Source organism: Tenrec ecaudatus, chromosome 9 (genome assembly GCF_050624435.1).
Source record: "Tenrec ecaudatus isolate mTenEca1 chromosome 9, mTenEca1.hap1, whole genome shotgun sequence".
NCBI lineage: Eukaryota > Metazoa > Chordata > Mammalia > Afrosoricida > Tenrecidae > Tenrec > Tenrec ecaudatus.
In genome coordinates, this window is record NC_134538.1 from 118,833,500 (window position 1) to 118,977,678 (window position 144,179).

The following is a 144,179-nucleotide window of genomic DNA, read 5'->3' on the forward strand; positions in this document are numbered from 1 at the left end:
CATATTTGGCTCTCGTGAACTTTTAAAATTTCCTTCAGCTTCCACTGAACTTACATACAAGTATAAATGTTGAATGGTCTGTTCCACAGTCAGCCCTTAGCCTCAGCTTGGCTGATGACCTTGAGCTTCTTCATCATCTTTTCCCACAGACATAGTCCTCTTGATTTCAGTGTATTCCCTCTGAAGAAGTCTACTTGTATAGTTGCCTATTGTGTTGTTGAAACAAGTATTTGTGCTGACAAAGTCATATCTTGCAAAATTCTATCATGCAGTCTCCATCTGTGTTCCTGTAACCAAGGATGTACATTCAAACCACTGTTCCTTTCCCTTTATTTCCAACTTTTGCATTCCACTCATCAATAATTACCAATGCACCTTGATAGCATGTTTGATCAATTTCACACTGAATAATTTTATAGAATTCTCCAATTTCACATAAATCTGAATAATATTTGAATTAACTGCATATCTTTGGAACGGTTTGGATATTACCCCCTTAAAGTAGCTCTTATACTCCAAGAACAGTTGATCTGGAAATGCCGTCTTTGATGTTGAATGCAATGCCATTTCTCTTGAATTTGTCATTTCCAGCATTGTGTGCCATATGATTTCTGATTCAAAATGGCCAGTACTAGATTATTTCAGCTTACTAATGCCTGCAACACCAATCCCAATCCTGATGCAGTCCAGACTGTTTCAATTTTGATGACTTCCACTTTTCCTAGATTCATATTTCATATATTCCAAGTTCCAATTATTGATAAGTGTTTATAGCTGTTTCTTCTAATTTGGGTCATACCCTAACAGCAAAAGATGGTACCAAATCATTACTCATTTCATGTCATCATGGGAGACTCTTCTTTGAGATGGTAGCTCTTCCTTAGTCATATGTTGTGTGCCTTCAACCTGAAGGACTCATCTCCAGACAGCATATTGGGCAATGTTCCATTGTCTTTGATGAAGTCATCAGTGTCTGACCATGTTCTCCTACTTTAAAAGGCTTTCAGTAGATAATTTTTCAGAATTGGACAGCCTATTTATTTTTTATAGTCTGTTCTTAGTCTGGAAGTTTTGCTGAAATTTCTTTACCTTGAGTAAATCACTGGTATCTGATCACACAGCTTCCAGAATCACAGCAATGCACAATCCACTATATGTGACAAACTGACAGACAAATGGTGGAAGTAGGGAAGAGGATAGTTTTGTGGAATTCACACTAATCTTACAACAGTTTTGCTGCTCACAGAAGATCTCATGGTTGATTACATTATGTTAGGTTACATCATGAGGAATTTCTAGGTCTCAACATAAACCAAGTAAAAATTCCTTACAACTAGACCTATAAACAGCATAATTATAAATGAAAAAATATTACAATTATTACGGATTTTATTTTAATTAAACCCACAGTCATACCACATGTCAAAAAATCAAATACCATATTACATTGGATAAGACTTTAAAGCATATGTAGGAATACCAGACCCACAGTCTATAGAAGGCCTCTGAAATCAATACTAGCTAACATCACAAGTCTCACCAAATGGAAGCTGCTCCAGGCATCATATTATGGGGTAAGTAATTAGATGACCAATATGACCTGTGAAAGAGGTTTAAATATCCAAATGGCTGTTAGCAGTGTGGATCTTCCTTCCTCTGTTTATAGTATGCAAGAGAAAATATGTCACTTTGAGCCTGAAGTGTATCTGACCTAAGTCATGTTATTTTCAACTGCCTCATATGTATGTGAAAGCTGGACATTGAATATGCAAGGACAAGGAAAAATCAGTGACTTTGAACTATTGTATTGGTCCAGAGTATTAAATATATAATGATTCTAGAAGAATGAACAAATCCGTTTTGATCTTCAGAATAGAGCAAACAACAGCAGTTGGAATATATGGCCTTGGCGATAGAAAACAAAGCTGGAGATTGCATGATAGAATTTTGCAAGATCGATGACTTCTTCGTCACCAGTGCTTTTTTTCCAACAACACAATAGGCAACTATACAAGTCAACTCCTTCAGAGGGACCACGCAGAAAACAAATTGACGACATCTGTGGGAGATGCTGATGGAGATGCTCATTATCATTTGGTCTTCTTCCGTAGAAAGGAGGATGGGAAGTTTTTCTCACAAATGCCTTGGCTGTGGTATTAGGAGAGACAAATCCCTGGAGCACACAGCATTCTCGGTAAAGTACAGAGCCAATGAAGAAGAAGGAAGCCCTCAATACGATTGATGGACACAGCAGCTCCGATAATGGTTTCCAATGCAAGAGATTGGGAGGACGGTGCAGCACGGGGTTGAGATTCATTCTACTGTATGTAAGGTTGCTACGAATTGAAAGCAACTTGAAGATATAAAATAGTAACAACAATCAAGGATGATTTGCTACATAATCTTTATGGGGGGGGGTTGTTGAAATTGCAGAAACCTGGGCCCCACTAAGGATCATTTCTCTGGGGTGTGTTAGAATCTGTCTAACAAACACAGCGTGCCTAACAAACACACCGACATACCAAACATTTGTTTGTTTTTCTTGTTTTATGTTATGCCATACTAGAATGTGTCCCCAAATGTGACGTCAACTGTGGGTGAAGGGAGGGAATTTGATAAAAGGAAAATTATAAATAATGCTGGTATAAAACATTATCTTCCAATAAAATTTGGTTATGGGGCCAGATTATCTCATTTCTCTTCCTGTTTAAACTGCAATGGTCAAACTGTTTATTTATTAACCTACAGACACAGCCCTTCCTAGAGCTGTGAATAATGCTAATTGTTTTCATTGGGAGTTCTGTTTCACTATGTCCTTTACTGCATTGGCTAGCGGCAAATATTTCAAGGTTACCACTCTTGTTTGGCCTAAAGCAAAAGGAGACAGAAAGTACTGCAAATATTTTGCTCATACTGTGCTCCATATCTCACAAATGCATCACTTATTTTATTCAAAATGTTAACAATATCTATCAATCTTATAGGATGACAGAATTCATTTATATTTACAATGTAAATATAGAATATTTAAATAACACAATTATGTATCAGTAATATCTCACTTTATCTCAATATCTACTATTTTCACAAATATTCCTTATTGTAAAAGTGTTCTATATTCATATCTTATATTCTAGTAATGGCTAAATTAGCTAAATATTTCACTACTCAGGCAATTTTTATTTAATTTATTGTTATTTCATTCTTAGATTGCTAAAAATAATAAAAGTATATAAAGGATATAACAGACATGTGGGTGAAGGGAGGCAATTGACAGTGTAAGATATCAAATAATAATAACAATATGTAATTGATCAAGGATCACGAGGATGGGAGGGAGGGCAGGGAGGGAGAAAGAAGAGCTTTGTACCAAGGGCTCCAGCAGACAATGTTTTGGAAATGATGATGGCAACATTTGTACAAATAGGCTTGATACAATTGGTGTATGGAATGTTATAAGAGCTGTAAGATCCCCCAATAAAATGATTTTTAAAAAATCAGTGAAACTGAGGAAGCTCTGGCAGCATAGAGAATAGCTTAAATGTTGGGCTGCTAACCACAGGTCAGCGGTTGGGAACTCTTACGAAAGATGAGGCTTTCTCTTTCATCCACAAGCAAGGGATTCACAATCAAGGACAATTCTACTCTATCTTTGGGGTTGCTGTAACTTCATCACAGTAAGAGGTTAAAGTGAAACTGACCCATGTTAAGAACTATCGAATATAATATATTGATTTAGTACCTCATGAATTTTTCTTGAATTGGGACTCAGTGCCTTTTCCATAGTTTGTATTATTAACAGTCCATTTTAGTTGAGACAGAAAATGGATGCTTCAATTATTTGTTATCTGTGAAATCCTTCATAGGAGTATAATGTATTTTAAAATAATTTCCCATCACACTGAAATGTTATAATTGCTTTGGATAAATTAAAATTCTATAGGGCATAAGAATGACAATTCTGAGATTATGGAAACGTTATCCTTTTTCAAAAGGGAATTTTGGTGAGTGCAGGGAACTTTTTATAGAAGAATAAAATATAAAGAAGGTGGGTAAAGGTGAAATATAGCAATTATTCAAAATTGATTAAAAAAAAAACTTCTTCTGGTTTGGTGACTTACTGTATATACTCATGTATAAGCTGAGGTTTTCCAGCATTTTTAATGCTGTTTTTGTGGTAAAATTGGGTGCCTTGGCTGATATTTGGGTCATCTTCTACTCAAGTATATATGGTAATCTGGAATGAGAAGTGAAAAGTGTCACTTTGTTGGCCTTTTTCTGTTAGTCATTAGATGCTCCCCATAGTTAATTTAATAGTCACCTCATTTCTGGGCTATTCTGGCCTGGGAACTGTTTATGAGCTAATGACAAAGAAAGGGCAAAGTCATGGCTGATGGTCATGGTCTACCAAAGCTGAGTCTGTTGGCCTTCAGGGCTCAGTACAGGATCCATCTGTTTGAGCAGATTTTTTTCTTAATTGAGGAGAAATCAGTTGGGTCCTTAATTTCAAGATTGCATTATTTTATTTTACTTGAAGAGTCTTACTTGTATATTCTGAATTTTTGTGTTGTTTGGTATTGGTATATTTTCCGAAAGAAAATTCTGCAACAATTGGTCCTTAGTATTTAAATATAAACTTGCTTTATTATTGCTGAAGATAACACTGGTGCAGGAAGATGTATGATTTGTACAAGGATGTCAAACAGAATAAAATGTATTGAAAAGTATTTAGTATGAAAATGACTCAATACCTAAAAGACTTCATTAAAAACTAGGCAGAAGAAATGTTAATGTGGTGAGCTTAAAGAATAGAAAAGACAATTTCTATTGTGAGATTTACCTTTCTCAGTCTAAACTTATTTCATGGGAAACATTTAATTCTTAACGTTAGGTTAAGTTGAATGTTGTTAAACCATGCATACGTTTATTATTTTTAAAAGGATTTAAATTTTTAAAAGAACCTTAAAATAATTTGTGTGCATTTGGGAAACATGTCAGTATTACCTATAAAATCCACAATGGTTAAAAAAATTTTGGTAATATTTTGTGGGAAGAAAAATATATCTTGGGTAAACTAATCAAAGTACCTAGGTGGTCAGAAGAAGAGGAAATCCACATGAGGAATATGACCAGACTAAAATGCACTTGATCATGTGTTTGAGTTTGAAGGCTAATCTAGCCACAGTACTGGGTTTGGCTATGCACTGCAGCTTCATGTTAGAAAGAAATGTAGGTCCGACAGTCCACCTTAATGGTTATGCTGGGTGAGCGAGCATCTTTTAGATCACCAATTGTGAAAAAAAATATCAGATTATCTTTATTATGTATGCAATGTTCAAAAAATGAAAGAACAAAAGGTTTCCTTGTTTAAATCAAAATTTACTTGAAAAAAGAAGTAGTGTAGAGATATTGTGAGAAAAAAATCAAATTTCTGTATTAATTTCTCTATTTTTTAATAGAATAAATACCCATCACTCTTTTAAGGTCTTTGTTTCTTTGTGATGTTTTGTAATGCACAGGTGTGACAATACAAAGAGAAGAAAAAATGAAAAGTTTAATTTCTCTAGCAAAAGACAAATGATTTTCTTCTTTTAAATTCTCATTTACCAAATGAGAGAAACAAACAAACCTAGACTATACTTTCAAAGTTTGGCACCTGAATCAGCAGCAGTGTCTGAGGACTTGTTGTGAATGCAAAGCCCACGGCCCCATGGAAACCTACTGAGTCAGAAGTCTGGCTTTTGACAAATCCTCCATGTCATTCTATGCTCACTTACGACAAGTTTGTAAACCACTACACTAGACAATGGAACATAAACTAGCAAAATGAAAATGCAAAGTATATGCATTTAGATAGACACTATCTCAGCCTCCCCTTCTGGTCTCCTTAGGGAAGGTTTCCAAGACCCCATCCCTGGCCAATTGCATCAAAATCTGTGCACTAGCCTTTTTGAAAGCTGGTGACTCTGGTAGCTCTCAATATTTTTCCTAAAGTTCAACCACGTACTTAGTCTTATGCCATTCTTGTTCACCGTTCTGTTGACCCTGCTTCACTGCTGTTCTCATTAGCTTCAGAGAGTCACAGTTCAAAGGCAAACCCAGCTTTCACGAGTTACTCAACTTGGGTGAATTTTATAATCACACTTAAAAATAAGCTCACCATGCTGTGGACTCCCCACTCGTGCATCAGGTTGTTGTCTGTGGATGCTTTCTTGTTGCCGTGATACTAGAAGCCATGTCACAGGTGTTTCAAATACCACCAGCATCACCCCAATGGACAGGTTTCCAGGGAGATTCCAGATGAGGAACAGACTCAAAAGGAGCAGGTGACCCGCTTCTGAGGGACAAACACGAGAGAGCTTATGAATTGCTTGAGAATATGGGGGCACCGTTTAGGTTGGAGGCACACCAAAGACAACCCAGGAACCAAAGTCGCATTGACTGTCATGGTGTGCATGAACCAAAGGTGTCAGAACCGTCATTTGCTGAAAATAAGAAGAAACAGCTGAAAACATCTATTAATACTTGTACAGGTAATTAAGAATGTAAGTATAGGAAAATTGGAAGTCATCACAAAATAAATGGAAAGCATAATGATCTATCCTAGGCATTAAGGAGCTGAATAATTGGCCGTTTTGAGTCACAATCATACCAGAATGACAAATCAAAAAAGAGGGGCATAGAATCCATCTTCCAAAAGAAGACATCCGGAAGTACAATGTGTGTGTGATGGAATAATTATGTGCCAGCAAAGAATACCAGTTAATACAACTATTATTCAAATGTAGGTGCCAACCAACCACTAAAGCTAAAGATTTTTAAAAATTGCTGACTTATCCCAAGGTCTTAGGTCTGAACTTGGTCAGGAATGCCATCAAGATGCAGGGACAAGCACTGGTGATCAGGTTGCCAAGACTTTTATCCTGTGGAGCCACAGTGGAGTTTTGACCACGGACTTTTTGTTTAGCAAGAGAGCTCTGCTGAACCTTTATTCCACCAGAGCTTCGTTAAAACAATATAAAGGTAATATAGATGATAGATGAGAGAAAAATAAGCAAGAAATTAATCATAGGAGACAACAGAGTAAGATAGAGTTGAGAATGAAAATTGCATATTAAATATGGTCTATATGTGCATATATGAACAATATGCTGTATGAACCAAGTTATATGAACAATATATTCAGTGAGGCTTAAGGTTTAATTGCCATCGGACATTTCAAGTCTGCTGAACAACCACACAACATGCCCTAAGTTGTACTACCCCGAATCATCTTTCCTTTTTCCACCTGCAGGAAGTAGTTAGATTCTGATAAAGCATTTCAGAGATGTCATGGTCTTATAAAAGAGAAGTTATCATCTCTTTATTTGTCAGCATTTCCAATGCTGTGCTCTTCAATCACTAATTCCACGAAATGCTAATAGATGCTACCCACACAAACGTCCGCCAGTCAAAGAAATTTGGGAAGTACTGGGTGAAATTAAATCAAGCAGCTTGCCTTAGTGCGGAAACATTCAGAAGCTAAGTATGACAGTGCACTTTGTGAATCTCAAAGAGGAAGAAATAGGAAGTCTTTCTTTGGAATATTTTCTTGAGAGACATCTTGCAGAACTGTGTGAAAAAGTTTGAAAATCACTAGCCAAAGTGCACCATCAAATTGCCTACTCCAAGAAAATTGAGGGGGAAAAGGACGTGGGTGTTACAGAGAAATTTCCTCTATCTCTCAGCTACTTGATTTATCAGAGCTCTTTTCTGAACTATGTGAACTTTATACGTTTAAAGAAAAGAAGATATATACGGAAAAAACTATGATTAATTTACATATTATAGCTGGCCCTCCATACCAGGAGGCTCTGCACCTTCAGATTAAATCATCTGTAGATAAGAAATACAGCTTCTATAAAGCATATTAAGTGGTCCATTCGATTCCTCAAAGGCTATGAAGGAATATAAAGTGACATTACATGGCATTTACACTACATTAGGAATTACAAGTAATCCAAGGATGATTTAAAGTATATACACAGAAAGATTTATGTAGGTTATAGGCAAATCTATTTTACATAGGGATTTGAGCATCCATGAATGTTGTTATCCATGGCAGTCCTGGGACCAATTCTCCATGATCCCAAGAGACAACTGCCTATTTGTTCATTTTGAACACATGATTCACTCTGCCATTTCCATTGATGAAATGCCAGTCCATGTAGTTCCAAGAAGGTCTTTCATATTCTGCCTGTTCATCTCCTTGCCAAAGAGCTGTCGCAAGACCAGACTGAGCTCATCATGATAGTCTAGCTCCCTAATCAACATAGTAGTCTAAGAAGTGGGGAGACATGGCCCAAGTATGACTTGTTTGAGCTCTTCACGAAGTTACATAGAAGCTCTCTTTGTTTTGGTTCACATGCTATAGAGATATCAGCTTGAAGCCACCAACAGCCAACTATCCTACGACATGAAAGGCTGTACATAAGCCTGATGTCATTAGATATGGGAAAAAGAGCACAGAGACAGGGAGAAAGTGAGTCAATGGTGTCCAAAGCACTCCAGGTTTAGCCTTTGCTTAAATCTCTGAGGTATGTGAGTCAATATTTAAGTTATTTATTTGATTATTTCAGCAAATGTATATTTATTTTTGGTTTCTTTTATTAAAGTAGAGCTTACTGATGGATAAAGTAGTCTTTTCTTTATAATACAAGTGCAATAAGTAGATGGGGCCATTGGCCTAAGGTCTTTTTAAATCAGAAACATGGGTAGCATGCCGTATGAAAGTGGCATCAGGGAGTCAGGGAGAAGTCATTGGTATTGAAGAGAGTCCCAGACTCGCAGAGTAACCAAGACTTCCATCAAAGAGAGCTGTGACAAGTTAACAAGGTCCAGTTTCACCACTGGGGAAAATTGATGGAGCATAGTTGGGGGTATTTAATATAAATTAAATATATTTAGAATGGAGTTTGACTTTCAGGAACAGTGAACCATTTTATCCCTAATGATCATAAAGGGCAATGTCAGTGAGAAACACTTCAGACTGCAAATCATAAGTTGGAAATTTCCAAAAAAGTAAATCCTTTCTTAAAACACTAGAATTCCCATTAGCAATAACATCTATAAATATTGACAAGGCTCTGAGGAAATCATACTGATAAGACAGAGCGGAATTTTGAAGGGAGCTGTGAGGCTACAGTGGAATGGGCTTGCTAGGGAAAAACTTGGCCAAGACCTTCAAATTAGATTTACTGCGAAAATAGGAGGGCAGGCGCGCGCTTTCACTTCCTCGTGATATTGAGCTGGTGTGCCTTGCTTACAATTAGCTTATTATATGTGTGTGTGTATGTACATGTACATATATAGTCACATTTCTTATTTTCCACTTAATTCATTGTACTTCCAAGTGTCTTTATGAACTATGAGGTCCTCTTTGATCCTTTTATTAGCTTCTCTCACTCATCCCGCTCAGGCCCACACTGAATTACCCAAAGCCCAGCTACTTAATAAAATATCTGCTTCCAAACAGCAGGCAGGAAGACAGGAATGTAAGGTCAGAGGAGGCCACGCCCACCGTGGGTTCCGTAGCGAGTTAACTATGTGCATGTGGGGAATGTGCGTCTCCTGCAGAGGCACTCACTGGTCCAGAAACATGCCAAAGGCAGACCGCAGACTGTCCTTCAGCTTCGGGAATATAGATCTTAGTTAAATATTTATATTCTGAGATACTGTTTCCTAAAATAGCACACCACAATGGAGTTTCTGGGCATGAACTTAGAATGACTCACAAGGAAGCAGAAATACAGACATGTGCTCAGAGGATACACTAAACAATCATTGATCATTGAACAAGTGGGTTGCCCTTTGGAAAATTAGTTTTAAGTTTAGTAATACTAAGTTTAGCTGGGGATGTAGATAAACTATAAGTTTTCTAAAATACTGGTAAGAGGATGAATTACTACATACACTTGGAAAATAACTTTACATTTAGCAAAATTAAAAAATTGTAAATATGCTTGAGCCCATTAATTTCACTCTTTAATAGATGTCAAAATAAAAAAACATATTCATAGCACTATTGATAAAATAAAAAGAAATAACCCAAATGTCCAGCAATGGAGAATGGTTGAATAAATTATGATTGGATTATATATAATTGGATTAAAACTAGCTCTGTTAATAATAAATTAATTTTAAAGTACCATCACTACATGTCAACACAAATAAATCTCGTAAACAATGTTGAATATCATCAGAGTCATTGAACAGCACAGTTTAATATCATATATCCAAATGGCAAATATGTGCAAAATAAATTATAAGTGCTCACTCACTGCTAGCAAGTTGTTCTGACTCATAGTCCCCCTATGGGCAGGGTAGGACTGCCCTTATGGGTTTCTGGGACTGTAATTCCTTTTGGGAGTAGAAAGCCCCATCTCCTACGGGACAGCTGGTGGTTTCAAACTACTGATCTTATGGTATCCAGCCCTACATGTAACTCACCACCAGGGCTCATATATATATATATATATATATATATATATATATATATATATATATATATATATATATATATATATATATATATAAAAATTAATGGTAACTAAAACCATACAAACATGAAATGGAAAACACAAATTCAAGCTTCTGGTTACCTATGGAGGGAGCAGAGAGAGCTGAGACACAGGCATACTGGGAGTTCCAAAGACATTGCAACTGTTTATAGCAAGTGGTTGTTTTCCACCTTTAAACCACTCATACAGATTTTACATATTTTGCAACCCATTCACGAGCAAGTATATATAATAATGGGAAAATGGTATCCTGATTGGGAAAGTGGAGGGTTATTAAAAAGAGGACGACTGTCAAGGCCATGGATTGACACAGATCAACTCACTACCTTCAAGTCAATGCCAACCCACAGTGACCTTACAGGACAGGGTAGAACTTTCCCTATGAGTTTCCAAGATTATTTCTGTCTGTGGAAGTGAAAATCGCCATCTTTGTTCCAAGGAGTGACTGGTGATTTTGAACTAATGACCATGAAGATCATAGTCTAACAGGTAACTACTACACTGTCGGGGCTCCTTGGACAGTGGCTGCAACAGTGGACTCAGTCCTAACACAGATTCGGAGGATGGAGCAGGACCGGGCAGGGTGTCCTTCAGCTGTGTATAGGCTTGTTATGGTTTGGAATGGATGCGAGGGCGTAACAACATCATCATTAACCACAGAATCAGCCTCCTCTAGTGTTTCTGTGGAGGGTGGCCACAAGCATCTTCGGCAGTTTACCTCCAAGTCTCGTGTGTCTAGGTGATTATGGCTCCACGGCCTTTTGTTTAGTCGCATCCTCAACATTTGTTGAACATTTCTTCTCTTCAACATTTTTCCTCCTTCCTTTTATCCTTTCTTCATCTCATTTCTGCTCCCCTTTTAGAGTTTCTTCTTTACTTGACACATTTTTAAAGCTCTAAGTAATAGAATAGAGTTGTGGTAGGGAGAAGGGAAAATGAGAAAAAAAATTTATTTCTTTTTTTCCCCTAAAATTGTCTAAGTACACTCATATTTCTATACGTATTTAAGGAGCATAGGGACCTCATTATCTAGTAAGCATAGGAAATTTAAAGAAATGTTTGTTTTGTTTTATAACAAATATATTAGAGCATTTAACCCTCCAAAAAAGGATATAATGAGTTATCTCTACATTTGTTTGACAAAAAATAAAATCTCCTGTTTTCCAAATATCTCTCTTGAAGAAAACTTCATTTACTGGGGAAATATGGGAAATGTTGAGTTAGGATTAGTATCAAGAATGTTCTAATAATATAAGAAGAAACTACCCATACTTGTTTATAATCTACATTAAATACTGAAAATAAAACACTTTAGTTATGTGATCCCACTTCTTATGATGAATTATTTGTAGATATAATTATAGAAAACTATCTAGAGTTAATAATTGCAATTTACTGAATATCCTTTCAGCACAAACACATATTTGAAAGTTTTACATTTAACTCTCCCCCCTCCCCAGGGGGATGAACAACAGTGACGTGGGTGAAAGAAGACAGTGGGTGGTGTAAGATATGAAAGTAATAATAATTTATAATTTATCAAGGGTACATGAGGGTGGGGAGGGAGGGAAAAAAGAGGAGCTGATACCAAGGGCTCAAACAGAAAGAAAATATTTTGAAAATAATGATAGCAACATATGTATAAATGTGCTGGATACAATTGATGTATGGGTTGTTATTAGAGTTATAAGAGCCCCCAATAAAATAATTTACTAATATATTTTTAAGGAAAGTCACAGTCTTGAAAACCCTACAGAGCATAAGGGCACAATGCTCCAGGCTTTGCCATGAGTTCATTTAGATTGCTGTTGAGTTTTCAGCTGATCTCAGGGGATGCTTTGGGTTTAAGGATGTAAACATTATCGTGGGAGTTCATTGAAGACTTGATTTCATTGGTTACTGTTCCCGGAAGTGCAGAGTGGAGACCCAAAGCCCATTTGTTGGCCACTGGAGATCCCCTCACAGAGGGGTCCAAGGGAGGAGATGAGTCAGGCAGGGTGTGATGTAACACAGATGAAGAATACAGCTTTCCTCCAGTTCCTAAATGCTTCCTCCCCGCCAACTACCATGATCCAAATTCTACCTTGCAAGTCTGGATAGAGCAGAGGATGTACACTGGTGCAGATAGGAGCTGGAGGCACAGGGAATCCAGGGTGGATGATACCTTCAGGACCAGGGGTGTGAGGGGCGATGCTGGGAGGGTAGAGGGTGAGTGGGTTGGGAAGAGGGAACCGATTACAAGGATCCACATGTGACCTCCTCCCTGGGGGACAGACAACAGAAAAGTGGGGGAAGGGAGACGTTGGACAGGTCAAGATATGACAAAATAATAATTTATAAATTATCAAGGGCTCGTGAGGGAGGGGGTAGCGGGGAGGGAGGGGAAAAAAGAAGAATTAATACAAAGGGCTTAAGTGGAGAGCAAATACTTTGAAAATGATGAGGGCAAAGAATGTACAGATGTGCTTTACACAATTGATGTATGTATGGATTGTGATAAGAGTTGTATGAGTTGCTAATAAAAAGTTTTAAAAAAAAGAGTGTCGATGACAGCAAGATTTTAGCCCATCCAGCATTAAATTATTGTATTTGTGTTTTCTGACTTGATGTTTTGTGAAAGTATTACTTAACTTAGAAATAAAAATACAAATATTATTAATAATATATGACGCATGTCACTAATGGAGGCAATATTGGGAAATATTATAATCCATCTTCTTCAACTTATGAGTATGAGGCCAAATGAGAATTGTTCTAAATTAAAACCCGTGTACAAATGATGACAAAGTCTCCACAGGTACATAATTTAAGAGAGGTACTTGATGAAGTTGGTAAACTCTCAAAAACAACTTTTATGATCAGGTCATGAAAATATATATGAAGGCAATCATATGCTGTCATATTTTTTGGAACACATTATCCTCAAATTGTGGACTTTTCAACATAGTGCTGTTGAAATTAAACAAAAATTGTGCTGACTGTAAGATAATATATTTATTTTTAGAGATTTTAGTTTCTTTTGTTGAGAAAATGCCTAGTAAACCTTTTTGATCCTTATTTACTACAATTTAATTTCCCGTCTTTAAAGAAGGTTTGCTTTCGGAGTCTCTTTTCTTTTTTTTTAATATTTTAAACATTTTATTAGGGGCTCATACAACTCTTATCACAATCCATACATATACATACATCAATTGTATAAAGAACATCTGTACATTCTTTGCTCTAATCATGGGGAAAGAGCGCGGCTCCCGGGAGAAAGGAAACAGACTGCCCGGCAAGCTGGTGTCACGTGATCCCCCATGTGATGGGAAGCACCAGAAACTGTTTATCCCAGCTGAGTGAGTAGGCACCGGTAAGCCCGTGCTTACTTCGCTTGTGGGTTTTCCACCTCTGCCTCTCGCCTCCAGCCTTCCGGACCACTTTTAGGCTCATGACCTCGGAATGTGATCCATTATTTTGGGGCTGTTTCAAGGCGCTCAGTGTGTGATCGTTTGAGTCAGTCGTAAATGAATGCAGACTCATTTCTCATTCTCAACGGAACATTCGAGGGAAACCCAGCCTTCACTGCAAAGTGTCATTTCAGGAAACATTTGGAAATGGCTTTCTCTCCCAGCTGTGTTCTGTTTAAAGGTTGCTTCAAATGCCATTTCTTCCATGAGGCCTACATCCACACTCCGGCTCCATAAAGCAGGTTGATCTTAGGGATCTGCAGCACTCACAGCCTCAATTATGAGGGTGGAATAGGACGCCGCTGCAATTGTGCTGGGACAACAGGGCCACACCAGGACTGTGATGGGGCCGATGGCGACCTGCTATGGCTCCATTAAAGTGCTCATTCCATTAGGCCTCGAATTATAATTAATTACTCACATGCTGATCTCCTCCATCATCTGCCTCTCGTTTCTCTGAAGGGCTGCCTCTTTATCTCTATTCTCTGTAATGTAGCCGTCTTCATCCCTGCCTTCAGCACCATTACACTAACTCAAATGTCTGTCACACGATGTGCTGGCCACGTGGCATTGAGCATTTTCCATTTCAAACTCACTTAGCGCTTTCCATAACTACAGAAGGATGCTGCTAATGTGGTCCTCACTAAACAGGGAAATTAGTGAGGCCTGGAGAGGTCACATCATTTGTTCAAGGTCACCCAATAGGAAGCGACAGAGCCAGGATCCATTTTCAGACCATCTGGCTCTTTCATTGCTGTCTTACTTTGCCTCCTCCAATAGGCCTTTTCACAGAGAAGCTGCTAAGTGGCCATTCAAAGGTACAGAGTAACAAGTGCATGCCTTTATAACCAATACCTAAATGTTATTGGAGAAAAGATGCATAGACAAAAACATCAATATAATTATATTCTAGACAAAACTACATGGCAAAAAATGTAAACCATATAAAATCTCCCCGGTCTTTTGAGATCTAAATTAAAGTTATTAGATTTGGCATGGGGAAATTAGTTACCGCAAACACACATGTATTTTTCAGTTGATTTTCATTGGCAGTTCACCTCAGTCTGCATATGTGGAGCTGGCAGCTGCACTGTCCTTCATGTGTCAATGCTTCCCAGCAGTTCTTGCCACCAACTAAGCAAAAAAGGATATTTCTGTCAAAAGGTTTAACATGGTTCATAGAAAGAGGGATCACATTTAATTGGAAAAGATTGAGCATTTATATGGCTTCTTAGATGAAGTACTTTGCCAAATTTTACGCAAGTGATGTCGAGAAATAACTTTGGGCGGGAACCATCAGCCAATGAAGTCTCCCACTTAATAAACAGCATAGTCATGGTACTATTATCCACACACTTAGACAACGAAAATTATAGGGCTTGAAAGTCAAGGTGAAGGATAAGAAATCAGATAGTGAGATTGATGTTGCATCTTCTCCATGGAAAGTTTTCCTTCCAAGTGAACCACAATGGATTTCAGTGAAAGTAAATACATTCCACTAATTTAGTGATAGGAGGGGAAGGACTGGATAGAATGCCTGAATGGACATAGGGCTTAGTTAAATATGAGCAGTATTTGATAATTTTTAAAATATTAGATTTATTGATATAAAATACTATGGCTATAAATTTAACTGAATCACAATGCCTCTATTAGATACAGAATTATTATAGATTGCATTGTGTCTGAAAAAAACTAAATCCTCACTCCCATGCCTGTGAATGTCATATTGTTAGGAAATAGAGTCTTTGAAGATGTTTTCAGTTAATAAGAAGACAGTAAAATATGATAGTGAGTTTTTATCCAATGTGAGTAATACCTTCATAAAAATGAAGAAACACATAGAGGGATGGTGGCCAATTAAAGTAGCACCTAAAAATAAAGGAAAACAGGGAATGCCTAAGGCTCCCAGAACATGGAAGCAACAAGGTCGGGTCCTCCCTACAGTAGCCCGAGAAACCATGGCATTGCCAAACATTTGCATCTGGAATGATAGCCTCCCAAACTATGAGGCAATCCAGTTCACCCGGAGTGTGTGATAGCTTGGAAATTATTACACTAATTCAATAAATGAGAAGTTGATATAAAATCTATCATTTGTCTTTCTTCATATGCTAGAGCAAGTCAAATCACCTTTAATCATTTAGGCTACTCCAATATTAAAAAATAAATGACTTATTTTTTCTACAATATGTGTTTTGATAATTGAGTTTTATTTGATACATATAATGCAAAATAGAAAACTGGTCATAGATATGATGTGATCTATACATAAACTCTAAAGAGTATGGCTCACACACACACACACACACACACACACACAACCTTTTCTCATGTTTATCCCATTAAGCTAATAAACTCCAATCCTAGGGGATATTTTAGAATTTAATAAACTTCAATTTTGCAGTTGAGCAGATGTGATTTTATTGAACATTATAGGACAAACCCATTTGTTATGTTCTGACATCAGCATAAAACAGATATGCATTTAAGGACTTGAAATATTTGATAACCTATTCTCAGTGAAGTCCTGCAAGCATCACATTCTTGTCCTCCTCCACAGCTCTCGGGAACTGAACTACCCTGAGAAGCATTTCTAATGCTTGCCTGTGCTCAGCCCGGTCCTGTGGGAGGTGTGGAGGAAGGACGGAATTTTGCTGAGGGAATTAACATACTAAAATACACAACAATAATACAGTTTTTTTTAAAAGGAAGCCAATCTTGTGATTTGGCTAGAGAGCTTCAGGGAAAAAATGGGTTTGTAAACCAGGACTTAGTAATTTTGGGGTACTCTGAAAAGTCCACTCCTATGCCACGTCTGAACTAAAATTAAAGACACTGCTAATGCCAAAGTGCAGTTTCAGAGTATACATTTCAAAATGTGTCTTCTCTTACAGTCGACACATCTTAAGGGACAACAATTTAGATTCCTCTTCATTCCATCCGAAGAGGCCTTATATCAAGTCAAAGCCAATCAATGCAGCGCTGCAATAGTCTGATATTCACAATGTTCTTTCCCTTTCCAATAGAGTTCCTATGGCAGTGACTTATCCAAGGCAACAAGACTCAGGTCTTTCACATTCTGATTTTATTTTTTTTATCAACTACTGCTTTCACAAAACTTGGGAGCATACATCCATAGCATGTAAATAAAGCTGCTTCAGGATGAAAAAGGAAAATATAGTCCACATCACAGTACCTACCTCCTCACATTGAGTTGGTTCCCACTCCTAGCAAGTCTAAGGAACAAAACAGAACGCCTCTGCAGGTTTCTGAAGCTGCAGATCTTTGTGGGACCAGAAAGCCTCATCTTTCTCCCACAGATTGGTTGGTGGATTTGAACTGCTGACCTTGTTGTTATCAACCCAACCCATACCCCACCATGCTCCTTCATTGTAATGCTTCCTGTAATACTCACTCACGCCCTGTCATTGAGTGAATGAAGACTCATAGTGACCTTTAGGATAGGGTAAAACTGACCCTGTGAGTTTCCTAGATAGTAGCTCTTTGTGAGAGTCTAAGTCCCCTTTTTCTGACATGGAGGAGGCTGGTGGTTTCAAACCGCTGACCTTGCAGATCAATTATCTCTTGCAGATAATACTCTCAATTCTCGCTGCCATCGACTTCAGTGCAACCCCTGTGGGTTTCCACGACTGTAATTGTTTACAGAAATAGCCCAGTCTTTCTCCTGCAGAGGTGCTGGTGGTTCTGAACTGCTGACCATGAGGATCACAGCCCACCACAGCTCCATATTTTAGAGTGCAATTTGAATAGAAAAATATTGCTACCCACTTGGGTAGTTTTAAAATTTGTAATAGTTTCTTTAAAAATGTAAAAAAGAAACAGATAGGATTTTAAACATTTAATTTAACACAATACATTCGAAATTCTATCAGTTCAGTGGATTAATTCTCATTTTCTTTTGTAAGACATTGAATTCCCTTGTGCATTTTTCACCAATAGCACATGTCAATTAACTAGCTGCGGTTTCAGTGTGCTACGGCCACACGTACTTATGATTAGTGTTGAATGTGTTAGATAATACAGCTTAGGGTTGGTGAAAACCCCTGCATCAAACACATGTAAGTCTTGAATCTTAAGTGGCCCAGGGTCTTACTCTATGGTTTTTCCTCTAAGCGAGACCCCCCAGACCCTCAGGAAGAAAGATTGCTTCATGAGGAATGACACCGGTGGCCATCCCAGATGGATCGCTGGCTCTTCCTTGTTTGTTTTCCTCCCTCAGTCAAGTTTCTAACTGATTACATTTTTTCTAAGGACACTGTATGGGGTTTCATCCATTTTCTTGGATTGAAGAACCAGGAAGATGGATAGTAAATCAAAGCAACTGCTATTACTTGACCTTATGCTTGGCACTCAAGATTGACTGCATGGTGGGCTGTCCCAGTCAGGCCTCCTCAGTCTGGCTTGGACGATTGCATCGGATTCTTGCCTGTGCATATTTGGGTTTGTTTCTGACTTGATGAAATGTGTTTCATAACTTTATAAAGTAACTTGAAAATCCAAGTAAATAACAGAAATCACAACAGGGACCAAAGCAAGCAGTTATTGGTTATGGAAAAAATGCCCGGGAAACAGGCCAGTGGAGTTGTGAAATCTGAAACTTGACATAAAATGCATTTTAAATGTTAGATAGGGTTTTGAAAACAGCTATAAGAGAAAACTTTCCAAACTCCAGACCAAGTTGAAAATAACACAAATCTCCAGTTGTTTGTTTGAGGAAGACTAAAATAATAATCCAGATGTGTTCTGAGGCTCATTAAAGAGATGCATTGTCTCATTTGCATTTCCAAAGTCAACAGCAAAATGATATGTTTCTAACTAAAAGATTAATTTTCATCATTCTTGTTTTGAAGTATTTCAAAATTTATACCAACTCTTTGATTAAGATTTTGAAGACATCTTAGAACAAAATGTTCTTACACTCAAATAATAACAGTGTGGGGTGATTAGCATATGTCAGATTCGCTCATACACATAGTACACGTTTGAATTTATTTAATACTGACAGACATTAAGATTCGTGGTCTGATTATTTGGCCTTCATTTGTTAAAATGGTGAAAAGAAGGCAAGGAAAGGTGAATTAACTTGCCTAGATTCCCAGCTGTTTCAACCCGGCCTCCTTGCTGGAGCTCTTCACCCGGTTAACTGTGTCTTAAAATAACACACCAGGAAACCACAACGATGTCATCTATAAGGATCATGGGCATTTACATAAGGCACTGGGAGTGGTTCTGGCTACAATAAAAGTTGTAAAGATGCACAAAGCTATTGGTCCACATTAAGTAGCCTCTAATCTAATCAGTGTTCAGCTGATACCATTATGTTGATACAAAATGTAATGTCAAATATTTTAACTTTAAGTATTATGATTTAGCAAAACTTGGAAGAGCACCGTATGTATTGCTACAGATTTTTTTTAGACATTCCAACTGGATTTTAAAAAACAAGGTTGCCTTTTTGGGAATAAACAATGTACATAGATTTGCAAAACGTAGGTTTAAATTCTAGTTCTGAACCTCATACTAATTAGCCTTTGAGTTTTATCTTGATCTAGCTCAGATATTTTGGGTATTCGTTAAGAACATTCAAGGAGATGGAGGAAAGAACTAGGAGGCAAAGGATATTTACAGAGGTCTAAATACGGGCATGTACACATGTAAATATATTTATATATAATGATCGGGAAATAGATGTACGTGCATACACTTATATATTAACTATTAAAGCAGCAGGTGGGCATTGGCCCTCTACTCAAGGACTCCCTCAACGCAAGAACACTTTGTTCTAATAGCCCAGCATTCTGTGATGCTCACATTCCTGACAAGATTGCTGAAGACAAAATGGGTGCATAAGCAAATGTGGTGAAGAAAGCTGATGGTGCCTGGCTATCAAAAAATATAGCATCTGGCTTGAAGATAAACAAGAGGCCATCTATCTGAGAAGCAATGAAGCCCACATAAAGAAACACACCAACCTGTGTGATCATGAGGTGTCAATGCGATCAGGAATCAGGCATCGAAGACCCAGAACAAAAAAAATCCTATCAATGTGAATGAGGGATAAGGCAGACTGGAGACCCAAAGTCCATCTGTAGACAATTGGACATCCCTTTATAGAAGGGTCACAAGGAAGAGATGAGCCAGTCAGGGTGCAGTAGTATATCACCGATGAAGCATACAACTTTCCTCTACTTCTTTAATCTGTCCTCTCCCCACCACTATGGTGACCAGAGCATAAATACTGGTAAAGATAAGAGCTCAAAACACAGGGAATCCAGGACAGATCAACCTGTCAGGACCAATAATGAGAGTAGTGATACCAGGAGGGTAAAAACATTCAAGGATTCAAAACATATCAAAATCTTGAATGACAAGATAATGAAATGTTCCCATGAACTTTTGAATCCCCTTCATATATGTTTTACTTTAGTTTTTTTTTTTACTTATAGTAAAAGATAATTTTATTGGGAACTTTTACAACTCTTTTTTTTAAACAATTTATTAGGGGCTCATACAACACTTATCACAGTCCATACATATACATACATCAATTGTATAAAGGACATCTGTACATTCTTTGCCCTAATCATTTTCTTTTTTTCCTCTTTTCTTTTTTGACATTTTATTAGGGACTCATACAACTCTTATCACAATCCATACATATATATACATCAATTATATAAACCACATCCATACATTCCCTGCCCTAATCATTCTCAAAGCATTTGCTCTCCACCTAAGCCCTTTGAATCAGGTCCTCTTTTTCCCCCCTCCCTCCCCGCTGCCCCCTCCCTCATGTGCCCTTGGTAATTTATACATCGTTATTTTGTCATATCTTGCCCTATCCGGAGTCTCCCTCCCCCCCCCCTTCTCTGCCGTCCCTCTCCCAGGGAGGAGGTCACATGTGGATCCTTGTAATCAGTTCCCCCTTTCCAACCCACTCACCCTCCACTCTCCCAGCATCGCCTCTCATACCCTTGGTCCTGAAGGTATCATCCACCCTGGATTCCCTGTGCCTCCAGCCCTCATATGTACCTTGTACAACCTCTGCCCTATCCAGCCCTTCAAGGTAGAATTCGGATCATGGTAGTTGGGGGGAGGAAGCATCCAGGATCTGGGGGAAAGCTGTGTTCTTCATCGGTACTACCTTGCACTCTGATTGACCCATCTCCTCTCCTAAACCCCTTTATGAGGGCATCTCCATTGGCCGACACTTGGGCCTTGGGTCTCCACTCTGCTCTTCCCCCTTCATTCAATATGGTATATATGGTATATACACACACATACATATATATATATACATATATACATATACACACATATATCTTTTTTGTGCATGATGCCTGCTTTGTTTCAGTAAGAAATTTAACCTGCCTAAATAGATCAAGCATAAAATGTATTTTCAGATGCGTACCGGAATGAATACATTTTGGAGACTAGAAGAGATTTTGGGACTTCAGCAATGGAAACTGGGAATATTATTGATTAGTTTCAGCCACTTGTTCAGTCCACCATGTACATGAGGAGGCTTCAAAATGTTCATGGAAAATCTGTATCATGAAAAAACTATACAAGGATTTCAGATCTTTTTCTGAGCAAAATAAAGTTGTACTAGTTTGTTATAACATGGCTGAAGTGGTAAGAAGGATGCCATCATTTTGAAAAGTGCCTGTGGTAGATATATAATCGTTCATCAGTTTGAGGATTAAGAGTGTAGGGGTGGAGTCTGGCTTGTCAATCAGACCATAGCCAATGAGGCCTCTGTGTGGGCATGGCCTTCTCCTGAGAACTCTGGGAAACCTGGTACTTGCTCCGTGGAGGTAGGAGACACTTCTTTCTGCTGACACCCTGGAAGAAAATAGCAGCTGACAAGACACATGAGCCCACCCTGATGCAGAGACCCCTGCCAGCACTGGGATACTTCCAATGACACTGGATCCAAAGACTGTCTACCCACTGGCCTGCGAGCTTCTACATTCGGTGTCATTGCATGTGCTTCGTGAGTCTGAGAAGGACTTTATGGATTGGTGTTGGACATATGGTCTAATATCGGACTTATGGACTTGATATGCACTGGACTGGGATATTTTCTCAATGTTCAATTGCTCTTGCATATAAATCCCTTTCTTATACACATGTGTCCATGGGTTTGTTTCTCTAGTCTACCCAGACTAACACAGCAACAGGAATTCTCCTAAAATTGAAGTAAGAAAAAAATCTAAATTACTAACCATAATTAACCTATGGAACGTTGACGCCATGTCTACAGACTTTTTATAACTGGAGAAAAATATTGAAAAAAAACATGGGCTGATAAAAGTACAAACCCATCTGTATTGGGAGAAGTAAGACCAGAGTGCTCCTTGGAGGCAAGGATGGCAAGACTTCATCTTACATGCTTTGGACATATTGTCTAGAGAGACCAGTCCCTGGAGAAGGATGTCATGCTTGGTAAAGTTGAAAGGTGGTGAAAAAAGGAAGGCCCTTAATAGGATGGATTGACACAGTGGCTGCAACAGTGGGTCCAGGCATAGGAACAATAGTGAGAATGACACAGGATAGGACAGTGTTTTGTTCTGTTGTGCACAGGGTCATTACGGATCAGCGCCAACTCAATGGCTCCTTACAAGTGTCCTGAATTTGATGAAGAACTAAATTTTGGCTGAGAACTAAAATTAAATTTCTTATTTTTATCTTTTAATTCATTTTCCCTTTGACATCTCCTCATGTAACTGGTCAGAAGGCGAAGAATGTGGCTGGTATTCTTTCCAAATCATGCAGGTGCCTTAAGGGCAGACTAAAAAATAAGAAATCGAGTTAAATCTAAGGAAGCTATTGTCAGCAAAATTGCGAACTAATAAAACTAACATAAGCCAACAAAAACGAGCATTTCAAAGTTCCAGTCATCATTTTAAGTTCATTGCATAAGGAAAATTTCAAAGAAAATCGTATAGCTTCCCATGCCCTTCCGTCTCGCAGCAGCATCCCAGACCCACGCTGGGGCAGGTGGTCACCAGGGCTGCTTTCAACTCTGGCAAAGTGAGCATTGTTGCCTGACCCTCTCATTGACTTGAACTACATGGCTCACGTGTTCCAGTATGATTCTACCCATGGCAAGTTCAATGGCTGACAACGGGAAGCTTCTCTTCAATGGGAGTCCATCTTTCAGGAGCGAGATCCTACCAACATCAGTGGGACGAAGCTTGCACAGAGAATGTCACCGAGGTCATGGTGTCTTCACAACCACGGAGAAGCCCGGGGCTCACTTGAAAGGTGGTAGTATTAAAGGGTGATAACTTCTGCCCTGTTAGCCAATGTCCCCATGTTTGTAATGGGCATGACTCCCTCAGGATTATCAATATTGCTCCTGCAACACCAACTACTTGGTCCCCCTGGCCAAGGTCATCCATGACAGCTCTGGCATCATGGAAGGTCTCATGACCACAGTCCATGACATCACTGCCACCCAGAAGATGGTGGGTGGTCCCTCTGGGAAACTGTCCTGTGGGGCTGCCAAGAACATCATCCTTGCTTCTATTAGCACTGCAAGGCCGTGGGCAAAGTTTTCCCAGAGCTGAAGGGGAAACCCATTTTTTTTTTACCATTTTGTGTCCCCATGCCCAACGTGGTCGTGGATCTTACCTGCTGTCTGGAGAAAGCTGCTCAGCATGATGTCACCAATAAGGTGGTGGAGCAGGCACCCAATGATCCCCTAAAGGGAACCCCGGGTTACACGGAGGACCAGGTTGTCTCCTGTGACTTCAATAGTGGTACTCACTCTTTCACCTTTGTTGCTCGGACTAGCATTAGACCTCAGGGTTCACATGGCCTCCAAGGAATAAGAGGCCACTTGGACCACCAACTGGAGCAAAAGCACTAGGGCAGTAGTTCTCAACCTTCCTCATGCTGCGACCCTTTCAGACGGTTCCTCATGTTGTGGTGACCCCAACCATAACATTATTTTCATTGCCACTTCATCACTGTAATTTTGCTACTGTGATGAGTCAAGCGACCCCTGTGAAAGAGTCGTGCGACCATCAAAGGGGTCACGACCCAGGTTGAGAACCACTGCACTAGAAAAAGAGAGAAGCCCTCAGTTGCTTGGGAGTCTTGTCCCCAAATCGATTCTCCAACACACTGAGAGTGGCCCATCATCTTTAAAATGCACATATTCATATATATATTGATAACTATGAAAGTAAAGATTAAAAACTTTTTTCCTGAAGTTAAAAATTCAGGCATTATAGGATTAAAAGGGGCATGATCTGAATCCCTCAAGGATGTCAAAGCTCTCCTATGTAGTCCGTGTCAAATGTCAGAATCCTAGAGATGGAAAGGGTACAGCCATGAATTGAGGGCAGGATGAGACAAATAGCTTCACATCTCAATATTTTTATTAAGTTTCTGATTTTGCTGCAATATTTTTTAAATTTAACCTTGTATGTAGTACAGGACTTGAAGGAAATCCCAGTGTACATACAGCATTAGTGGGGAACAATTGGGGTGTGGCCAGGGGGCAGAGACATGAATGTAAGGCTGGGGTAAATTTATGTCACAGCCAATGAAAACCAGTGTATAAAAGGCAACATACCAGCAGTTCTACACTAAGTACTTGATCTGGATGATAGGAGGGAGAAATGAGTTAGAGAATTTAATAAGCCGTTTCAAGTAGAAGTTAAGCAACGATATAAGTTTAGGAGGCTGTAGTTGGAACAGAAAGGAAAGCAAAAATAAGAAAACCCTGTATATGGATTAAAAAAGTAGGACTTTCAGCACATCGTAGTCTAGTAGAGATGGAGATGGGAGATAAGAGCTGATAATGGGTAAGAAGTTCCCTACTTGAGAGATTAAATGAATGATGTATCATTATTACTTGCTCTCAAGTAGACTCCAACTCACTGTGGTCATGTGTTAGAAAGGAAGAGGCCGGTGTGGCTTTTGTGGCTACAATTTGCAGGAAGATGGTTTATAATGGCACAGTGATTCCAGGTTTGGCTACTAAGGGAAAGGTGTGGCAGTCTGCTTCCATACAGATCACTCACAGCTTGGAACCCTCTAGGGCAGAATGCATTGTCCAAAGGGATCACTGTAAAGTAGAAAGCAACTCAAGGGCAACGAAATCTTGGAAGCAGACCACCAGGCCTTTCTTCTGGAATTAGCAGTGGACCACAGATCCCTTGCACCACCTAGGGACTTTAGTCTGCAGTGAACCTGTATTGAAGGGAGAGGAATGATGAATTTGGCTTTGGTCATACAAAGCTGACGTAGGAAATGAACTCTCCAAAGTGAATGCTAAGCAGACAGTTCCAAATGTAACACCGGATATCAAAGAATACTTGGGTTAGGAAAACTCAAGCTTCTGGTTAGACGAAATGATCTTTAGATGTATAGAGAAAGAAAAGTAATATAGGATAAACGGACAATTCTTAACATAACACATCATTTGTAAAATTTTAAAAATTTAAATTTATTAGGATTTATTAGTAACACAGTTACACAGAATAAAGTTCAATAATTCATCCATGATGATCACCAATATGTGCTTCTTTGTGGCTTTTAAACCATATGTCTTATGATTCAAATTTATTTATAATGCATTTGAATTTTTCATACATAGCATCACAACAGGACATTACAGATCTTCCATTGGTAAAACTAATAAAAAAAACACCATTCATGAAAGGCACATAAAGAATTTAAACACGTTTAAGAAATTTGATAACTCTGAATTTGTTTACATTACAGAAAAAAATCCCTCAAATAAAACATTTAAATGCAGTTTCTGATTATCCCCTCCACCCCAGCGCACACGCACACACATACTTTAAAACACACAAAAGGACAGCACACAACTAAACTTATAAACTACTTACAGGCAAGCTGACGAGGCTGTTAAAAATGAGTTGCTTTGTTTTTAAGGGTGGGGTAGGGTCCGAAACTGCTAATTTTGCCGAAGAAAGGTCACAGAGACACCATGAATACTCAAGAGAAAAATGATTCTATTAAAGTTCAATATCTAGCTAATGTGTAACATTTATTGGAGCATACATATAATCACTGACTGCATTAAATACTATTACTCACTTTCTAAATGTAATTGCCCATTCCATTCCTCAGAAATAATAGCACATGATCAAAAGAAATAACACAGACTCAAGCATGTGGGGGAACTCGAATAATCTATACAAGGGAAGAAAGTAATTTTAACATAGTGTGATAATTACATTTGAAAATAGTTACATATACGAATTTAAAGCTTCAATTTTATGAGCAGTAGGGTTCTTCAAAGATCTTCCTTGCTATTTTCCAAACAAGGAACTATCACATATGCTACGTACAAGAGATTTCCCAAAGGATATACACAAACGAATGTCTTGAACTTCATTATGCTGACATTTTATTTTTCTGCCCACAATAAACTCTCAACAGCCAACTGAACATAGTTTAAAATAAAAATGTAGTCGTTGAAAGAGTATAAAAATTAATCTTGGCATTACCTTTAAGGCAATGCAAATATATCACCCAAATATTAAACTTCAAAGTAAAAACAAACTGAATAAACACTGAGTACACCGTAAGTTTAATTTAGCATCTCCTCCAGTATCTGAACTTTTAATTTTATGAACCCAATCTGAAGAGAACTAAAGCAGCATGCTCTCTGAAAATAAAAGAAAAAGGAAAACGTACACAATGTTTAAATAATGGATCTAAAGGCAGAAATATTCATCCTCTTAGGAACATCACAATGAGATACATCAATTGGAACCAACAAATGTTATTAAAATAATTTGTGTGCAATGCTTTCACATATAACACTTTCATGATTACAAGTATACATCTAATCCAGATAAGGTATGTAATACTTCCTAATATTCATTACTGTACTTAAAAATGTGTAGGACAGGAACATAAATAAAGTTGTCTAAAATTGGCAAACATAACTGTCTGTCATTCAGTACAGGCATACTCAGTATTTCTGTTATTTCCCAAACCACTCACACTAGAATCTGAAGTTGTCATTCTTAAAACCTAAAAGTAATGTGAAAAACTAAACTTACAAATACATGTATACATACATTTGCATATTTACACGTACACAGAGATCATCCGTACACTGGAGCCCAGCATTAACACTGCCCGTCAGTTTCAAACTGCAGGACCACCGGTCACTTTGCAAGAGGACCCTTCTCTTAGTTTCAGTTAAACACAAAACAGAACAGCTTTGGTCAGGTCCCAGGGGCGTTGGCTGAATACTACACTCGGTGTTGCTGCAAGACTCTAGTCTAGAGAGATCCACATATAAGTACTCATTTGGTTTGAAAATGGAATTTATCGTTGGCTCGAAAACTCAGAAGAGGCCACAGTCCTTGAGATTATTTTTTATGATGACGTCTGTCACAGCGTCAAAGACAAACTGCACGTTCTTCGTATCTGTGGCACACGTGAAGTGGGTGTATATTTCCTTTGTGTCCTTTCGCTTATTGAGGTCTTCAAACTGGCACTGGATATACGCAGCTGCCTCTTCGTATGTGTTTGAGCCTGGGGTGGAAAAAGGAAAAGCAACAACGAGACGTTAACTAAATCATAAACGAGAGTGGACCTCGAATACCGGAGCCAGCTGCACAGATGTAAAATATGTGGACTCGGTGTCTGCGATCTTCCTTCTGCAGATCACTTCTTTTAAATAAAAAATAACGAATGCTGCCCGTTGATGACTGCAAGTTACCCTAATATTAATGCCCCCTCCTTTTACATAGCACCCCATGCTCTCCATCATTTTTTGTTCTTACTTAAATCTTCATATTCCACATGCCTTGTTCCCCAGGCCCTGCTACTCACCGCCTCCTAGCACTGAACTATCCATGATTCCTGCAGCGGCATGACATGTCAGTCCTAGCCGAGGGCTTTTTCAGGAAACACTGGCCGACTACCCAGTCATGGCCCTTATTGAGCAATTGGACAATGGCCCACAATGCAGGTTCGCCCTACCAGGTTAAACATGTGAGGGACACACCCGAGCAATCAGGTTTCGTCTCAAAGACTCTCTCTAGGACAAACGCTCCAGCAATGGTCTGGCATTACCAAAAACTCAGCATACACACACTCTGTGACTGAACAATTCCGCTTCTAGGTGTACGCAGAGAGATGCATTCACCAGAAGACACACGCAAGAACGTGAAGAGCAGCTGTGCTTGGGGGCCATTGAGTGGGTTCTGACCCATCGTGACGTATGCACAGGAGCAGGAAGCACCCTCCTCATGACAGATGCTGTGACTGAGCCCAGATTCGCAACACTATGCCAATAATCCAGCTGGCTGCGGGCCTTCTTTTCGCCGCCACTCTGAGAGAAGAACTACGTCTGTTTTAGGAAGCAATCTCGGGGCTCATCGAATTCAGACTGGCTAACGAAGTGTAATACATTCATAAATGAGCTGAGATGTGGTAATGAGAAATAAAAATGCATATGTGACTATTACACAAACTGGCATGTATGAATCTTATAAGCACACAAGAGAAGCTAGGTACAAAACATACATTTATATAAAGTTTAAAAATACTCCAAATTAATTGATGAGGGCAAAGGTCAAAATCCTGTTTATCCTTGGGCTCAGGGAGTTCATCAGCAGACTCAGAGGGGGATTGAAGGGACAGCTGATGTCCTGGATTGCCCTGTTTCTTTTACCATTGGCTTTAGGAGCAATAGCTCAACATTATTTGCCTTCCTGATAAGGTTCACCACTCTTGCAATGGAGTTCCTGGGTGGGGCAAATTTCTAAAGCACTGGGCTGCTAACTGAAAGGGCGGTTGTGTGATTCCACAGGGAAGCACTTCAGAATGAAGCTCTGCAAATCCTGGGGATCATGCGTTCTACTCTGACAGCATGGGAGTGCCATGAGTCAACATCAGTGGGCCCTGTCACTGGTTCAACTGGTTACTCTTGTATTGCCCTGCTTAGGATTCTCTATTGCACATTTGAGGCTAGCTTTCTGTCATGAGAACCATCCTATAAACTGAACTTACGTGGCTGTAGTACTTTCCCTCCAGCTGGCTTATCTGACTGCGTTCAAGTTTGTTCACCCAGAAGCTTCCCTCATTAACCAAATTTGGATGTGTTCTTTCTTCTTAAAATATTTTCTTCTGCCTAATCTTTGTTAAATAGCTTGACAGAATCTCAACTAACTTTTGGTATTAAGTCTTCTGAAGAAGAATGTGAAGCTTAAAAAAACACTTCATACACTCCAGCTCCTCAATTAATTTTTATGTCAAATATAATTCCATGTGCAATTCAATGTGACCCACGGGGATATGTTTTTGAACTGCTATGGCAACCTAAGTTATGGAACTATGACAGGAAAAATTAAAACAAAGTGATCTTCAAATAACACAGGTTGCTAGAGATAATCATTTATCCTTAGAAACTAAATTCTGTTTTATTAAATCACAGTAAGGCTGGTGCTTTGAAAATTAGAAGCAAAAATCAGTGCATTGTTGGACTTCAACAGCTAATGTAATCTATCAGTTAAAAATGCATATAAGTAAATAACTGATCATGAAAACAAAACCAATCTATATGTGCTTACAATAAGAAAATAGCTAGATTACTGTATCCCCAGAGCAACAGGATCTGTGAATGAACTAATGAACACATTCCTCAGTCTGACTTGAAATCCTAGGAAAAGAGAGGCACATGTGGGAGGAACATGGAATTGTGTCATTTCCTAACATGTGATAGACCTGTCGTGAATAATAAGTGCGGATGTTAACTAGGTTTTGCAAATAGTTGATGAGCTATTTAAAAGGTGAGATGATGATATTTTAGAAAAAAATTAATATGAATTCAGTTTGAATTTCAGGTGTCAGAAAAACATGCACATGAGAGAACATGCACAATCCAACAATCCGTGGGAAGAGCAAGCCTTGAGTTGTAGAGGAAAATCACAGCTGAGGACAGAATTTCACATCTGAGTTTTAAATAGGGCTGTGAAAGGAGAGAGTATGAGAGCGTATAGGACTAAAGGCAGGACTGGGGAAAACTAACAGATGAAAAGAGCAGGAGGAGAAAATAGGACTAGACAGAGCGGTAGAAGATAAAGTGCAAGCGTAGTCTGGACTCTTCTATAGGAAGCAGTAGACATTGAAACCGAGAGTACAAGTTGAAGCAAAAAGCAGCTGGTTAATAATTAGGGCATCCATGAAGATTTTACGTTATAATCAATAAAGTGAAATGTGAAAGAATTATGCGCCCTATGATGTGTTCAAGGATTGTGAGATCAGGGATTCTGATCTCTAAGTACATTTCTTGATCACGTTGTACTGTTCCGAGGCGGGAAAGAACGAACAAGTACATTGCAGTAGGTTGTGCTCAAATTCCTGTAGCTGTGCAGCATTTGCACCTTCCGGGGACTCTGGTGGTGGGAGTAACTGTAAAACTGTTATTTCCTAACAGAAAAGGGAAAAATAACCTGAAAGATGTCTCAAAAAAGGGCAAAACTGAGCCCCCTTATCTTTGGATAACTTTAATCTTGAAAACAGAACTAACTCTAATAGAATTAAAAATAACTTAGTAGTTGTATTCCGAATAAGCAATGGAATTTTTTTCTGCGTGAGGTTTATTTCTGAGATAATGACTTTCCAAAAGCAAACAAAAATCAACTGTGCAAAATTGCTGTGGAGTCAAGTAAACCTTTGAAACACTAAAATAATGCTACAATAACTGTGATTATATTTATCATACAAAACTTCTGTCTTTGATTCCAAAGAGAACTTCATCAAAGGCAATCTAGTTGCTGATGGCCTGAGCATCAGAGTCCTGAAGGCCTGGGTCTAGAATTCGACCCTGTCCTTCTGTTTTCATGTGTCAGTGGAACTCCAAGACGGCTGATATCAGAGGATGGGGTATAATTGACTCAACAGAAAAAAATGATTAAAAATTTTATTTAAAATGGAACCAATTCTTGAGACTCTCTTTGCCCCCCAAACCAGAAATAATGAGGTAAGGCTAGGTAACTTGGATCCATTAGCTACATTAGCTAAACCCTTCACCGATTCCGATTTAGAGAGCATATATATAAACCCGTCACACTTATGCCAGGCACAGAGCCCCCTTTGTTAAAATGAACTCATCTTCAGAGCCCACGATGTACAACAGCTGAGACCGAGCGACTCTGCTTTAATGACAACACAGGGTAACGAGGAGCAAGGTGCACACCAGAAGCCATCCGTCTCCCTTACCGACCCTCTTCTATAGCCACCTGCAGGGCCAGACTGTATTCCGTTTTTCAGATGGGGGAGAGTTGAGATAAATCAACTGCCTTGTTCACGATCAAAGGGTTTATAATGGAAAAGCCAGGACAGTAGCTCAGGCCTCTTTTTCCCTAGTAGTCAATAAAACGATAATAACAGCACTACAAATCTCATTAATAAAGAAAAACTTCCATGGAAAACCTTGCTTCACTCTCCTTTGAAGTAAGCTGCTTCGTTATTTCCTTCATCATTTTGCCTCTCTCCCTCAGAGTAGGGTTCATGGTCCTTTTAAGAAATACGTAGCTTTGCTATTGCTTGTTTACTTTCTAGTAAGTCTGTCTCTTTGACTACACAGTGAATAGAAGCCACGTGTCATTCTGCATTACACGATCCCTGGCATGGCCTCTGTTAATTGATGGAAAAATAATATTTTAAATATATAAACGTTGGAGTCATCAATGAACATTTTCTGCTTCTTCCATAAAACGAGTATATTTTTTTCAGTCATTTCATTCATAATTCAATAAACTGGTTATAAAAAACTTCTTCTAATGCACTTGAATGCAGTTTGATAAATAATTCTCCTGAAAGGTAAGAATTACTAAGGCAAGAGATGGAAATTAATAAGTAAAATCTAGCCTAAAGGGACCATTCACTTAGAAATGTGTGATTTCATAACTTTCTACAGAATGTAAAATACCTGCATATTCTGGATAGCATATGGTAAGAGGGCTCTTTTTAATTTTTTCTTCAAAGAGATCCTTCTTGTTTAGGAAAAGTATGATAGAGGTGTCTGTAAACCACTTGTTGTTACATATGCTGTCGAACAACTTCATGCTTTCATGCATTCGATTCTGTAAAAGAAAAAAGTACAACCAGCTTGTCATTAATAGCAATGGTTATGATAAATACCATGTCTAAGAAGTAATAAGTATCCTAATAAAACTGAGTTTACTGATTTTAAAAATCAATGATATACCACATAAATACATATCTGCAATTTCAAAATAAGTTTACTTTGCTTTTTGGGAAGACAGGTATCTAATCATGACTCATCCCTTTCTGCATTCAACTAGTACTGGCTGGATGCCCACCATGTGCCATGCCACGCTTTCAAAATCTCCTTTCAGCAGTTAACAATCTTGGGGTGACCACTGTGAATACATATAAAATTGCACGGTTGTTATAGAGTTTATCTAAGTTTGAATGAAAAAGTAAGTATAGTATATTAAAGATTAATACTACGTGTTTGGACCCAATTAGCCCCATCACCCTGCATGTAAGCCCATCACCCTCCATATTGAGAAGCTCCTATTTCCTGCCCTCCGTGTGCCCGTAGTTTCCGAGTGAGCACTGCTGTCTTTGACCCTGCCCACGTGAGCAGATGAACAGCGGTGCTCACCGAACCTACCACAGTGCAACTGTCTAGCAGTAACCTTATAAATTCAGCTAACGGCCTTCTTCTTGTCTTCCAAATTGCATTCCAATTAATTTAAAATGACAAAGTCTTAAATCAGTCCTGAAAAAGATTTCCCTCTGATTTAAGGTATGTTTACACAAATATGAAAATTAAAGGGCAGAACCAATGCATGGCATCTATCAGAGCTGACAGAAGTAACAAAGAAATGTAGCCCAGCTCTCAGTCCTTTCCTGCTTCTCAGGAGCCATCTGTGCGTCTTTGGTCTATGTCCCTCTTAGCATGCACACAGAAAACTTCTGGGAAAGAGCCTGAAGTGTCAAAACCTTGGCAGGGGCTCCCGGTCCTTTGACTTAAAACAGGGTTCTACTTGCCATTTCTTCATCTTCAGCTAGCACCAGGTCATAGTCACTGAGTGCTACACAAAAGATAATCGCAGTCACTCCTTCAAAGCAATGAATCCACTTCTTCCGCTCCGATCTCTGTCCTCCCACATCAAACATTCTGAAAGAGGAAAAACACTGAGTTGACATCACATGAACTGTGTTCAAACACTCAGAGGCCTCCTGTAATGCCAACAAAGGAGCTCGCAAGAGCTGGGCGAGTGTGGGATGAGAAGAAAAGCGGAAAAGGAGAGACAGACACACACACAAATTGGTCTGGCGTCACAAGAAGGGTATGAAAAGCCTGCTGTTGGGATTTTGCTTTGTTTTATTTTTTTATGGGAGGAAACAGAATACAAATGACTGGCCTGCAAACTATGTGTAAACACTGAGAAATAATCATGCAGAGCAACTAGGGAATGCAGAGAGAATCGCATGTATGCAATTTGCCGAAGTCTCGGAACATTAGAGCAGAGGACGTGCCCCTCTTCCCACCACAGAATGCTGTTTTCTCTCAGAAGCAATGGGTGGGATTTTGATGTAAAGGAGAAGTCGCTGCAAGTAAGAAACCATGGGGCAAACAAGTGAAATACACATGGAGCCAAAGCGGTTTGCCTAAATAAAGTAAAGCTTTAGTCGGGAGAAAAAGAAAGATGAAATATGAAAGCTCTCTACTGAAAGATCCTGAATAGAGAGATGCACTCAGATATTAGACAGTGTGCGACATGTGGCCACTGGAGCTGGATGCGCAGGGATTAAAGCAGCTCTTCGGGATCCTTAACAGTGGTCTCTCTTTTTTCTTACAAGAGCACACAATGAAGTAAAAGTTGAAATGTGCATAGACTACATTCTGTAATCAAGAAATATCCACTTAAATAACTGAAACAACACTATACAAACTGGTGCATTTTTAAGGCACTATTTATCAAGAAAGTGCACTAATTAAAATAGTCCCTATTTAACTCTTGGGGAACAATGTCTATTACTATTGTCCTACAAACCAAACCTGAGCACATTAACTAGTATTGTTAATTTTATCGTCATTTAAGTGGCCTTTATTTTATTGCCTTAGCTAGTAATCTTTATTAAGGTTTAAGTATGCTATCAAAATAGGTAAAATATTAAAAGGTAAGCTGGTCAAATAATGATCAATCAAAGTCACACACAAAGAAGTAAATTAAAATGGGTACTCATTTGTTCCATAGCTTATGACAAATCGACAAATAACTTTAAAAATAAAAAATTTTGATAACTTCTCTTCTCAAATATCAAACATTAACCAGCCATGTTTTCCCTATTTGCCTTTTTCTCCATAACATAGTATTACTAGCTGATGTATTCAATATATGTTTATTTCATTACCTCCCTCCTAAGCCAAGGGTATATAAAGGAAAGTACTTGATCTCTTTATGAGTCCCTGGGTGGCACAAATACTTACTGACCGAGTACTAACTGAATCTACCCAGATATGCCTTGAAATAAAGCATATGTATATATCTGTGATCTGTTTCTCAAAGGTCACAGCGTGGGTAATGCCCCTCTTCTCTGTGCACAGGGACCCACTCTGAGTTGAAATCAACCCAATCACAACTGACTTTGTTTTGTTTTTGTTCACTTTTTATTTACAACACTAGACATACTGTAACAATTTCATATTTATTGCATGAATGTGCCTAGAAAATATTTTAACATACTTTCAAGCAAAATAGATTGCCTTTGATATTGCTGCAAGTCATGATCTACTAGTTTAAATATACAATAATTTTACCTCGGTAATCAAGTAGTTGAACTATGGAGGAAATGTCTTAAATTTAAATTTTTATCAACTAAAATTATTGAGGCTTATTTATTTAATGGCCTTAAACAAAGACCCTGTAGTCTAATCTGGTTCATCAGAATCCATTTAGTAGGTGAAGCTGATGTTCTAATCCACTGTTAAGGGACAAAAATTATTAGAATGGGTCTACAGTAAAAGACATGACAAAATAATAATTTATAGATTATCAGGGTTTCATGAGGAAAGGGCAGGGGAGGGAGGGAAAAAATGAGGAACTGATACCAAGGGCTAAAGTAGATAACAAATGTTTTGAGAATGATGAGGGCAACAAATGTATGAATGTGCTTGACGCAATGGATGTATGTATAGATTGTGATAAGAGTTGTACGAGACCCAAATAAAATGATTTAAAAAGAATTATACTGAGTTTAACAGTTCATTAGATTTTAGAGAAAGATAAAGAAAATAACCAGAACACTAATTATACTATTGATTCTATCTTCCCTGAAATACTAGATTCAAAGTAGAGAACATTGGTCTTTGGTTCACACACACATACATTAGAAGTAGCATGCCTAGTGTAACTACTGTTGCTAAAACCTGCCTATATTATTCATATTAAAAAAAGAAAGACAAATATACTATGCTTGCCTTCTTAGAAATAGATGAAGCTCTTGGCTAGCAGGAAGTATGGAATGCATTTGAGTTTCCTTGGGATTCATTTGATTTACATTGGAAAGAAGATGTTAAAAAAACTGCAATATGCTGATGAATCCTTAGACTGTCATCTAATATTATTTATGACAAAGACTGCTGAGTACAGAGCGAATTGATCAAATATGGATATCAACAAACAGCTGCCATCAAGTTCATTACTACTCACTGCACTTCCACGTAGGGTGGCCAAGGCTCTGTCGCTGTGCGAGCAACAAGCCTCACCTTTCTTCCCCCAAAGTGACTGGTTTTCTTGAACCTCCAACCCTGTGGTTAGCAGCCTGCCTGACCTACAGTGCCATCAAGCTTCTTTTCATACTTTTACAGAAAACACAAGTCTCTCATATTATGATAATGATTGTGCAAGTATACATGCAAAGAATTGCATTAACTATACATAAATATTTAAAAATCATGGTACAATTAGTGTTTATTCTTTTAAAAAATCATTTTATTGGGGGCTAGTACAATTCTTATCACAATCCATACATCCATCCATTGGGTCAAGCACATATGTACATTTGTTGACATCATCATTCTCAAAACATTTGCCTTCTACTTGAGCCCTTAATATCGGCTGCTCATTATCCCCCTCCCTCCCTACTCTCCCCTACCTCATGAACCCTTCACAATTCATGAATTATTATTATTTAGTCATATGTTACACTGTCTGATAACTCCCCCCGCCCTCTTCTCTGCTGTGCATCCCGTAGGGAGGAGGCTATATGTAGATTTTTGTGATCAGTTTCCTCTTTTTACCCCACATTCCCTCCATCCTCAAGGCATTGCCACTCTCACCACTGGTTCTGAAGGAGTCATCTGTCCGGGATTCCCTGTGTTTCCAGTTGCTATCTATACCAGTGTACATCCTCTGATCTAGCCAGATTTGTAAGGTAGAACTGGGATCATGATAGTGGGGGGGAGGAAGCATTTAAGAACTATAGGAAAATTATGTTTCATTGTTGTTACCCTGCACCATGACTGGCTCATCTTCTCTGCACAACCCTAAGTAAGGGGGTATCCGGTAGGCTACCGATGGGCTTTGAGTCTCCATTCTGCACTCGCCCACATTTACAATGATATGATTTTTCATTCCTTCATGTCTGATACCTGATCCCTTTGACAGCTCATGGTCACACAGGCTGGTGTGTTTCTTTCATGTGGGCTTTGTTGCTTTTGAACTAGATGACCACTTGTTTATCTTCAAGCCTTTAAGACTCCAGATGCTATATCTTTTGATAGCCAGGCACTGTCAGCTTTCTTCACCACATTTGCTTATGCACATGTTTGTCTTCAGTGATCATCTCAGGAAGGTGGTCACCCACTGTTAGGATTTTTAGTTCTTTGATGTCTGATAACTGGTCCCTTCCACACCTCGTGGTCAGACAGGCTGGCGTGCTTCTTCCATGTGGGTTTTGATGCTTCTCAGCTAGAGGGCCGCTTGTTTATCTTCACGCCTTTAAGATCCCAGATGCTATATCTTTTAATAGCTGGACACCATCAGCTTTCTTCCCCACATTTTCTTATGCACACATTTTTCTTCAGTAATCGTGTAGGGAAGGTGTGCGTCCTGGAATGCCAATTTAATAGAACAGTGTGTTCTTGCATTGAGTAAGTGCTTGAGTGGAGGCCCAATGTCCATCTGCTGCCTTACTACTAAACCTATAAATATATGCACATAGATCTGTTTCCCTATACTCTTATATAAATATATTTATATATGTACATACCTGTATTTAGATAACCCACATTGATATTGTCTACAAATGCCTCGTCAAGAGGTGAAATGTATGTTCTTAAATTATTAGCACCTAATTGCCTCAGTTTGAGCTGTTTGTACTAAACACACACACACATACACCCACAAGTTAAACTGGTAGTTTTATGTCAGCAGTTAAAAATCATACAAAGAATAAAATCACACAGAACTACAAGATATGAAACATAGCTTCATGTATAATTATTCTAAATACATCTGTGCCCTAATGCACATCAAGATCATTTAACAAATAAAAAGAACAAAGGTGTCAGTTTTGCAATATAAGTTTGCAAGGACAGGAATTTAACCGAATTCAGACCACAAAGAAGGCAAAGTTTATCTGAAGTTCCTGACAAGCCTCTGTTTATCTTTATGCGAGCAGGAAAAAAAAGAAAGCGGTAACAAGATATATCACATGAAATTCTACCCCACTCCAGAAGACCAAATGGAACAATCTAAATCAAGGTTCTGGAAGGGTTATGGTGAGAGACCTTTTCATGACACACTGGAATACTTGGCTTGATGTTGAAATGACCATTTTAAGAAACTGAGCCTGGAAGTAAAAAGCCTGGTCTAGCAGACAATGTTTCAGAGTGAATCTCGCAAAGATTAAAAGAGGATTTCACAGAGTTAGACTGCCTTCACATTTACCATCGCCATTTCCCACTATTTATAGAGCTCTGCTCTTTAGGAAGCCCCCTCTGTGGTCAGTATCTCATTAGAAGTTGAAAACCCTGGCAAAGGGCAAGGCTGCAGTCATGTGCATTAGAGTCTTAAAGCAGGTCTGTCCATTAACTTCACAGTGGAGACTATATAGTGCGTCTTACCTCCTCACCCCAACTCCAGCCATAGCTAGAATAAGATAGTACTAGAATACGGCAATAACTTAAATTTACTTTAGGGCATGGTCTTTAAAAGAGGCAAACAAACAAGTGAAAATTCATATTTTAACAGATATTGGCTTAAAAAAACCCACCTTGCATTTCATGCATTGAATGATCTTAATTATACAAATTACAAATGAACGTACACAGGTAAAACAAGATTGATGAGGTAAACCATAATAGTTAAGGGAGGAAATATTAGAGAACTAGAAAATAACTATATGTTTCATCAGTGCCATACTGCACCCTGGATACATTACCCCTTCCTTGTGGCCCTTCTGTGTGGGACTCTCCAACTGTCTCACAGGTGGGTTTGGGGTCTCCACTTTGCCGACATTGCTTCACATCAATTTGATTGCTTGTTTTTGAACTTCTAATACCCATTCCCATAAACACCTCATAGTTGCTCAGGCTGGTGTGCTTCTTCCATGTGGGTCTGTTGCTTTCCTGCTAGATGGCCCTTGTTTAACTTCAAGCCTTTAAGACCCCAGACAATATATATATATTTTTATAAGATCATTCAACACATGAGTTCCAGGGCAGGTACACCCTTCAGAAACAGTAGTGGGAGTAAAGATTCCCCGAGGGTTTGGCTGGGAAGAGGGGGAGGAAGAAGGGGAAGGGGGTACTGATAGCAATGATGACTGTATGACCTCACTTCCGGGAATGAATAACGGAACTGTAGGTGAATGAATAACTGGATGTAGTCAGATAATGGCGAATAAAATAAGAATAATCTGCTGATTCCTGGGGGTCAGGGTGGCAGTGGGAGGGGTAAAGGTGAGCTGATATCAAAGAGTTCAAAAGAAAGAAAATGTTTTGCAACTGATGAGGTCAGCAATTGTACAATTATGCTTGCTCTAATTGAATTATGGATTGCTATAATATCTGTAAGGCTCCCCATAAAATGATTAGAAAAACTAAATCAAAAGCAAGAGCAAAAAGATCCATTTGTACACTAAACTTTTAAATAATAATCATTTTATAGTTTTAAGGTACTATGGCAATAATCTCCATCTAAGCTATACCACTTCAAAAGACATATTTTAAATTTGGTCACTTGCTATTTCAGAAGCAGTGATCAGACTAAAAGATGATAAAGATGATGAATGATTTCAATAATGGAAAATGGTAGCAGTGGGGGAAAAGCTGTATGGAAAACAAAACACAAGAAGAAGAAAAATGTAGCCAATGCAAAGCTGTATCATGTAAGAAAGCAGAACGTTACATGGTCAGATAAACAAATTACAATCCATATCTCCATTTAGAAAAGTGAGAAATGCCTTTTTCTTTTTAATTTAGTTTGAAGGGTTTTGGAAAGGAAAATATCCATGAAAATAACTGAAAGTAAATGTTAGTTTTCTGAAAATTTTAATTACATAAACCACCCAGGTGGGAAAATTTAGTGAGCCATGATAGTAACAAATGTATTTTACTTAAAATATTTATAAGAACGAAATCAGCGATATAGCTGCATTTATTTAACTATACTGCTCACAACTTGCAACAGGTAGCTTCTTTTTAAGGTTACTCGGGATTATTAATTTTTATCTTTGACTAGGATTTTTTAAAAATTCTATTATAACTGTGGTATTTTTTAATTTCACAATTTCAAAGCATTAGCATTCACTGAGGAAGAGTGAGTATTTTTCAAAGTGGGCAATACTGCTGAAATAATCCAGGGGGGGGCTGCAAAAGCAGATGTCTACTCCTCATCCTGGCTATGGCTATACTACAAATTGGTATACTTACCAGGAATCACTGAGCACATTTCTTCTTCGGCAAAGTGAGGAGCAGATCAAATACATTTAGGGTCCTAAGGTCTCATCTATCTTGTTAGTAGATGTGTGTCGGATTGATTCTGACTGACAGGCAGCTCGGGCTGTGCTGTGCTCCCAGTGTGGTTACGTTTGAGCCCCTGAATCACTCGGAATCACTGTGTCAATCCATGTCTCTGAGTACCTTCCTCTTTTCCACTGGCCATTTGACTTTCCCAAGCATGATGTCCTTTCCCAGGAACAAGTTCCTCCTGATAATATGTCCAAAGAGCAGGAGATAAACTCTCGCCATCCTCCCTTTAAGGAGCATTCCATTGGCTCTTTTTCTGACATGTTGGTTTGTTCTTCTTGCCACTTGCTGTATGTTCGATATTGTTCCCTAACGTAACTGAGATGCATCGATCCCTCTCTAACTCACCTTCACTGCCATCAAGGTGGTTCCAACTCACTGTGACCTTACAGGAGATGGTAGAACTGCCCCGGTGGGTTTCTGAGGCTAATTCTTTACAGAAGTAGAAAGCCTCATGTTTCTCCTATGTAGCATCTGGTGGATTTGAACTGATGATCTTGTAAACAGCTGTGGAACCACTATGCCTCCTGCATTCTTGTCTCTAGATTTCCTTGCTCACTGTTCAGCTTTCACATGTACATGAAGTGACAAAACAGTCTAACCCATATTGTATGTTAAAGCCAAATGTCAATTTTTAAAAAATTATTAAGTAAAGCAAGAAAGGGAAAATAATTTTGATAGAGAGATGGTATATACCATTTGCAGACCAAATAAAAATAACTTTTAAATAAACTTTGTATGGCTTAACAGTTTGCTGTTTTACTAGTTTTTCAAAAATATTGCATACATGTGCACGTATGTGTGCGTGCAAACACACATAAAACAAAAAACCAAACCTATTGCCATGGAGTTGATTTTGGCTCACAGTGACCCTGTGAGGTTTCGGAGATGACGGTAAACCTTTATAAGAACAGGTGGACTCAACTTTCTCCCTCAGAGTAGCTGGCGGGTGGTTTGAACCAGCACGAAAGTAGGCAGCCCAATGCCTAACCCACAGTGCCACCAGAGTTCCTTATATGTACCATTCTCTATTTTCCTTCTGCCGAGATGGGGTTGTAGATAAAGATACATAGTCCTGTAAAATTCTATAGGGAACCTGAAAACTTCAACCAGAATGTGGCAAAATAGAGTGAACAAATGATTCATCTAAGTCCGCACGATATTTGGAACATTAAAACAAATAAACACGGAGTATACAAATTATGAAATCTCTTATAAAATATACATAGTATCTTTGTTAATCCAAATTCAATTTTCTGCAGCGACAACGGGAGTTTTATTCACTTGAGTCAACAGTATACAGCTCCCCGAGTACAGGAGAGCCTCTAAATGACTTACATGCTTGCAGCTGTAACGCTCTAAAGTGAACCTCAACCTAGTTGTAGTCCAATATATAGAGACACACATAAGATATATATCCAAGGATATTCTTGAATGAGTGTTTGGAGTAGTGAATAAGCAAATTTTAACTGGCCTGAATGACATGATCTCTGATGATTCTATAAAGTAGGCACTGCCCTCAGTAGACATTTTTTTCCGTGTCCCTTCTGCTTAGAAGACAACAGGCACCAAGAAAATGGTATTTTTAAGTAAATGCCAATGAAGGGAAGCTAGCAGTTTTCAAAGGCTACATCTGTACATCCTTTCACTTAGCATCAATATTCTAAAACATCATAATAATGAAGGAAAAGGGGAAATAATTATTTTTAATCAGTATTTTACATGATCTAGTTACCCTATAGGATTATAAAATTTCCAAGAACACGAAGACATCTGTCTCAGTAGACTACTGCATGACGTTAAATTACTCTAGTCATGTATGTATCCTTACATGGGTTGTATACCCCGCTCTTCCAGGACTTGATTGTCATGGCTTTTGCTAGAATAAAATGAAGATGGTGAACAATAGATGTACAGTGGGATTACTAAGTGAAATATTTCGTAGAGAATGTCAAGCTGCCTGGTTCACTGTAAAATGTAGGGATCACACAAGATGAACGCTAAGGTGCCTCTCATTTCTGAAAGATACAATCCACTATTTGTTGAGACTCTAGTCAGTAAATATCACACACCTTTTACATTAAATGACTATTTGTCATTATGAGAGAATGAAAACATCCATTTGTGATGAATAAGCATTTTATATGACATTTTAAAAAGGTGTTATTTTTAATATGTCCATAAGTACTCACATATTCTATCAGTCAAACTTTATCTCTTTACCTAAAAATGAATGACAATATTGCCTAAAATAAATTAAGATTTTCCCTTTAAATATAAACTCCCCCATATTTTTGTTATTCTTTACATTTATATGAAAAATATAGGCAACAAGAACTTGTCTGCCTATGTTTTCTTAAAAATTTATGAATTCTTCCTATGAGTATTTCATTTTCTTCTTCACACAAAACATTATTCTGTCCAGTCTTCTCAGACAATTTTAAAATTAATTTTCCAACTACAACTTTTTTTTAAAACTTTCATTACCATAGTTGTTTTTAAAGCAATACTTATATTTTAAACCTAAATTTTTAAGCCATCAATTTTGAAGTTACTCACTTGAAATGGAGATCTTTGAAGGTAAAATGAGTTTCCACAATCCCTGTGGTCTTCACTCTGGTTCGGAGAACATCCTGCTGGGTTGGGATATAATTAGGTTGTGCTATTCTGTCCAAGTCATTCAAATAGCTGAGGAAATAAAGAAAAATCAAAAGCATGCTAATAGTTAATATAGTCAAAAAAGATTATCTGAAGCAAATAAAACACATTTTGAAATATGCAATATTCTAATTTACCATATATCCTCAAGTATACACCAAGTTTCTCAGCACAATTTTTATGCCTTTTTTTTCTGACCCACTCCCCTTTGTATGCCGTTTTTGTGGTAAAATTAGGGCTATTCGGGTTGGCTTATACTTGAGTATATATGGTAATAGTTTAAAAATTTCTGTAATGATACAATACATTCCATTTAAACCTATACAAGTATTTTACAATTCTCCCAGCCTTTCCCCCACCTTATATTATCTGTTTTGTTTCTTAGAGACGACGATTGGTAACTTTTCTTTAGAAATAATAATTTAATAAATACTTGTTGCAAAGCATTTTCTGTATTTAGAAGTGTCTTCAAGAGTTTGGTTCTTAAAATTTTTATTAAACTTGTTTGATGTAGGTTTGTATTGATGCTTCAAAACTCCTCTTTTGTGTGAGGATTAAAACAGCTTTTAATTTTTTGAGCATATACCAATGAGCTTCCTGCCAACTAGCTTTTTTTCAGTTAGCTTTATGTTAGACAGCACAAAGGAAAACACTCCACGTGGTAAATTAATCTGCACTTGATAGCTCACTGATTTTAGTCATTTATTCAACTCTGCCAATAATCATTGTGATTTTGTAGCATGAAAAATCTGTGGTATGGTACATATCAGGCAATGTTGGAGACTAAAGTTTACAACTAAATGTAAAGTAGACTCAATAGTCTCAAAGAAAGTTTAAGACGGGAGCTATTATTCTAGTCCTGAGTAGTTAAAGAAGGATCCGTGGACATTCCCTGGCTCACTCACTCGCTCCCCGCTTCCCTCCCTCTCTCCCTCCCTCCCTCCCTCCCTGCCATCAAGTTGATGCCAGTCTCTAAGGCCTGTCTTTCTCTCTCAAGGAAAAAAAAAATGGGATGGGGGTGTTAGAACTTCCAACCCTGCAGATCAGTCAAATTGTGCAACCACAGCACCAGTAGGTCTCCTGTGTGTATAGTCAGGGATGTAAACAACAAATTGAAAGATGGGATAAAGAGAGAAAAGAGGCTATTGTGCCAGCCAAGGGCAGCAATAAAACAAGACAGAGGCTGGAAGAGTCAAGCCTCGTTTCCACAGCCAACAAATTATTTTTTTCAAAGCTTTGTATTAAATGCTTTTTACAAAAACGACTTTATCTCCTTCAAAGAACTCAAAGTACACTTAATACATTTGTCAAATCTGTGATTGTATTCTTGGGAACATTTTTCAAACTCATCTGTTAGGATGGCAGATAGCACCTCCATTATTTTTTTTCTTCACCCCTTCTATGTCAGAAAAATAACTGTTCTTTCATGCCCCTCTGCATTAGCAGAAACAAAAAGAAGTTGCACAGAGCGAGGTCAGGTGAGTCAGATGTGTGACACAGAGGCAGGCTGTGTTTTGTCCCAAACTGGCGCACTGAGATGGCTACGTGAACAGGTGCATTGTCATGGTAAAACCAGTCCCCCATCTGCCACAAACAGGCCTTTTTTGTCACACAGTTATGCTACCTTTTCAGAACCTCTAAATAGAAAGCTTGATCAACAGTCTGACCTGGTGCAATGAAGTCCAAATGCACTATAAGCCAATACTTTCATCTGTTTTGGAAGGTGACAGATGTCCAGAACAAGGTTTCTCATTAATTGGTATTTCACTTTTTTTGAAACAAGAAACACACTCATACACTTGAGTTTTTCCCATACTACTGTCCTTGTAATCCGTGTTCAACATCACAACAGTTTCTGAGGCATTTTTCCAAAGCAGCAAATGAAATTTCACAGCCACATGCTCTTTTCTTAAATCAGCCAATACAAAAAACGAGGTTCGAGCAAAACTACTTTCATGAAAAAAATTCACTGTGACCAGAGAGAACCTTCTCAGGTGATGTCACTGTGTGCACTAACGCAGGACAAATTGCTGATGGTCCATGCTCACCTAGCAGGAAAAGATGTGTACTACCAAAGCTCTGCCCAGGGGAGCTTTTTGCCATTTTGAGCGGGGGTTGGGTAACCCCCTTGTATGCGATCTGAATTGAGAAGATGCAATTAATCCTAAAGTCAGTTGGACATGAAGAACATCAGTGCAGTGCTTTGTTATACTAGAGCACTGTGGTCAAAGATTATCTAGGAAATAAATCTTGGCTCAGATAGGCACAACACATTGTCATTGTAAACATGTTGTATATTCTCTTTTTTATCTTCCTTGGGAACATTATCTTCTAATTTTATTCTTTTTTTAAAAAAATAATCATTTTCAAAATAACAGTGTATAAATTACCAAGGGCACATGAGGGAGGGGGGAGCGGGGAGAGAGGGGGAAAAAAAGGACCTGATCTGATGCAAAGGGCTTAAGTGGAGAGCAAATGCTTTGAGAATGATTGGGGCAGGGAATGTACAGATGCGCTTTATACAATTGATGTATGTATATGTATGGATTGTGATGAGAGTTGTATGAGCCCCTAATAAAATGTTTTTTAAAAATCGTCATTTTATTAAGAGAGCTTAGAGATGTTATAACATTCCACAATTCAAATAGATCAAGCATACTTGCACAATTGCTACTATAATCAGTTTCAAAATATTTTCTTTCTTGTTGAACTCTTTCATATCAGATCCTCTTTATCCCTTCCCTCCCCCGCCTTTCCCCCCAGGAACCCTTGTTATTATTGTTGTATATTATTATTCTATTATGATATATATGTATTTTAGCCTTATTTACTCCATTTACTATATCCATTCGCCTACACTTCTGTTTTTTGTTCCCCTCAATTGGGGTTATACAGTCATCTTTGCTATCACCCCTGCCCCCCTTATCCTCCCTTGTCTTCCAGTATCCTCAAGGAATCATTACTCTCATTGCTTTTTCTGAAGGGTGATCCATCTGGCATTCCTGTATCGAACGACTGTAATTGTACAGATGAACTTATGTAGGTCAAACAGTACTACTGACATGAAACCTAAGCCTTAAGGGGAGGAAATATTAAATAACCAGAGGACAGTTATGTGTTTAATCAGCACTATACTGCATCCTGATTGCTTCATCTCCTCAGCACAAGTTCTCTGTGAGGAACTGTCGGACTGTCTTGCAGGTGGATTTTGGGTCTCCACTTTGTCCACACTCCTTCACATAAATTCAATTACCTTTTTTGAACTTCTGATGCCTAATTCCATTTATACCTCACGATCACACTAACTGGTGTGCTTCTTCCATGTGGACTTAGTTGCTTACCTGCTTGATGGTCACTTATTTGACCACATGCCTTTAAGACAACAGACTATATTTTTTAATAGCTGGGCACCATCTGCTTTTTTCACCACTTTTGTTTAAGCACCTATTTTGTCTTCAGAGATTGTGTTGTGTAGGTGAGTATTATACAGTGCTACACTATACAAATCATTTTTGTACTTAGGTGAGGTTTCAGTAGAGGCCCAAAGTCTGTTTCCTGTTGTATTTAAGATATATGCACATGCATAGACAAATAAATGTATATTTATATATTTACATATCTATATTTAAACCTATTCATATAAATTTTGATATCATCTTCTTTCCTCTTTTTTTTCTCCTCCTGCCTCACTATCATGGTTACCCATTGCTCACCTCTCAGTGATTCCTCTCAGGCACTTTTCAATTCATCAAATACACCCAGGAATGCTACACCCTTATCACTGTCCATTTTAAAACCCTTGCTCTTTTCTTGTCCCTGTCATTGTTGGCTTACCATTTCCCTGCCCCTACTTCCTCCCCTCTTATGTCCATCCACCCCACCCCCGGAACCATTGGTCCTGTTGCTGTCTCCATCAGGTTGCTTATCCTGCATATATATATATATATATATATATATATATATATATATATATATATATCCTCTTAAACTGCTTTTAGCTACATCAGCCATTAGAACAGAGCCTGGCAAACAAAAGGAGCCTAATAAATATCCTATTTGTTGGAAACTAGAAAAACTATCTAAACACTGAATTTCTTAATAACAAGTGTAAATGATGGATTAGCAACTAGAAATATTTGAAACTATTAGGTTACATAGTGCTTAAATATATAGGTGAAAGCTTGTTCCATTTTTCAGTGTATTTATTGCATAAAAATAATTTTACTACTGTTGAAATTTTTGCATCGGTAATAACCAATATGCACTCTATCCATGTTTTATTCACATACATAACCTTATTCCTCACTGTAAGAAAATATGAGTTAAATAGACAAATAGGAAAAAAAATAGACCATTGCAAGTTTTCATTACTTCTCTTTAAGATTTATTAATTGTTGACACAGGTTTTTAATTCTTGGCTTAACGCTCCTATAGTTTAAATCATTTTCATTGAGTCAATTTCAACGAATCCCTAGCCAATAGGAAAGAGTGGAACTGCTCTGTACTGCTTCCGAGGCTGACATCTTAAAGGGAGCAGACCACCAAGTCTTCTCTCCCATGGAGTCACTGGTGAATAGAAAACCTCAATCAGCCGCTTAACCGAGAGCTAAAAAACTAGGGTTTCTTAACACGCTAATAGGCTCTTAAAAACTCTGTACAATTCTATTGCCAAAGGACAAAAATAAAAAATTGTCATTTGAAATTCCAAATGTTTTAAATGATTATAAACTTGAAGTGAGAATAGGCAGTTAGTCAATATACCCCTAAAACTGGTGAAGAACTAAAACATCAAGCTCTCCTCTAAACGCTGTGAGGAAGAAGTTTCTTATCATTTCTTTAATTCTTAAAAAAAAAACAAAAGCAAAAGGCTGGTTAGAACAAGCAGAAATGAGATAACAGGGAGTCCAGGGAATTGTTTTCCTCAATGGGTATACCAGTAAAGAATAAATGGAGAGAAGAACCTGACCCATAGACTGACGTCCTCCCGCCTACCGCCCTCCATAAAAAGAACTGTTGTTAGGTCCCTTCATACAGATTCTGATTCCTAGGGACCGTATGAGTAGAGCTGTCCCATAGGGGTTTCTAGGCTGTTATCTTTGTGGAGGCAGCACACAAGGTCTGTTTCCCACAGAGCCATTAGACTTTCTGTTAGGGGCCAAATGCTTAGCTGGTGCACCATCGGGGCTCCTTAGAAGGCACAAATTCACCTCATGGCCATCAAATCTAGTCCAACTCATAAAAACCCTGTGATAGGACCAAGTGAACTGCCTCTTGGAGTTTCCAAGAATTTAAACCTTGAACATACAGCCTCACTCTCTCCGTTTCAGCAGCTGGTGGGTTCAAACCACTCACCTTGTGGTTAGCAGCTCAATGCATAAAGACCCACTACACCACCAGAGATTCTGTAAAGAGCAATCTGTATAAGGCAGGCTCTCATTTTGATTTTTCATTCATGCTGGAAATAAATGGTCTAATTTATCTTGTAGCCTCTGTGAAGCTTGGGTTGTTTATTCATTCATAAACTTATTGCATGGCTGCGGTTTTAAGCACTGGAGATGTGACATTAGCAACAAAAAACTCAAAGCCAAAACTACTGCCACGGAGTCAATTCTGACTCATCGTGACTCTCCGCAGGATTTCCACATCTGTAAATATTTAGGGAAGAAGAGACTCTCATATATTTATGATGGAGTGCCAGTGGGTTTGAACGATTGACTTTGGAATTAGCAGCCCAATACCTAAATTTACAGTATAGTGAGAGTCAGAAAAGAGTCAACTGAACTAAAACAACACCAAAATAAATGTGAATCTGTGACTGTTTATAAACGAAAATTACATTGGGCTCTGAGTACACAAAACAAGGAGACAGGAAGCAACCCAGTGGGACAAGAGGAAGTTCCTTGTCGAAGTGCTAAGACTAGTTGAGAGCACTCCAGGCTAATAAAAAGATTTCAGGAGCTCATAAAAAGATGCGCGTGATTCACTGTAGTAAATCATTCACATCTTGGCCATGTAACAGCAGAGCTGCCAAAAGACGGTCTGTCCACAGGAGCCATTTGTTGACTTTTTCCATGTGGCCCAGAACGTGCACTTCTCTAGACTTTCTAGTATCTGTCACCTTTTCCCTAATAGACACTTGGGCCCCAAGAGGCCAGAGCCCAAGAGGCTAGAACGCTCTTGGAGAGTAAAACAAGCCCACAGTACATGTTTCAAAGGATCGACTGATGTTACCCACTCCGTATTTCCCATTTGACTTGAGTATGGGTGCTAAAGGATTGATGCAAATACTTAATTTGAAAACTTTAATGGGAAACATTAGGTAGAGGAAGTTTATCACAATTTGCTTTGCAAATTTCATAGGGCTACTAGAAGACCCAGCCCGATTTTTCTTCGGACAATTGCATTAGTATCTATCTGTCTATAGTGTCTGATGCAATAGGGAAACTGACATAGACCCTTTCAAGTGTGCGACTATTTTACTCAGTGGATGAAAATTCGTGAGGCTGATGTACACTCTTCCAAAAACAAAACTCTCGATTCAACATAGCGTTCAGAGAGACTTGTCTCCTGTATCATCACTAGCAAAATAAGAGGTTCCCTATTTGCCTGCCCCCAGGCAAAACACCTATCTACCGAAATCCCCAGTGAACGTTGGAAAGTGCCAAGTATTTTTTCCAAACACATTGGAAAGAGTCCCATTCTGCACATTTCAATTAGAACTACATAACCCTGCGTCCCTGAAGACACTTCTAAAGACAAAGGAAATAAAGCACCCCTATGTAGAAGCACATGCACACCCAGAGGACCGAGGCTCTGAAGTCCCGTCACCCTAAATATCTTGAGTTGTACAAGAGTGTGTACGCCAAGTCAGCAACAAAACCGACTTGGAGGTAGATTGGAATTGCAAGTCACTGTCCCAGAGAGTTGGGCTCTGTCGTGACGATTACTCACTAGGCTGCGGAATCGTTCAGCTGGTACTCTCGGGACCTGTGGAAGCAGGTTTGCACGCCGCTGTCTTGCCACAATCGCTTTATAACACCGGCCAGTTCCGCCGTCATGAAGCCCTCTTCCGCCGCGCCAGCCAGCACGAAGAGCTGGCGGGCGTCATCCTACAGCCAGACACAAGGAGTGAGAGTTTGAAAGCGGACACGGCAAGAATTACAATATGAATTTCCTACCCCCCTCCCCCACCAAAAGAGCGTAGGTGACGGCCTAGTTGCGTTAGCAAACATTTCGTGATAGCACTGTCCGGCAAGCTGCGGGAGCGCGATGGCACTTCTCCTTCACGGAACGGATGTAGCAAACAACTCTCTTTCTACTGGACGCTGGGAACTGAAGAGGATCGGTTTTGAGAAAACAAAACAGCCAATGTCTTTCCCCCATCTGAAAAAGATCCTACCACTCTTAGAATGTATATGAAAATACCGTGAAGTTAAGGGCACACGTGCTTTAGAATGGCAGGCTATGTTCACAGAACAATCAGTGCAGAGTAAGAAAGGACAGGGTCACAAAAGGGTCTGGGAGTTTCTGGAGACTGAAGTATGCCCAAGTCAACACCAGTCAGCCGGATGTCTGTGGTGCTGCTGGGTGCTGACAAGTCCATTTTAACTCACGGTGATACCACACGACAGAACCGGGCAGCACTGGAGCTTTGTCTAGACTGTCATCTTTATACAACTGTGGTTCTCAACCCGTGGGTCGCGAGCCCTTTGGAATTGAACAAACCTTTCACAGGGGTCACCCGATTCATAACAGTAGCAAAATGACAGCTCTGAAGTAGCAATGAAAATATTGTTATGGTTGGGGGGTCGTCAACATCATGAGGAACTGCATATAAGGGTCGCAGCATGAGGAAGGTGGAGAACCACTGTTCTAGAAGGGATACCACCAGTCTTTCTCCCAGGAAGCTCCACCTGCCAGTCTTTCGATTAGAAGTCAAGCACGCAGGGACTGCACCACCAGGGCTCCTTGGCGGGTTTGGAATGGGTATTTGCGAGCCCAGGCACAAGAAACAAAAGTAAGTTCCACTTTCTAGTAAAAATACCCATAGTTTACAAGATGATATCATGGAAACATTTTTAACTGAAAGAATGCTGTACACAAGCTTAATAAACTTTAAGTTTTGAGGATGCAAATATTTGTAATTATGCTCATCCATAAGTAATCAACAGCTCGAGATCATTATAATCTAACAGAAATATAATGTGAGCCACATATGAGAACCTTATGTGAAATTCTAAATTTAATAATAGCTTCATTTTTTTTAAAAAAAGGTAAAACAGGCAACAAAGTTTTAGCAAAATGTTAACCATTATATCAAATGCATTATCACTCCAACAAGCATTCAACATGCAAACTAATGCAATATTTCAAACATGTATAATCTAGAAAATTGGTGTGCATCACATAATCACATGTTGGTAGTGCAGCTACTTGCAGTGAGGTGAAATGATTTGGTATGGTTCCTTCATCCATAGTCTGTAATTTCCACCAAATGGCTCGGTGGGCGCAGGGAAATAAGGCGTACAGGGCTCTAAAGAGAGAATTGGTCCGTTTTGCTAGTGCTCTGGTTTGGAGTAAGCTCTCTCCTACACAGGAAGGGAGATAATCCTGCGGCACTAAGAGTAAAAAGCTACGGGTGAAGAATGTCCACCATTCCCGTGTAGAGAGGCGGCAGAGGAGCAACGCTGAGACCATGAAACAGAGCAGAAGAGCAGTGTGGAAACTGTGAGACAGAGCAGCTGGCTTCCCGGCCCACAACACAAGTGAAGCCGAGGTCTTTGGAGAGGAGGCCTAGGGGCTGCAGTGGCTGAGAGACTGAGGATTAGACTTACAAAGAGAAGCGCCTGTTGGCATGTCCCAAGAGTTGCACTGGACAATGCTGTCTGATCTTGCCTTGTAACCTAATCAATCCACATAATCATGAGTGTTATCTGGGAGCCCTGTGTGGCAGAGAAGCAGGCTGGCGCTGGAGGGATGACTGGTGTTGGAATATGATGGGGGAAGACGGAACGGGGAGGCATGACTGAATTCTGCCTCAGAGGAATCATCCTTGGGCAGACGAGGAACTGGACTCTCCTTGCCTCTAATGAGGCTAGAGATTATGCATGATCCCCGTGCACTTTCCTCGATACTGTACTGAAGAGTATGGTGCTATCGGCCCAGTTGTGAGAATTCCGGTGTTCATAATGTGAGGTGTAATAATGTGCTAGTCAGTTTACTGGGAGCCCTGGTGGTGGACAGGCTATACGTTAGGCTGCTCTCTGCTTGGCTGGCAGTGTGAAACTCGCACAGCTCCACCTGAAAAGATGGGCCTTTCTACTCCTGGGAACAGTGACAGTCTCGGGAAGCCAGAGGGGGTCCCTATGAGTCAGTATTGACTCAATGGCACTGAGTTGAGTCTGAGTAGTGTCGTCTTTGATCTCCATAATTAAGGGCTTCAAGTAAGCCAGGTTGTATCTTCAATATACTGAAGATTGCTCCTGCATCTCCCTCCAATGTTAATGCCATGTTCTTCTTCATACAGTCCAGTTTCTCAGATTATTTGTTCAGCACACAAAGAGCAAAAGAATGGTAACAGAATACAATCCTGACATGCTCTTCTACTGATTGTAATTTAATTACACAATATCCCTTGCTCTGTTCAAGTGACTGTCTCTTGACTCATTATACGTCCGAGGGAGAGCACAACTTAGTGTTCAGTAATTCCCATTCTTTGAAATGTTATACATGATTTTTCATGCACCATACAAATGAATTCCTTTGTATGATCAATAAAATGCAACCAAATACTTTTCTGGTGTTCTCTTTCGGCCACAATTCATCCAATATTAACAATACCCTGCATTCCACATCTTCTAAATCCCACTTGAGTTTCTGCTCGGATAGCCAGGCCATTCCCATTCCTCAACTATGGGAATTCACTGGGGGCTTAATCCATTGGGGACTCTACAAATGGATTTGGATCTCCCACTGTTGATCACAGCCCTTTGCAAACCGAGTGTTCGGATTTTAAGTTCTGATTTAGCTTTAACATTTACAATCCTTGGATCACACAGGCTGGAGTACTTCTTCCATGCAGACTTAGTTCACCCCCTCACTTAGATGGTTGTTTGTTTTAAGACAAGCCTTTAAGACTCCAGAAGCAAGTCTTTCTGATATATGGGCACATTCTTTTTCTTTGCTTTTTTTCATCACAATTTGCAAAGTACCCAGATCTTCAGTAAGCTAGCTATTCATGAGAGCAAGTTCTGAGGAGGTTCATGTCATAAAATTAATTGTTCTTTGATGAGGTCTAGAATTAAGTGTGAGCCCCATATTCCTTCATATGTATATGGTCTATATATGGCTCTGGTTCACTTTAGAAACATCATTATCATTTTTTGACAGGGAACATTATAAATCACATCCCTCAGGCATAATTTAGCAAATATTATAGAATTTAAAACACTGTTGAGAAAAGGAAATTCTACATATATAGGCCAGTTTTTTAGATCAAAATTAATGAACTGTAGCCTTACGGTATATAGATTAAATGTTTACTGGTTACTATTTACACAATCATGCTTTCTGTTAAAGCCAAACTTCCAATAACAGTCATTAATAGAGGAAGAACCATGCCTACAAGACTAATACATGCCAAGAGAGCATTAAAATAATGAATAACATGGTAATGCCAGGACATAATTCTTTGGATACCCACAAGCAGAGATCTGGACCAAAGCCCAATAACCACCAATTCCACAACCTTGGAATGGCAGGCTTCTGCCTCTTCTCATACTAGGACATTTGGGTCTTAAGTCCAAAGAAGCATGTCAGTAGTTCCATATATCTGCAACAGGCGAGTTTGAGGCAAAAGCCAATGTGCTTATTGGGCTTTCCATCTGGAATCCTTTGGGTGTGGCCCATGAAGGATGTAGTGCGTCTTTAAAGCACGGAGTCTAAAGTTCCAGCGGTCTAGGGCACAAGGCCTGGATCACCAGGAGCTGGGTAGAAACTAGGTCGAAATGTCTAATTAGGAACACACACAGCCCTGGGTGGATTCTCCTCTTGAGTTTTATATAAGAATTGTAAAGTAGTTCTTCCCATAGGAGGGTGCTTGACCAACCAACAGAAGAAGTATAATCACCGTATCCAAGACATACTTGCCCACCCCCCTGCATCTTGATTTGAATTTCCTGTGAGGCTCACTTATCACTGTCATAGGAGGCTGCTTTGGGGTGGTGTTAGCACAATATTATACGGCAGCAACAAAATGGTTTCTCCCACTTCCCCCACCATGAGAAACTGATCCCAGCTAAGGCTAAGTCTCCTCTGTCAACATGGTTTTTAAGACATACAGATAAAGGGGGTGATAGAGACACCTGGCAGGTATCTACCTCTTTGACTGGAAGACTGGTTCAGAAGAGTGTGTGATTTGAGGGCAGAAGCCTGCCTGTGTCTTGGTGTTTATTCTTGTGTTTCCAACTTATTTCCAAGCCAATATTACTACAGAAATAAAATTACAATCTTGTACAAAGCATAAATCTGCTATTTATTAACTGGCAGAGTTAAAATAAAAATGTCAGTTGCTATAAATCTATTGCCATCAAGTTGATTATAGGAGAGAGTAAAACTGCCGATAGGTTTCCAAACGTGTAATCTTTCATTTCTACCAGTAACTCGTGCAAATAAGTAGCAGTTTGTTGGCAGAACACTGATACACGTAGGACACCTGGAGTAGCACAGCTCTAGGTGAAGCACGGCACAACACATCCCCAAAAGCCACACACACTGCTTCCCGAAATCCACAGCAGAAAGATAGCAATATCAATTATAGGCACAGTATCCACGGTTGAGTCTCCACGTTCTAAGAAAGTTCTGACAGAATATCTAGGACAAATTGTATCGCTCTCTGTCAGCATGTAAAGGGATTCTGTTTCCTCTCATTTTAAATAGCTGATGTTCAATCTCTGTGCAAAGCTGGAAAGTGACAAATATTAGGCAAAGCAGAGAAAATTATTCACCATCTTTAACATGTTTCTATCTTCTTAGCAAATTCTCACCAATTAATCTGTGTAGTTAGTGAACAGAAACCAGGTCAAAATAGTAAAGGGTCTTTATTGTTGTTTATTTTGCATTTTAACAAAGATGAGAAAAAAGTAAGGCAATTCTCAAGATCATCTGGAAGACAACTGCATAATTGCCTTCGTATTCTGTAAAGCTGAACACGAACAAGGAGGTGAGGGATTTCACTCTAATGCTAACAATTAATGTTATTAAGCAACAGGAACTAAACACCATTTTGACAATAATACATGGTTGTCAAAATAAAAATGTTCCCGCCACTTGCTGTCCAGGCTAAAGAAATTTCCATGAGAAAAATGATCATGTTTAATTCATCTTCATATTCGTTAGCACAATTCCAAGAAGTGATTAGCATTTTAATAATTGTGTATAGGTAAGGCAACACAAAGCATGGCTTAGACCAATCTAAAATAATGTGCAATTATGAGACCTTTGGAAAAGGAGTTACTGAATATGGCTAAGACAAAACAACGAAGCATCGGCTGAAGGCAACAAGAACACTGTCCATGAAACAGCTTCTGAATCTAAATGTTACTGGCCAAACTTACACTGGCAAAATGAAACAAAACAAAAGCAGACTTAGGGGTTGATTTCAAAACATCAGACAAACATTTTCATTGTTCTGTATTGAATTTCCACAATGCATGTCTTCTTTCTGGTGAGAATCCAGAGGTGTGTGTGTCATTTCTAGCGCGGTGCACATACTTGTCATCCCTCTCCAGACTGCCCCCCAACCGACATCACCTCATTGCCTGTATGCTGCCCTTCTGCTATTTCCAGTTGCTTTGTCAACTGGATTTCACTGAAGTCATTCTTTGAAAGAAAAAATGCTCGTGGAAAACTTGTCTGACTTAAGATAAACTGTTTCTGATGTTCAAGTAAGGCTTCAGGAGATAGTTTCAGTTTAAGATTATCTCAGGGCAGTCATTTGGGGGCTTTGTCCAGTCTCAATGGCTCCAGAAAGTCTATCAGATAACCAATGAAAAACAAAAACCAAGCCTTGTGCTGAAATGGCTGTGATTTCTAGTTGGTCCTGGGATGAAGTCCAAGTTATGTAGAGAAAAAAAACCCATAAAAATAGGAAATGACAGTCCTTGGGAAAAAAAGAAAAACAACAAAGAGAAATACGCTTAACAGTTGCTCGGGCTGCTCCTCCTTTGCCTCCTTAATGGGCTATTTAAGGAGCAGGAGCAAAGACCCTTCATTGCCTCCTTAAGATCGTTTTCCTCTAAACAGTGCAGGCAACATGCCAATGCTGAATATTATGTACGGGAATTTGGTAAAAGGTTTAAATGATCGCAGCTAAAATCAGTAGACAGTAAAATTATATAAATACTTCCTACTCTAAGGGTGATTCTCTTCTGTGTAAAACTAGAACTCAAGAAGAATCTATTGAATTAATAAATGATAAAAACATTCCACTAACTGAAGTCCCTTTGTGTATATGTGCACATACATACATATACACACATATATTTATGTCTGTATATGCAGGTCCATATATATCTGTATCTACATAGATAGATAGATAGATGGATAGATAGATAGATAGATAGATAGATAGATAGATAGATAGATAGATAGATAGATAGATAGAAAGGAGTTATAGTAGCACTATGGGTTAAGCACTGGACTGCTAACCACAAAGTCATTGTGGAAACCCAACAGCCACTCTGGTGAAGAAAGACGAGGCTGTCTGCTTCTATAAAGATTTACAATCTCAGAAACTCTAAGAAGTAAATTCTACTTTCCTATAGGATTGCTATGAATTGGAAATGACTCAATAACAGTTGGGCTTTGGGGTCAGGTAACAGACACACACATACACAGACACAGACAAAGGCACACACAAGCACTTCTAAAATAAATTTGTGGGGAAAATTCCATCAGCTTTGAATTCTACTTTTCCACGAACTTTTTGAAGCCCCTTTGCATATGTCAATGTGAATGATCCTAATGATACAGGAAGAAAAGGCAATAGAGTCTCTACACACAAAATATTCATAGCACTCTTAACATTGAATATAAAATTCAATATATAATACGCCTATTGAATACAAAATATAACGAGAAGGAGGAAATGCACTTGTAGGAGTAAGGATATAATAATTTTGGTTTTAAAAATTAAGCTAGAGATTCTATTACTGAAAACTGGACTAGTGAAGGCCTGTAATGCAAACAAGCAAATATGAAATAAGAAGATGAGGCCAGCATCGAAGCGGCCATGGAGAGACGTCAGTGGACTAGAGGGGGAAGGAGCGCTTTCAGCCGAGCTCTAAGCAAGGGACTAGGCCAGATCAAATAACCAAAGTGTGAGTACTGGGTTCTGAACTTCAAATCATAATATATAAGTGGGAAAAGAAAACAAAAGTGCTTAATTCCTTTGATGGGAGAATACATTTTAATATAAAATTAAATCTGATGTTTTACATTTCCTGGTAACCTCAAATTTAATGGTAACCTTCCAGGATTCGTTTTTCTTACTAGTAAGATAAAACTGCAACAATACTTTTGTCTCCAAGCGTGCCCTTTAAAGGTCATAGATTCCTATTCCAAATGAAACAAACATAAACAGCATTGTTCATTCTATAAGATTACTTTTTAATCTGGGTGTGAATACAATGATTAGAGCATTTCAGCATTCCAAATTCTAAAAACAGATTTTAAGAAGTGCCCCTGTAAGCAGCTTACTTACTATTATGTTATTATGGTTATGCAGGGGTGCCCAATATAACTGTTATACAGAAAATACTGCAAGAATTATTGAGCTGCCCAAAACTCTTCTGATGAATAAGGAAAGTAGAATAATGATGAAGGAAAAGTATATAATCCTGCATATTCACTCATGTCTAAAAGCCTCTGACTCATTCTGTTCACTTCTATTTTTTTAAAATTCCATTTCTAAATAAATCACAGATTATGTGGTATGAAATTATCATTCAAGTTCTCCCTCCCTGCCACATCAGGTCTGGTTCCACAAATTTAATAACTTACCGCCCGAGTTGAGTCACCAAAGTCTATCTTCAACCTCCCCATGGCTCGAACAATGGCAATAATTGACTGGATTGTGTTGCTGTAGACCACTGCTTTGTACTGTTTGCATTCCTCTTCTGAATAACCAGCTTCATGGATAATTCTAAGGAGGAGAAGGGGAAAATAAAAAAATTAATATGTTTACTTTCTTTGATGGGAGGATACATTTCAATATAAAAATCAATTTTAGTGTTTTAAATTTACTTACTTCATTTGCTTTACAATTGTACTTTTCCCAGATTCACCGGCACCTAAAAATATAGAATAAGGCATTCTTAGTAACTTCACATAGGTATATCTACTCCCCTCCCAACAAAAAGCACACTTTATTTCTTACATAGTTGAATTTTATTTTCTACCATAATATAGTTTACTAGTTTCAGATACATAGGTTATCCTCAAAATGAAACATATTTGTCTGTGAAAAACTACTTCATGATGTGTAAATTAATAAGCTTAATTGAAAACAAATGTTTTCATTATTTGTATAGATTACCTAAAGCTTAAAAAATTATATCTTTTGTAATTAAATTTTAAAATTATAAATTAATTTTATTTACATTTTAATTCCCAATTGGAATAAGTTTAATTGGTCAGCCAATAATTATAATATTAAACTTTGGGTCTTATGAAGTAGAAAACAGTGCTTCCAAGCAACCCTATGAAAAGTAATCTAAAAATATTTCATCGGCTATCAAAAGATATAATGTCTGCGGTCTTAAACGCATGAAGATAAACAAGCGGCCATCTAGCTGAGAAGCATCAAAACCCACATGGACGAAGTACACCAGCCTGTCTGACCACGAGGTGTAGAAGGAACCAGTTATCAGACATCAAAGAACTAAAAATCTTATCAGTGGGTGCCTAACTTCCTGATACGATCAATGAACACAAACGTGTGCATAAGCAAATATAGTGAAGAAAGCTGACGGTTCCCAGCTATCAAAAGATATAGCATCTGGGGTCTTAAAGGCTTGAAGATAAACAAGCAGACATCCAGCTTAGAAGCAACAAAGCCCACATGGAAGAAGCACACCAGCCTGTGTGACCCCGAGCTGTCAAAGGGATCAGGTATTAAGCATCAAAGAGCAAAAAACCATATCATTGTAAATGTGGGTGAGTGCAGACTGGAGACACAAAGCCCATCAGTAGGCAACTGGACACCCCTTACTGAAGGGTTGTGGGGAGGAGATGAGCCAGTCAGGGTGCAGGGTAGCAACAATGCAGCATACAACTTTCCTCTAGTTCTTAAATGCTTCCTACCCCCACTATCATGATCCCAATTCTACCTTACAAATCTGGCTAGACCAGAAGATGTACATTGGTACAGATAGCAACTGGAAACACAGGGAATCCAGGACAGAGTCTTCTGACTGCTTCAGGACCAGTGTTTTGAGTGGCGATGCCTGGAGGGTGGAGGGAATGAGGGGTAGAAAGGGGGAACTGACTACAAGAATCTAGGTATAGCCTCCTCCTTGGGGGATGGACAGCAGAGAAGAGGGAGGGGGAGTCATCAGACAGTGCAACATATGAAAAATAATAATTTATGAATTATGAAGGGTTCAAGAGGGAGGGGGGAGAAGGGAGGGAGAGAGATAATGAGCAGCCGATATTAAGGGCTCAAGTAGAAGGCAAATGTTTTGAGAATGATGATGTCAACAAATGTACATATGTGCTTGACACAATGGATAGATGTATGGATTGTGATAAGAATTGTATGAGCCCCCAGTAAAATAATTTTAAAAATATTTCATGTTATAATAGCTTCATCTCATATAATATTTATTCAACAACCATTGATTTCATACCTGACACAATAAACAACACCATTTATTACTGAGGGGAATACAGTGGTATGCTCCACAGAACTGTCTCCTCTTGAGTTTCTTTACCTTCGGCCACCCAAGTCATAAATCTGGGACCCATTCTCAAATTTCCTTCTTCACTCTCATGTATTTAGGAACCCTTCATGATTTGAGTTGCCAGAGTTAAGCCATCCTAACATAGAAATGAAGAATCTTGATAGCTTAATAGTTATGCACATGACTGCTAACCAAAAGGTTGGCAGTTCAAACCTGTCCCATTGTTCCATGAAAGAACAATCTGATATGCTTCAGTAACTATTACAGCCAAGACAACCCTCTGCTGTCATACCAAATCTCTATCGGTCAAAATTAACTGAATGTTACCCTAGAGCAATATGAGAATATTTCTAAACTGCTACTCATGAATGCAGGTCCTACTTTAATATCCATCCCACCTAAAAGTGGCCTCTACATGAAGCCTTTTCCAGACTCCTCCTCCTGATTGTCGGTTATTGTGGACATCTCGGAATATAAAAACAAGGATGTTATGACCGGTCTATTGTCCAGTTTCCTGCTCCCATTCACCAAGACGTCATAGCCTGTTTGAGAGGCAGGGTCCAGGATTGGTGACACTCAGCACTGGGATTCCTAGTTCCCCAAGGCCATGCAGCGGGCTTTATGCTACAGCTGACTGAACCAGCTGCAGTTGCAGGAACCCCTACTGCTGACCACCCCACATACTCTCAAACATACCATTTTCCTGGCATTCCCTGCTCCGTTGCCAATGCTGTACCTTCCTCTTGATCTACCAGTCTGGTGATACTCTATCCAGCATCAAACTGTATCTCCTTCACCACATTTTCCTGTTGCAAAGCAGAGGTAATCCATCCATGGACCATTTCTGCTTGGCTTCTCAACAGCCACCTTGTGCTACACACAGTCAGCCATCTAGAATCACTTGAACTTCTGCATATTATCTGTGACTGATACCATTAGACAGTAAACTTCTGTGCGTCACCTCTCCATTCTTCCCTATCTGCCTACAGATAGAGACATAAGTCATGAAAGAGCTCTGAGAACAGGTCATCTGAGTAAATCACCTATTTAAATTGGGTAGTGAAGTGGACAGTAGAATGCCTAAACTTAATTTGTGATTTAATATTTAAGAGTTTTCACAAGATACCCTCACAGTGAGTAGAAAAGCAGGAACTGAATACACACTGAGGACTTTCTGCATTTACAAACAGTTGTTGAATCTCTAAAGGCATCAGCCAATAAAAACAGTTCCAAGATAAGTACCACATTCTTATTACTCAACAACAATGTACTGGGCTCTGTTAGAAGCACAATTGCAGGCTCTATGGCTATCACATTGGTCCAATTAATGAGTGGTTAACCCACGTAACAACTCCTGGGTGGCTTCTATCTGGCTGGCCCCGGTACACTCCACCTCGGCTCTCTAGAGTACTGCAAGTAGACGCAGCAGCGGCCACACACGGAGTTACTGAATCCACAGAGAGGGCCCGTTCTTCTGATGAAGCAAGGCAGTGGTCCAAGACAGACTAAATGACATAATATTTGAGAGGCATGTAAAGGACGAGTCGGAAAGAGTAATGATTAAGGTTGCGAGCAACTGTACTATGTGCATGAGATTCGAATTTTTAGAAAAACTAATAAGGAAGATTCAAGTTGTCCTGATGCTAGACACGACCTTTAAATTCTAATATACTTTATATCTCATGATCACCCTGGTAACGTGGAACACTGAGTTTGGTTTGCAATGAGCATGTAGTGGATGACTTGTGTTTCAACAAAATCCAGAAATCTGGTGACACGAAAGAGTGAGTCATATGTGCTGCTGACGGAATAAAGTTAGAAAACACAGGGGACACAGGGGATTAGGCAAGGGAAGAAGGTAAATGTTTTAGCATGGTAGCACAGTGGTTCAGGTCTTGACTGCTAACTGAAAGTTCACTGGTCTGAATCCACTGGCCACGCTGTGGGAGAAATATGTGCCAGTTTGCTTCTACAAAGATGCAGAGCCTTGGCGACACTATAGGGCAGTTCTGCTCTGTATCCCTGGTCATTATGACTCCAAATCAACTTGACAGTCATTGGGAGCTCTACTAGTCAGCTATTGCACTGCATTTAGGTCAAGAGGCAGGTAGGATGTTTTTTTAAAGTATACCCATCCTACTAACAGCCGCTGCAATACAAAACAAATATACAACACAGATCAAGCAGGAAAGATGGGCAAATGTGATGAGTTGTATGAGCCCCCCAATAAATATGATTTTAAAAAAAGATCTCTGTAAGGTATTCCAAAGCAAAGGTGTCACTTTGAGGACTAAGGTGCACCTCCTTAAAGTCCTGGTGTTCTCATTCCTCTCCTTATATTGATTTAAAACTGGAAAAAGAATAAGAAAGACTAAAGAACAGTGTGTACTTTGAATTATACGATGAATAAAAAAGACAAAAGAATGAGTATTTTGAGTTATGATATCGGGGGAAAAGAAATGAAGTGCCAGAAGAATGCACAAGTCTGTTTTGAAAGAAATGCAGCCAGAATGGTCTTTGAAGGTGATGATGCTGAAATCAGAAGAGAGTCGTTTAAAAGAGAACTATCCTCAACCAAATGGACTGATGGTAACTCCAGTGGGTTTACGCACAGCAAGTAGGGAGCAGGACTGGGTACTGCTGCCATCTGCTGTGCATTGGAACCAGCTGGCTGGCGCACAACAAAAAATGATCAAAACTAAGTAATTCTGAGTCAGTTGAATGACTCCATCCACCACAACAGGTCTATGTAATGGCAGGGTCTACGTCTAAGTTTATAGGTGCCCAAGACCTTTAAGGGGCACTGGTGACACTGTCAGTGACCCATGGTAGGAAGATGAGTTTATCCACTCCTGTGAAGACGTACGGCCTTGGAAACCCAACATAGAGTCACAATAAGGCAGAATTGACTTGATGGTCATAGGTTTGCATTTTAAGATCTTTAAGGAGGAACCTTGGTGGTGCAGTGGTTAAAGCTCTCTGTTGCTAACCAAAAGGTAAGCAGTTAAAATCCACCTGATTCTCCTAGAGAGTCACATTTGGAGGTCAGCTTACATAAAGATGACAGTCATGGAGCAGTTCTGCTCTGTCCTATAGCATCTCCATAATGGAATCAACTCAGTGGCAATGTGTTTAATTTGGGGAGGAAGACACTAAAGGAAGTGCCAAATGTTACCTTTCTTGGGGGACTCCATTCATCCATCACCCTGGTTTGGCTCCTTGTCACCCAAATACCTCCCACCAAAGGAGCAGTCATCTACTTACAGTTGGTTAATCCAACCCTTTGAATACAAGCTATCATACCTCCCACCCCCAACCCCAAGAAAGAATGATCTAGACTAAAACAATCAAGTTCTTTCCTCGATCATCTATGTAAAATCCATCAGGAAATGTCACATCACTAAAATATTAATTTCCGGTTCACTGGAATCATCTTTATGATTACATCGTGGAAGACACTAAAAGGATGAGACCACAACAGAGGGAAGTTACAGTCTATAGAACTGGGTCTCTCACTACTGGACACTTTTTGCCTTAGTTATGATGGAGATTTGAGCATTCAGTCAGAAGGGAGAGATCATCTAGTAAAGTGCCATATTTGTCTGGGTAATATTTGGGAAACATGTCTTCTGTATATAATTTATGAAGAAAGACCTTTTGTACATATTGAAAAAATATTTTCATAGAGATAGCTATATGATCAAGTTGTAACTCTGCCAGTGGTAACTCATTTGTCCAGTTCAAGATGAACTCTGTAGCTTTGTTTCCTAAAACTTGTTGTTAAAATGCCAAGACATTTTTGAACTGTACATTTGATCAGATTGTTAGTTTTTTTTTCTTTTATTTTCTTTTGAGAACCTTTGAATAAAAAACATTTGAAATTTGAAAGAAAGGAAAAAATTTCAAAGCTAGCTATGGTAAGAGTGGTCCAGATGTATTTCTTGAATATTTTACTAAATTAAGTCCTAATTAGAAAAACTATACATTTTACTAAATGTGTGATTTTTGAGAATAAAAGGCATCACAGAATGACCCACTAATAACTAGGACAGAGCGTGCACTATATATCACCATGGTTATAACTGATGACAATTCTACCTCCATCTCCATCCTTGAGAACCATTGAAGAGTCTGCTTTCTACCACATGAACCCAAAAGAGTTCGACTCATCTATGTGCTAAATAACACTACATTTATTAACTTTGAGTTAATGAGGGAAAAAGAAAGGTTATTAATGGATTTGCATCAAATGAAGGTCATATTAAACACCGTCTGCTTCAGAAAAGAAAGTTATAGAAGTTTAAAGAGAACAAAAAAGGTGCGAAGTATTTAGTCATTGTGCAGGCCACTGCAGGAGTATCTTAAATTTAAAAGAACCATGATGCACTATAAGAAATATTTTAAAAGAAATTATTATTGTTAATTATGTGGGTATAATGATGGGATTATTGTTATTTTTAAGGAAGTTGACTTTTGGGGATACATACTGAAATATTTACATATGAGATGATGTGGAGCCTAGAGTTGCTTCATAAGAATCCACCAGAAGGCAGAAGAGAAGGCGGAAGTGTAAATGATCTGAACTAGCTAGTGAGTTTACTGATGAAGGTGGTCATGAAATGCATAGGCTTCAGATTCATTTCTGTAACTCTCTGGATGTTTGTGATTATAGGACAGGGGGTCATCATACAAAGCATTCTTTCCTTTTATTTCTCCGTCCTTCGTCGTATATTTTACCTTCCAGCTACTCGGTTACATATTTCCTTGCAGTGGCCACACAGAACTCACCCATAATATTCATGTTTAAAGAGTTTATTTTAAGGAAACTAAGTGGCAATGTAGGTGAGAAGTGCTTAGGATACAGCTGTTCAGTCAGAGCATGTGACAAAATTACTTCAGGGCTGTGAGTCCTGCTCAAATGGCTGCACTCCACTCCGTCCAACGCCATGCCACTCGAGCTCCAAGCTTCCGAGAGGCCGGCTCCCTGATGAAAGGCCCAGCGTGCCCCAGGGTCCAAGCCAGCCTCCTGCCCAAAGCTCTCGGTGTGAAGTACTCTGTGGACTGGGAAGCCCAACACTCTGTCTCACGCTCTGACTCCTGGTTCTGCTACCATGGCTGTAACGTCACAGTTGGCTTCTGGTCCAAAAATGTTCACTGCACAGGGATCTCAGGGTTCAGAGAACCTATTCTGCTCTCACCTCCTGCTTGCTGGTCGTGAGATTCCTCTAGTCTTGCTTCTCAGAGGACTCATTTTATACCCAGCAAGATAGCACTAGTAATGTGGCCTGTGAACAATTACAGCAGAATCCTTTCCGTGTCTCCCCCCAACTTTTTACCCAAATCCAGGTAGGAAAAGGTCCTTTGATGGAAGTTACAGTGACGTTCCTAGAAGAACCATACGAAATGATTCACTGCCCTTGCAGTATGAAAGTACTGCAATCCAACCACAGACATTTTTATCAAACAAGAAATGTCCGTTGAGTTTCAAGAGCAAAGAGAAGTCTGAGGGGTAAGATCAGGGTGATGGGATGGGGAGGCAAGGTTTCTCAGTGAAATGTCAAAAATGAGCAGGTTCTTTGTCAGGAACGACGAGTTTCCATGGTGCAATCCTGTTGCATTTTTTTCTCTCACAAATGCAGTTTTCTGAAAACTAATTTATGATAAGGCCCTGTAATCATCTTGTGTCCTTCAGGAAAACTATAAAGACTATGTCTTGGGACTCCCCCAACTCCAAAACAATCACCATACCTTCTGAGGTTATCTCTCTACCTTTAATTCGCCTTTGAAGTCTTTTGACTTCCTGTGGAATGTTTGATCCATCTAAAATATCTTGTTTTATGTGCAAAATGCTCATAACTTCTTGCGAAACTTCATGATAGGGGAACATATTCTCTTGTCCTTTCTGAAAATTTTATATTAGCCCTGACCTCAAAATTGTCTATTTCCAAAACACAAAATGAAGGCATTTAGATGAGACACAGGCTGGTCTAATGCTGAAAAATCTTGCCTGTAGTCAGCCAGACTGCAGGCACATTTGAACATGATTTGTTCAGAATAAACCCATCCATAAGTTTCAATTCTGAGAGCAACGCTTTTGTGCTTAACAAGTTTTATCAAAGGAAATTTTTTATTTTTATTTATTTATTTTTTTAACTGGTGTGGGGGGTTTTCCGGGAAGACCAGAAAACCTGCTAGACAAATTCTAAAAGAGCTGTAGCACTTGGAAATTTTTTAAAAAATCATGTCGCTCCATTTTTTTTTCTAGCTCTTATAACATTATTGGATATATTAAATTAATGCTAATTTTACTTTGAATTGTTTCATGTAAAGTGTTGGTTTTTCGCTTGGGTCTTTACATAGCATTTAACATAACAGAGCTAAAAGCATAAAAGATTTAGACCAATGCTAGTTATATACATTTACAAAAATAATTAAAAGCCAAACAAGGAGTATATTTTTCTTTATTATGGAACCATATATTCCTTGGTCTAAAGTTTAAGTGTAATGATGCTCAGGCTTTTGCTATGATATTTCTCTTCAAAGAGGGCGCATGATTGATCTTTATAAACCTGAATTTTTTCCCCCTTAAGTTAAGGAAGTAATGAGTCTTTTGCATTCCTGAAAACTTAGCCTTAGAGGCACTGGTATATATTTTTCTGAATTATTTTTCAAGGGTATTTGTACAGAGAGCAGCTTTGGTAGGCAGAAATAATGCCTCCAGCCAGAGGCGAGAGCAGGATTGTGTAGTGTCCAGGGTCACAGAGATGATGCAGCCCTGTGGCAATGGTGAAATAGGCTGATTGCCCAATCTAAAAATGTGAGTTACTTAAGTTCAGGGTTTCTCTTCTGCAACAGAATCCACAGCGTGTGCTAGCCTCGTGGGCTTCTCTTCCTCATTGGCCCTGAGAACAATGCAGCAAAGTTGTGGATTCGCTGGCAAAATTACTGGTTCTTTGACTACTTGAGTTTCTGCTATTATTACATTCATTTTTATCTTTGACCCAGGAATTTCATATCTTCTGTCAGCATCCATGAAACTGCAGGCAAGTAACTTATATAGGTTGACATTTCAGAGCCTGAATAATCCTTGAAAGTGGTTTTGCTTAAATATTTAGATAATTCCCAAATGGCATTTACAGTCATTGTCTTCATTCAAATTCTATAATATCATCCTTACATATACTTTCTTTATCTCAATCTTATTTTAATACAGTGATTTGGAGAATTCCCATATATAGGGGAATACACACACACAGTGAGACACACACAAGAAGTTTCAGTAAATGAATTTTTTTTAATCACACCGGTCCATGTATTTAGGTCATCTGGGAATTCATGAAGATTTAGATTTCATAGGCCTCACTCAAAGCATACTGCAGGAAGTCTGGTGGTGCAGTCTAGAAAAACTGTTGCCCTCACACAATCGTAAGCACACTCAAGATTGAGAACCACTAACGGAGAAGAAAAATCACTTCTCTTTAAAAAAAAAAAAGCCATGACGTAAATAATGAGCAATTAAATTGTTGAGTAGCTATTAAAAGCCAACACACACTGTTGAGTTATTCAGAATATATTTTCCAGTTTCAAAGAAAAGAATGTAAGTTTTTAAAGAATGACCTGATTGTATTAATTAGGTTTCAGAATAATAAATACTACTACATGAGATTAAACACAATTCCATATCACAATAAAAAAGTTAAACTTCAAACACATTTCATTTTAGAAGGATAATTTTCAGTGCCAAGATAACTTGATTTTTATGGCCCTACTGTCCAAAGTACAGCAGCTGAAATGCTTTATTTAATGACAGCAGCCTTCGGCAATTAGACCATTTTAAATGTCCATAAATTTATGCAAAATAAAGAATTCTTCTCTAGTTTCCATTACAAGAAATATTTCTTATAGGGATTGAAAAAATATTCCATGAAAAAATAGGAAATAATTAGTGAGTTCAGTAGATACTACATATTGCAAAAATCCCTATTATTCATATATAAGTACAAAGTAAAAAGAAATCTCAACTTTTAGCAGACTCTAGTAATAAAAATTTATTACAAATTGTGTGCATCCTACATGATGGAAGCATCAACAACTGACAGAATAATACTTGCTCACTAAAGAAACGTAATATTTGGAAAATTGGGGGGCGCTGAAGGGGAAAAATGAGGAAAAGTTCATATTAAAGCACATCTCATTAAGCTAATGAACTAGTTTCTCATACAGTCAATCAAGCACTCAAACTGCTTTCTAAAACTCCATTCACCAATTCTAAATTTATCAATATGGATAAACATATGAGAGCAGTAAGAAAACACTGTGAAAACAGTAATGATTAATAATCCTCTTCAAACAATATATTGTTCCATTTTAAAACAAATTACTCAGCAGTGAACCTTAAAATATATTTTTCCATTTTAGAGAACTCTGACAAATAAATGGCATCACTAATTAATACCAAAAAGGAAAAATTAATAACCCAAATGGTACTAGTATGACTTCGGTTGTCAGTCTTACTCTGGACATGTCATCAGGAAAGACCAATTGCTGGAAAATTACATCATGGTTGGGAATAAACTGGAACCAGCATCAACTTGATGGCAGGGGGTTTGATTTGAGTCTCAGCAAATCGGACTGATGAAGCAGCCTAGGCCACAGATTCACACACAGATTCTTGGAGAGTGACGGAGGCAAACTTCCATGCTGTTATCTCTAGGTTCACTGGGGGTCACAGTGGAATCGACAGCACCTAATCACCACCACCACCAATGGACGGTGAACGTTGGGGGAAATGCAGCTAGATTCTTGCCTAGATTCAATCTCTTGCCTAGATTCAGTCTCTTGAAGTTGGCTCTTTGCAGATACTATGTATCTGTTTCATTTGTTCTATCCTTCAGCATTCTACATTTTTTTAGGGTACTACTCACATTTCCAATCTTCCCTTTCTGCTAGTTGTGAGTCACATCACCAAATCTCTCACTGATGTCATATGATATGTCATATGAAGAGGAAAATGCAGCCTTGGATTCACTTTCTCCTCCCCATTTATAAGGAGCTGGAAAATGATGTTTCCATGACCTTGCCCCATGACAATGGCAAGGGGATGGTGGTGCAATGAGAAAGCAGGGACTTGGGTCCCGGAAAGACCATGTGAAACTGACCACCTCAGTTATTCTGAGGGTTATTGCTGGAGGAGGGGGTGAAATAAGTATCTATCTTCTTCAGACTTCTGACAGAGCCAGGCTTTCAAACTGACTGATTTTATTCAAACATGGCTTGGTTTAAATATATATAGCAAAATAAACAAGGTAACTTCAAAACCCATGTTTCCAAAAAATTAGCAAAAATGAAAAGGCAAAAATACACAGGAGAACTTACTAGTAATTAATGATTATCAGTGCAGAAATTTTGTGGTAGTTATGTAATCTGTTGTCAATTTGAGACTTAAGAGTGAGGAATGGAGTTTAGCCTCTTGATCAGGCTGCAGCTTGATGACCTCACTTGGAGGTGCTAAGGAGATAATTAGCTCTCTGGAGGCAGGACACATGCTCCCTCCCTGGGAAACATGCTTATTGACAAGACACAGGGAGCTACAAGACACATGGAGCTGTGCCAGAGCCCTGGAGTAGAATGAACCATGCAGACACCTGCCAGCACTGAGATGCTCTACCACGGGATCCACAAGACTTCCCGCCCAATGGCCTGTGATCTTCCTGCATTCAGCGTCATTGCATGTGTTGCCTAAGTCTGAAGAGGAATTTATAGATGTTACCAGACATATGCGTTAATTTTGGAATTAAGGACTTGAGTTGCATTAGGCTGGGATGTTTTCTTAATATTCAATTGGTCTTGTATAAAAAGCTCTTTCTTACACACATATGAGTGTTTATGAATTTGTTTCTCTAGTCAACCCAGACTAACACCGATTTCTTTAATACAAAGAACAGTGATTGAGAAGAAAAATACTGATTGTCTAGAAAACAACAAAACAACCCTCCCACTTAAAAAAAACACAAGCTAGATTAAGCATTCTCATACTATATATAAACAAATATTCATGCAGAAAAGGTACATAGAAAAAATGCACTGAAACCTTAACTGATTCTATCTGAGTGATATGGTTTTATTCTTCAAGCTACAATTTTTTACCCTGTACAAAAGACTGAATTAAAATTATGCAATTTATTTAGAAAAATGTGCTCATATTTCTCCCATGATTCAAGCTGAATAAAAATCATCTTTAATCTCATTTGCTCCCACCCACTTTTCCGTCTCATCACTCATGCACATAACTCTCACATTCTAATCACAGCAAATTGCTTTTATTCCCTACAGCTTCATGCTCACCATGCCATTCGCTCCCCTTTCCTCATGTGGGCAGCCTACTATCAACAAGGGCATTAAAAAGGGCCCCACCCTCCTTTAGCAAAGAAGCAATTGGAGTGAGCTTTCCCAAACAGGACACCTCCAGTTGTCAAGGAGTGTGGAAGGTGGGTCCGCAGACATTGGGCCTGGTTACACAGCCCAATGCGGCACCAAGAAGGATGACCACGGAGACTGTTGTCCCTTGGACACGGAGGCAACGGATTTCAAGATTTGCATGCATTCCTAAAAGTTCAGGTGGGAAATACGTAAGATACAGCATCAAAGACTTCAACACGATTGCTAGCAGTCAGGGACTTAACATAGGACATGTTCCCTTGCATATCAGCATATACAAGACATTAGCCTTAGACTGCCAACAGAAAGATTAGCAGTTCAAACCCATCAGCCACCCTTTTGGAAAAAGATCTGGTTAGTGGTACACTCCTGTAAAGATGTGCAACCAAGGAACCCCTATGGGGCATTATAATACATCATATAGGGTTGTAATAGGTTAGAATTGACTCAATGGCACACATCAATTCTTACACATTCCGCTCAGAATTTTTTTCTAAAATGATTAATTCTATTATCAATGTTTTGTTATAAATTTCATAGGAAAGCATCCCAAATTTTCTATGATCTGTTTGTTCTCTAATGCCTTTCTCAAGGTCAGTACTTTGAAACCACCAGCCACTCCACATGAGAAGGATGAGGTTTTCTCCTCCCATAGAGTTACTGTCTTGATAACCCCAAGAGCAGTGCTACTCTGTCACACAGGATCACAATGAGTTGGAAGTGTCTCAATGGCAGTGGGTTTGACTTAGGGATATTTTGTCGTTGTTGTTTTGGGTTTGTTGGGGTTTTTTGCCTTTCGGGTTTGCTGTGTTTTATTTTCCTTTGATGCCTGAATCATATAATTTCAGCCATCCTCTACTGTCAAAGGTTTTAAAATAATCTACTTCCACCGAGTCAGAAATTGAGCAATGTGTCAACGGCTTCATTCAGCAATACAGTAGATCAGCAGTTCTCAACCTAGGGGCCGCGACCCCTTTTGGGGTGGAATGAACCTTTCACAGAGGTGGCCTGATTCATAACAGTAGCAAAATTAGTTATGAAGTACCAACAAAAATAATTTTATGGTGGGGGTCACCACACATGAGGAACCATAATAAAGGGCCACAGCATTAGAAAGGTTGAGAACCACTGGACTAGAAGATAAGATGCTTTTGATAAAACAACTTTAGAACTCTCACGTGGAAAGAGCTATATAATACAGTATGTCCTCCCAAATTCTCTATTGTAGGAAGCTTGTGTATGTCTACTCACAATAGTGCTTAATATTTACTTGGGAAAAAATAGTTAATTCCATTATCCAGGAAGTTTTTAAGATCTTCTCTCCGTGAACCTGTAAACGCCCTGGTGTGTGTGTGTGTGTGTGTGTGTGTGTGTACATGCGCACGCGCACACCGTTTTTTGTGCCCTGTGGTACAGTGTGCCATGCATTGAGCTGCTGACAAGGTCTGTAGCTTGAATCCACCATTCGCTCTGCAGGAGAAGGGGCTTGTGGAGAAGATCTACTCTGTCCTGTGCAGACAGTCATTGTGAGTGAGCATCCTCTTGATGGAGTGTGTTTGTTGGGCTTCTTTTGGGACTATTTGAACTTGTTGCTCTAGAACTACAAAACTAGATGCACCAAATCTTAACTTCCTTAAAAAGATGCCAGTGTCCGCAGATTCCATTATATGACATAATATATAACTTCAAATTAAACAAATAAGGTATGCTCCCTCAACTAATTCTGATGGTTCTAACAACTAAGTTCAGGCTTCTATTAGAGGTTAAGCATTCTATACTTTGAGAATCCATAAAAATTTCAGCAGTATCCGAGGGGGCACCCCCACAAAGAACGTAAATTTTTTTCAAAGCTTTGTATTTAAATTTTTTCCACAAAATAATCTTACCACCTTCAAAATACTCTCCATTACACTTAATACATTTGTCAAATCTGTGATTCCAGTCTTGGAAACATTTTTCAAGCTCATCTATTTAGATGGCTGACAGCACTTCCCTTGTTTTCGCTCTTCACCTCTTCTTCATTGTCAAATCGCTGTCCTTTCATGTCCCTCCCCATTGCCACGAACAAAAAGAAGTCACACAGAGTGAGGTCAGGTGAGTAAGGTGCATGGGGCAAGAGACACATGCTGTTTTTTGCCCAAAACTGGAGCACTGAGCTAGCTGCTTGAGCAGGAGTTCTGTCGTGGTGGCAAAATCAGTCCCCCATCTGCAACAAATCAGGCCTTTTTGTCACACACTTTAGCAATCTTTTCAGAACCTCTAAACAGAAAGCTTGATTAACAGTGTGACCTGGTGGAACAAATTTCAAATGAACTATTTCCCTCATATAAAAAGTAACAGCAGCAACAACAACTGAGCATCGTCTTGATATTTGATTTCACTTGGTGAGTTTTTGGGGGGTGAAATGATGAGGGCATCTTCCACTGGCTTGATTAATGTTTGCTTTTGGAGTCATAAGAATAACACCATGTCTCTTTACCAGTAAACGTCTCGGGAAAAAGTCTAGGTCGCTTTGGAGTTGTTCTCTCAAAGTAAGGCATGTTTCCACTTGAAACTCTTTTTTCTGGTTCTTCAGAACCCGAGTCATCAATTTCACAGTGATCCTTCTCATTCCCAAATCTTCCATTAAAATTCACTGAACCGAGCTCCAAGACAGTCCAGAAAACTTCCCCATCTCTTCAACAGTCCATCATCATCGGTCTTTGAGCAAAAGTGCATGACTTTTGTCAATACTTTCATCTGTTTGGGAAGTTGATGGACGTCCAGGATGCAGTTTGTCATGACTTGAAATTCACCTTTTTTGAAAGGAGAAAAATCATTTGTGCACTTGAGTTTTCCCCATAGCATTGTCCTTGTAAGCTGTGTTCAACATCACAAGTTTTTTTGTGGCATTTTTCCTGAGCAGGAAACAAAATTTCACAGCCACAAGCTGTTCTCTTTAATTGGAAATCACACACAAAAAATGAGGCTTGAGCAAAAGTGCTTTTACAAAAAAAATTCACTGTGACCACAAAGAGCCTTCCCAGGTGACGCCACTGGGTACCCTAACTCAGAGCAAGTTGCTCAATGGTCCCCTAGCGGAGCTTTTTTCCATTTGGGGAAGGAGGAGATACCCCCTCATATAACAATTTAGAAATATTATTTAAAAATCTGATTACAGATATTTCAGGAGTCTCCTTTCGGTGGTGCAATCCTAAAATTTTTAACTAAAATTAATGTTAACTTGTTCAGGTATGACCAAATCTTCCTTAAATAATCTTCATTCTACCTCCTCATCTATGGTGTAGCGTTTCAGAGTGCCTACCTGGCTGGAAAGCACAAGTCCAAACATTCCATATGTAGTCAAGGTCAATCAGAAGGAGACGTAGTGGCAGCATCGTAGTGGCTGCTATCTACAAGGTCGGCAGTTTGAACACACCAACCAATCCAAGGGAGAAAGATTTGCCTTTCTCCTCCAGCAAAGAGAAAGTACTGAAAAGGTGTATCACTCATAGAGAGATATAGGTGGAGTATAATGAGGAAACGAGGCTATTTCTACTACAACCTACTCCCAACAAGTGGTTGGTGGGTTCCAACTACTGACGTTTCAGTTAGCACCCAAACCTGTAACCACTGTGCCACAAGGACACTTTATAAAGACAAGAATGAGGATAAAATGTGCAACAGTAAATAACAAGAACTGGTAACAGAGAAAATACAAACATCCTGAAAATATACACACAGAGTCAGTGTCACTAATCACCTGCCTCAAAATTCAAAACGATAGTAAAATATTTTTAGTCAAAACAGATAGTAAATGATAAGAGGATGTGACTAAACTCAACTGCTTTTATTAGAAGAACTGTTACAAACTTTAATAGGGCAACTGACAATATATTTCAACACCTCTAAATAAAAGCTTTAAAATGTGTTGTACACAGCCATACAATATGGTCATTTAGGGAGAATAGACACCATTTATTAACAGAAACATTTTTATAAATCCTTATGAAATATATATATTTCTATTTATTTTCATAGAAATAAACATTTATTTCTTTGTGCAATATTAAAATAAAGTGTAATCAATATGAATATCCAGGAATAAGTATTTTATTAAGGGCATTATGGCAGTGTATGGAAGAGCAAATATGTCACTCTGAATATTGATGTGCCCTGATTCAAGACATGGCCTTTTCAATTACTTCATATGCAATTGAAAGTTGGACACTGAATGAGAACGACCAAAGAAGAATCCATGCAATTGAAATATGGCGCTGGTGAAGAATATTGGAAGTACCATGGTCAGCCCAAAGAAAAAACAAATCTGTCTTGGAAGCAGTACAGCCAGAATGCTATTTAGAGCAACGGTGGGATTGTTTCTAATTAACTTTAGACATGTCACCAGCAGAGACCAGTCCCTGGAGAAGGATATTGTACACCCTTGAGTACATCCCACCTGGATTTGCAGACAATCTCCATAATAGATTTGATGTATTTGACACTGCTTATGGAAGACCTGCGTGGGATGACATAAAGGTCATCATACACAATGACAGTAACCGGTTATTTAAAAGATCACAGAGATTAAAATTATTCAGAAGATACCATGAAACTTCCTCTTGAATAGAAAAGCGAAAGGAAGACAAAGAGTCGAAGTAAATTAAATTCCTTTATTCTGAGCAGCAGATTAGGAAGGTGGCCAATGAAGATGAAGAATTATAATGAAATGTGCAAAGACTTGGAGTTAGCAAACCCAAAGGGAAGAACAAATGACAGCTTAAGGCGGAAGGAATTGAAGAAAAACCTTGAAGTCCTGTGCTGCGATCATGAAAGATGGAATTGACTGAATGGCAGTGAACTCAGATGAGTTTCTCTGCGATGGGACAAATACTGAACACAGGACTCATCTTGAGGAGCTGGAAGCTGTGTATGGTCACAGGATAATTGGTTGCTGTTTAATCATTTTGAGGCAGCACAGGATCAAGAATCGATGGTATTGGCGGAAGAAGTTTAAAATGCATGGAAACCATTAGTGAAATAGAATGCCAGGAATTGGCAGAATACCAATTGAGATGTTTCAATAAACAGAAACGACACAGGAAATGCTCATTTACCTATGAAAAAAATTTAGGACCGTTACCTGGGCAACCAACTAAGAGATGTATATCTGTGTCCATTCCAAAGAAAGAACCTAAGAAAATGTGAGAAGCTTCCAGCAATATAATTAATACCACATGTAAAGAAAACTTTTCTGAAGCTATTTCAAAAATGGTTGCAGCAGTACATCGGCAAGAAAGTGCCTAAATCTTCATGCTAGATTTAAGAGGGAAAATAGAACAAGAGATATGATTGCTGATGTCACTAGCATCTTGGCCAAAAGCAGAGAGAACCAGAAAAGCTTTTACCAGTGGCTTTATTGGCTATGTAAAGGTATTAAGCTATGTAGATTATAACAAATTATGGATAGAATTGAGAAGGATAAACATTCCGGGATACTTAATTATGCTCAAGGAGAAGCATGTGCATGAAACAGCAAAGAACGCAAAGGACACACTGGGCACGCCTGCTTCAAAAGACCTCTATACAATGTTACAGAGCCACCTAATTCATGCTTTCCAATTGGTTCATAGGTCTGGGAAACCTGAACAGATGAATAGGGAAAACAGAAGAACAGTTGATACATTTGAATGATGGTGTTGAGTGAACATGCAGCTAGGAGAATGAGCAAATCTGACTTGGATGGAAGAAGCACAGCCGGAAAGCTCCTTAGAGGAAGGATAGCGAGACTTTGTCTCATGTTCTTTGTATATGTTTTCACGAGGACTTAGAGTCGAACACCCTGAGTGGTAAAGTGGAAGGCCACACAAAAGAGGAAGTCCCCCAATGAGACGGACTGACACGTGGCTGTAACAACGGGCTAGATCATAACAACAATTGTAAAGACAGAGCAGGGCTGTTGAGTGTTTCTTCTGCTGTACGGAAGGCTGTGATGACTTGGCACCAACTTGATAGCATTGAACAAGATGTGACAAGCAATACAGTAAGCATTTTACATATGTGTTCATCGACACGCACGTTATCAATACCATGTGATGTCAGAAATGGCAGTACTGAGGCTAATGATGAAAAAAATGTTCTAGGGCACATAATTTCTAAGCATAGACCCTAAAGTATAAGGTTTCATATATTAATGTACCTTGTGAGTCCTTAATTCTCAATGAAGTATGAATGAAAGAAAACAAAAGAGAAATGACACTACCCCACATATGTAGTAACTGTTAAGGAAATACATATTTGCTTTTATATACTATGGTTGTACTTATGATACATTTCATTGGCATTATCAGGAAATTGGGGGATATTTTCAAGTATCATTTGTTCCTTTAGAATAGGCACTATGACCCATTCCATAGTAGTCTAATGTTAAAAATACATATCACAATAAAAATTTAAGAACACCTATACTTATAGAATAATTTGACTAAAAGAAATAGCAGGTAATAGAAATTTTGAAGGAAAACATAAAAAAAGATACATTGAATATTTAAATTTACAAGACAGAAACACCGCTCTGCCAAAAGTCTGAAGGTAAATTGGAAAATACACTGTCATTAAAAATGATTTATCAAGTTTCTCCTGCTATTTAATTTACTGAAATGTTTACATTTTATACAGACACAAATTAGAGTCTTGTTTTTGATTATGCAGAGAATAGCACACCAGAGCTGCACGATCACTTTTCCTTGAGCAGACTTAGGATGGAATGTTAATAACTTGAAGGACAGAGGGGAAGGAGTAGGGAAGCTAAGGCAACAGATCCCTAGGGGAAGGTTGGTTGAGGTTTGGCAAGAGAGCGAAAGACTGAGCAAGAGAGGACTTGCACAGGTCAGCTAGCCCCTCTGCTGGCTCTCGGGAGCACTGTGGGATTGCTCCAGGAGTGACGAAAATCTTGGCTATTTTTAAAGATTTTCAGGGGAAGAGAAGCCACAACTCTCCTTAGTCACTCCAGACTTGAACAATGTTTAGTTTTTAAAAAAAACCGAATCCTATTTACATCAAGTATAAAACCTGAGCATTTACAGCTTAAATCCATTTCCTTTTGTTTAGTTTTGTGGGAATGTACAAAAACAGCTGGCCAGCCTAATACTCTTTGCTCATAAAGGAAACCTTCAGCTTTCGAATTCTAGGAGAGAGATGTGCCACTTCTAGCTTATTCCCAAGGCTTATTTTCTAATCTTGTATAAATTATTTTCTTGGCTGACTCTCTCTTACCTTTAAAAGGTCAACTGAAGTAGGTGTTCCTCTGTGCTCTGAAAAGACAGCCAGTTACTACTAACTCATCGTACTCCTGCAATTACTGGAATCTTTGCAAAATCATCAAGTGAATCTCAGAAATTGTGGAGAATGTTGGGGAAGAGATGGAGGACACATACCCCCAAATGAAAAGGGGCGACGGGAGAATAATGTAAAGCACGCATTTATTTTCTGACAAATTTGAAGGCAGTTCCTTAATAGATACACTGTGAGCGTTCAGAAGAGCAAGCATGAGAATATATATGAAAGGAGCATAAACCATTTTCCTCCAACTCAATGCCAACTCTTGGGGACACCATGTGTACTAGAGTAGAAGAATGCTCCACAGGCTCTTCAATGATTGAGTTTTAAAAAGAGCTATAGGTTTCTGTGTTATTATGGTCTGTTTTTGTTAAGAATACAGGTGGCAGACAGAGGTAAAGGGAAGGCTAAACTTGAGACCCAGAGTCACTTTATTTCAGTGAAGTTTTAATAAGATGCCCTTTTTTCACATGCAACACAGTAACACAATGCTCCTTCATTTAGGTGGGTTTGTGTCTGATAGGAAAGTCTGTTTACAGAATCCTGATTAATGAATTCGTATAATCCAATGGATAATACTTTGTGAAATTGTATAGTAAACATTTTATCAGAAACTTATGAAGAAGTACGACAATTCATGACTAGAGCTGAGGGGAGCAAAATGAAAGGGAAATCAATATCACAAGCTATCTGAACATTTAATAGGCTTGGACAAATTATATTGACGTGTCAAAATTCCAGTAAAACACAGAACTGAGACTCAAAGTATCTAGTTTCTCAAATATATCTTTGGGGATTACATACGTAAATTCATTAGCTACGTAAGTAAAATCTAGTTGAATAAAAGTATGAACAGAGGTCCTGAGGACAACCCAATGATGGAGAAGGTGTAAGTGGAATGAAGTGGACACTACATGACTGGGTGGCATAGCGAGATCTACACAGTTTCAGGTACGCGGGATTATTCACCACGCATTTGAATGCTGCGAACAGATTTAGATGATAGCGATCAAAGAAGGACTACTATGCTGCTGAGGCGGCTGGAGTTAACATGATAGGGATAATTGTAAAATTAGAGTTATTTGTAATTATTTGTTACTGAGTCAACTGCAATCACGGCAAACTCATATACAACTGAGCAAATCATTGTGTAGGTCCTGCGCAATTTTTAATTTCAAGGAAACTGTTTCATGCCTTTCAGCACAGAGGGGTCACGCTCCAGCACAATGTGGGGCAATATTCTGTTGTGATCACAGGCTTTCACTCGTTACTTTTTGGAACAAGTGCCAGCAGGTCTTTATTCCTAGTGTCCGCAGCCACTGTGGGTGACCTGGCTGACATGTGAAGTACTGGGGGTGTTACTTCTAGCATCACAGCAACACAAAATGGAATGGGCGGGGGCGGGGGCTGTTTAGGAAGTGTTTAGCATGTATGATGAAGTATTTAGCATGTGTGACCAAGGGCTTGAGGGTGGGGACCATTGGTATCACAAACACTTAAATATCTTTCCGATGCTATCAAAATAGAGAATGGACACACATATTACTAGAGGAAAATGGACATATGGTCCAGAGAGAAAAATACCAAATAGATATGTCCTTCAAGCGATTCTCTACAATCTCTTCCTACATGCCACTACAACCACCACCCACCCTGCTGAGACTCCCGAAACCCTACTGTGTGGCTAAATAAGCACCACGTAATATTCCTCGGGTATCTTAGCATCTCTCCCCCAACCTCAAGGAATTGTTCAAAGTACTTACTTTAAAAATGTTTCTCTTGTTGGTAGGTGCTATGGAGTCTGCCTGACTCTCAGTGAAGCCATGGACAACACAGCAAACCCCACCCAGTTCTATGCCTTCCTTACCCTTGTACTTTTGCCTCAGCGCATTGAGGCAGCAGCTACTGTGCCACTTCATCTTGTCAAGGGGCTTCCCTTCCTTCGCTGCCCCTCTCCTTCACCAGCATTATGCAGGCATCTCGTTCTAGGTGGAGGGATTTTTCACTGCTTTTCAAGAGCTAGTTCCAATAGAAAGACCTCTTCGAAAATACAACTGAGAAGATCATTTAATTTATTTGGCTTACGTATGCATAAAGCCGATGCTTGAAGATATATGATCATTTCTTTTATCTGTTGCTTGTATTACTCCTGGCATACAGCTGGGTAACCTTAGTTTAAGAAATATGGGATTAAAAGAGAGTTGTTTCCTCATCTATAAAATGAATATGTTTAACCCCTCTTTCCTTAAGGACTAAACTAAATTCCACAGACCAGGTTGTTATGTGAAACTGAAATTGGCGACATGCACGCTCTTTGGTGTCACTTATCAGTACTTGCCTCCTTCATTTCACCCCCCCACCACCACCATCCTGTAGGTCACTGCCCATTAAACACCTTCATGTGTTTTAGGATACATGAGACGCATGGGTCCTCGATACCCACAATGCCCTTCCCACCACCACTGTGCCCAAGGGGCTTGGGGTGATGGTAGTGGTGATCAGGAGTTGCCTACTGCCCACCACTACTTGTTTCAGCTGGGATCTCACTTTACCACCTTCGGTTAGGGTCCCACAGCCTCATATAGGCCTTTTTTCTCTTGGCCCCTCTCTCTGACTGATCTTTGTGGCCTCACCATGGCTCGCTTACCTACTTAAAGCCTCACGCCATCCTGTGACCACCTGACCCCTCTGTAAACAGACCAGAAGTGGTCCTGTGGCTGGCCAGCTGTTATCCTTCATGCAGCTTGGTTAATAATAAGGCCTCTAGTAAATCATTTGAGATGGCCAGCTAAGCATGCTTGGAGCCTGGCCACGGTCCATACAGAGACCAACCTGAATTTTTTTAAGTTTAAGTAAATATATAATTCCAGATGATGGGACAGTTGGGAAGTGAGGAATAGGTATACAATAAGACACACTTCCTAAATGAATTGGTGTATGATTTAATAAAATTTCCTAAAGGACCAGGCAAATCATCTGACACATAAACAGAGCCTCATTATTTATTTATGAATTAAAAAATAAGCTTGTATTTATAAATCCCTTAGGACACTGACATACAAATGGGAAGCTCTGTACTCCAAACACTCACTGCCACAGAGTTGATCTCAAATCATAGCAAGCCTATCGATAGCAGATGGTCTCCTCTCTCTCCCAGAGTGACTGGTGGGTTTGAACCACCAACCTTGTGGTTAGCAGATCTAATGCTTCTGGATAGCACCACTAGGGCTATATAAGCGTTGGTTAATAAAACAATCACACCCACTCCAGTGACCTTTAATCACGCTATACAATTCCACCACCCAGTAAGGGTGTTGAAGTGACCAGTTCAGCTTGTCAAATAAGAAACTGGACTAAGAGAATGGAACAAGCTCCTTACACTCAACGGTATGTCTGTCTCTGCGGCAGAGCAATTTGAATTATGAAACCCTATGCTAGAAACAAGAGCAGCCTGTTTATACAAATAATAACATTATAGATTAATCTATATATTTAACTTTAAAGGAACCCAGAGAGTTTACATTACAGAGCTTTATTGTACTTCTTTAAAAAATAGGACATCTATGGAAATTCTTGCTTAGTGCTAACAGAAGTAACTAAGGAATGGAGGATTTCACGCATGTGCTCAGTGGTAGCAAACTGACATTCTTGAACTCTCCTTCTCTAAAATTTAGATTAGACATTGATTTAGACTCTAAATCAATGTCTTCTAACAGATTGCTCTTTAGTCACCAAAGCTGTATTCAATTAACTTCTCAAATACTTTCAAAACAACATGCCGCTGAGGATTTAAGATGAAAATTTCTTTTGCAAGACAGTCTAATCTCTCTCTAGCTCTGTCAATATGTGCTGTGTGATGTGGGCATACTGTCTCATGATATCTGTGGACCTGGGTCAGTGAAACACTTCACAGGGTGGTGAGAATCAAATGAGGCGAGAATGAAGCAGTGCTTTAACTACAGACTACTTCTTAAAACTGCAGCCTTGGAGCATGAGGTGCCCAGGTGTGTTCTGTCTACCAGGAGACTTTCCCATAAGGCGTGCACCACCACGTTCTGTTTCACAGTTCCCGATGCACATTAGCATATTCTGGGTTCCATTGCACCCAACAGTTTAAAAGTGTGTTAGCTTTCTTTAGCACATTCTCAGATGTAAGTAATGGGAAACCTTTTTATTTTTTAATCTGATTTGTGGGAATTGTTTTGAAGAAGGCTGCTTGGAAGAAAACATTCCACACAGATGTCAAGTATAGCTCATTATCAGAATAGTCTCTCTCTCTCTCTCTCTGAATAAGAAGTACAGAGTGAAATCTCGAAGACCTACAACTTGAGAGGCCATCTGGTTTTTCCGGGTTTCACAAAGTAACTTGCCTTTCATGGATTGCAGTTTACTACATTGCCGTTACTGGCTCCGTGTCAGGGGTTTGCCAACTTTTGAGATGGAAGAGCCTGTCCCTCATAACATTTGAAAATTATCAAGAGCCATACATCTATTTTTACAAACAAATGGCATCACCATTATCTGAATTATATCCTTTAAATTTATTCAACTTCACTTCAGAGGCACATGTATGTACCGAAAGAACCTCAGATGGCTCTGGAGCCGTGGTCTGCGAACCCTGCTCTGCTCTGGTGGAAAACATTGGCGTTTTTATTTGCTGGCAGGCCTCCCACTTGCACGGGTGCTGACTTTGCTATATTAATAAATGGAAAGCATTTGAAAGAATACGTTTCCTCCCTTTCTTAGGAGATTGTTTTACCACAAAGTCCTTAATAGGACAAAATTCCACACTGCTCTGAAGAATATAATATCGTATAACTACTATCAGAGGCAGCATTCTTCTGAATAGTCATAGCTGGTAAAATTCGATAACATCATGGAAAATAACTGTAAGTCAGGTCATTCATTTGCAAATGAATACCAGAATTATTCCATTAAAAAAGTAACGGAAATAATCTTTGCAGGCCCAAACCAATAGAACCTGCAAGCTGTCTGGTCAATTTCCCAATCAGACGAGCACTAAATTCCTCCTTGGCAGACACTGCACTCCATGATGAGAATGCCCGGATAGGTCCGAGTTATTTGAAAACCACTTGTCTCACACACAGTTGGACACAGTGCAGATCCTGTCTTACAGAATAAATGTTTTTCTTTAAAACATGAAAAAAGTCATCAGAGATCATCTTAGTTTTTGTGATAACCCATCCTGGCTCCAGAGAGCTTACAGAGAAGCTGGCCTCCCGGGGCTGCTGCTTTGCACTCCCCTCCCTGCTGACCGTCACATGCCGCGTCATGTGCCAGCAGCCGACTGCCCCTCCTCACATCCAATCACATTGTAAAGGGACCAAGTTCAGACGCGTGGCTACCTAGAGTGGGAAGTAGGAGGAAGTCATTGTCTAGAGAAGCTACAGAAAACCAATTTGCAAAGCAACTACTTGCCAGGGCAAACTTCGGAAGCAGAAGATAGACAGCCCCTAGGTTGTGCATAAATGCCAGGCCTAACTTGGTCTTTCAATGAAATTGGAACGTCGCTGGAACAGGCCAAACAGTCAGCACAGTGTTCTAACATCAGTTAGTCAAATTCTGGTCTCAGTATGACTATGGACGCTACTCTTCTCTGATTAAGGCACGTTAAAGAACTGCTTCTAGAGACTCAAAGCATCTTTAGCAATACATGGATCATAGTAATTAAGCAGAGTGGAGCTGTTAGTACAAGCCATTGGGTGTATTCTATATGCTTCATATAACGGGCCTTACAGCAGGTTAGCTGTCTGGGGTCAGACGCCAGAAGCTTGGACTGCCTGCAACAGAGCAGGCTCATTTGTTTGACTAATGGTTAATGATTTATCTAACCAACTCAGGAGGCCAGCATGAGCTACTGCAAAATGCGAGTCTCCCAGGAGTCCACACCTCACATACATTTCTAATCCTCACAACAATCCGTCTGGCACAACAATTCTCTGTCCGTTTTGTAAGAATTTGAATTTCCCAGGAATTTAGGGATATGCCATGACTGCCCTCCAGGTCACATTCTGCTTGATTGAAGGCTCATTCGCTCCTTTAGCTGAGAAGCAGAAATGAAGAAAATCTACCTGGACAATACCACAAGCAAAGCTTCTTAGCCATCCAAAGAGGCCACAAAGTACATTTCAAAATGTCCACATTTGGTTGAAAAAGACAACAGTAAAGATAATTGTCCCAATGCCTTCTAGGAGCCCCCACTTGTACTGGTGGTAACTTCTCTACGCGCATCTCAAGAGAAAGGCTGTGTGTGGAGAGGGCTCAATCCACAGAAATCTGGCTCCAAAGCACAACAGCGGCCTCAGAGCTGTGGGTTCTGAGCAGGGAGTCTGTCACACAACCCAGCTCACAGGGACTGAAACAGGCCACAAGGACACTGCAATCAACAGCAAGGAAACCCTGAAATGAATTGTTTAATTGTTTCCAAAAGTCTCCGTGGGACTATGCGAGCACAAGACACCAGGAAGTGCGCCGCCTGGCTGGGAGGGGGATGCTGTCAGCAATGCGCAGGAGCACCACAGGGGCCTGCTGAGGCCACTAGGCTTACAAAGCAAGGTCAGGCCTGGGCGGCGCGGCCTGAGGGAGTCCATGGTGGGCAGTGAGAGAAGACACACCACCTCTAACCTCCAAGCTTCAGAAGAAATCACAACTGTGACATCAAGAGAAGAGGAAAATGATGGATTTCATGGGGCACCAAGAGCGCTAGTACCAACAGCTGAGAGGGGCCAGCTTCCCAAAGAAATCCCAGGATAAACTGGGAGGAAAACAAAGGGGCCGGATTGATAAAAGTAGCTAGAGACAACTTAAGAAAACAGTCTTTTGCCTTTCTTCACTGTGACTTTCTATCTAAAAGTCATTTGATATCTACAGTAGTCATGAGTCAATTGTTGGCAACCAACAGCAACAAAAAACTATGGAAAAGAAAAATCAAATTAAGTATCTATGATCAATGTTAGGTATTAGCATGCTAACTTTGTATAAACAGATACCATAATAACAGAAGTTACAGAATTCCTCAAGCAAATCATCATTTCAACATAGTTCTCAAAGTATATTTATACACTACGAGAATAAGTCAGAAAATCCTGCTACAAAACCACAGACCTGTTTAAATAAAATAGAAAAACATGAGGCTACTGGTTACTGCTACTGCACATGTCCTCAATCCAAGTCTATACACTGGAGAAGGTGTGTTTCCATCTCTGACCTTTCCCCCCCAAATTCTACACTTTTCAATTAACACCATGTCGACAAGGTAGTTTTCACAACCTCTTGCAACTTGGTTGTGCTTCTTTTTTCTTTTGGCCTTTGAAGGGGCAAGGATAAGAATGTAGGATGGGTAAGGTAAGGTGTGGTGAATACATAATGTGATCACTTTCAGACTTAAGAGTGGAGGGGTAGAGTCTAGGCTGTCAATTAGGTCACAGTTTGATGACCTTATTTGGAGGTGCTAAGGAGATAAACAGCCACTGGAGAAAGAACACATGCTCACTCCCTGCCCTGCAAGACATTACTGTCAATGAGCCTGGTGGAACTCTGCTGATGCTGGAGGAGCCACGTGGAGACCCACACCAGGGCTGAGATGCTTCTACCAACACTGATTCCACAAGACTTTCCACCCACTGGCCTGTGATCTTACTGCATTTGGCATCATTGCATGTGTTTTGAGAGCCTGAAAAGGATTTTGTAGATTGGTATTGGACATATGGGCTAATATTGGACTTATGGACTTGATCTGGACTGGGCTGGGATATTTTTGCAATATTCAACTGCTCTTGTATTTAAATTGTTTTTTTTTCAAGTACAGTTTTGAAATTTATTTGAAATTGGTACAGTTACATTTCCTTGTTTATTTTTATTTTTAAAAAATATTTTATTAGGGGCTCATATAACTCTTATCAGAGTCCACACATATACATACATCAATTGTATAAATCACATCTGTACATTCTTTGCCCTAATCATTTTCAAAGCATTTGCTCTCCACTTAAGCCCTTTGCATGAAGTCCTCTTTTTTCCCCTCCCTCCCCTGTGCCACCTCCCTCATGAGCCCTTATAATTTATTAATTATTATTTTGTCATATCTTGTCCTATCCGGCATCTCCCTTCACCCACTTCTGTTGTCCGTCCCCCAGGGAGGAGGTCACATGTAGATCCTTGTAATCGGTTCCCTCTTTCCAACCCACTCACCCTCTACTCTCCCAGCATCACCCCTCACACCCCTGGTCCTGAAGGTATCGTCCACCCTGGATTTCCTGTGCCTCCAGCTCCCATATGCACCAGTGTATATCCTCTGCTCTATCCAGACTAGCAAGGGAGAATTCGGATCATAGCAGTTGGGGGGAGGAAGCATTTAGGAACTGGAGGAAAGCTGTGTTCTTCATCGGTGCTACATTGCACCCTGACTGACCCATCTCCTCCCCTAGCCCCCTCTATGAGGAGATCTCCTGTGGCCGACAAATGGGCTTTGGCTCTCCACTCCGAACTTCCCCCTTCAATCACTATGGCTTTTATACACATGTGTGTGCCTATGATTTGTTTCTTTAGTCTACAAAGACTAGCCCACAAGGTTTATCAATGAAATCTTCATAGTATAGACCTTGCTGCTCTCATAGGAGGAGCAGGCATATTATCACAATGGGGAGAAAACATTATTTGGCACAACTCTTCTGGTCTTTTTCTCATTGATGCAGCTTTTGATTTCTTTAAAAGTCCATCCTGTTCAGGCCCTGTGATGATCTTTTGAAAAAAATCTATGCAGATTACCCTTTGGAATGCCATGAAAGAGTCACCATAATTTTTTAAGTTGATCCCTGTGGTTTGCATTTCCCTGGCCCCATAGAGTTCCTAGGAAGCCACTGTTTAGACAGGATCGTGTGTGTGCGTGTGTATGTGTAGACATTCTAGCAAGATTCAGACAAGTGTGTCACTGACAGCACGTGTGCAGTCATTCACCAATCACAGAGCTATGGTTCAACAGGTTTAAATGAACCGATGTATGTTTGAATTGGAACCCTAATAGGAAATCTTTTTTACTTATCCACATACTTGGGGCGAGATGGGGGTGGGGTAGGAGGTGAGGTTTGTTTCGCCTTACAGAAATATTTTCTGTATCTCACACCTCCCACTATGTCTGGAGTACTAAAATGTTCCACCTTTATTTTGATTCATTTTTAAGAGGATGCATGGATTACGGCAGCATAAAAGGTACCTCAAACACACCATCTTTTAAAACAGAATATTTGGAAATAAATAATGGCATCAGTAGACAACAAAAGGCGGTTCAGCAGCTCTGTATAGTTAGTGTCACGGGAAAGAGAGTCAGACTTGCCAGCTGTTACGTATGTTAGGTTTCTAATAGTCTGTTCAGTAGCACAATGAATTTTGTGGCTTTTTTCTTCTTTTTTTTCTTCTTTCCTTAAACATCTAAGCAAATAGCTGTGCTATCATTCTTCCTGGAATGATGCTACTTAAAATTTCAAAACCTCAATTATAATCACTGATCTTTAATAATAAAGACACCAGCCTACTCATTGACTTTGACACCTTGATGAGTCTGAGGGCGAAGTCTTGAGAAACTACACTACGTAAAATATGTTTGAAGAAAGTGAACACACAGTTTTTGTCTAACTTTGATAAAGTCATGAATTCTGAATAAAATATCTCCAAACACCAAACTGAGATTATTAATACCTTAAACTATACACCTTGAGGACATACTTTAAAATATAATTATATACATTAAATATGTAATTTCTGAGAGTAATATGAGATTAGAAAAAGCTTGAATATGATAATATCAGTGAAAAATCAGTTTATTTAAGTCAGTAAAATAATTCAATTGTGCCCAAGACATCCAGAAAGTAATAACCCATTAGTTTGATTAATATCATTTTGGAGTATTTTGTCTCATATAAGGAGACTATAACTATAAATTATGAGAAAGCATTAAACTTTACCTTTTAGCACGAAATGCTTCATAATTCAAATATGGTATAATTCCATTTATTAATTCAACCTTTTTTTAACAAAAGCTCTACATTTTAACTAGAAATACACAATTCTGAAAATAATTTATTATAAATGGACTTAAAATTGAGTTTAAGTGGTATAAATAATTATCAAATGTCTTTTTATAATATATCATAGGTTTGTTTGCTTTAGTAATATCTCTCATTTTATATGAAGCTTTGTTTTACAAAGAAGACTAATTTAAAAAATATATTTATCTATATAGAAAACCCAAACAATCTCTCTGCCATTGAGTCATGCTAACTCATAGCAACCCTACAGGACAGGGTAGAACTGCTCCCGTTACAGTTTCTTTAACTCTGCAAGAGTAGAAAGTCCAGTTTTCCTCCTGATGAGAGGCTGGTGGTTGCAGTTAGCAGCCAAGTATGTACGTATTCCTACAGCAGGGCTCCTATTAGATTTATATGAGATGGAAAACCCGAGTTTTCCCCAGTCTATCCTGTTTATTATTGTAAAACATGACCTAGACCACTATTGATAAGGCTTGTTTACCTATCAGCTCCTCAAACTTGCTGCCTTCACATGGATCCCACCTCATGGAGTCGCTCCAGTACAGTGGAGAACAGCGGTTCTCCAATGAGGGTCCAAGGACCCTTTCACAGGGTTGCCAGGTTTGTAACTGTAGCAAAATTACAGTAATGAAGTAGCAACGAAAATAATTTCATGGTTGGGGGTCACCACAACATGAGGAACTATATATTAAAGGGTGGCAGCATTAGGAAGGTTGAGAACCACTGGTTTAGAACTTCCACTGTAGCTGTGGGTTTCCAACATTGTAACTCTTTATGGGAGTAGGAAGGCTCAACCGATCTCAGAGTGGCTGGAGGTTTCAAATGTTGCAGTTAACAGCCCATCACACAATCCACTATGTATGCCTCCCAGTTGTTTACCTAAGAAACACCCAAATAAAAACTCAAAACCCCCAGAAAACACCAGCCTGGAACTGCAGGCATACCCTGAGCTTGCATGTTATGTCTCTCATTCCTGCCTGTCATGCTTAACAAGGCAAATACCCCTGAACCTGGAAAGGTAAGTGCTTTATTTCTATGCAATACATTCAATTCCAGTTCTTATGGCTCAATCAAAATTTTGCAAATCTTCACAAGTTTCAATAATATGAGGGGGTTTCAAAGAATGGATGGAAATGGATATAAAAAATAAAGGAACTTTTCCATAAGCTTTTTGAAATCCCCTGATAAACCCTTAGAAAATCCTTGGAATTTAGAACCAGAATGCAAACAAATGGCATTAAAATATTCAGAATAAATAATTATATAAAGGTGGCCCTTCTATTACTTTTTCCCAAAATAATTAGCTTACTCATGATATAAACTAGGTTTTACAATTACTTATGAAAATTGGTTACCTGAATCATTTCTAGGAATTATCCTAGAGGTACAAAATAAAAGTCACAGAAGCTAAATGGCCTGACTGAGAAAACAAGGCAAATATTGTGTGTTCTTTAAAAAAAGACGAAACACAGAGCATACTACCTTATTTACTAAGATCTATTTTCTCCTCATTGTTGACCATGATAGAAGGATAAACATCTTTCAAGGCTCATCTTTCATAACACTGTGCTGTTTCCTTTGTTGTACTAGATGGCCTAGACTTGACACCAAGTCATGAGGACTTCAATCTATCAAATGATATGACCTTTCTGAACAAGCTAACCAGAAATCTTGCTTTGTAGGTTTGTATATTAAGTAATTTGGATCGACAAACCACCCCACCCCATCTTTTATGAGCTTATTAACTACCTTCCCATTTTTCTCCTACTATATCAGCAGAAAATATTGCAAAGTATCCACTTGTAGAACTGGAAATGATCTAATTCCATATAGTGTTGACAATGAGAGATTGTTTTTCACATATTTACAAAGTTATAAGAAAAATACCCTAAGTTTTAACTATAGTTCACTAAGTTTAATATACACATAAATATCTGGGACAGTGAATCTATATTAAAGACACAGAATTAAGTTACAATGAAATCTGATTTGTCTTGAAGAGTTGATCCAAAAACAAAAAAAACAAACTCACTGCCATTAAGTCAATTCTGACTCATAGAAACACTGCAGGACAGAGCACGGCTGCTCCTGTGAGTTTCTGAAACTGCAAGTCTTTAAATGAGCTGTTTGGTGCCGGCTAGTTGGTTACAACTCTTAGGGACGCTGTAAAACAGAACGAAACACTGCATGGTCTTGTGCCACCTCACAATTGTCCTATGTTTGAGCCCATTGATGCAGTCAGTGTCTATCCATCTTGTTGAAGGTCGTCCTCTGTGTCACTGTTTAGCCACTTTACCAAGCAGGATTTTCTCCTTTAGGAACTGGTCTTTCTAGAAATGCCCAAGCATGTGAGACAAAGTCTCACCATCCTTGCTTCTAATGGGCATTCTGGTTGTATCTCTTCAACCATACTTGCTTATTCACTCACAGTACTTTCAATATTCTTTGGCAACCCCATTAATTCAAATGCATGGATTCTTTTGGCCTTCCTTTTTAATATCCAATTTTCACATGCATACAATGCAACCTAAAATATCTTATAAACTTAATATCTATATTGGTTACCTTTCAGTTACTGAATGTATCCTGGTGGTCTTGTGGGTTGTGTTGGATGGCAAATGAAAGGTCAACAGTTCAAAACCACCAGCTACTCTACAGGAAATGAGGCCTTCTACTCCCATAAAGGGTCTCAGAAACCCACAGGGGTACTTCTACTCTGTCCTATAGGGTTGTTAAGAGTCAAAATTGACTCAATGGCAGTGAGGAGGTAATATTTTGGGGGTGAATCAGAGTTCCACTCTTAAAAAATAAAGAAAGAGACTTTCTAAATTATAACAGTCCAGTTTCTTTCTTTGGCTAATACAATGTATTAAATATGATTAACCATCAAGCCCATGTTCTTTACTTGGTAAATATATTGTATTAAATATAATTAACTTCTTAAAGATTTGTGATATTTAATTGCCTAAGGAAATGTTTTAAAAAGAAATTATATATTTTATTTGATATGTTTTAGGCCTGCACATTGGCCTCAATTTATACAAACCCCTAATTACACCCTATGATTAGTTTCTCTTACTTAAAAAAAAAATAACACCAGACACTGGCACTATTTTAATGTATGCTCACACACACACACACACACACACACACACACACACATACACATCTAGCCTTGTAGAATTCTGATTAAAATAACTAGTTAGCTATTATCAAAGTTGATGTTTTGAATTATAACCATTAATTATATCAAGACATACTTGTGTCTAACTTATTAAACCGATTGCAGTTGAGTGCTTATTCGGCACCTAATGGAGACAAACACCCTTTAATTTTACCATCACAAATGTCTACAAAAAATAATATTAAGTACAGTAACTTAGTTTACATTCAAGCATACAAAAGTATTGAGAAGGAGTGCACCAAGATTAAACAAATAACCAACCCACCTAATATCAGGGAGTCACTGGGCACCCACACAGGCCATCTAAGGCCAGAGCAGAACTGCCTCAGTGAGTGTCCAAGGCTGGAATTTTACAGAAACAGGTGGCCACGTCTGATAGGCAGGCACATTCAAACTCCCACCTTTCAGTTCACAGCCAAGAGCTTGCCCACTGCACTGCCTCGGCGCTCCTCAAAGGTTAAGAAACTAGAATTAAGCAGGGATACTATGCAAGACCATGCTCACTGCATACAAAAATGCGCCTTTGAACAAATGTTCTACCTATTTTCAGTTTCATGATTTATAACATGATGTTAATACCCACATTGATTATAAAAATATGAAGGTATCCAGTCTATGAAAAAGAAATGAGATATAATTAAAGTAGAATAAAGAAAACATACATACCAATGTGAAAAATCAATATGGTGATCTCTTTAATTATGAATTGGGCTGCAATCCGAAAAGTCAGTAGTTAGAAACTACCAGCTAATCCTCAGAAGTATGAGGCTTTCTACTCCCAAAAAGACCTGACAGCCTTGGAAGCTCACAGGCGCAATGCAACCCTGTCGTACAGGGTCACTATCAGTTCACACTGAGTCAATGGCAGTGAGCTTGGTTTGGGTTTTATTTATGAGTTCAAATCCCATTGTCAGCATACCGTAGAACCCTGGTACTCCACTGCATCAGTACTTGACATAATCAGATTCTGACACGAAATCTCGAGAAAATTTTGCATCAGAACTTGAACAAAACATTGGAATCTGACCCAATGCATTTTATAAACAAAAGCAGATCATGTTTCGGTCATGCAGAGGTAGTTGGTGTTGTTAATATGCATTGTTTAAACCTTTGGTGGCAGTGTTCTAAGTGCTTTGCTATATTTTTCTTAGTTTTTGTGGCTTTTTGTACTGTTTTTAGATAAAAGACATGGGTACTAAGAAAGAGGTTTTAGAAAAGAATCATAATAAGCAACTGATTAACCGTGTTAGCGATATTGTTGATGAAAATTTAGCAAACCCTTTTAGAAAACAGTTAAGGAAATGCCAACAGCAGACCACATAAGACAGATATTTCTTTTAGAGAAAACAAGCCAGGTTCTAGTGAAAAATGACAAAGAAGGGGGAAAAACCCCGTCCTGAAAAGCAGCTACCAGTTGATTTTATGGAAGGGGATTCCCCTTCCAAACATTGACTCTCTCTCTCCATACCTCCTCTCCACATCAGTGCCCACAGACCCAGATCCTCATCAATCTCAAGGTACAAGCCATACTAAAGTTGTTAAAACATTCTTTAATGTTGTGTTTCTCATTTAAATTATATTATTTAACTTTGATGTACTTTGAAATTTCTGTGTAATGTTTTCTATAAAAAGGCAAGGTTGGGTAAAAAGTTAGTGGTTGAGAATGGATTAATCCATTTTCAGTTATTTCTTTTTTTTAATCATTTTATTAGGGGCTCATACAACTCTGATCACAATCCATACATGCCTCAATTGTGTAAAGCACATCTGTACATTCATTGCCCTCTTCATTCTCAAAACATTTGCTCTCCACTTAAGCCCCTGGCATCAGGTCCTCATTTTTCTCCTCCCTCCCTGTTCCCCCCTCCCTCATGAGGCCTTGATAATCAATCAATGATCATTTTGTCATATCTTGCCCTGGCCGACGTCTCCCTTCAACCATTTTTCTGTTGTCCGTCCCCCAGGGAGGAGGTCACATGTAGATCCATGTAATTGGTTCCCTCTTTCCAACCTACTTTCCCTCTACCCTCCCAGTATCACCACTCAAACCACTGGTCCTGAAGGGATCATCCGCCCCAGATTCTCTGTGTTTCCAGTTCCTTTCTGTACCAGTGTACATCCTCTGGTCTAACCAGACTTGCAAGGTAGAATTGGGATCATGATAGTGGCGGGGGAGAAAGCATTTAGGAACTAGAGGAAAGTTGTATTTTTCATCATTGTTACATTGCACCTTGACTGGCTCATCTCCTCCTCGAGACCCTTCTGCAAGGGGATGGATCTCCAGTGGCTGACAAATGGGCTTTGGGTCACCACTCTGCACTGCCCCCTCATTCACTATGGTAAATTTTTTTTGTTCTGATGACCTGATCCCTTCAACACCTCGTGATCGTACAGGCTGGTGTGTTCCTCCATGTGGGCTTTGTTGCTTCTGAGCTAGATGGACAATTGTTTACCTTCAAGACTTTAAGACCCAGACACTATATCTTTGGATAGCCCGGCACCATCAACTTTCTTCGCCAGATTTGCTTATGCACCCATTTGTCTTCAGCGATAGTATCAGGGAGGTGAGCACACAATGATGTAATTTTTTGTTCTTTGATGCCTGATAACTGATCCCTTCGGCACCTTGTGATCACGCAAGCTGGCGTGCTTCTTCCATGTGGGCTTTGTTGCTTCTGAGTTAGATGGCCCCAGATGCTACAGCTTTTGATAGCTGGGTACCATCAGCTTTCTTTGCCACATTTGCTTATGCACCCATTTGTCTTCCGTAGTTGTATCGGGAAGGTGAGCATCATAAAATGACAATTTAACAGAAGAAAGTATTCTTGCATTGAGGGAGTACTTTGGTACTTTAGTGGAGGCCCTATGTCCTTCTGCTACCTTAATACTAAACGTATAAATATAGGCACATAGATCTATTTTCCCATCCTCATATATAAATATATTTGCATATGTACATATCTAGACCTCTATAAATGCCCTTTGCCGCTCAGATCTTTATTTCTCTTGACTTTCCTTCTGTCCCACTATCATGCTCCGTCCCCACCTTGGCTTCAGCGATTCCTCTTGGTTACATTACCCTTGATCATGCCCTTCCAGGCCTCCCACACCCATCTCACCAGCAATTTGGATCACTTGTTGTTCTCTTGTCCCTGGGTTTGTTAACACTACTTCCTTTCCCCCCACCTCCCCCTCTCCCATGTCTCCCCGGAACTGTCAGTCCCGTTATTTTCTCCTCCAGATTGTTCATCCAGCCTACCTTATTTAAACAGACTTGTGGAGATAAAAACATGCACAAAAACAAGATAAAGAAAAACCAATCAACAATATACAACAAAACAACAACAACAAACCACTGACAGAGAACAAAACAAAACACAACAAGAAAGAAAAGCTTGTAATTAGTTCAAGGATCCTTTGTTGGCCTTTAGGAGTGTTTTGAAGTCCAGTCTGTTGGGGCACCGTGCCCTGGTCCCAAAGTCCACTTTCAGCATTCCCTGGGGACCTGGCTGCTCCATTCCCTTGCTGTTCCGCTGCACTCCCCCAGTGCTTTGCCTTGGTGTGGCGGGATCAGATCAGGTGCAATTCCCACACTGTGTTTTTGGTGTTATACCCTGCAGGGCCATGGGTTAGTGAGGAGCGTCATGTCTCATAGTGGGGCTGGTCATGTGGTCCTCTCTATGGACTGGCTGCTCTTCTTGGGGTCATCGTCCTCAAGGTCTGGTGGACCAGGAGGTGCTCCACTCTCTCCTACTCCCCCTTCATCTGTTCCCGTGTGCTCCAATCAGACATGTCCCTCTCCCAGAGCTGCAGATTCAATGCCATCCTTTGAAATAAATTCTTCTGGGGAGCGCGGCAGGGGTCCACTTAGTATTTGGGACTGGGACCAGCCCCCCCAGACCTCTCTGCTGGTTCCCTCCTCCATGCCAGAATGTTTCAGTTATTTCTTATGGGAAAAATTGATTCAGAACCTGACTGCATGGCCTCTCGATGCTCCTTCTAGAACGGATTAGCGTCGAGGTCTGATCTTCTACTGTGTAGCTTTCTCATCAATGTTCCATTTTGCTTTGTGGATGGAGCCATTGACCTCTTTTAAGGCAGCATCTATGTTTGCATCGTGGCAACAATATGCACGCTGTTGTGGTTGTGAGGTGTCATTGAAAAGGTTTTGACTCATAGCCACTCTGTGCATGACAGGATGAAACTTCCCCACACTCAAATATTAGATGACAGGGTATCAACATTCTCCCAATCGAGCTCTGAAAGGAAGGCCCAGTGATCCGCTTCTAAATGCCATAGTCTTGGAAACCCTAGGGAGCAGCTCTATTCTGGGGTTTCTGAGTCACAACATAGGAGTTGGCAACCAGCAACAGCTTACCAGGAAAACTAAGGAGACTTTGTTGTCATGTGTCATCAAGTCAATTCCGACCCAAAGCAAGCTTGTAAACAAGAGGACAAATCATCACTGATCTTTCGCCATCCGCACACTCACTGTTACGGAGTCCATTTACAGCCACGTGGGCAACCTACTGCAATGGTAGTAAGGCACGTCCTCTTTTTCATGACCATCAGTTTTACCAGAAATGATGCCTTTCTCCTGCTTCACCCTGGCGAGATATCCAATGTATATAAGACAAAGTCTGGATACCGTTGCTTTTAGGAGTTTTCTGGTTTTCTCTTGCCCCCAAGACAGCTCTGTTTGGTCTTCTGGGGGGCCCATGGCATAGTTCAAACTCTTCACCAAACAGTAATTCTAAGGCATCACCCCTTCCGTGGTCGTCCCTATTCAATGCACCACTTCTGTAAGCATTTAGTGAGGGAAAGCACCATTGCTTGGGCCGCACACCTTATCCTCAAATGAGACTTATGAGGCACTAACTCACTATGTAAAGTAACTGTAAAACAGGTTTTCATCGTGTGTCTTATCATCATGAGGCACTGGTGGTTCAACAGTCAAAAGCTCCCTTTCTGTGAAAACAATCCAGTTCGACTGCACCCACTGTGCCTCTTCTGCAGTCACCACCCATCTGCCGGGTTTGCCAGGATGTTGAACTGGTTTCAGTGGAGTTTCCGGACTGAAGCAGAGCGAGAAGAAAAGCCTGGCACTTGCTACGGAAAGCCAACCAATGAAACACCACGGCCCACACGGGTTCCATCTGCAACCAACTGTACGATGACGGAGGCCTGGCGCGCACTGGGCTCCGTTACGCACAGGGCTGCCATGAACTGTGGGTCACCTTGGCAGTAGCTTTGCCACAGCAAGAACCTCATAATAGTCACCTTTAATCTTGGGGCATTTGTCACTTGATATAAACCTACTTGATGATTTTCGAAACTTGCAATCAGTGTCTCCAAAAAAAGATATTTATTACAAATATCAGCTTACAACCAATTGTATAATAAGTAGGCTTTCAAACTCCAAAAATCTTGAGGTTTTGTTTTGTTTTGGGGATGGAGGTTTTACTATACTGAAATAACCAGAATTCAAGAAAGTTTGGGCAAGCGACACATTTATAAAATCTGTTAAAGAGTAATGTGAGACTCTAATTCCCAGTTCTGCTCTCTCTCCCATCACCAGGCTTGTCAATTTCTAGGCACAAGAAGGCTGTTCAACCAAGCTTGGTCTTCGCCCTTTTGTAGCTTCCCCCTACGGCAGGAGTTCGATGTGAAACACTTAGAGTACTGCATACTCATAAGCCAGTGCTTGGCATTGAGGTCTACAGATGTGGACATCTCATGTCATAGTGATTGTGAGCGTTCTACTTCCATTCAGCAAAGAGTCCTGGTGGTGATGTCCTATGAGCCTATATAGGTTTATACACTACTCCTAATGAGAAAGTTCTAGATTGTGTATCCTAACCTACACATTGCCATTGGGTCAGTTCCAACTCATAACAACCTATCTAGGTTTTCTGAGACTGTAGATCTTTACAGGTGAGGCTTGAATCACCATCCTAGAGGCTAGTAGTTCAATGTAATGAACAGAATATAAACATAGCACTTGTAAAGACTAAAAAATCTTTAACAATTCTAAGCCTTCTTATTTAACTTAAGATAAGCAATCAAATTCAAAGAGTAACAACATCAGAAAGCACATGAGTAGGGAAAGCCTAAGTAAAAATATGCAAAACATTACAGGGCAGGTTCTCATGACGTTCAAAAGATTAAAAAAAGAAGAAAATCATTCTAGTCGCCATTAGCAACTCAGACTGCAGCGTAGAACAACACTGCGCTGCCATTTTTACCATGCGGCCAGCACAGATAATTGCAAGAGCACTTAATGCTGATGAGGGGAAGGTGAAACAGCAGTCTCACATGCCACCTGTAGGGGTGGAAAGTGGAACGTCTGAGAGAAGAAATTCACCTATACACATCATCAAACCTTAAAACTAGTCAAGCCTTTTAACCCAGTACTTTCATAAAATAATCAGAAATTCAGGCAATGAAATAAATACAACATATGCTCAATCACAGCATAATTTATGATCATAAAAAACCTGCAACTCAATTTTTAGCATCAATGTATTGATTAAATTATAACAGATCTGCAAGATGGATTATTCATGTACCCACAAAATCTGGATTTATAAAATGTTTAATAGGGAAATCTTTTAAAAAATAGGGAAATCGGCAAATATGAAAAAAAAATAGGGAAATCAATTGCCTCTCACCTTTTGGCTAAGATCAAGTGTAAAAATAGGGAAATCTTTAAGTAAAAAGGAAAACATCCATTTCAATATGCAGTATCATATTAATTATTCAAAATACAGAGAGAATTTATTCCAACGATTATTTTCGAAAATGTTCAATATGCACATATTTATAATTAGATTTTAAAACTTTTGAAAATAACTAAAAGCTAGAAGTAAAAGAAGAGTCCATTTGTCTTCCTTTTATAAAATCTCCTATAATATAGTCTATAATAATATAAGTAATAAAATCTTGCCAGGATTATAAAAACAATCCAAGTGATTATTGCATGACATAATTTTAAAAGATCAATGACTTGTTTGTTGAAAATCCTTTGTGGTGAAGTGAAATTACTTGGAATGGCCTTCTACCCATGTCTTTGAAGATAGGGTGGAACGATACCAGTAAGATGTAATAAGATGTGAGTGAAGCACCGTTAGAAAGGACTGGCCAGCTTTACCATTCCACTGGGTATTTATTCTAAGAGCCATCTCCAAGAAGAGACACAAAGGCCCAAGCCCACAAACAAAGAAGAGCAATCGGTGGAGTGTGAGTGATACCCAGTCTAATGTGATGGATGAAGCAATGGCAACAGAAGCAACAGCACTGACATCATGAGACCGAGCAGAGGAGGCATGCCCACTCCACAAGAAAAAGCAGAGGAACTGTGCTGAGTCAATGAGGGAGACCAGAGGAGCAGTGGCAAGATTGTAAGGTAGAGCAGCGGGCTTCCTGACCGCAGAACAAGACAGTAGCAACAGACCACGTGACCAAGAAACCCAGTATCAGAGCAAGAAATGCCTGACAACATGGCTAAGAAGCAGCCTTCCATACAAAATAACTACATACTTAACATCTGTTCCCATTTCGCTCCCCTGATTGTGAGTATTGTTTGAGAAAGCTGTGTGGCCATAACAGTAAGTTACCAAACCCAGTAGAGAAGTAAGATGCCATGGGAAGGCTGGTCAGTATCAGCATGTAGTAAATAAGGATGGAAGATAGAGGCATGTCCGACAGCTGTCTGCTGGTAACTGGCCTAAGGCTGCAAGCATTAGCCCCAAACAAGGGCCCAGGAATTGATGGAATAAGAATGAAAAGTTTCAACTGATGAACTGGAAGTACTCATTCATCTCTGCCAAGAAATTTGAAGATCTCTATTTGTACAACTAAGTGGAAGAGATGCATATTTGTACTCATTCCAAAGAAAGATGACACAACAGAATGTACAAATGATAGAACAATATCACTATACCACATCCAAGTGAAATTTTAAGATAATCCAACACCAGTTGCAGCCTCATACTGATGGAGGGCTTCCAGGAAGTCACGCGAGATTCAGAAGAAGACGTGGAAGAAGGATACCCATGCTGCCGTCAAGGGGATCCTGGCTGAAAACAGATGAAAGCCAGGAAGATGTTTCTCTGTGGTTTTTTGCCTATACCAAAGCATTCATCTATGCAAATCATAGTGAACTATGGATAACCTTGAAAAAGCTGGGAATTCCAGAACACTTAAATTATGCTCCCATGGAACCTGTACGTGGATCAAGAGGCAGTTGTATGAACAGAAGAGAGAAATATTACATGGTGTAAAAATCAAGAAAGACGTACATCAGGGTTGTATCCCCTCACCACACTAATTTAATGTGCATGCTGAACAAATAATCAGAGAGGCTAGGCCAAACGAAGAAGAATACAGCATCAGGATTGCAAGGACTATTCCCTGGAGAAACACGTCAGGATGAGTAAATCAGAAGAGGTGGTTGAAACAATGGGCTCCAACATAGCAATGCCTGCCAGAATGCAGGCCCATGCTGGCTTTTGTTCTGTTGCACACAGGGTACCCGAGGGTCGGAACTGACTGGAACTACAATACACTACAACGAAGCGGCTGCATATCTTCGCTGTTAGGTTCCTTCCAAGCCATAGCCACCCTATGTCCATCAGAACAAAACACCACCTGGTCCTGCACCAGTCTCAATTGTACTATTTGGGCTCACTGCTGCAGCCACTTTGTCAATCCTTCTTTTTCACAACCACTCTGCTTTATCAAGTATGATGTCCTTCTCTCCTGATAAAAAAAATATCTCCTTTACGGTATTCAAATTTCATGAAATTACTACATTCTCAAGAATGAACACACCCATAGAAGTCCTGTCCTACAAGGTCTCCTTGCGTCAGAACTGACTGGATGGCAGTGAGTTTTGTCTGTTTGTTTTGATCCTCATATGTAAAATAGTTTAACAGTTAGCTATTGTGTTATTGTTTAAACGGTGACAAAGTGCTTTCTGACACTCGCTATAAAAGAATTTGGAACCAGTACATACACTCTTTATTAAAAAAAAAAAAAATCTGACAGTCCTCTCAGTACCTTTCTGAGTGGGCCTAGTAACCTTGACCCACTCCCCCACAGCAGCTGCCACTGTAACCAGCCAAAGACCTTGGAGTACACAGCCTGTAGCAAAACAGAGATAAACTGACCAGACTGTTCTGTTTTTTTGTAAATGATTGAAGACTGTGAGTCAGTGATGTCAGCTGAGCTGAAAGCTCAAGAACTGAGAACATCATAGGGAGGGATAGAAATCCCCCCTGAAGTGCCATGACCCGCGAGTTCTAGAGTTTCAGCCTTGGGCTTCCTTTGAGCCTTCGGCATGCCTATGGCCCTCTGGCTAGAACCTAAAAACAGAAGTGCTCATCAGAGGCCACGTCAAGTATTTCCCATAGTCACCCGGACAAGTCCCGACTACTTTGTAAAAGAATGAGAAAGAAATTAAAGAATCAGTAGACAGTAGCTAGAAAAGGAGGAAAATTATATGGTAAATAGTTATAACTAACAAGTTGCAGAATATGCTTTTTTAAAAAATCTTCAAACCTGAAGTTGTGGCAATATATCGCTTTACAGTAGGAAACAATCATGGATCTTTAGCATATCATTATTAAAATGGTGCTTAGAAATAAACAACCAACCAGTTGGCTTTCAGTTCATGTTAATTCACAGCGACTGCAACTCTGTCAGAGTCAGCTTTTCCATGGCTTATTTTTCAGTGGTACATGTGTCTCCAGGCACTTCTTCCGAGGGGCGACTGGGTAGAATAACAACGCTCCATCTCCCCAGCAAGCCTCCCGGCATGTTAAATGCTTCCACTATGCAGTGATTCCAGTACACTCAGAGGTTTACTATAATAACAGAAATGATTTGGTTGAATGTCTCGATTTAAGGCACTCACATATTAAGCTTTAGAAACCTCAATATTGTGGCCTAAACGATGAAGATGTGGTAAATGTGAATGATACCATTATCCTTCAAAATCCGTCTCTCCTCAGATTACGTGTAGGAGATATATGACAAGTGATACTTAATGCAAATGGCCTGTCAAATAAGTTGGCGGGAAAAAAATCCCACCTAGTCCCTAAACACAATTAGAACATGTAGAGACATATACAGTTATAAACAATAAATCCTGCTGAGTCAGTCTCCAAAGATACCCACTATTATGAGTTTCTTAAGAGTGCTACAGTTTTAAGAGCCATGCTTCTTACGCTGGCGATTTTTCGATTTGAGGTTTACTGGAATTTCAGTTGCGACAGCCAGAGCTACAGTGGGATGCATTTCTTGGCTGGAAACGTTCTGAAAGCTCCTTTGAAAATATTAAGCACCACCAGGTGTGCAGTGTGAACTATCCCACACCTCATTATTTATTCTTTGACCTGAATGTTTTGGGATCCCTTTTGGAAAAAGGCAACAAAATTTAACCTGACCTATAAAAGGCAGCCATCCAAAACAAAGTCAAGATGATCTACGACAAAGGTATACTGACACAATGGGATGAGGAAAAACTCAGAAGCCGTTTTTTCGTTTTGTATTTTAACTGAAATGTACAACAAGGCAAGCCAAAATTGCCATGATTTTTATCTAGTGATGAATGTGCTTCAGGAAAGTGTTTTTGCCATTGCCGTTCCACTTTAATGAGTTTCAGCTTCTCCCAACATTGTTCCTTTCCCAGATATCTAGACAATACAGGGGTAGGAGTGAAATTCTATGCAAGTATGATTCTTAAATGTAGATCCATGTTTCATCCGAACCAGATGTCATAACCCACATTTAACTAACTATGAAAGTATTTCTCTTTCAAAAGCAGAGGACATTCTGTTGTCATGTACAGAACAGGAACAATGCCACTCTACAGAAACATCAAGGTCAATGACTTTAAGTCCAGTGACTATGGGCTTTAATATTTATAACCATCCTTTATTTTGGATCAAGGAATTCCCCCCATAACCATTACCAGATGAACATCGTCCTAGAAAGATAGTAAGGGGTGGAACCTTCCACCTGACCATCACAAGAAGAAAGACATTTGTAAAAATTCTTGTAAAATACGCTGAAGATTCAATATCACTAATTATAGCTTTTGATCAATCTCTAGAAACTATTATGCATATTTCTGTATAAGATAATAGAAATAAAATTTCTCTTAACACCTGAATAAAAGGCTTCATATTAACGCAAAAAGAGATATGACCTTGTAATGATAAACAATAAGTTATAAACATTTTACACATGTGTGCATATGTATTATGTAGGGCACAATGAGTGCTTTTTGTATGTGGTACTGTTTTAAACATATCGAAATATTTTTATTTATATTTAAACAATGGTAAGATTATGGGAGAGTTTTTGAATGTAGCAAAGGCACGCTAAGTCTTGAATTAGTCCTTATATTAGGACTTTGTTCTGAGCCATCAGTAGAGGGAGGTTCAGAGAGATTTTAAAATTTGGGGGAAGTAATCATAAACTGCCCTGAAAGTGGCATATTTATTTGAATCAACTCAAATAATGTTTCATAATTTATAGTAACAGCTTTATTTTATTTTCAGGAAAGATAAAAGAAAAGTTTGCAAGGCTATTGTATTTGTTCTGAATATAGGCAATAAAATGGAGAGAAATTACTTTTATATCATTTGAAAAGTTTTCCAATTACGTAAAATTTACTCTTTATGGTATACTTAACGCAGCATAGATATTTACCTGGTTTCAGCCCAGCAAGGAGACTGTTAACAGAAATCCAAATCCCACACGAAAGCTGTGGTTGCATCAGAAACCAGTAATTAAGATCAACTTATACTTATCAAAGCCTTTGCTATATACACACACGCTTGCTAAGAAGAGCTAACAAAAGTACTTATTGTCTATAACTATAAATGGATCAGCTTGTAAGGAAGCAGAGAAGAGCTACATCCTGTGAGTTGCTAAGGCAGTATGGGTCTCAACCTTCCTCATGCCGCGACCCTTTCATACAGTTCCTTGTGTTGTGGTGACCCTCAACCATAAAATTATTTTCCTTGCTACTACATAACTATAATTTTGCTACTGTTAGGAATTGGGCAACCCCTGTGAAAAAGGGTCGTTCAACCCCCAAAAGATCGCAACCCACAGGTTGAGAACCGCTGCTCTAAGGTGATCATAAATAAAAACTTATATTCGCGAAGAACATCTATACGATGCACATAGATACTAAGGACGTAGATGAATTAGCTTACTTTGCTCCCAACAGCTCTCTGAGGTAGATGCTTTATTATCCTGCATTTAATGAAAACTCAAGGTTAAGGAACTTGGGCAGTTTGTATAAAGTCTCAACGGAGACATTTTAATGCCAAAGTTCTAGGCCAACTACCTTTCCATACCATGAAGTTTTGCCTATAGAGGTAAACACATTTTAGAGGGAGAAATGTAAGCAAATGAAGAATATAAGGAACATGAAATTCATAAACAGCAAAGTGTCTTTTAAATCAGAAGTCTCTATACAACGCAGATCACTGCAGTGCAGTGGTTAATTCCTTGGCTGCTAATTGAAAGGTTTGTGGTTCAAACCCACCAGCCACTCTGTGGGAGAAAGAAGTGACATTCTGCTTCTGTAAAGACTGAGTCTTGGAAATGCTATGGGCAAGTTGTACTCTCTCCTATAAAGTCCCTCTGAGTTGGAATAAACTTGACAGCAATGAGCTTCTTTCAGCTTCGACCTTCCAGCCAACCCGAATCAACTGTAAACTTATAAATATATCAGGGAGGTTGACAGATTTATAATCACAGCAATTTCTGGAAACGAGCCATGGCCTCACCCCATGAGAAACATTAAAGTCCCTCATGTTACAGTTCACTTCTTGTATTTATTCTAATTTATCCCAGGCTGGCTGTCATTGTGAGGAAATTATAGATTGATAGCTATAGATATAAAATAGATATATAAACAAACACCTATAAATATGTGTGTGTGCGTATGTCATTTCCCTAAGTACATTAAAACCCCTGCAGGACTGGGTTAGCCTGAGTCATGACTGGACACCAAAGAGAGCACCATTTACAAATGGCCCAGTGACGACTCTCCCCGCAGAGGCAGACAGGGCCGAACAGAGAGGCTGGTGCTGAGTAGCTGTATAAACAGCTGGGTCCTGAAAAGCTGCCCTGCCCGCATTTGCATCCACCTCGGTGACACAGAAGAACATGAGGGGTTTTCAAATGTCTGTGGGAAAATGGAACCTAAAGATAATGGTGATTTCCCACTCACTTTTCCTAAGGCCCCTCCTATTTGAATTGCCTCACTGTATTGCTTTGTCAGTTTTAACAAAGCAACTGTGTAATATATGAAGTAGCAAGGCAATTTTTGTTAAAACAATGTCCACAGTGTCAAAACAAACAGAAAAAATCATATTACAAGGAACGACTTAATCAATACCAAGGGTCATAATATTTTTCTGATCGAGAATCAACAAATTTAATACTTCTCCCCCCAAAAAATGAAGTCTACTGTTTGCAACTGTATTAAGTTTGTGTTACTCTAAGCTACAAGGTGCAGGTAATAACCTAAAGGTGGATACGTTGTGTAAAAATAACTAAAATTAAACAACAAAGGGCAAAAGGCTTTCTTTTTAAAACTATTAGTTCGTAGACGGCAGATGCAAAATGAATGTTCAATTAACTGATGCATTCATTCATTTAGCTACCATTTAAAAAGAACTACCATGTATGACCGCATTCGATGATGTCAGGCAGGATTTGTGACCTCATGGAGATGACCTTACAGAAGCAACAGGCAGTAAAAGAGCAAGCGGAGAAGATGATTTCCGCATGGTATAGCAGAATGAAGAGGAAGAAATACTAGTAAGAGTAGAAGAAGGTCACGAAAAACTTTGCTAAAGAGGTTGCAAAAATAAGGAAACTCTTTCATGCAATGACCTAGGTAAAATGACATGGTTTCACCCAGAAAAAACAGAAGCCAATGTTTATGAGTGTTACCCTGATCATTACATAAATTGCAAGGTACAGAAAAACACAAATCTAAAATCAGTATGCATAATGATTGCATTGTGCATTATGCATAAAGTGATACAAAGATACCAAAATATTCCTAAAATAATAGCTTTCGGGAAGTGGAGTGCTTCTGTGACAAACATCCCCAAACGTGGAAATGGCTTTTGAACTGGGCACGGGCAAAAATGGAAAGAACTGTAAGGTACATACGAAAAAGCTTAGGATGCTTGGAGAGGCTATTAGTAGAAAATACAAAGGCTAACATCTCTACTAGTTAAAGCTCAGAAGGCCTGAGGATCATGGAAGAGAAAACAAATATCATCTTAGAAAATACTCAAATTGTCATGAACAGACCACTGGTAGAAATACATACGTTAAAGGTGTGCCTATAGAATCAGAGGAAGGGTTTAAATAACACCTACTAAATTCCATCTACAAAGCCTATCAATAAACTTGAGAAGACTACTATTCTTTGTGTATGTTAAAAGAAATTAAAGATTAGAATGTGATACTTCCCTTTACCCCTTCTCTCACCCCAAACTGTTTTACAATTAGCCCTAAACTGTAATGACATAGAAGGGCCTCCTTCAACAAATATCCATCACTGTTTTCTCAGTTATCTAACTTATCAAATAAGTACAATGGCTGTGAGAAGTTATTATAAATAAGAAAACAATCTTAAACCAATTATGTTGCTTTTAGAGAGCATTTGGTCATCACATATTTTTATTCTTTTTTCCTATACTTTGTGTAGATTTTATGTCTATTAATATAGGAAAAGGGCAAAGTATAAGGTTTATGGTATACAAGTATACAATCCTATATAAAATGTTAATATAATTAAAAACTCAGGGAGCAAATGGAAAAATAGGAGGGCTGTTGGGGATCATCTTTGAAAGTCCTTTATGAGCAATACTTGCAAAGGTTCTACCCCAAAGTGCTCACAACGTAGCAGAGAATCCGGCAGGAGAAAGGGCAAAAAGGACCCAACAAACCAGAATGCAAATATGCTTTAACATGTGTAGGAAGGTGTGTGTTCTAGAGAAGAGACGGAAGGGAGTTAGTTTGTATTCTGCAGGCAATGGGGAAATCAAGAAAGTCTTATGAGCAGAGATTCACGTGTTTTGAAAAGATATGCATGGTACAAAAAAAAAGGCAGGAACAGGAAAAATGAGAAGCAGTAAAACCTAGAATTAGCTACCCAATGCAGAGGAGAGCTTGAACTATGCAAATAAAAATGAAATATGGAAGATACAGAAAACTCAGCACTTTCAAAACATGCTTCTCTCCCGCCTCTGGCTTCTATAAAAGTAAGCGGTAGTGGGCAGGCCAGTGAGAAAGCAGCACAGCACCCATGCGAAATACCAGGGACATTTATTACAGGAGATGGGCTTTCTGACATCTCAGATCTGAGCCAATTCTGGGAAAAAACTAAAGCAATAGAAACACAAAAGTCTTGTAATGCCGAAATGTCCCAACTAGGGCAGTCACAGGGCACAGGGTTGGGTAGAACTGCTGCTGTGGGTTTCTGAGATTATAATTCTTTATGGGAGTAGAGAGCCCCATCTTTCTCCCGCAGAGCAGCTGCCCAGCTTCTACCCACGACACCTCCAAGTATTAGGGCACGTTCAAAGGCAGCAACTACCACTAACGATGCAGCACCCCAAAGAGCTGGGCTTGCTGGGAAAACTGGAAAAATCGCCACCAAGCAGACAAGATCAAATCCCAACCACATTTCACATACCCTACACATGGGCATCCGTTTGCTTGTGGGATAACAGGTTAGAGAGAAGGTTTAGGTGCAATTCTTTAAAGTTTTTTGAGGGCAGAGGTAAAGGTGGATATCACATTCTAAGCTTCAATCCTGACTTCTTTTAATATACAAAAGAGGCAGAGTCTTGTTAAGTTTAGTAATGATAGGATATACTTATGGAATTTGGATGTTATTTAAACCTGGAAATGAAGCAAAATGAAGGAGAACAGCACTCGGAGCTCTGGAATGAAAGGATAGTTGAACAAACAATTTGAAGATATTTTACTTTGTATAATCTAACCCTTCATGTCTTAGAAAATTACAACAAACCATTTTTAAAGGGGCCATTTGTACACCACGGTCTTACGAAAGAACAAAAACAAAGCAGTGTGGGCCTAATCCTTCTACCTTTCAAAAGATGATAAATAACAGCACACCAACGCTGAAACACTAAACGATGTCTTCCCCTGTCAGACAGACATCATGGAGAGGCGGGGCAACTTTCACTATTAAAATACATTCTTCTTCCATTGAGGAAGGTTGATAGGTGTCAGGTCATTGAGTCAGTTTAGCCGCATAGAGACCCTAAAGCACAACAAAACAAAACACTGCCCAGGGCTGCCCCATCCTCCTACACCACCAGGAAGCACTGCCCACGGCTGCCCTGCCCTCACAGTCACTATGTTTGAGACCATCTTGCAGCCCTGCTATCACTTCATCCCATTTAAAGTCTCCCCTTTTTGTTGGTCCTTTACCTCACCAACCACGATGCCCATCTTCAGGAACTGGTCCCACTTAGAATACTGAAGAGTTTTAGTCATTTATACCCTGACCTAATTTCTTTTAGCCAATGATCAGACTACGTTCTCCCTTCTCGGCTAATTCACAGCTCCTATTAAGAATAGTAAAATGTATCACTGACTAAATAAAGTAAATGTTAGGTACATATTTTTACCATTTTCTTAAATAGTTATGGCTTATACTTGAATTTTTCAGCCCAGAAGACAAAGTGGCCATACTTCCCTTAAGAGAAAAATAAAACATGATGAATGATGTACTATGTTGATCTATATATGTGTACATTATGTAATCTGATGAGATGTGAAACAATGAGGAGGGAGTATTGTAGTAAATGAAAGTGCGACTGGCTAGGCAGGCTACCTAGAGACCATTTCACATTTCTAGTTCCTTCCATTGCTATGCTGTATATGGAATGATTTCACTGAGCTGGCTGAACATATGATTTTAAATATCCAAAAACAGAATCAAATGGTCACATGTTACTGCTAAAAATCTGATTGGGAAAGAAAAGTTTTCAAACATTCCAAGAATTAAGATTTGTGAAATCAGTGAACCCACACTGTCCTCTGAGCGCTCTGGCAGTAGGCAGGAAGAGGGTGGGCGATGAAGAAGAGTGCTGGGCTCAGCGAGAGAAAGACGTAGCAGGAATTCTGTGAAGTCCAGAGGAGAAAGAAAGAAACAGACAAGAGCTAGCAAAGACAACTATAAAGGAATTAATTTACCTAAAGTATTGTTTTTCCATTTTGAAACCTCTCTTAATGTTACTGGTCTAAAAAAACTGAAAACATTTCAATAATTTCCCCTGGCAAACATGGCTTTCCTACACCGTTCTCATGATTCTCACTACAGAATGCTTTAGCGATGAAGCTCTTGGTTCTACATCATACACCCAACTTTTTGTTAAATGAGGCCAACGCTTCTCCAGCAGGGCTGATTTTGCACCCAGGAAACACGTGGCAATGTCTGGAGACATCTGTCATTCCTCCAACTTGAAGGAGCCCGGGTGGCCCGCGGGAAAGCAGTTTGCTGCCAACCAAATAGGTCAGTGGTCCAATCTGCTAGCTGCTCTGCAGCAGAAAGACCAGGCGGTCTTCTTTGGCACAAGGAGTCCAGCTGTGGCAAGCGCACCAGGCAGTGCTTTGTTCATCGAGGGTCACTCTGGGCCAGAAGCGATGCCACAGCAATGGGTTCGGTTTGGGTGGGTCCCGCCTTGGCGATGGAGGCTAAACAAAAACTAACCCCATTACCATCAAGTCAAGTCTGACTCATAACTATGGGTTGAGAGGCTTTGTACTCCAAGTTCAGGGGGTGTACTGGATTACGAGGTGGCCTAAGGGCAAGATCATAAACTTGCTCTGTAGGACAAAGATGAGCCTTTCTGCTCCTATACAGATTGTTCAACTTTGGATACCCAGGGGGCTGATCTACTCTGTCCTTTAAGTCACTGTGAGGCCGAATCCACTCCATGGCAGGGGATTTTATTTTGTTTTGTGGCTTTGTAAATCTTCAAGGTTGCAGACAGACTCGTCCTTTTCCCGCTGGTAGGTTTGAACAGGTGACCTTGTAGTTAGCAGTCTAACACTTACCCAACATTGGTTCGTAGATACCAATGATACTACTAAATAGGATACACACCTGAGAACAGCCCCACAACACAGCTGTATCTGATGCAAAGCTTCAATAGTGCTAAGGCTGAGACACATAATCTGTTCTGAATATAAGTAAAAATAAACATGTACCTTAATCTATCCCTTCATATATATATTTCAGAAAGCATTATAGCATTTCCCTTTCACCAGAGGAACCTTTTTGCAATGTCAGAAGCATGATGTCAGGCTCTCTCAAACTAAGTTACACTGAAATATATGCAAATATTATGTAGCATATATGGGCTAAACTAGAGAAATTAACATTTAAATTCTGTTTTATTCCTACTCTTACCCACATGCAATTTACAAAAGAAGCAATCTTTTTCTTTGCCAAGCTGTATCTTGATGTATAGTGCATTAAAAATATATCAACCTGGTCAAAAATATAGTATTTTTATTAATATGAAACCTTAGGTAAACACTGGTACCTGAGGAAGTTTTATTGGGCGGGGAGAATAAAGGGGAAGTCAACCCAGGTCTTTAAAATGCACAGTTATTTCACAGTTTACTTTCAAAATGACTCAGATCATTATTATTTTCAGCCACTCCAAGTTTGCTGCTTCTAAGCTTCCTACCGAAGGGGGCAAAACCACCATTTTTCTCTGCAGTCATTAAACCAATGACACAGAAGCTTACTGAAAGGTTTGTGATCATATACAAAACCACAGTGCATTCCTTGCACACACATTGGAAGTGCAAATGAAGATTTAAACCAAATAGCTAAATAACGGGGGGGGGGTGTAATGGAATAAAAGAAAACCCTATCTCACAGGACGAAACACTTCAAGCTGTGAATATTTTCTCAAGAGAGCCCCTAGTCAAAATGCGGATTTACTCTATTTTCTCTCCCTGCCACAATGGAAAAAAGCCCTGCAGGTAGCATTTCCCAGTGAGAACCGGGCTGGTTGGTCCTGGCAAGACCTCATCCATCGGAGGGAATCATTGGTTGACGTGAGCCCTCTGGCACCTTTCACTCGAATTTTCGCCACTGAGTTTGCCCGTCTCCTAGTGGAGCACACGTAACCCAACTTCGTGAATCCCAAGCCTCCACGGTAATAAAGATCAATCACGGGGCTCAGCCGATTTCCATGGGGAAGATCAATACAATCAGTGGTCCTTTCACACTGAATAGCCATCTGAGGCTGACACCAAAGAGCCGGTTCATCCGCAGGGGCTGGTGCACAAAAGGTGTACGGATTTCGGATTTCAGGCAACGCGCGACTCTGGACAGGAGAACCACCACCTCGAGGGTGAACGGTGGGGGTGCGGGTGGGGGGCTCTATTTCCTTCTTGTCTTGACAAGGCTGAGCGAACTTCCAAGAAAAGGTTTCCGCGCGATCCGCTGCCTTCAAATCGCGGCTCGCTGTCGGGCAGGAGCCTCAGGCAGATTTCCGAGCGCGGGGAGGCGAAGCCTCACCCGGGGCTGCGGAGGGAGGCGGCCCGGGCGCGGGGGGCGTGCGGACCCGCCTGGGCGCCGCGCGACTGCGGAGAAGGCAAGCGCTCCCTCCCACCCAGTCTCCTGCGACACCGGGGGACTCGGGGACCGGCTGGGCAGCGCCCCGCGCACAAAGCGAGCTTCCCCTCCGAAACGGTCCTCCGGCCACGCTGGGGGACAGGAGGAGCCCGGCGCCTGGGCTCCCAGTCCGGCGCCCACACGCGCCCAGGCCGCCGGAGCAGGTTCAACCTCGGGTTCGAAGGCGCCCGGGTCCCAGCAGCGGCCACCTGGGCGCACCGCGCCCAGACCCGGGCCCCGCGCCCCGCGGGCTGCCCCACCGCCCGGCGCCCAGCCCGGACCCCCTTACCCAGCAGCAGCAGCTTGACCTCGCGCGCCGCCTTCTCGCCGTCCTCGCGGAGATTGCGGTCGATCATCTTACTCCGCTCCACCGCCGCCTTGTCCTCGGCGCTCAGCGTACAGCCCATGGTGCCAGGAGCCGGAGGTGGCCGCCGCTCCCTCGCGTCCGGGGCGCTGCCTCCCAGCGCAGGGACACGGCTTCTTCCCGGAGGCGGCCGATCCCAGGTCTCCCGACGTGGCCACAGCACCCGCCTCCACCCGCTTGGTGCCCGAGTCCACGGGAAAGGCGTGTGCCAAGGAGCCCAGAGTCCCGAGTCGCTCGCCCTCAACCAGGCGCAGCTCCGCGCGCCCCGAATCCGGGCTTAGGAGCCCCCCGAAGCAGCCGCTGCCGCGCGCCCGCCCGCCCCGCCGCAGCCTCCGGAACGAAGCCCGGCTGAGCTCCGCGCCCGCGCGCCGCCGCCGCCGCGGCCCCGCCCCTCCCGCCGGCCGGGACCACGCCCCAGCGCGCTCCCGCGCACGTGCCCCGGACAGCGCCCCGCGCGCCGGACGTCGCGCAGATCCCCGGAGCGAGCGGCCCCTGGAAGCGCTCTCCGACGGTGGCACTGCCACACCTGGGGGCTGCGGACCCGGATCCGCTGGGCTCCGCGGGCGGGCGAGCGGGCGGGCGCTAATTCCTTCCAGGCTACTCACACGGAGGCATCTGCGCGGACCTGCCCCTTGGTGAAGCGGTGGGCAAGGTGCCCAAGTTGGAAACCAAAAGCAGCCAGCCAGCCCTGGGCCTTTGAGCATGCCCAGCTCAGACAGCCACGGAAGGCCTTTCAAAATGTGGAACTACCCTGGGCGGCGTTCGGGCTTTGGGAAACAGAGGGAGATGGGGAAGGGATAGAGTCCAGTCAGAGGAACTGGGAAGCCCAAGGTCAATCACTTTCTTCTTTCCCTGTTTTACTTCCTGGTACCCTTGTTCTCTTCTTCCACCCATTCCCACGTGCCCTTTTCACCAGCAGAAAGCCTGCTGAAGGATTTTCCCATAGCCTGAGAGCAGGCAGGACAACGAATCAAAGAGTGTATAACACAGGGAAAAGAGCAATAAAACACCCACAGGAGCATCTGCTCTACACCTTAAGGAACTGCTGGAGCAAGCATTAAGGTTCTGAGTCAAATGTTGAGCTGATGTGTACGACCATGTCAATAGCTACTATACTGAGGTCAGTGGCATTCCTTTTACTAGGTCTTATCTCCCTCACTCAAAATAAGAAGGTGTTGATTTACTTGATGGCCCTATCTGAAGGTGATGTGGACAAAATGAACTCCGGGGAAGGAAGACATTTCCATAGCATTTCACACCTAATGGAAGAGCCTACATTCATCATCTTGCCTCTAGTTGGCACCTTGGTGGTCCCAACTGCCAAAGTATACACCACAGGAAGTACTGACTGATGCAGCTAATAGCAAAAAAGAAAACAAAAGTATTGATGTAGTAAAAAATCAGAATTGATATCCATCTGAAGTCTTACTCGCTGACAATGATTTGTAAAACTTAAAAGTGTACTGTTTGTTTACATTGAGCAGATAATACAGGCAAAATAGCTTTTGAATAGTACACTTCGGCAAGACCTGTGCACTACTAGAGTTGACCAGTTCCTCTCCACTTGATAAATGATTTCCTTTTCTCTTTAAGATTCAAGCCCGATAAGGTCAAGAGATGTTTTCAGACCTCTTCAACGTTTCCTATAAGCTTTCCTTAGGAGAGGAGCAAGTTTTGAATCTTATTTAATCACTTGTCTCTTTGTTCACCACACTCTATCAGCTTGCTCTCCTGTGGTGACATCTCCTGTTGAAAGACACTCAAAATCAAACTGAGGAAAAGCTACCTCCTCGGAGTCGAGTCTGCCTTGATGCGGATGGAGTAAAGCATCCAAGGCCTTCATGTGTTGGTGTGGAATGCATCACAAATTAGAGAAACAGCTGCAAACATCCTTTGGGAATATGAAAATAAAGTGCACAAAGTACGAATTTAGGAAAACTGGAAATCTTAACAATGAAAAATTTAAAGATTGATATCCTAGGCTTGAGATGTTAACTAAGTCCACATGGAGGAAGTACACCAACACCCTTAATCCAAGGATTGTAGATCATAGCGCAAAACTTAAGGAGGGAATAGTATTAGAGCTTAAATTGTAAGATTCTGGTTTGCAGAAAGCAATGGGTGACAGAGGAAGCTCAACGTGCATTTGCGAGATCTACACGGGTGAAAAGCCTCCATGGATTTCCCTCTAACCATAATTGAGGGACGGGAATAAACTGGTTACCAAGCAAAGAGTATTGGAGAGAGGACGATAGCAGATTATAATGATAAACCTGACAGTTAACAGCTTGTCACTTGATCTCCCCTCTGACACACTTTGTGCATGATATGGTTTTCAATGGTTGTTTTCTTTTTTCATGTTGAGGTTCTTCTTATGTATTTTGTCATTGTGGGTAGACTTCTTGAATCGTTGCTGTGTGATTTTTCTGTTTTTTGGCACATGAAACCCAGGATTGATGGACCTATAGAAAAGGCAATTAGAACAAGGGGTCCTGGGGAATGGTGGGGGGGTGGTGTTAAAGGGGTGCTGATCTCAAAAAGGAAGAAAATGTTTTCACATGAATTGAGATAGCACTTGCATTCTATTGCTTGGTGTGATTGAACTATGGACTGGTATGATGTCTTCATTAGATCCTAATAAAATAGTTTAGGAAAAAATAAAATGCAATAAAAATTATCCACAAAAGAAATAGAGAAGGTAAGAAGAAAGAGAGAAAGAATGAAAAGAAAGAACAAGTCTGGCACTCCGCTTTAAATGGGTCACAGTCAGAAAACTGTGTTAAGCAGTTCACTCTGGATACATGGATTCAAGCTTCAGGGCCGACCGAACAGCTAGGACAACCACGAGCAGCACATTTTCCTTTTTTTCTTTTTTTAAATCATTTTATTAGGGGCTCATACAACTCATCACAAGCCATACATACATCAATTGTGAAAAACACATTTGTACATTCATCACCCTCATCTTTCTCAAAACATTTGCTCTCCACTTAAGCACCTGGCATTGAGTCCTCATTTTTCCCCTCCCTCCCTGCTCCCCCTTCCCTCATGAACCCTTGATAATTTATAAATTATTATTTTGTCATATCTTGCATTGTCCAACATCTCCCTTCACCCACTTTTCTGTTGTCCACCCCCCAGGTAGGAGGTTATATGTAGATCCTTGTAATCGGTTCCCTCTTTCCACCCCACCCTCCCTCCACCCTCCTGGTATCACCACTTGCACCACTGGTCCTGAAGGGATCATCCGCCCTGGATTCCCTGTGTTTCCAGTTCCTATCTGTACTAGTGTACATCCTCGTCTATCTAGATTTTTAAGGTAGAATTGGGATCATGACAGTGGGGAGGGCGGGGGGCGGGGAGAGGAAGTATTTAGGAATTAGAGGAATGTTGTATGTTTTATCATTGCTATATTGCACTGTAACTGGCTAGTCTTTCTTCCCTGCAACCCTTCCATAAGGGAATGGGCTTTGAGTCCGCACTCCCCCTCATTCACAATCATATGATTTTTTAATTCTGATTCCTGATCCCTTCAACACCTCGTGATCACACAGGCTAGTATGCTTCTTCCATGTGGACTTTGTTGCTTCTGAGCTAGATGGCCACTTGTTTACCTTCAAGCCTTTAAGACCCCAGACATTATATCTTTGGATAGCCGGGCACCATCAGCTTTCTTCAGCACATTTACTTATGTACCTATTTATCTTCAGCAATCATATCAGGGAGGTGAGCACACAATGATATGATTTTTTGTTCTTTGATGCCTGATAACTGATCCCTTTGGCACCTCATGATCACGCAGACTGGTGACAGCACATCTTTCTATGTGTTTCTTGACCACTGGAATATCCTCTTCAGTGATATGTCTGTTCAAGTCTTTTGCCAATGTTTTGATTGTATATATCTTTTCAATGTCAAATAGTGAAAGCAATTTATATTGAATATTAGACCCTTTTGAGTGACGATGCCCAAGAACGTGCTCCCAGGCTGTCGGTGGCCACTTCATTCATCTGCTTGATTTTTATGAAGTCCCATTTCTCAACTGTGTCCCATTGCTTGTGCTGTTGTTGTCCTAGCTGAAATGTAGGAACTTTTGACGTCATTGAGCAAAACTGTAGAAAGTGTATTGGTTTTGTCAACTTTCTCTGCCCATGTAGTTGGAAACATAAAATTATACTTTGAAAAAATCACTTAGCATGAATGCCTTCTTTTATACTTCTGCCATCACTATTTATTATGTTTCTAATGATGGTCTATATCATAAAATCTATGCTTCTTACTTAATAGATATAATACTCTGGGGAAAAATAAATATAAATTCAGAAAAAAATATCCTAGGCTTTAGTGCACAGATACGGACTCATACACGCTGTCTGGAATCAGGCAAATGCTTGGTCTGCATAGTCTGCCATGTCAGGAATGATAAAGAGGAAGAGCATTAATTGTCAAAAAGAGCATTTCAATATCTACCCTGTAGTACAATATCATCAACAACAGAATAATATCCATAAGTCTACAAGGAAGGCCATGTAACATAAATATTATACAAAGTTGCAGCCTTTGGCAATCACTGATGCCAAAGATGAAGAAATTGAATATGTTTACAACTTCTTCAGTCTGAAATGGATAAAATATCTTAATAACTGGGTTTATACCAATGATGACTACTCCTGATTAGAATCTTTAAGTATGTAACAAAGTAAAAAGATGAGCAATTGGAAAAGGTGGCCTTGATGATAGAAATGGTGCAAGAGATCTCATGATGGAATTTTGCAAGACCATTGACTGTCTTGGCATAAAGGAAAAGTATACGTGTTGACGTGCTGAATGGAATACCTAAGAATCAAATCACATACATGTGTGTAAAGAGCTGATGCAGCAGCTCCGTATCAGGAGTAAGAACAGAATCCGAGACCAACTGGAACAGACCATTAATGACTAATATGCAAGTTGAAGTTCAAAAAAGTTAAAACACGTTCAGGCAAGCCAAAGTACAACCTTGAGTATGCCGCATCTGAATTTCGAGGCGACTGCAAGAATAGACTTAATGGATTAAACACTAATGAGCAGAAGACTCTTAGTTGTAGAGTGACATTAGCTGTAGGGTAATTAGCTGCAGAGTGACCTTAGGAAAACTGCATTGAAGTGACATGACATGATATTCTTCTTCTATGCACTATCTTTGTAACTCCCACTGCATGTTCAGGTGTTTTAGGTGAGTCTGTTGTCACTTACAGTGACCCCATGAACAACAAAAGGAAACATCACTTGGCATGCTCCATCCTCAAAATTGTTCAACTTGAAGTTATAGTTGGAGCCACTGTCAGTCCATCTCCTTAACAGTCTTCCTCTTCTTCACTGACCCTCCACTTTAGCAACCAAACCTGATGTTTTCTCCAGGACCTCACTTCTCCCAATAACATTCCCAAAGCATGCGAGACCAAGTCTTGCAGTCCTTGCTTTGAAGGAACATTCTGGCTCTGCTTCTTGAAGACAGATGTTTATTCTTCTGGCAGTTCATGGTGCTTTCAATATTCTTCACCAATACCCCTATTCAAGTGTATTAATTCTTCTGTGATTTTCCTTATTCATTATCCAATTTTCCATTCTTTTCTATTTTCCCATGAATTTTTGAAGCTCCTTCAGGATAGATGTTGAATTGTCCTTGACAATGAATATTAATCCATTTTTCTTCAATTTGTCTCTCCTGGGATAGTAGATAATAACCTTGTCTTGTTTAAGTCAACTTCATTTACGCCATCCCTAAGTGTCAATATTCAAGTATTTTGCTTCATTTTTAAAGAACTTTCAATTTTCCTAAATTAACATTTATACCTACCAGGTTCAGATTAATAATGGATGTTATAAGGTTTTTTCTTTCCTTATATTTAGTCATGTTATATTAGTAGAAGGTCCTGAAAGTTTTACTTCATGCTTATGAATAAGATTGACTCTATTTTGAGAAGATAGTTCTTCCCCAGTTGCATGTTGAGTACTTTCTATCCTGAAGACCTTGTGTTCCGACACTATTATCAGACCATGTCCTGCTTCTAGACATCAGGTTTTCACTGGACACATGCACACACACACACACACACACACGCACGAAAAAAATGACCAGATCCTTCTTCCTAATCTATCTTTGTCTGTGAGTCCAATGGCTCACCCTGGTGTACTTGAAATACTGGGAGCATGGCTACAGCATGAAACACTGCAAGTTCCCACAGACCTACCAACGGACAGATTAATGAGGAGAGTGGGTAATGGGCGTTTGAAACAAGAATCTATTGCCACCATGTATATACGAACAGGTTACAAGCAGTGGATCATGTTAGTAATCCAGATATGAGGTAATGGGAATAACTAAACTAAGAATTTACGTAATTATTATGTAACAAAATATGATTGCACAATCTCATTAAGAAGGGAGAATACATATGCATATTGTTAATGCATCTCTTTTAGAGAGAGTGAAGTTGTAATGTACAGACTAAAGCCCTTTTAGTACTGATTTCTATTATGAGCATCACTTTTTAAAATAGCTTTATTGAGAAAAAGATCACATCATATATGTGATAGTTACATTATTTCATATCAAATTGATAAACAAATGTAGTTATATTATTTCATGTCAAATTGATAAATATGTGTAGGAGTAGAGTCTAGCATGTCAATCATGTCACTGCCTAATGATGCCTCCTTGTGGGTGAGGTCTTCTCATAAGTACTCTGGGAAGTTTCTCTCTATCACTGAGGTTGGCCACAATCTCTACTTCACCTTCCTGTTTACAAGCCATGTGGAGCCACACTGAGATCTGAGCAAGCCATGCAGCAGAGACCTGTGCCAGCCCAGTGATGCTCCCACTGCCACTGGATCCTCAAGACTTTGTACCCACTGGCCTGTGATCTTCCTGCATTCTGCATCATTGCGTGTGCTTACATGAGTCTAAAGAAGGATTTATGGACTAGTATTGGCCTTATGGACCAATAGCAGACTTACGGACTTGATATGGACTGGGATGGGTTGTTTTCTTGATATGCAATTATTCTTTGATATAAAGATCTTTCTTATACATAAATGAGAAAGAAATAGACAACTTCAGAGACTTGTGATTTCTTTGACTAAGATGTATAAATCTAGAATGTACATAAGTTCTTATTAGGTAGCCTAGAGCTAATGACATTGATTTTAAGATTCTTTATAACCTTGAGATTCCACGAAATTCAAAATCAAATGAAAATAGTGTCAGAACTGAGATTTGGGCCTCCACCACTTTCCACGTGCATTCTAGCAGCTAATGACCTGAAGCCGAAGTGGGGAGAAAGTACTGATTTGAGATACATTGACTTGCTGTGTCATAGAATCACTGTAAGGATAAATTGGAATCACACAAAATAGAGTTAGCACTAGTTGGCATATATAGGTGTATATCGACTTATGTAGCAGTCCATAGTTGTGTAGTGGTTAGCACATTGAGCTATGATCGACAAGGTCATCAGTTCAAAACCACCAACAGTTACAGTGTCAGAAACTCACAATGGCAATTTTTCCCTGTCCCTAAGAGTCTCTATGAGTCTGCATTGACTATTGACTGAATGGAAGTGTGTTTGTTTGTTTATTGTTTGGTTTTGGTTATGTACACACACACACACACACACACACACATACACAGAGATATGAGACAAGCAGCACTCTTCCTATGCTCCAGGGGCAGCATGGGAATCAATATGCCATGAAGGCCTCTATCTCAGCATGGAGCATGCCTCGATCCAGGCCCCCAAGCACTGAGACTCTGAGGTCACTGTGGTGATGTACACATCCTCTTGAGGGCCACTGCACTGTTGACAATAAGCTCTCCACAAGTAGCTTAATTGATAGTTATAGAAAGTAAAATAAAACAAGGGGGACATTAGACTTTGACTTCAGACAACAAGCTTGTTTTTATTCATGTGTGAATAGGCCTCCCCTTTGGAGGACTCAAACCAAATCAAACTCTCCATGGACCTATATCAATCCTATAGGACAGAGTAGAACTGTCCCCCTTTTGGTTTCCCAAAACTACATCTTTATGGAAGTAGACAACTGCCTCAACTTTATCCCAAGTAGCTGCTGATAGGTTTGAACCACTAACCTTGAATATAGCAGCTCAGACTAATAGAAATACTTGGAGAAAACTTTTTTTAAAACAATTTATTAGGGGCTCATACAACTCTTATCACAGTCCATACATATACATACATCAATTGTATAAAGCACATCTGTACATTCTTTGCCCTAATCATTTTCTTTTTTTTTCTCCTCTTTTCTTTTTTTACATTTTATTAGGGACTCATACAACTCTTATGACAATCCATACATATACATACATCAATTGTATAAAGCACATCCATACATTCCCTGCCCCAATCATTCTCAAAGTATTTGCTCTCCACCTAAGCCCTTTGCATCAGGTCTTCTTTTTTTCCCCTCCCTCCCCACTACCCCCTCCCTCATGTGCCCATGGTAATTTATACATTGTTATTTTGTCATATCTTGCCCTATCCGGAGTCTCTCTTCCCCCACTTCTCTGCCGTCCCTCTCCCAGGGAGGAGGTCACATGTGGATCCTTGTAATCAGTTCCCCCTTTCCAACTCACTCACCCTCCACTCTCCCAGCATCGCCCCTCACACCCTTGGTCCTGAAGGTATCACCCACCCTGGATTCCCTGTGCCTCCAGCCCTCATATGTACCAGTGTACCAGTGTACAACCTCTGCCCTATCCAGCCCTGCAAGGTAGAATTTGGATCATGGTAGCTGGGGGGAGGAAGCATCCAGGATCTGGGGGAAAGCTGTGTTCTTCATCGGTACTACCTCACACCCTGACTGACCCATCTCCTCTCCTGAACCCCTCTGTGATTGGATCTCCATTGGCCAACACTTGAGCCTTGGGTCTCCTCTCTGCACTTCCCCCTTCATTCAGTATGGTATATATATACATATATACACACATATATCTTTTTTTTTTTTGCATGATGCCTTATACCTGGTTCCTTTGGCACCTCGTGATCGCACTGGCCAGTGTGCTTCTTCCATGTGGGCTTTTTTGCTTCTGAGCTAGATGGCTGCTTGTTCACCTTCAAGCCTTTAAGACCCCAGACACTATCTCTTTTAGCCGGGCACCATCAGCTTTCTTCACCACATTTGCTTATGCACCCATTTGTCTTCAGCGATCCTATCATGGAGGTGTGCAGTCAATGTTATGATTTTTTTGTTCTTTGATGCCTGATAACTGATCCCTTCGGGACCATTCGATCACACAGGCTGGTGTGTTCTTCCATGTGGACTTTGTTGCTTCTGAGCTAGATGGCCGCTTGTTTATCTTCAAGCCTTTAAGACCCCAGTCACTATCTCTTTTGATAGCCGGGCACCATCAGCTTTCTTCACCACATTTACTTGTTCACCCACTTTGGCTCCAGCTGGAGAAAACTTTTATAAGATATTTTTATTTTTAACTTTCGATTTTCCTAAAGAAGATACATTTTGAAATTACTGAATATAAATAAAAATGTAAACAGAATATTTATACTGATGAAACCAAGGGGTATTGAGAATTACAAATGCATAAGTGGAGGAGGAAGAGATTGAAGGAAAAATGGATAATTAATAACTTCTAATACATCATCAAAAGCTCAGCAGAGACAAATGGAAATAATAGCACCAGCAATATACATAGGATGGAAGAAGCTCTAAGCAGGCAATCAAGAGATTTTAGAGCAAGTCTATGCTCTGTCTTGATACCTGTCTCTTAAGGTCCCTTAAATCTCTATAAACAACAATGTCGCAGCCTATGAAAATGTAAACCTTGATTTAGATGACCTAAACGATCCTAACAATTCCAAATTCCATTAGTCTGCAACGTCAACAGGAAGAGGTTGTTTGCAAATTCACTAAAGCACATTGATGTACTGTTGTGAAAGGAACTGTTAGTATGTAGAATCCAGGAAACACTGGGAATTCCAATGCTGAATGAGGGTAATGAACAGTTTTACTTGTGGGGGGTGAAAACTACATGGGATGGTAGACAGAAAAGACTCTTTTGGGATTAGCTGTAGTTATATTTTAGCCCTGACTCTTGTCAAGTATTTTGCAAGGGAGTAAAGGAGATTGTTAAGAAACAATTGGAAAAGTATGACCGTCCCACACTTTGACCTCCACTCTTCCCATCTCACTTCATCAACACCACTTCTTTAAGACTACAGAGACCCTAGTCCCCCTGTGCTTTTAAAGATTGCCTAAGTGGACTCATCTCTACTTGTCAATTTGGGCATGCCTTACATCACTTAGCATAATTTCCTCCAACTCTTCCTATGAGTGGGGTCAGAGTGGAGACCCAAAGCCCACTGTAGACAATTGGGACATCCCCTCACAGAAGGGTCACAAGGAAGTGACTAGTCGGCCAGAGTGCAGTATAGCACCTACAGAACACACAACATTCCTCTAGTTCATTAGTGCTTCCCCCTCAACCCCCAACTATCATGACCCCAATTCTACCTTACAGTCCTGGCTAGACTGGAGCACGTACACTGGTAGTACAGATAAGAGCTCTCAACCCAGGGAACCCAGGAGAGATAAGCCAAGCCCCCGCCCCAGGAATAGTAAGAGGAATAGTGATATCATGAGGGTAGGGGGAAATTGAGGGGAGGAGGGGGAGAAAGGAGGAACCAGTCACAAGGATCGATGTATAACCCCTCCCAGGGGACAAACAACAGAAACATGGGTGAAGGGAGACAGCAGACAGTGCAATATATGAAATCAATAATAATTTATAATTTATCAAGGGTTCACAAGGCTGGGGTGAAGGTAAAAAGAGCTAATACTAACCACTCAAGTAGAAAATGTTTTGAAAATGACGATGCAACATATGTACAAATGTACTTGATACAATTGATACATAGATTGTCATAAGAGTTTTAAGAGCCCCAACTATATGATATGTAAAAAAAAAAAAAAGCAAGACTAGAGACCATCTATCCACTGACTATATTTGCATATCCTTCAGCCACTATCATGAACTAATTTTTCTCCTTCCCCAGCTTAGTTATCACCTTTCATCAAAATAGCTATCCTCCTCAAAACACCCCCACCATTGTATTCACCAGAAAAATTTTCAAATCTGTTTAAATCTAATTCTCTACCTATCTGTACACACACCTGCAGAGCTGAACTGTATTGGAGGATATTACAATCGTTTGCAACTTCATCCATCCAGTTATTCACACCAAAGGTGGAGGCATTCTTGTTTGCTCCCTTTTCTTCTGCCCTTATGTTCTAATCTGCAGGAAATCCTGTTAACTCAGCCTTCACCATATCTAGAATTTGGCCAAAAAGCACCAGTTCCACTGATATAACCTAGTTAGAGTTATCTGTGGTACATTATCATAACTTCCTATCTGGTTCCAAAGCTTCTACACATATTTCCGACCATCTATTTTCCATCAAGAAACCAGTGTCATCCTTTTAGAACATGAATCAGCCATTGTCACTTTCCATCTTACTTAGAGAGCAATCTTATCTCAAAAAGACCTCCCTTATTTAGCATCTCCACTTCTAATATCATTTCCTAAATTTTCCGTTTTGCTCTCAAAGGTGCAGCCTCTCTGACCTCCATACTCTTACTTGAATGCTCTGTGCACAGGTTCCCGTTGTATCTTTAAAGGTGTCGCTTCTTCTACCTGGAACACTTTCTCCCAGACAGCTACTTGGCTCACACCCTCCCTCCCACAAATGTCCGTCCACATGCTTCCTTATCAGAGAGATAGCCCCTAAGCACTCATTTGCCATCTTCGTTCCTGATGATACATGACAGTTTCTTTCTAAATCTTATGTTTTGCATTTTCTTTTATAAAACCAGATTTATTGGCATAGAGTTCACACTGAACAGTTCCATAGTTTAATCATCACAAGAAACAATTTCAGAACATTATCTTCTCTCTTCAATTCATTTTGTAAATCCTAACATATAATGTATGTTTTATGATTATTTTTTTTGCCTATCTTCCTTCACTAGAGTATAAATTCAAAAGAGCAGAACAACTGATATTCTCTCTCTCTCTTCCTTTTGCTATTTTATTTCCAATACCTAGAACAGTAAATACCTACAGAAAATAAATATGTAGAACTGGATTTAGAGGGGGGAAAATCTGACTTTCTAAGCCATTGTTTATCATCCAACAATATTAATTGAAGACCTGTCTTGATCCTGGCCTGTGTCTTCGTCCAGGAAATAAGCTGGTGAATGATGCTTAGGATAGTAGGTTGTGGATGGGGAGCAAGAGTAGGAGAGAGATGTTAAATACATACGTAAGTGCATCAGTTTCATAGGCTAAATTAAAAATAGGGGTACGTGTGATGAAGATAATAAGTAGAACAGTTTCCAAAGAGCGTGTTTCAGTTCAGATCTTCCAGGAAACAGATGCCAAGATGGAATTAGACATGCCAGAGATTTACTGAGAAAAGTGCCCGTGGGGGTGGAGGGGAAAGGTGGCAGAAATAGGTAGAGGGGGTGGGGGCATGGGATGGAGGTCTGGCACTAGGGAGCAGGAAAAGCAGGGAAGAAGGAAAAGGGGGGCTAAAAGCCTCAAATGGTGCAAAGAAAGCCATCGTTCGACTAATGAAGAGCTGTCCCTTGGCCAGGCATACCTGATCCCTTGTAGGTCACTTTATATACAGGTCGCCAGAAAGCAAACTTCCGCCATGGAGTCGGTGCTGACTCATAGTGACCCCTGGGGGGTTCCGAGACCTTAACTGTTGACAGGAGCAGAAAGCCCAGTCTTTCTCCTGGGGAGCTGCTGGTGGTTTCAAACTGCCTCCATGGGGACCATAGTTTAAGGGTAACCACTATATCACCAGGACTCCTTTGCATGGCACTTTAAAAAATGCTTTAAAATATATATATACATAATATATAAAATATATATACATCATATATAAATTATATATATATATTTAGGAGTTATGGTCCCCCCTACATCAAGTCTATACCTGTAGATTCCCAACAGCATGTGCTCATGTTATTTCTCAGTATCACATTTTTGGTAATTCTCACATTTCCCACATTTTCATAATAATATTGCACACTTCATAGAGCACTGTGTCGTGCCGATGTAAATTTTATGTGCATTGGGAAACCAAAATAATCCACGTGGCTCACTTTATGGTTAGGTTCGCTTCACTGTGTTGATCTACAACGAAACCCACAGGGGTGCTGAAGTATGCCTCTGCTCTCAGTAAATACTGCTCTTTAGAAAATACCTTTTGCTGTTTCGAAATGGCCTAGCTCATGCTAATTCATGGGGTAAGCCTGTGCAGCCAGCCCTCAGGCATGAGGGTGAACCCAGAGGGGTGAGTGTGTAAAGTTGGTGCCGCTGGGGGTGATCAGCCAACTACACTCCTTTAAGGGACATCTGAGAGATACTGCTATGCAGGCATTGTCGCAAGTAAGGACTGAGGGAAAAATCAGATACTTCCAACCAATGTTCTGGGGCGGATGAGGCGACCATTTCATCTGAACGCAGAACGAAGGAGTCATATTTGGGGCAAGAGGATTCCTGGGAGAGAGAAATACAATCCCACATTCCTAAGGTTTAACTAAATTTAAACCCAACCAAGGAACCTGTCTTGGATTGAATTGTGTTCCCTCAAATTATGTATCCACTTGGCTGGGCTGTGATTCTCAGTAATTTGACAGTTATGCGATGATATAATTTGGCACTTCTATAACCAAGTAACAATGTAGGCAACCCCCACTCTCCCAATGCTATCATCTGATCTAACCACCCCATTAGCTCTCAGTGGATTAGGGTGGGATGCTGCAGTTGGTAGATACTGTCAGTCAGCTCAACCGATAGTGACCTTGTGCACAACAGAGTGAAACACTGCCCGGTCTTGTGCCATGCTCAGGATTGTTGTTTATTGGAGACCAGACTGGCAGCCGTCGAGATGAAATACCTTATTCAGGTCACAGGCCTGATGGCATATATGGGGAGTTCCCCTGGAGGATTGTCTAAGTCACCTTGTACCTTCCCGGGATAACAAAGAGAGAAGTAGCAGAGAAGGAAGTACCCGGACAGAAGAAGAGCTGGAACTGGGGTGTGCCCTTGGGTTCCAGGGTGCTGTACTGAGAGCCTCCTAGGCCCAGGGAAAGATTGATGGAGAAGGCTGGAGATCTCCAATAAACATTAGGCCCAGGGGTTTAGAAAGAGAAGGACTTTCCTCCAGCGCTGACAGAAGGCCGTCCCCTAGAGCCAGCACTCTGAATTCAGACTTCTAGCCTCCTAAAGTGTCAGAGAAGTTTCTATTGTGAAAGCCCTAAGAAAGAACCCCAAATGGGTGCAGAGGAGAAGGCTAAGATGAGACAAGCAACTTAGATGCATTGTAAGTAGGAATTGCTCAGCCCCAGTTCCTTCCTCAAAACGGAAGCCAGCAGTAGACTTGCGGTCACGGGTGTGTACATCCCAGCCCCTGGCTCACCAGGCCTCCACGTCATTGTGGAGCTTTCTCCTGCTGCTGTGCCCGATCCAAGAGGGAGAGCCATAGGGGAGAACAGCGAGATTGAGCTTGAGAGGACAATCAGGGCTTTCACGGGCCCAAATGAGGAGTCTGGACCGGATCCCCAAAGGAAGCCATTTATTTTATGCCCAGGTTCCTGAAACAGTGTCTTGATGAGCAACAAAAACGTGTTCGGGTATTCTTTATAATTCCTGTCATTCCCAGTCTCGAATTTTTATGCTTTCAAGCATGAGTCTGAAAAGGAAGACACTTCTTAATTTTTCCAAATTGGTTTGATTTTCATCAGTGTTAAAAAAATGCGGCTGTAATAAAGAATTGAGACAATGTTGGACAAACCTTTGGCTTGAAACCTCAAGAGCCCCCTCCCGGGAGGAGCCACCGGCCTTCATTCAAGTCTGTGTGTGCGCTCACACCACAGGATTCACAAATAGCTGTATCCACACCTCCCCCTGTGTTGATGTTTCCTGCTGGCTCCGCTGGTTTCCTTTCACTAGCCCTGGGCTGGAGCTGGAGCGCTGACATGTGTGTCCCTTGTTCAGCTCAGCAGGAACTTCAACAGAAGGATGGATAGAGGGCTGAAAGCAGGAGCCAGGCCAAAGGCACTGGCGGAAACAGAGAGGTGTTTTTTGGTCTTAATGATCGTTACTGATAAAATTATCTCCAGTATGGATAGTAATCAATTTAGCAAGCCTTGGTTGAATATCAACAACTTATTAGGCAATCATTTTATGGATAAGAGTCAACGGGGGACACGATGTTTTATTTTTTAAAACTATTAAGAAATGAGCTCACTGTAAGTGTTCTGGGCCACTGAATGGAGAGAAATAACAGATGAGAGGTGCTAAGTGATGAAATGGACCAATTTTTCCTTAAAACCTAGCATGGCAGAAGATAAAAAGGAGCATCCGTCAGGCAAATACGGAAGGTTGTAATGTGAGTCTGGGAAAGAGGGACTGAGGTGAAATGTAGCTGTACGTGGAGAGAACCTTTGGTCACATCTCCCTGTGCCTGGCTCATCACTGCCCCCTGTGTGTGTCTAGCTCACTTTTAACCTACCCTCATACTCGGGAAATAACCAAGTTGGCCAGTGCCTAGACCTCGGGTGGGTTCATTGCATCGTCCTCTGAAAGGCAGACACCCAGATTCGATGCTCTCCTTGTAGGCCCTGCTTCTCATCACCAAGGACGGGCGGTCTCCCACCCAGGGCCATTTAGAATCACAGGCGTCTGGGCAGTAAATGAGTTCAGGGCCATTGGTCTATACTCTCTTTCACAAGAAAGCTGGGATGCGTTGCCCCACACATCTGGATTTTGCACTAACTAGGAAACAGGCTCAATTCTCAAGCTTCAACCACACGTTCAAATCATCCTTTTTATCAAAGTTCCGCTTTGCTATCTGGAGCTATGTGTCTACGGAGCGGATGCTGTTTGGATTCACAAAGTGCCTTGGTCCCTTTTCTCAGCACTCTTCACAACTCCAAAATAAGATCATTTCTTTAAACTTATTCTCCAAGAAAGCATTGCTTGGACCTGGAGAGTAACCTCAAAACCTTAGTAAAGCCCTCCACCAAATTTAAAGCAGAGATGAGCGGCTGATGTACACGAGACTGATGCTGACAATTGCTTTTTCAACACCAAAGGTGATTCTGAGAATAGAGCGAGAACTATCTCAAAATAGAGCAAGGACGTTCAGAGAGGTCAGGTAAACCCAGCCATCACCTGCACGTCTATATGATGTCAAGATTGCTTTGTAATATGAGGTCAAAGACCAAAAGACATTTTGGATCATTCTGGATAATCCATTAAAAGGAACTTGTAACAAAAGCTGTTTGTGCCTGGTGTGTGGTTTGTACTTGGGTCCTGGCTTTGTGGTTAGTATTTGCACACGGGAGAAATGTGATGTGGTTTAGTTATTGGTTAGTTAGTGCTGCTGTTAGGTGCCATCGAATTGGTTCCAACCCACAGCTACCCTCTTGTTGATACATGACATGTGAAGATCCATTTTTCAGCAGTGTCGTTTAGTGTACTCACAAAGTTGTGCAAAGTCACCACTATTTCCAAAATCTATACCCCCCAAAGAAGCCCTGCAAGCGTAGCAAACCCCAAACCCAAACCCACAGTTGTCAAGTTGTGGGAGCAGACAACCTCCTCTTCCTCCAGAGGAGCGGGTGGTGCTCTTGAACTGCCTCTTCTGTGGCTACCAGCCCCTTGCTCAACCCTCAGCACCCCGGGGCCTTCCCACTCTGTCTCTCCCTGCCCCAGCCCCTGCCAACCATTTCATGGATTTACCTCATTTGAATATTTCATTTAAATGGAATCATAAAACATGTGACACTTTATGATTAGCTTCTTTCCTTTGCAAGGGTGTGGTGTATGTGTTTCAAGGGCCAGTTGGATATTTATAACATCATTCTCAAGCCATACTGGTCAAACATTTAATTAACTCACTCCTATGTGATGGCTTGAACTGCTTCTCTTTGGTGAGACATGTGATGTTGGCAGGTATTAATGATTTCATGGGCCATATATGGCCTGCACATTGGACATTCTCCACTCCTGTTAGCACGTTTTAAGACTAATCTGTGTTGTAACATATTAGTACTTTATTCCCTTTCATGAAAACAAAATTCCTTTTTTGAATATTTTGTTGATCTTGGTATCAGTTAATGGGCATTTGTTTCTGTTTTTCTTGTTATTGCTGCAACTGTTCTTGTTTCACTTTATGGTCATTACAAATCACCCTGCTATTCACATTCATGAACAGGATTTTATGTGGACATAAATCTTCAGGAGTGGAATTGCCAGTCGTATTTCTTGTAGGTTTAGCTTACGGAAGAAATGCTTCCACGGCTACTGTGTTCTTATACTCCCCCGATTTTATGGCGGTTTCTGTGTTTACTCTTGAGTTCTTAACTATAAAGTTCTGTTGCTAAGATCAGATCAGACTTCATAATGCAGTTTCCCAGGACGCAATTTTTTTTAAATCCTTGTAGTGAAAGAAAACATTGTAGTCTTCCACTACTGTTCAGTAGTTTTCCTTCTAGAATTTAAAGAAATTATTGGTTTAAATTGTTTTTAATCATTAGTAAAGATGATCACCTACCAAAGTGTTGGTCACACAGTAGATATTTTTGAATATTTTCTAAATGGGTGAATGAATGAAAGGTCATCATTAGTGATTTCATTAAAGATATGAATTTGGGGAATCTCTTCTGGTTTTTTGACACTGAAAAATGCTTTCCCTGTTGGGATATTCAAAGGAAATATAGGAAAAAATTGAAAAACCACAAGCCCCTGAGTAAGGAAATATAGAGACGGCAGTTTCTACTCTGAGACTAATTTGCTGTAAAGCATTTGGTAAATGATTTAACCACCTTTTCTTCAGTTTCCTCATCCATCAAACAGTAGTGCTATCTGCTTCAATTTCTTGACAAGCTGCTGGGTGGATCGGGGGACATAAAACATTTATAACCCAGTCAGCTGCTGCCTCTGTGCCCTTGAGACCCTGGGCGTTGCATTTTGCTGCTGCCTTCTGCTTTCACACACATTCCTTCCATCCACGCTGATGCATCCAGAAGTTTGCACTGCGTGCATACACTAAGGCACCCTTGCTTCATTAACAAAATACCCAAAGAAAAAGCATATGACCCGCACGACACACAACTAGCAAAAAAATCATATATTCATTATTTCTCTTTTGGAAAAAATGTTGGAGGAGCTACTCGTATATCAGGGATAGCTCTTCTAGATCTTTCCCTCCACTCAGCGTTCATTGGCAGCATCTCTTAGGCTCCTGGTCTCCCGGAGTGTTCTCGCTTATCTTTGTAAGGCCAGTCCTCTCAGGAGCAAAGTCCAATTTTCTCCATGTGCTGAAGCACAGCTCCCAGAGTGCCCTTTCGTTCTTCAGACACAGCTGGCACCTAGGCCCTCAGATCTATCTCACTTTTATTTCAAATGGCTTACCCCCGTGACAACAATCATTTTCATCATTTGGAGAAATTCTTTTGCTGCCTGTTGAAATCATTGTTTTTTCATTTCATACACATGAAAAAATGTTTCAGAAAGCTAAAGACAGCATGGAGATCTGAAGAATGCTATGTTTTACTTCCTGTTTGGTTTCGTGGGGAATCGCAGTACTCCCTGACCAGCCACTGTATTCCCCCTTTTTTTTCTTAATTTCCCTTCACAGTTGACAGAAGCAGGACTGGACACCTAATCCAAATATGTGCCGAGTCCCTGGGAAACTCACTGCCACGGAGTCAGGCTGATTCACAGTGACACCCTGTGGGTTTCCAACACTGTCACTGGGTACTGAAGTAGAAAGGCCAGTCTTTCTCCCAAAGAGCCATTTCTGGTGGTTTCCATGCACAGCCCCTACACAACTGCACTCCAGCCATGGAATGTTTAATTAGAAAGGAAAGCGAGTCTGTCGGTGACTGAATCTGGAGAATGCTCCCTGCATCTGTAGGCAGTGAAGGCTTCATTTTAGGAAAACCAGAAGTAGTCGACCTTTTGAAGAGTTTATGATTTTAGATATCAGGGAATGGATTTAAAGTCTTTCAACACTATTACCTCTTGGCCTCTTTTCTCCCACAAACTAGTCGTAGGCAACCAAAAGATTCCTACTATGAAACATGCTAATAAAGTGAAGACCTACTATGATTAATCAAAATTGTTTTTGAGATTCTAAGAATGATACCATGTTTTGCTTTTAAATATTATTTATATGTTTCACTTTATTTGATTCCTGACATCCCTGTGAATAAGCGACAAGGGATTTATTGTCCCTGTGTTATAAATGAGGAAACGGATGCCGAAGATATGAATTGATTTACCTTCGGTGATGTAGCCAGTCACTGGCAGAGCCGGAATGAGGCCAGGGGGTCTGGGATGCCCTTGACATCAGAGATGAGGCAGAGAGCAGTCTCCTAACGAAACTTCAAGTAATTGATAGGAAGAGTGTCCTCCAAAAAGTCTCCTTCTCACATTTTAGATAAAGTCTAGTCGAATTCCACGGTTGCATAGAGGTGGGAACACTCTGAGGAAACAGCAAATCAAAAAGGGTTTAGTGCACTGATATAACCATTAAAGGTACATAGCTTTGTTTACAGGATATTATACCTAGTCCAAATTTTAGAATATGCATTTTTCTATCAATACTAAATATATTTATTTTATTTCTATAAAATACCATTCAACATTTCGTTTATGCCTGTATTTGTCTCAAAAGTAAACTAAAATATTTTTCTGTCTTGGAATCTAAGTAATCTGGGAGAATTGCAAATAATTCATACAATTATAAAATATTCAACCATATCACTGCCCCTGCCATCAAGTCAATTGAGACTCCTGGTAACCTTGTAAGGCAGAGTAGAACTGCCCCTGTGGGCTTGTGGGATGGCAAATCTTTATGGAAGTAGAAAGCCTCATCTTTTTCTTACAGAGTGAATGCTGGTTTCAAACCTCTGACCTTGGGCTTAGCAGCCCAACTCATTACTCACTACACCACCAGAGCTGCTGATTAAAACTTGTGGTGCTCTCAAAAGACTTGGAAAATGAAAATGAAATTACCCAGTTTCCTAGCCCTAATGTAGAGAATATTATGAAGTCTCTGGAAACCACCTTGTTAAATATTCTGACCACCTGGAATGCGTCTTTCAGGCTCTCTCAGAGGACAAAGGCCCACGGTTTCCCTTAGCTCTTCACACAGCCCTGGGACTTGGCTACATGGTGGACATAGGTCTAGAGATGACAAAGAGTTTCGCAGGGTCCTGGTCCAGAGTGCCTGTCCACAGAAACTCTCTTTCTTCTGAGACAGGACTCAAGGAAATTTTGCAGACACTGGCAAAAAATGACAAAAATACTATGCAGGGATGCGGGTTGAAAAAGGCTAACAATACATGAACAACATGGGGAGTTTTCCTGCCTCTTTCTGAGTAAATGAAGGCCACCTGACAAGGCTGCACGTAGTTTGATTCCATCTACACGACGTCCTGGAGAAGGCAATAGAGACAGTAACAAGATTGGTGGTTGTCAGGAGGTTGAAGTGTGGGGAGAAAGGGATGAATAAAGAGAGCACAGATTTTTAGCAGTGAAATTATTCTGCATAATACTGTCCTGGAGGGTACAGCATTATACATGGTTTTGTCAAAACCCCTAAAACTCTACAACACAAAGAGTGAATCCTAACTATGGGCTTTAGTTGATAAAAATGCATCAATATTCATCCATCAATGCAGTGGCTGTGTGCTGGGCTGCTGACTGCATGGTCAGCAGGTCAAAACCACCCACTGCTCTGCAGATGAAAAACCAGGATTTGTACTCCTGCAAAGAGTTCCAGTCTTGGAAACCTAGAGGGCAGTTCTACTGTATCCTCTGACATTTTGACGCATCAGCATGGACTTGATGGCAGGGAGTCTGTTTGTCTTTTCATGCAAGTGGAAAATAATAGGAGAAACAGTGGAGTAGGATGCAGTAGAAATGAGCTCTATGTATTGCTGCCCAATTTTTCTGTAAACCTAAAATTCTTTGTTTTAAAAAGCATATTAATTAAAATTAAAATGACAGAAATAAACTGGAATTGAAAGTCTCTTATTGCATTAGTCTATTACATCTCTATATAATTACTAGCAATTGTGTATTTATTGTTACTTTAACAAATTCTGTTTTTAAAAGATAGCAGCATTTCATTCATCTAAAATGATAAAAAAAACATTCTTAGAAAGGTGAAGCTTCATATAGTATATTTTTAGGGAATAGTAGCTCATTTTTGGTACTTTAAAATTTTAATTGTTATTGATAGAAATCTTTGTAAACTACAGTATATATTTTCTGTTTTAATAAACAGAGGTGCATTAAACATAATGATTATACGTATTAACCTTAGGAATGTAATTGTTTTATAATATCTCAAGGAACCTGGTGAGGTCATCTATCCAACTGAGAGGAGTGTCTTTGAAAGGTTCTGATGCTGCTGGTTCCAGCTCCCCTGGCTTCTGTTTGTTGGTGCTCCCTACTGTCGTTGGAAACGCAGGTACTCTTGACTTTCTGTTCCTCCTCAACCTCACTGAAATGGAGTGAGTTTCTTCTATTCTTCTTTCTTCTTTATAAAAAATAACCTGTTTTTCGGCAGTTCCTCAAAATGTTAAACATAATGTTTTGTGGTTAGGTGCCTTCTCGTTTCACCTCGTGAGAACCTACGTGACAGGGTAGACTTGGCCCATAGGCTCTAATTTTTTTTTGCTTCTTTCATTTTTTAAATCATTTTATTGGAGGCTTTTACAACTCTTATCACAATCCATACATACATCCATTATGTCAAGCACATTTGTACATTTGTTGCCTTCATGATTCTCAAAATATTTGCTTTCTACTTGAGCCCTTGATTTTAGCTCCTCGTTTTTTCCTTCCCACCCATCTCCCCCTCCTTCATGAACCCTTGGTAATTTATAAATTATCGTTATTTTGCCATGACTTACATTGTCTGATGTATCCCTTTACCCACTTTTCTGTTATTCATCCCCCACAGAGGAGGTTATATGTAGATCCTTGTAATCAGTTCTCCCTTTCTATCTCATCTTCCCTCCACCCTCCTGGTATCGCCACTCTGACCACTGGTCCTGAAGGGATCATTTGTCCTGGATTCCCTGTGTTTCCAGTTGTTATCTGTACCAGTGTACATCCTCTGGTCTAGCTGGATTTGTAAGGTAGAATTGGGATCATGATAGTTGGGGAAAGGAAGCATTAAGGAACTAGAGGAAAGTTGTGTGTTTCATCATTGCTATACTGTACCCTGGCTGGCTTGTCTCTTCCCCATGGCCTTTCTGTAAGAGTGTGTCCAGTTGCCAACAGATGGGCTTTGGGTCCCCACTCTGCACACCCCCTCATTCACAATGATACCATTTTTTTGTTCTTTGATGTCTGATCCCTGATCCCTTTGACACCTCGTGGTCACATAGGCTGGTGTGTTCTTCCATGTGGGCTTTGTTGTTTCTGAGCTAGATGGCTCCTTGAGGACCTTCAATAGGCTCTAATTTTAAAGGAAGCAGATCACTTAGTGTTTCTTGCCCAGAGTGGCTGAGTGAGTTCACACTACCAGGATTTTGATGAACAGCCTTTGTGCTATCAGTGATCCTAAGAACCACTGAGTTGCAATTGTGTTGTGTGACAGTAAGCTGATTCTAACACCTAGCAACCCTCTAGGACAGTGTAAAATGGAGCCACGGAGTTTCCTAGGTTGTAATCTCTCCGGGAGCAAATTGTCAAGTCATTTCTCCCTCAGAGCATTTAATGAGTCTAAAGTCCAGTCTTTTGTGTTATCAGCCAAGCTCCTGACCACTGCACAACAGGGTTGTTTACAAGGACCATAAGCCAGCATTCAATCCACTGCATTCCCGTCAATGCTGACTCATAGAAATCCTAAAAGGACATAGTAGAAATGTTCCATAAGTCTTCCAAGCTGTAAATCTTTACTGTTGCATCTTTCTGTTACTTACTGTTGCATCTTTCTCCCACTGTGAAACTAGTAAATTCAAATTCCCGACCTTTAGATTGTAGCTGCTCTTGAGCTACTGAGCCATCATGACCCAACAAGTCAACATTTGAAAGCAACAATTCAGACAGATACTCATGTACCAGTAATGATTACAGTAATATTCACAATAGCCAAAGATAGAAACAACCTAAGTATCCACCAGTGGGTAAACATGCAACAAAATAAGACACAAATGCACAATGGTGTGTTACTCAAGTATAAAGAGAAATGCACAGACTAAAATATTGATAAACTTTGGCAATCTTATACTCAGTGAAATAGTTCACTCACTGAGAGGATTTATATGGATTAAGAATAAGCAAATGGATAGAGACCAAAAGATATTAGTGGCCACAAATGTACCAAAACAATATAATAAACAGATAGAAGGTTGAAGTCATCCAGGATTTCATTTTACTTGAATTCACAATCAGTGCCCATGGAATCAGCTGTCAGGAAATCAAATTACTTATTGCATTGGGAAAATAATTTGGGAACAAGCAACCCTCTTTAAAGTGTTAAAGAGCAAAGATTTTACTTTGAGGACTAAGGTGCACCTGACCCAACCCATGATATTTTCAATTGCCTCATACATATAAAAGCTGGACAATGAAGAAGGAAGACTACAAAAATGTATTTTCCCTTGAGCTTTGGTATTCATTGTTGGACGTCCCAAAGTATGAATAAATATGTCTTGTAGGAGAATAACCCGAGCATCCTTAGAAGCCAGGCTAGTGAAACTTGGTCTCACATTCTTGGGACAGGTGGCCAGATGAACCCCATCTCGGGGCAAGGACATCTTTTAAGGTAAAGGAGAAGGTCAGAAAAAAAAAAGAAGAAGAAGATCTTCAAAGAGATAAGTCGATACAGAGACCGCAACGATGAGGATGACCTGGGACCAGGCAGTGTCCTGTAGCACGGTGGGCTCACTATGGGCTGGAGTAGACTCAATAGCACCTAACAACAGTGTCATTATTAATGGGTGCACAGAGTCCACATTAATGGCGATCCCTCTGCTAGCTACCTGGCAAATGTTGAAATGGCAAATGGTGTGCCGTATGCAGTGTTTATTCTCTCCAACTGCGCTATTTCATGGCTCCTAGGAATATTTATATTTTCCAAATTTTCAAGATACGTGAGGGAAATATATTATCTGGATTGGGATGTGATCCAATTTTATAATCCTTGACCATGTTTGCATACCAAATGTGTTTTGGAAACAATCTGTGTATTTATTCATGCAGTTTTCCCCAACAATTTGAAGTGCTACTCAGGTCAGGCACCACCCTTGGCCTTAGAAAATGCAGGCTGAATAAGAGAGTCAAATTTCCACTTCGGTGGCTTTTACCCGAGTAGACATTCAATTGAATAGGTTATAGACAGTGTGTTTTAAACAAAATGGGATGCTTTTAGGTTGTGGTACATGAGCAGACAAAATGAACTGGGTGACAAGATAACAAATAGGCAGAGGCCATTTTACATAGCCTGGGTGGGGGGACTGACTTGAAAAGGAGACAAGTGGTCTGAAATATGAAGCAGAGGGATGAGCTAGCTTAAGGGTGAATGAGGTGAAGAACATGGTGATAAAGGCTTGAATTCTGGAAGCACAGACAAGAGAGCAGGTGGCAAAAGCCTGGAGTGTAAGTATCAGATATTAAGGACAGTGTTTGCAGAGGTAAATAGAACCATGATTATGATAAGATGCAACAGGGAACAATTGACCCAAAGCGACCCATTGCTGTCTCATTGGCGCTGACACAGAGCAGCCCTGGGGGAGAGCGTGGGACTGTCACGTGGGTTTTCTAAGGCTGTACATCCGCACAGCAGCTGACTTCTACTTTCTTCTTGTCGAGAGGCTGGGGGCGGGCGGGAATTGCCCACTGCCATAAACTGATTCCCACTCCTAGTGATCCTGTCCTGGGTCTCTGAGGCTGTAACTCTGTACAGGTGCACACAGACCTTCTGCGTTTGAATTCCCAAACTTGTGGTTCGTAATTTAATACTTCACGAACAGTGCAGTATCACTCCCGTCTGTCAAGTCAATTCTGACACACAGTGACCCTACTGGGCATAGTAAAACTGCCCTTGTGGGTTATAGGGGTATCAATCTTTATGTGAGCAAAAAGACTCATCTTTCTCCCCTAGAGCAGCTGATAGATTTGAACTTGCAGCTAGCAGCTCAATATGTAACCCATTAAGCCACAGGGCTTCTGGACAGTGATGAGAGGGACATCTAGAACAGGCTGTGAGAGAGAAATTAGAAGTACATAAATGCAATACATAAAGTCTCTGGAGGTGCAAAGAGTTAGCGTGCACAGCCACGAATTGAAAGGTAAAAGGTTCAAGTTCATTTGGGGAGAAAGTGTGGCTGCCTAGTTTGTTTTTTAAACAAAAACCAAACACTGAAAAACATATGGAGCAGAGTTTTATTCTGATAAAATGGGTTTACCTGGGGTTGGAATCACCTTAACGGCAATTCCTTGGTTCCAATTCAAGACATAGTTTAGAGTTAGACCCTATAGGCTTGATGATCAATTCAAGGTCAGAAACTATGGTATGGAACTGGTGTGAGAGCGTGGGAGCAGGGCAAATCCAGAATGACTTTTTAAGATTTAGTTCTATTTTTTGTTTGTTTGGGTAGATGTTAAGGCTTTTGTTGTTAAGATGGGAATTCAGAGAGAGGAACAGATCTGTAGGAAGAATCTCCATTTCCTATTTGAATACTTGAAACGTGTTAGCGAAGATGTCATAAAGCCAACTGCATCCACAAAGCTAGAATTCAGAGGATCCATCTGAACTAAAGAAATGAAGCTGAGATGTGCCAGCATAGAATGCTATCTAAAGTCATGTGAAAGAGATAACTAGACAGAAAAATAGCTAGAAGAAAGGGAAATCTTTGGTCATAGGAAGCCAGAGAAGCCATCTCAGAGACTGAATTTGAGGAAGCAAAGAGATACAAAGAACTGTCCAAAAATCAGGAGGTTAAGGAATCCAAAGAGAAAGTGTCTAGTGGAACAGAATTGTCAGCCTGTTGAAGGATCTTGAAAGGCCAGGTGAGTTCAGCATATAGTCACTCCTATTATATGTGGCCACTTTGAAGAAACTAGTCAGTGGAAGTGGGGCTAGAGTAGCCAATATGTTGTGAAGACCAAAATCCTCGCCACTAGACCATTAGGTCACATCAGGATAAATGGGTGAAAGTTGTCAAAGATTTGGATCTACAGTCAATGCCCATGGAAGCAATCAAGTGATCAAAAGGCCAGTGGAATTGGATAAATCTACTAAACAAGTCCTCTTTAGAGTATTGAAAAACAAATACATCTGTGGTCGTCTGGCTAGACTAGAGAAACAAATTCATAGACACTCATATATTTATAAGAAAGAGTAATTGTATATTGAAAAAACATCCCAACCCAGTCGAGAACAAGTCCATAAGTCCAATATTAGCCCATATGTCAATACCAGTTCTGAAATTCATCTTCAGACTCATGCAATACATGAATAATGCCAAGTGCAGGAAGATCACAGGGCAGAGGGCTACAGTGGCATCTCAGCGCTGGCACAGGTCGCCACATGTCTCCTCCAGCTCTCTGAGTGTCTCATCAGCAGGAAAGGGAAGGCATAGAGAGGACTGGGTATGCCCTCCAGTGAGCTATTTATCTCCTAGTGCCTCCAAATGAGGTCATCAAGCTTCAACTTGATTGACAGGTAGACTCCACCTAACCTGTTTAGGCTGTGTTCTTTTGATCTAATCTCAGGGACTACTCCCTGGAGAATGCCATCATTGGTAAAATAGAGGGTCAGCAACAAAGAGGAAGAGCCTCAATGGAATTGATCAACACAGCTACACTCACCCTTGATTCATCCTTAGCAATGGCTATCATGACTAAGGACCAGGCCATGTTTCCTTCTGTGATAATAGGATAAGAGTTGGCACTCAGCTTGAAGGCACCCAACAAAAACTACACTGATACCCAAAGCTGAATATAGAAATGCCTTTAATAAAGAATAATATCTAAACAGAGCCTGCAAAGATGGCATCTGACCCCAGGAGAGAAGGAGAATCCAAATCCACCCCAGCTTAAAGCCTACGGCCACCACGTAGAGGTCAGACATGCTTCACGCTCGATCTTTATTGGCCTTCTTCTGACACCAATTGTCCCTCCCACAGCACTCTGTTTTCTGCTGGGTTCAATAATTCACTTCAATGGCCACTTAGCACTCACAGGCAACACTCAACATTATGAAGGTTTCTTAGGGAAAGTGACTGGTTACTACAAGCCAGGATCAGAAAATATTAAGGATAGACTCAATGGTCCAAAGCAATACCTTTCTTCAGCCTGCAACCAAGCCTCCCTCCCTGGTTTCCAACCCTCCATCATGTGGTCTGCCCCACATCTTCAGATGTTCGGTGGCTGCTTCTCTGCTCTGCCTCATGGACTCCTTGCCTCAGCCTCTGCTCTCACAGTGGGACGGCCTCCGCTACCTCTGCTACTTCTGGACAAGATTGCAAATGTGCTCCACAGGTGCTTCTTACTTGAAGGTCTAAGAATTCTCTCTGTTCTTGCTTCAGAGATGGCTCTCTTATACAGAGCAATGCAATCAAAGCTGACCAATCCTATTTGTATGATTTCACCAATCATTTGGTGGAGGCTATAGAGCCCTGGAGAGAAGAGCCATACTAAGAAATTTCACTTCCTAACAGATCCCCTCAGATTTAATGAGAAATCTTAGAAACATCACATTCTTGTCATAAATCCAGACCTTGTCTTACTACTGGATTGTGCATCAGATTTTTCATAAGGGTTTTCCATGCATGTACAAACTCCTATTTTATTTTCAAAGTATTTATATCAAGACTCTTCTCTGCGTTTCAGAGCATCAATGTCTTTTTCAAGTCCACTCTTTTAAACTAGTGTTTAACCAAATGCTATCTCTTTTTGCCTTTCTCTTTTTGAATCCTATGAAGGTCAACACTTCTCATTAGCCAAATAGTTCCACAAACAAATAGTAAACCAAGGGTATCTACTCCACCAGCTACTGGTTGTACTTCATGAATATAAGTTACCTCCGTCTACATTTCTCGCTGACAGTTACTGCCTACTTAGTGTAGGCTATTATCATGTCCTTTCCAGACGACTGCAATACCATCATTTATGTTCATCTCAATCTGAGATACTTTTGAGAATTCAAGAGGATACAAAAATAAATTGTTTTTAATATGTTTATACCTACCACAATTATTTAGAATTCTAAATATAAAACATTAATATAAGTTTGTAAAAAATGTTTATACTCAATATACTCTGCGTATACATAAAGCTTTGCAAACGCTGACAATTATCTAAAGATAATTATAGAACATTGAATCTCTTATCATAATTATTCATTATGTGTGCATCACAACTGATTCCAAATACCCTAATACCTTAGTTGTCTAACTCAACTCGTTCCAAATTCATATTCAAACACTGAAAAAATTCAAGAACTATACAGGCTATTTCCCATAAAAGATAATGGAAAACAAAGCAATTCTGAGGCCCCAAAATTACATTTTCTCAGGATTTTAACACAAAGTTAACAGCTATAGATTGTGGAAATACTCCCTAAAACATCTAAATACAACAAATATAGGATATTAAATATCAAAACATAATACATGAAATATAATAACTTATTTTTCCTTGTTTGCACAATAAATAAAAGAATTAAATAGCAAAACAAACTATAATAAATGAAATTAAGTTATTTTTCATCGTGTTTTGCTGTTTAAAAACCTCTGGATGTTTGGAAGGATCTACTAGCACTGGTTTCACTTGAAAATCCCCACTAGCAGTTCCCACACAATAGAGGGAGTATATCTTCCATCGGCTTGTGCCTGGCATTGCTTTTTCCTCTTTAGTAATGAACGTCCTAGTGGACATTCTCCCCAACAAAGTCTTGATAAGGAGCGAACGCCTCAGTCCCCATGTACTCAGGCAATTCAGCCAAGAATTCCTCAGCTTCCTTTGTATTTGCACTTGCCCACCCTGCCCCCATTCCTCTCTGCACTGAGCATGCTTGCTTGCTTTTTGAAACTTACAAACCAGTCATGGCTGACTTTGATCAGCACTTCTGGCTGATCAGTACTCACTCCCACAACATTTTTTAAAAATCATTTTATTGGGGGTTCGTACAACTCATCACAATCCGTACATCCATCCATTGGGTCAAGCACATCTATCCATTTGTTTGCCCTCAGCATTCTCAAAACATTTACTTTCTACTTGAGCCTTAGATATCGGCTCCTCATTTTTCCTCAGCATTTTTCATTAAATCACTGTGAGGCTTTCGCCTTCTCAAATATCACTGCCTCCAATGTGCTGTCGCTGTTAGTTGTTTCTGATTTATCCAAATTAACGATAACTTTCCAACCCCTTCGATGGTCTGGGTTCTTTGTTTTTTGGTTAATGATTTCACACTTTTCACTACATTAGCAGCTTTAATGACATTTTTTTTCTTCAAAAACATTGATGATGTTGATTTAGTCATGTTGTAGTCAGCCACCAAGTCAGACAAGCGTTGACCTGATTCAAATTTAACAATGATTTCTTTCTTTAATGCTATCGTGGCTCTCAGTTTTCTTCTTAGCTTTACTGCTGGTACCACTAATTTTCTTTGGAGCCAGGGTTATATTTTATGCATAAAAAGCACCAAAATGCACATTGATAAATGTTTTCTTTCACTAACACAAGCACTATATTGCTGTCTGAGTGAGAGTGATTTGGGGGTGCTTAGACTGAAGTGTATCCCCCCTTGTGCACAGTTAGGCAGGACAGGGACTCATTCTCAGCCTGTACAGGTGTTTGCAGGTTGCATTTTTGGTTGACTATCAAGCAAAGTTATGAACAGCAAGCAGATCATTTTCAAACTTTGCTGTTTGAGTAGTGGAAAGTCGAACTTGGAGCTCTGAGAACCAAGGTATCACTACAGCCCAGTTTCTGAGCTCATTGTTGCCCAGACTCTTTGTAGATTAAACGGTTGGTCTAAGTCTCTGTATCTTTCATTGTCCCACCTCTTCTCATCCTGGCTGAATGTACGTGAATCGATTGGACAGTGTTCTCGCTCTCGACCTAGACCTCAAGACCCACTTACATCGACGCTATTTGGACTCACTGTGGCCCTGTACTGGGTTTCTGAGGCTAAGTCTTTGTGAGTGCAGTAACCACGTCTTCCCCCCAGAGAACAGTTGTGGGGATTGAATCACTGATTTAATGGTGAGTAGGCCACCATCCAACCCAGACTGCCATGAGACCTGAAGAAACCTTCAATGTATCTGCTTGCCTTCAAAAGCCTTTGCCACTGTGATGACAGCATTGTCCTGGGCTAGGCTGGGTCTGATGCCAACAATGAGAGGCACATGAAGCTGTGCTTATTGAACAAAGTCTGGTCGATTGACCTTCCATTACCCCAGTCACTTCCCATTATCATCCTACTCCTCTGCTTCAAGCCGCCACCTCCCGACCCTCTTGATTACTGCATTCTTGTCTAAGGTGGCCTTCCTGCTTCTAGCTAAACACATATCCATGAGAATAAACAAAAATTGTTTTAAATCTCTGAATTTTGGTTAGTATATGGTACAGTATTTCTATGTCCATAGTCAATGGACAACCCATTCCAGCCTCATGCATGACAGAGTAAACATATGCTCCGTATGCTTTTCAAGGGATGTCTTTTGTTTGTTTTTTTTAAGAAATCTATAGGCTTCCCTTTCAAAGAGCCTCTGGGTTGACCTGAACTTTCAACCATTTGGCTGGTAATCATAAACTATTTGCGTGAACCAGGTGTTCCAATGAATACAATAGGTTTATTAAATTAGTCAGAACATTTTTCTGCACCAGAGTGCTGCTCTACCAAATTTTTATTCAGATTGTCCTTTGTGTTAATATTAAATAACTCAATACCTGTATCGTAAGTGGTGAGCTTCGTAACTGGACTTAGAACATTTAAAATTGTGTCTGAGGTTTCACCTTCTCTGAGATTTTGACTTCTATTCCATGAATTTTATGGAAAAATGGGACCATTATTAGATATAACTTATACAATTTCTATCAAAACATGCGTTGATGCATGTAAAAATGGTTCTTTTAAGTTTCTCTATTCATACATTTCCAAGAAAACTGGGAATTGAAAATAAACTTAAGGAGCATAAATTTCAGAATGTTATACAGCAGTGGAGTGTATTTTCTGTCTTTAATATATTCTTAAAATAGTTATTAATTTCTTAAGTAGATGTTGGTATTTACTCAGAGCTTTGTGATTTGTGAATTTCTATTGGCCATTAATTTTATTATGCCCTTGATTGTGGATGATAAAAAATAATAAATGTTGTGTGTAACTTCATATGTTATCCACTTGTTTGAAAATTTCACTTTTCATTAAGTGTGGCTTTTATTTATTTAATTTTAATCATTTTATTAGGGGCTCATATAATTCTTATCATAATCCATACATACATCAATTGTGTAAAACACATTTGTACATTCTTTGCCCTCATCATTCTCAAAACATTTGCTCTCCACCTAAGCCCCTGACATCAGCTCCTCCTTTCTCCGCCTGGCTCCCTCCTCGCCTCCCTCATGAAACCTTGATCATCTATAAATTATTTTGTCATATCGTGCCCTGTCCGACATCTCCCTTCACCCACTTTTCTGTTGTCCATCCCCCAAAGAGGAGGTTATATGTAGATCCTTGTAATCAGTTTCCCCTTTCCACCCCACCATCCCTACACCCTGCCAGTATTGCCACCCACCCCACTGATCCTGAAGGGAACATCTGCCCTGGATTCCCTGTGTTTCCAGTTCCTATCTGTACCAGTGTACATCCTCAGGTCTAGAATTGGGATCATGATAGTGGGGGGGGAAGAAGTATTTAGGAACTAGAGGAAAGTTGTATGTTTCATTGTTGCTACATTGCACCCTGACTGGCTCATCTCCTCCCAGCGACTCTTCTGTAAGGGGATGTCCAGTGGCCTACAAATGGACTTTGGGTTTCCACTCCAAACTCCCCATCTCATCCACAATGATATGATTTTATGTTCTGATGATACCAGATACCTGATCCCCTCGACACCTCAGGATCACACAGGCTGGTGTGCTTCTTCCATGTGGGCTTTGTTGCTTTTGAGTTAGATGGCCGCTTGTTCACCTTTAAGCTTTTAAGACCCCAGGCACTATATCTTTTGATATCTGGGCACCATCAGCTTTCTTCGCCACATTTGCTTATGCACCCATTTGTCTTCAGCGAGTGTATCATATAGGTGAGCACACAATGATATTATTTTTTGTTCTTTGATGCCTGATAACTGATTCCTTCGGCACCCCATGATCACAAAAGGTGGCATGCTCCTTCCATGTGAGCTTTCTAGCTTCTGAGCTAGATGGCCACTTGTTTACCTTCAAACCTTTAAGGCCCCAGGCACTATATCTTTTGATAGACTGACACCATCATCTTTCTTCACCACATTTGCTTATTCACCCACTTTGTCTTCAACGACTGTGCCAGGAAGATGAGCATCATAGAATGCCAATTTAATAGAAGAAAGTATTCTTGCATTGAGGGAGTACTTGAGTGGAGACCCAATGTCCTTCTGTTGCCTTCATACTAAACCTATAAATATAGGCACAGAGATCTATTTCACCATCCTCATATATAAGTATATTTGCATATGTACAAGCCTTCAATTAGACCTCTATAAATGCCCTTTGCATCCTAGCTCTTTATTCTATTTCCTTTTACTTTGCTCTTGTCCCGCTATCATGCTGTCTTCATTTGTGTTTCAGTAATTCCTCTTGGTTACATTACCCTTGATCATGCCCCACCCGGCCTCCTACACCCTCCTTTCCACCAATTTGGATCACTTTTGTTCCCTTGTCCCTGGGTTTGTTAACACCACTCTCTTTCCCCCCACCTCTCCCTCTCCCATGTCCCCCTGGAACTGTCAGTCCCATTGATTTCTCCTCCAGATTGTTCATCCAGCCTATCTTATTTAGACAGACCTGCGGAGATAATAACATGCACAAAAACAAGACAGAGAAAAACCAAGCAACAATATACAACAAAACAACCACAACAAACCAGAGACAAAAAAGCAACAACAACAAGAAAGAGAAGTTTGTCATTAGTTCAAGGACTGTTTGTTGGGCTTTCAGAGTGTTTCCAGTCCAGTCTAAGCTCTGGCCCCAATGTCCACCTTCTGAATTCCCTGGAGACCTCGCCGCTCTGTGCCTGGCTGTTCTGTTGTACCCCCTTAGTGTTCGGCCTCAGTGTGGCAGGATCAGGTTGGGTGCAATTCGCACACACTGTGT

The 144,179-nt window shown here is 40.1% G+C and overlaps 1 protein-coding gene, 1 non-coding gene and 1 pseudogene across 2 annotated transcripts; 1 reads left to right on the forward strand and 2 right to left on the reverse strand.

Moving 5' to 3' along the window:
• The first annotated feature begins 23,127 nt into the window (after positions 1–23,127).
• LOC142456095 (glyceraldehyde-3-phosphate dehydrogenase pseudogene) lies at positions 23,128–23,909 on the forward strand (annotated as a pseudogene).
• Positions 23,910–25,471: 1,562 nt separating this feature from the next.
• On the reverse strand, positions 25,472–111,061 carry GNAI1 (G protein subunit alpha i1). Its single transcript, XM_075558483.1, has 8 exons — positions 110,680–111,061; positions 58,021–58,063; positions 57,774–57,915; positions 49,665–49,822; positions 42,615–42,743; positions 33,065–33,194; positions 31,974–32,127; positions 25,472–27,568 (listed from the first exon to the last, which is right to left on the reverse strand). The coding sequence occupies exons 1-8, from the start codon at positions 110,795–110,797 to the stop codon at positions 27,378–27,380; spliced, it is 1,065 nt and encodes a 354-aa protein (XP_075414598.1). The 5' UTR covers positions 110,798–111,061; the 3' UTR covers positions 25,472–27,377.
• Positions 65,836–65,896, reverse strand: LOC142457522 (U7 small nuclear RNA). Its single transcript, XR_012786244.1, has one exon. It is a non-coding gene; the product is annotated as a U7 small nuclear RNA (small nuclear RNA).
• Positions 111,062–144,179: the final 33,118 nt, after the last annotated feature.

Excerpts from the sequence above, each read along its gene's own strand:
- GNAI1 (XM_075558483.1), bottom strand. The coding sequence starts at position 110,797 with ATGGGCTGTACGCTGAGCGCCGAGGACAAGGCGGCGGTGGAGCGGAGT. Across the intron at positions 58,064-110,679 it reads GGTCAAGCTGCTGCTGCTGG|GTGCCGGTGAATCTGGGAAA; the intron begins GTAAGGGGGTCC and ends CTATATTTTTAG. Across the intron at positions 33,195-42,614 it reads TTCAAAGATCTCCATTTCAA|AATGTTTGATGTGGGAGGAC; the intron begins GTGAGTAACTTC and ends TTCCTCTTTCAG.